Here is a 139,104-nt window from a genome sequence, read left to right on the forward strand (position 1 = left end):
AGAACCCACAGAGTCCTCACCCACATGACGGATGGTTATTAAACGTGTTCTAATTATTATATTTGCTTATCACCCGTCAGGGGTCCCCGGGCCTGAGTAGTCCCCCTGGCAGAGGCAAAAATCATAAAAGAGGCATAATTGCTAATGTAAACAGAGACATAGCCAAGTCCCTCGACATGGACCCTTTAGAGTAGGGGTGTCGAACTCAATCAGAGAAGGGGCCAAAATCGAAAATCCAGCCTAAATCGCGGGCCGAATGGTTTACTGAACAGTCATAAACTGTCATTGTGATGGAAACGCAGCGGAGTGCAGTGATGACAGCGCAGTGCGAGCCACATTGCAAGGCCTGGCGGGACGGATTTGGCCCGAGGGCCTTGTGTTCGACACATGTGCTTTAGAGACTCGTGGCTGGAACCTTGCCCCAGGGTGGAATTCGGATCTCACTGGGGAAAAGCCTGAGCTTCTGAGTCAGATCTGCATCCAGTTCTCAAAGCCCTCATCATCCACACTCGCTTATTAATTCACTAGGAAGATATTTTTATAGCACTAACGGCCTGCCAGGTGCTTACAGTTCTATGGGGACACCGCTGTGACTGACAAAATCCGTACCTTCTGGATCTGAGCTGGCCCTGGGGGCGGGAGAGAGATCATTAAGAACAGGATAAAGAAATAATTTCAGGTAGTAGTGAATACTGTAATAAAATAAAATAAAATAAAATAAAATAAAAAATAATAAAATAAAATAAAACAAAATATAAAATAAAACATTGTATCTTGCTAGTGTGGAGGAAAGGGGCCACATGCTAACCGGACAAGCTCAGGGGAGGCCTGCATGGCAGGCGGTCTTGCAAACTCAGAGACCTGAAGGAACCACAGAGGATGGTCTGAAATGATCTTGAACCAAAAGCAGTGATGGTGGGCAGTTACGTCCTAGGCTGATGTCTTCACTGACGAGGTCAACCTTTAATTTTAACTGAGCCTCTCTGTCTTTTTGCATCTATGATGACAAATCCTTGAAATCTCTGGGTAACTTGTAACTTCCCTTTTTCCGGACCCCTTGGGATACAACCTAACAGGTACCACAAATTCCTTCATTGTTATTGTTATCGTGTCGACTGTTCCTGCATCCCCCTAAGTACGTGTCCATCATTTTACTTTTTATCCAGTCCCAGAGGTTTCCCCCACTTTGCTTTCTCCCGCCCCTCTAGTCTATCAACAATGGATTTCACGTGACCCACCTACGTCCCCTCCTTTGCTTGCAATGTATAAATACAGATGTAACCCGCCTTTCTCCGGAGCATTGTCTCAGTTCATGGAGGTTTTGCTTTCTGGCAATTGTCGACAGTTTGGCTCAAAATAAACTCACAAAAATTCCTTACAGGTTGGAATGTTTTTTCCGTTGACACTAGCGGGGGGCTGGGGGCCTGCCTTGCAGCCGGCCTTGGGAAGGCCTTTTCGAGGCGCTGCTGTTTGATTGGAGACCGGACTGTGTCAGCCGTGAGATGCTTTGGGGGTGGCTCTCAGAAGGGGGAGCCGCAGTGCGAGGGCACCGAGGCGGCGCCCCCAGGAACGGGCAGAAGCCACTGGGAGGGGCTGTGTGATGGCCGGTGAGTCACTCGGTCTCTGTGCACCACTGGGCAAGAGAAATATCATGCCGACCCCTCAAGAGGCTCTGAGGCTTCCGTCAGACACAGACTGAGAGCTTGTGCTGTGCCCGGCCTGCAGTGGGTGCTGGGCCCTGGGTGCTGGGCTCCGCCACCACCAGCTGTTCGGGCAATGAATGCAACTGTCCATTTATTTGAGGAGGAAAGCACGGGCTCGGGGAATCAAAGGGTGAGAGAAAGGCGCTTTCGTGGCTTATCCTTCCAGAACCCAAAATGCAGGGTACAGTCTGAGCACGGCCCTGACACTGGGCCTCTGAGCGGCCCCAGGACATCCGGAGACCAGCGGTAAGAACTAGGTAATGTTGCTGCCATCGCTGCCACCGCTCACTGAGCACCTGCCACCTGGCAGGCACTCTGCCGAGTCCCCGATGTCCGAGGGCCCCTCCGACTCCGGGGTGGGCGCCAGGAACAACACCCCGTTCCACAGAGGAGGGAAACTGAGGCCCGGAGCTGACAGCACAGAGCCTGGAGCGAAGCCAGGAAGCAGCGAGGCCCCCCTCCTGCTTCCCTCTCCCCCGCACCCCGCACCCGGCACCCGATGACCTTTGGCCATTACTCACCTCTGACTTGGGGTGATCATTGGGCCCCACCCTCTGCCTTTATCACTTTCCCAGCGTGGGGAGGGGGGGGAGGGTGTGCAGAGAGGGAGGGGAGCAAAACCTCAGAGCCCCTCTTCCAGGAGCCCTGCTCCCCGCTGCTCCCCACCCCTCACCCCCACCGACCCCCTGCTGAGAAGAACTGAGAAGCCTGCAGGCCTGGAGGTGGCTTTCCAGCCCGCAGCTGGAGGCTGGGACATGGGGGGGGGGGCAGGGGAAGTAGGGGAGTGGGGGTGTGGCCCGGGCAGGGGCAGGGCCAGGGCAGAGTACTTGGCCCTGAGCTGCCCAGGAAACCCCACTCCTGACGGGGCGAGCTCCCGCTGTGCCCCTGAACAGAATCGGCATGAGGCGCCCCCTGTACACCGGCCCCGGCCGCGGCCCTGCCTGGGACGGACTGCTGCTCACAGGTGCGCGTGCGGGGGACAGGGGTGCCCCTCGGCTCAGGGACCGGGGAGGGGCGCCCCTCGGGGAGTTTCCATCCCAGTGAGAGGTGCCCCACTCAGAGCTGCGGCTCTGGGCACTCAGATGCCCCACTCTGAGCTGCCCACCTGTGCTATGGGCCCCTCTCATAAAGGGGGAAACGGAGGCTCAGGCAGGCCCGGCGCCCCCTGCACCAGATCACAGGGCTGGCAAGGACCCCGCCCCAGCCCCTTCCACCAGCCCATCTCACCCAGCTCTGCCCCTCTAATCGTAATTTTTAAGTGGCGATAGTGTCCATCGTAAAATAACTGCAACCCTGGTACAAAGAGGCCTTTGTGACCGAGCTCAGGAGCTTTCACTGAGCACCGTTTCATTCCTGACCCCGTGGTGCAGGGCTGGATGGATCCCGTTCCACAGAGGGGACACTGAGGCACAGGAGGTCATGTACCGTCCGTGGGCCACACAGCAGGGAAGTGCAGAAGGGGGATTTGACCCCCGTGGAGAGCCACACTCATCCACCGCTCAGACAATAAGGGGTTTCCCTCCTTCCCCAGGTCTGGTCCAGTCCGGTTCTGGGTCACTTCAAAACCCCGACTTCCCCGGGTTAATGCTCTGCTTGCGCCCAGCCGGGCCTGTGTCAGGCGGTCGTGGGGGCAGCACAGGACAGGGCGGGCCTGTCTCACGGCCTTTTTCCCTGCCCGGAGCTGTGGTCTGTGCATCCCCTCCCCAACCCCCCCTCCCCCCCAGGCCATAGGCACAGGGGGAAGGAAGAGGGGGGGTTTCTGTTCTCTGGTCACAGTTGTAAGGGGGGGGGCGGTCTGTGTGGCTGGGGCACGGTTTGTGACTGGAACTTCCTGGGTGAGGACACTTCCTGGGTGAGGGGCGCTTCCTGGGTGAGGGGCGCTTCCTGGGTGAGGGGACCTTCCTGGGTGAGGGGCGCTTCCTGGGTGAGGGGACCTTCCTGGGTGAGGGGCGCTTCCTGGGTGAGGGGCGCTTCCTGGGTGAGGGGACCTTCCTGGGTGAGGGGCGCTTCCTGGGTGAGGGGACCTTCCTGGGTGAGGGGCGCTTCCTGGGTGAGGGGCGCTTCCTGGGTGAGGGACCTTCCTGGGTGAGGACACTTCCTGGGTGAGGGGACCTTCCTGGGTGAGGGGCGCTTCCTGGGTGAGGGGACCTTCCTGGGTGAGGGGACCTTCCTGGGTGAGGGACCTTCCTGGGTGAGGGGACCTTCCTGGGTGAGGGGCGCTTCCTGGGTGAGGGGACCTTCCTGGGTGAGGGGACCTTCCTGGGTGAGGGGACCTTCCTGGGTGAGGACACTTCCTGGGTGAGGGGCTTCCATGCAGTGGCCCCCGGAGGCTCGCTGCCACCTCCCGGCCCCCTCCAGCCTCTTTCTGCCACTGTCGCAGGGCCACAGGCCAGCAAGCCCGGCCGTGAGGGTCCTGAAGAACAGCCTGCAGGGCCCTCTGCTCAGGCTCCACCCTGGCCGGCGGGGATCGCGGGGGCACCTTTGCTGTTCCCTCAGTTGTTGCAGGAGGGCCGTGTCCCCCCAGCCCTCTGTTCCTCCGCCCTCCCCTGGCCTGGCGGGCGGGTGTGTGTGTATGTGTGTGTCCCCAGCCCTCACCCCTGGAAGGACTCAAGTTCATTCTCAATCTCCCCCTCTCCCCATCCCAGCTCGGCGTCCTTCTCTCCATGGGCTCGTTCCTGTGGATGTTATTCTGTGTCAGTCTCAGGCCCACAGCATAGCGGTCAGGCACCGGACACGTGTCCCCGATATTTCCAGGACCCGCCTGGCCCCGTGCACAGTCTTCCCGGGCTGTGTCTGCGGGCCGGGGAGAGCCCTGACTCAGAGGTCAGAGGTGAAACAGAAGAGCCACAGGCCCTGGCTCAGCCGAGACGCCCCCTCCGCCTGCCGGGCCCAAACATACCCGCTGTTTTATTTACTCACTTCAGTGGATACTATTCAGGGCGGGGCAGAAGGAGGTTTACAGCTGTTCATACTGAAAATACTATGATAATAAATAATAAAAGAATAAACTGTGTTTCGTATACTCACAACCGTAAACCTACTTTTGCCACACCCTTTATAGAAATACATTTTATTTTTTTTTAATATATTTTATTGATTTTTTTACAGAGAAGAAGGGAGAGAGATAGAGAGCTAGAAACGTCGATGAGAGTAACATCGACCAGCTGCCTCTTGCACACCCCCTACCGGGGATGCACCCGCAACAAGGTACATGCCCTTGACCGGAATCGAACCCGGGACCCTTCAGTCCGCAGACCGACGCCCTACCACTGAGCCAAACCGGTTTCGGCTAGAAATACATTTTAAATATATGTAAAATATAGTTTCTGTTTATTAATGTAATTTATACTTTTCTTTATGCTTATGTAGTATTAATTATAAATTGATATATCATAATCTTATACATAACCATGTCATCTATGTAAAACAATCTATTACATTAATTACATATTATATGATGTATAATTATATAATAATGTTAGAATAGTTATGTGTGATGGTTTTATTAATCTTTTCTTTATGAATAGATTTTAGTTTAGGTATAAAATACCGAAGTTGGACTCTCCTCAGCCCTGAACATTCATGATCTCCCTGAATCGCAGGCACTCCTGTGAAACGGTTACTAATCAACCACCCACCTTGATAAGTGGGGAAACTGAGGCTCGGGCCCCAGAAGCAGCACGTGGCAGAGTCAGGGCTGTAAACCCAGGTCCAGAGGCCTCCGAGTCTGCAGAGGAAGCCAGACTCCCTCCGGCTGGAGGGAGCTGCTCAGCCCCGGGCTTCTCCTGAGGGTGTGGGGGCCCTACCTGAGCCCCAGGGCCCGACCCCGTCGTGTGCAGGACCGCTTCCAGCGCGGAGGCAGCAGGACTTGAAATCGGCCCCTTTGGTCCCAGGTTCAACCAGCACCGTTCGGTGCCCAGCCTGTGCTGGGGACAGAGCCTCCGGGGCTCACAGCTCAGAGGGAGAACACTCCCTCCCCCCGCAGACAGGATGACCCGCAGTGTGGGGGGCAGGAATGGGGTGAGGAGGGAGACCCAGGGCTCAGGGGTGAAGCTGGGGAGACGGTGACCAGGAAGAACCTTGCAAAGCCGTCCAAATCGAAATAACGGCCTCCGACAGGTCTGACATCAGGTGCGCAGGCGGCTTCCTTGTGCTCCTGTTTCATCAAAGCCCAAGAGTGCAGTTTGTGTTCCTCAAGACGAGACAGCAAAGCCCCGGGCAGGCACCTGGGTCTGACACCTCATTCCTGCCACTCTGAGGCGAGAGCTCCCGCCATCCCGTCCGGTCCGGGGAGGGCTCAGCACCCGTTGCCAAGCACAGCTGGCGCCAGGGGAGGCGTGAGGAGAGGGTGCCTGCGCCGAGGCTTGGACGGCAGCTGGAGAAGGAGTTGGAGGAGAACAGCTTCCAGGCGGGGGCACAGCGTGGGCGAAGGCTGGCGGCCAGAGCGCGGTGTGGAGATGGGTGTGACGGGTGCAGACACGAGGGAGGGATGGTGAGAAGAGCAGAGACATGGGCGGGGGTGCCAGGCCGAGGATCTGAGCAGGCCCTGCAGGCACCGGGGAGGCATGGAAGGCTTCTGAGCAGGCGCGGAGATAAGTAACACCAGGGAAGCAGGAAGAGAGAGCCGCCTGGGTCCTGGGGCTGGTGGTGGGACTGCTCCCGGCTCTGCCCTGCTGACCTTGGGTCCGAGCTGCAAGTGTCCTGTGTCTCAGTTTCCCAGCCTGTGGAACAGACCGGAACAGTGGTTCCCAACATGGGGGGCATTCGAGAACGAGTGATTAACAGTGAACTGTTTGCGTTTCTTATGGCTCTAGGGGCCTCAGATACAGCATATAAGTATATATTGTGACATATTTATGCATTTAAGACCTCTATTATGTTTTGGGACTTTATTTGCTATTTTTCATATCACTTTATATTATTATTATTTTTTTTTTTTTTAACAATTTCTCGGTGATGTCTTCCTCAGTCCTTCAACTGTCCTCTGGTTCTTTCATTTTCCTCTTTCGTGGATGCCACGTTCTTTGGGAGCTTGTTTAGACCAAGTTCATGGCCTTTTAGGCTTCCTCCACGGGAACAGGAGCTCGCCTTTTGAATAACCCTATATAACAAAAGGGTAATATGCAACTTGACCCCAACGGCAGAACGGCAGAATGACCACGTGACCAATCATGTGAGACCACCCCTCGCGGGCCCTGATTGCCTGATGGCGAATGGGGAGCTGGGGGGAGGGGGGGAAGGGACACAGGCTGCACCAGGCCCAGGTCCTGCCCCGCCAGTTGCCCCACACACAGAGGGCGACCCGTGGCGGAGGTGGGGCTGGCAAGCAGGTGGGAACGGCCAACCTCTCGGTCCTCCCCCACTCCCCCATCTCGGGCGGGCAGGCTCTGACAGCCAGGGAAGATGGCCCGGACACCGTAGGCCAGGCCTGGGGACCGTACCCCACACGGGTTCCATGCCCCGGGCCTCTGGAAAGAATTATGTGTCACGGGGTGGAGGGGCATCGGGATTCCAGAGATGCTTAGGTGGGGCTTGGCCAAAACATGTTGGGAACCAACCTCGGTGGTTGAGGGGCTCGGGGAGGCGATGGTGGGAGAAGGTGGCACAGTCCCTGGCACTCAGCCAGCATCTGGCGTCAGACCGCCTGGGGCTGCCCCGCGACCTCTCACCCCTTCCCGGGCTCCGCACGGTTGTCCATGCCGATGCTGCCGGCTGCGGGCGTCACCCCCAGCCTCTCCTCCTCACCACTTCCCAGGAGAGCGCTCAGCCTTCGTTCTATAAGCGAGCATTTCTGATCCTGAACATGGAACCCCTTATTTTATGACTTTATATCTTTAAAAGGCATATTTACAGTACATCCAGTACTTGTAATTATGGGGGTAATAATAATAATAATAAAGCCTTGACCAGTTTGGCTCAGTGGATAGTGTCAGCCTGCAGACTGAAAGGTCCCAGGTTCAATTCCCATCAAAGGCATGTACCTTGGTTGCAGTCACATCCCTGGTGGGAGGTGTGCAGGAGGCAGCTGATTGATGTTTTTCTCCATCGATGTTTCTGACTCTCTCTCCCTCTCCCTTCCTCTCTGTTAAAAAAAAAATCAATAAAATATATTAAAAAATAATAATGATGATGAAATTCCAGTCCTAATGTCAAGCATCTATCTGGCAGTCACCTAGTTAGCACACCATTGTAAGCACTTGACACGCGTTAGATCTGGGAAGCTTTAGTCTGCCCTCTGCGTGGGGTTGCACCAGCGGTGTGAGCTCCCTGTGCCCTCGGTCTCACTGACAGCTTCAGACTCGTGGACGTTGGCCAATCTGCTAGGCGCAAAGCATTCCTGTTACCTCCGCTTGTTTTCATTTCCGTTTATCTTGCTGTGAGCACAGCTGAACCTTGTCCCTATGTCAAGAGACGCTGTATTTTCTTTTCTCAGAATCACCTACCCATCTCTCCTGTATATTTCCCTGTTAGGTGGTTGGTATTGTTCTTATTGGTTTCTAGGAGCACTTGACGTATTAGAGAAGTGAGCACTTTGTCTGTGATATCAGTTGCAAATGCTTTTCCCTGGTAGGTCATTGTTATAGTGACTTTGTGTATGGTGGGTTTTGTTTTTTGTTTGTTTGTTTTTTAACTTTCATAGGAGTTTCTTTTTATTTTTGTCAAACTTTTCCGTCTTCTTGTTGTTAATTCTCACTCTGGGATATTTTTCTGTTGGTTTTTAGAGAGAATGGAAGGAAGAGGGAGAGACATAGAAAAACATGGCCGAAACCGATTTGGCTCAATGGATAGAGCGTCGGGTTGGGAACTGCAAGGTCCCGGGTTCGATTCCGGTCAAGGGCATGTACCTTGGTTGCGGGCACATCCCCAGTAGGGGGTGTGCAAGAGGCAGCTGATCGATGTTTCTAACTATCTCTCTCCCTTCCTCTCTGAACAAAAATCAATAAAATATATTTTAAAAAAGAAAAAGGAAAAGGAAAACATGGATGTGAGAGAGACACATTGATTGGTTGCCTCCTGCATTCCGGTCAAGGTACGTGCCCTTGACCAGAATCAAATCTGGGACCCTTCAGTCCATGGGCTGACGCTCTATCCACTGAGCCAACCGGCCAGGGCAAACTCTTCCATCTTTTATGGAAGGAGCTTGTGTTCTTACTGCAACCAGCACCATTCCAGGGAGAGGTCACAGAGTGGAGTGGGCAAGAGCAGAGGTCTGGAGACAGACTCCGAGGGCTCGGCTTTAAGCTCTGAGCGACTCGGAAATCTAATGAGAGGAAGTGAGAGAAACTGAGGGCGGGGACTCACTCCACAGTGCACTTCAGTGGCTGAGAATTTCGACTCCGTAGGTGCTGCTTACCGCCGGTCACATCCTGGGGAGAGGCCTTGAATCCTTTGCATCTTTGCTTCTTCGCCTCAAATAGGGCTGGAATGGCTGGATCGGTCAAGGTGGGGACAGGAAGGAGGTGGTGAACTCAAAGGGAGCAATGAGCAGGGTCTGGCAAAGGGACAGTTTGCAGAGGTGAAGGCAGGGTGTTGGTAAAGCGACATGGGACCTGCAGCACCCAGGGGCTCGCACCCGTGCAAGAGGGAGAGACAGACGACCGCCCAGTAGGACGCAGCCCACCTGTGCTGATGGGCTTTGTTCTATAAGCAGGCATTTCTTTTTTTCTTTTTTCTTTTAAAATATATTTTATTGATTTTTTTTACAGAGAGTGGAGAGAGAGATAGAGTTAGAAACATCAGTGAGAGAGAGACATCGATCAGCTGCCTCTTGCACACCCCCTACTGGGGATGCACCCGCAACTAAGGTACATGCCCTTGACCAGAATCGAACCTGGGACCTTTCAGTCCGTAGGCCGACGCTCTATCCATTGAGCCAAACCGGTTTCGGCAAGCAGGCATTTCTGATCCTTAACATGTAACCACTTATTTTATGACTTTATATCTTTAAAAGGCATATTTACAGCACACCCAGTACTTGTCATTGTGGGGGCAAGAATAATAACAATGATGAAAATTACAGTTCTATTGTCAAGCGTCTATCTGGCAGTCACCTGGTTACCACACCATTGTAAGCACTTGACACGCATTCTATTTGGGAGGGAGGGAGAGAGGGAGGGAGCTGTGGGACCGGCAACTGCAAGGTCACTCCCACGGTCAGAAGCAAAGGGCACGGGGCCACCGACCAGGGAGCTCAGAGAGGCCACAGAGCTCCCTGGTTACAGTGCGGCCGACCGCCCAGTGTAACGTGTGCGTCGTGGGGTCGTGGTATAAGGAACATGTGAGATAACACGTGTGCGGTGCTTAGAACCGTGTCTGGCTGACAAGAGGTTCTCACCGAATGTTCTTTTCCCATCCTACAATGTTTTTCATGATCCCTGTTGTGAACGTCAACTCTCCCTGTGCCGGCCTCGTCCTCCCCAGCACAGGAAGGGCTGCTGGGGGCGGCATCGCACCTTGGGTCCCACTTACTCCCCTCTTGTCTTCTCTCCCCACCCCCACCCCTCCTCCAGGCACCCTGCTCGCATCCTGCATCTGCCCTGCCTCCTCGGAGCTGCCCGCCTCTGCGCCTCCAGACACCGTGACAGAAGGAGCCGGGGCTCTCCTTCCTGTCCCCAGGAGCCGCGATGGCCTTCTCTCCACTTCCTGGTCCCGAGTGCACGAGGCCCAGCAAGACAGCCCGGTCTTCTCCCACGAGGGCCTCCGGGGGCCCGGCCACGCTGGCCGCGCGATGCCGGGTGCCCCAGCCAGCCCGGTCATCAGAAACATGACCAGCTACCCTGCGGTGCTGGACCCCAGGAGGGGACGCAGGAGTGTGGCAGAGCAGACACAGGACAAGGGTGAGTGGGGCTCAGAGCCGGGCCCATCAGAACCCCTTCTGTGCCAGCACTCAGTGGCTCCCGAACAAGGCCCCTCCGACGAAACCTTAAAATAGGAACCATCTCTTTAGTCCATGACTCCTCTGGACCGTTCTGGCCTCACTCGTATGTCTGTGGTCAGCCAGGGAGGGCCAGGGCCCTGACAGGTCCGGGGTGGCCACTGCCATATGCCCGGCAGTGGCCTGGCATGTTCACAGATAGGAAGAATTAAATCATTAAAATGTTCATAATCCGAAGCAATCTATAGACTCAATACAATTTCTCTCCAGATACCATGGTGTATTTCAAAGAACTAGAACAAATATCCTAAAAATGTATCTGGAACCACACACACCTAAAAACAAACAAACAAACAAACAAACAAATCTAAGTAGCCCCAGCAATCTTGAGAAAAAAGAACAAAGAGAGAGAAATCACACTACCTATTATCAAACTATATTCCTCAATGCCATAGTAATCAAACAAGCATGGCACTGGCATAAGAATAGGCATATAGCCAAAACCGGTTTGGCTCAGCGGTAGAGCGTTGGTCTGCGGACTGAAAGGTCCCAGGTTCGATTCCGGTCAAGGGCATGTACATTGGTTGTGGGCACATCCCCGGTAGGGGATGTGCAAGAGGCAGCTGGTCGATGTTTCTCTCTCATCGATGTTTCTAGCTCTCTATCCCTCTCCCTTCCTCTCTGTAAGAAAAATCAATAAAATATATTAAAAAAAAAAAAAAAGAATAGGCATATAGATCAATGGAACAGAATAGAAAGCCTGGAAATAAACCCATTAATATTAATTAATATTTGTCGAAGGAGGCAAGAACATACCATGGGGTAAAGATAGTCTGTGCAATAAATGGGGGAAAATGGACCGATATGTGCAAAAAAAAAACCAAAAAAAAACCAACTCGACCAACTGCTTACATATACACAAGAATAAACTCAGCCCTGGCTGGCTTGGCTCAGTGGATAGAGCATCATCCTACGAACTGAAGGGTCCCAGGTTCAATTCTGCCCAGGGGCACATGCCTGGGTTGTGGGCTCGATCCCCAGCAGGGGGCGTGCAGGAGGCAGTGGATCGATGATTCTCTCTCATGATTGATGTTTCTCTCTTTTCTTCTCCCTTCCTCTCTGAAATCAATAAAGAAATATATTTTTTAAAAAGTTAAAAAAAAAAAAAAGAAAGAAAGAAAAAACTCAAAATAGTTTAAAGACTTAAATGTTAGACCGGAAACAATGACAATGATAGGAGAAAGAATAGACAGTAAAATCTCGGACATTTCTTGTAGCAATATTTTTTCTGATATATCTGCATGGGCAAGGGAAACAAAAGAAAAATAAATGGGAATACATTCAACTAAAAAAGTTTTGCATAGCCAAGGAAACCACCAACAAAATGAGAGACAACCCACTGAATGGGCAAACAGATACATCTGATAAGGGGTTAATATCCAAAATTTATAAAGAACTTACAAAACTCAACACCAGCCCTGGCTGGTGTGGCTCAGTTGGTAGGCCATCATCCTGTACACTGAAAGGTTGCTGGTTTGATTCCCAGTCAGGGTCCATGCCCGGGTTACGGGTTCAATCCTCAATTAGGACATTGCAAGAGGCTGCTTATCAATGTTTCACTCTCTCTCTCTTTTTTAAAAAATATATTTTATTTATTTTTTATAGAGAGGAAGAGAGAGGGATAGACAGTTAGAAACACTGATGAGAGAGAATCATCGATTAGCTGCCTCTTGCACACCCCCACTGGGGATGTGCCCACAACCAAGGTACATGCCCTTGACCGGAATCGAACCCGGGATCCTTGAGTCCACAGGCCAACTCTCTATCCACTGAGCCAAACCGGTTTCGGCTCAATGTTTCACTCTCATATCAATGTTTTTCTCTCTGTGTCTCCCTTCCTCTCTCTATAAAACAAAACAAAACAAAAAATCACCTTTTAAAAAACAACAGCAGCCCTAACCAGTTTGGCTCAGTGGATAGAGCGAATCTTGGGTTCTATTTCAGTCAAAGGTACCTCAGTTACAGGCTCAATCCCCAACCCTCCTTGGGGTGCATGCGGGAGGCAACCAATCTGTGTCTCTCTTGCATCTATGTTTCTCTCTGTGTGTCTCTCCCCTTCCACTCTCTCTAAAATTCAATGGAAAAATATCCTCGGGTGAGGGTTAACAACAACAACAAACCACACACAAAAAAAGAAAACAATAGAAATTAAAAGACAAAAAAAAAAGGAAACAATCCGATTTGAAAATGAGCATAGGACCTGAATAGACACTTCTCCAAAGAGAACATACCGATGGCCAATAGACATATGGAAAGATATTCAACATCACTAGTCACTAGAGAAATGCAAGTTAGAATAACAGTGAGATATTACCTCACACCTGTCAGAATGGCTATCCTATACAATAAAAGCCTAATATGCAAATTGTTCCCTCTGGTGATCGTTCAACAAGGAGATGGGGAGTTTGACCACTTGCTATGACAGGTGCTGACCACCAGAGGGCAGTACAGAACATGGCAGGCTTTGGCAATGCCCTGCAACCTCTCACTGGCTACCTGGGGGCAGGGGTGACGGGGATAGAGGTGCGGTAAGAATGTGGGGTGCCTGCCGAGCTCACTCTTACACCCCCTGGTACTCTTCCCTGGAATACCAGGGCTCATTTGCTGGGAGCCCCCTCCGGCCCCACCACCACCACCACCACTCAGATGCTGGGTGCCTGTGCAGCCCCTTCCGGGTGAGCTGGGCTCATGCAGGAGCCGGTGTGGGAGGCCAGCTGGGAGAGAGCGTGCTGCCCGCCTGGCTTCTGTGCCCTGGCCCACATTGTCTGGCTGCGCTCTCCGCATCTCCGTGTGGGGACTCGGGCACCGTGACTCAGGCTGAGGGGACCGCATGGGGGCCCAGGGGCCCATGTCCTGCCCAGGACCTGCCCTTCCACAGCAGGTGCTTGCACCGGCACCAAGCAGCCGCTCTGAGCCTATAGGCCCATGCATAGGCAGAGCAGTTGGGGTCGGGGCGGGAAATCCCCCACAGTGAGCAAGCAGACAGCAGGGCCATGCTTGCCCCTGGCTGTGGCAACAAGGGGAAAGCAGATCCACACAGAGAGCAGACACCAGGGCCTGCAGGCAGGTCCGCAGAGAGCAGAGAACCACGGGGAGCAGGACTACGCCATTAGTAGGACATCCCCTGAGTGCTCCCAGATTGGAGAGGGTACAGGTTGGGCTGAGGCACCCCCACCCCCACCCATGCACGAATTTCGTGCACTGGCCCCCTAGTGGGAGTTATGTAAATATCCCAGCCCCACCGCCCCAGCTGGCCCAGGGAGAGGCGAGGAGCTGGGGAGTGGTTGCATTCTGGACTATTTTGAAGGCAGAGCCCCCAGGATTTGCTGATGGATTAGATGTGGGTGGGGGAGAAAGAGGGGAGTAAAGGGGGCCTCTGAGGCTTGGGGCTTGAGCCTCTGGCTCCTGGGGGATGCTCTTTACAGACAGACACACACAATTCTCCCCCGTCCAATTCCTATTTTATTTTATTTTATTTTATAACTGAAAGAGGTTTGGGTTTTTTAGGGTCAGGTTAAGGATCAGAGAGAACACAGCTGGGATTTGAACCTGGGGAGTGTGATGCCATGGTGAATGGGGAACCTCCGCATGGACCTCATTTAAGATTTCAGTGCAATGCCAGAGAGCTCACAGAAGCTTCCTGGAGCAGGTGGTGCCTGAGCTAAGCCTTGAGGAGGAGAAAGCTCACCATGTGCAGAAACAAGAATCAATGTAACAGGTGCCTAGACTGGGTGTGTGTTTTTTTGTTTGTTTGTTTGTTTGATATATGTATATATATATATATATATATATATATATATCTTTATTTATTTATTATATTTTATTGAGTTTTTACAGAGAGGAAGAGAGAGGGATAGAAAGCTAGAAACATCATCAGTTGCCTCTTGCACGCCCCCTACTGGGGATGTGCCCCCAACCAAGGTACATGCCCTTGACCGGAATCGAACCCCGGACCTTTCAGTCCGCAGGCCGACGCTCTATCCACTGAGCCAAACCGCCTTCGGCTAGACTGGGTTCTTCTATGAGCCAAACACCATTCATTCTGCACGCGTGTTAACTCCCCGTTTGCTATACCGCGAGGGAGACCCAGGCTTGGGAGGCGGGGGGTGGGGGTGGGGGTGGAGGGGGTGGGGGGTGGGGCTGGGATATTTACATAACTCCATGTTCTGTACTGCCCTCTGGTGGAGGGGGTGGGGGGTGGGGGGTGGAGAGACCATTTAGCAGATTGCAATCAGCATTCAAAACTCAAAATGAAACATAATACGAAGTGGCAGAACGCGTTACTCCTAGCGATGATGGCTAATTTTACGACATGTGTCTTCCGGTTGCCTGCGGTGTGTGTTCAGGAACGAACATGCTGAGTGAGATCTGAAGGGCATTTCTTACCGAGGGTCACGCCCGAAAAGGCTGGGAAGGCACTGGACCTCCCAGTCCCTCCGCGCCCTCACGGCCTTCCTCCCTGCGCACACAGACTTCGAGCTGCTGCTGCTCACCTTCCCGGAGACCTCGCTGGGCGTCGTCCGCAGCGAACTCAACTTCTCGGTGGTCCTGGGGTGTGTGCCCAACCGGATCGCGCCCTCGCTCCTGATCCACTGGACCTTCCACGGGCAGCCCCGGGGCACCGGGGAGAAGCTGCTCCTCCGGCGGCTGGCCCGGGAGCACCTGGGCACCTACACGTGCTCGGCCCGGAGCAGCCAGGGACAGCCCTCCGCCAAGTCCGTGGACGTCTCCCTGCCGGGTGAGTCCCCTGCGCCCTCGCTGGCCGCTGGCCGGTCTTCCTGGCTCCCCGGGACCCCCTTGGGTGAGCTTTACAGCCACGTGGTCAGCACATCGGGCCTGCCTGGCCCGTGTGACGGATGGCAGGCTGTGGCTCAGCTCTCACGGACGCTCAGCCCATGACCTGGAGCCGGCTGCCCAGGATTGTCACCTCCTGGGCGTGACTTTTGGAGCCCCTCCGCCTCGCTGAGCCTCAGCACGTGACCGTGGGAACGTGCAGGTGCTAACGTAGCACGTGGTGCTGAGCACGGGCATGGAGTTTGAGGTCCGGCTCCACTTCCTGGCCGTGCGACTTTGGGCCATCGCCTTGCCTCAGTTTCCCCACCTGTGAAACTGGAAAAATAAGAGGAACAATCAGTCGCTATAACGCGCATTGACCACCAGAGAGCAGACGCCCTGGTGGAGCTGCGCCCTGGTGGTCCGAGTGCTCCCACAGAGCAGAAGCCGGGCTCAAGGCTGGTGGGCTCAGCGGCGGTGGGGGGACCCTCTCCCACCTCGGTGGCAGCGCTAAGGATGTCCGACTGACAGCTCAGGCCTGTTCCCATGGAGAGCAGGCCTAAGCCATCAGTTGGACATCCCCAGACTGCCAGAGGGTGCAGGCCAGGCTCAGAGACCCTTCCTCCCCCGTGTTACTGCTGCCCAGGATTCCATGCACCAAAGTATAGTTGTGAGCATTCAATGAGATAAGCAGGTGAACAGCGTAAGAGAACAGTGCCTCACGCTACTGAACCCTAGTGAATATTTGATACGCACTAGATACCCTGTTTCCCCGAAAATAAGACAGCGTCTTATATTAATTTTTTCTCCCAAAGTTGCGCTAGGTCTTATTTTCAGGGGATGTCTTGTCTTTCCCTGCGCTAGGTCTTATTTTTGGAGAATGTCTTATTTTTGGGGAAACACAGTAGTATCCTTGCTACAATTAGCATTTATCAATATTATTAACTGGAGGCCCAGTGCAGGAAATTCGTGCACTGTGTGTGTGAATGGTGGTGTCCCTCAGCCTGGCCTGCATCCTCTCGCAGTCTGGAAGTCCTTAGGGGGATATCCAACTGTTGGCCCATGGAGAGTGGGCCTAAGCCATCAGTCAGATATCTTTAGTGCTACCACAGAAGCGGGAGAGGGTCCAGCCACCACCGCTGAGCCCACCAGCCTTGAGCCTGGCTTCTGCTGAGCAGAGCTTCCCCTGTGGGAGCATACAGACCACCAGGGCGCAGCTCCTGCGTTGAGCGTCTGCTCCCTGGTGGTCAGTGTGTGTTATAGTGACTGGTTGTTCTGCCGTCCGGTCGATTTGCATGTTAGCCTTCCATTATGCAGGATTTTGTGATGGTTTCCGTAGGCAGCAGGTGCCTGAGATCCTGGGCAGCGATAACAAGAGCAGCTGGTGGCTGGGATAAGAAAAGGGGTTTGGGAGCTGGTTGAAGCTGGTTTCAATTCCTGCCCCGGTGCCCTCCTGGCCAGGTGGCTCCCGTTCTCTGAGTCTCACTTTCCTCCTGTGCATACGACTGTTGTAATGGCTGAGGTAACGCCGTGGACGATGCCGACAGAATACCTGTCAGCAGCAGGTGCTTTAACAGTCTGATGCTCTACCGACTGAGCCATCCGGACTCTGCAGCAGGTGCTTTAACTAGCAGCAATGAGCATGACTACCCTGTTTCCCCGAAAATAAGACAGTGTCTTATATTAATTTTTTCTCCCAAAGTTGCGCTAGGTCTTATTTTAAGGGGATGTCTTATCTTTCCATGCACTAGGTCTTATTTTCGGAGGATGTCTTATTTTCGGGGAAACACAGGTATTATTTTTCCTGTTTTTATTCACGGAGGACAAGTGGCTTGGAGTGGGCTAGACGGACTCAGAGGAGCTGGCCAGCAGGGAACCGGGGGAGGTGTTTGGGCAGCAGAGAACACGTGAAAAGATCCAGAGCGCGGAGAGGCGAGGGTGATAGAAAGCCTGGCTTGGCTGGGTCCCAGAGGGCTGGAGTCCGGGGGGGGGGGGGGGGGTGTTGGGGAAGGGGTGGTTCAGGATTTGGATTTGAGATGATTCACTGGGGGGGTGAGGGGGAGTATAAAACTTGTAGCACCTGGTGACCTTGAGATGTTCACTGAGAAAGATAATACTTCTAAGACCTTCTTTACTCGTTCATCAACTGTTCAGGAGACGTCCACTGAGCACCCACGGACGTAAGGGAGCAGGGGAGAGGGAAGGCTGGGGTGTGGGACCCACGGGGATGCCTGACCCAGCAAGGGGATCAGGGAGGGCCTTCTGGAGGGAGGACCTCTGAGCTGGTACTGGAACACAGAGCAGTGACCAGGCCAAAGGGAGAGAAATGGCACATGAGGGGTTCCGGGGGCACAAACAAAGGCCCAGCTGAAACCGGTTTGGCTCAGTGGTAGAGCGTCGGTCTGCGGACTGAAAGGTCCCAGGTTCGATTCTGGTCAAGGGCATGTACATTGGTTGTGGGCAGCATCCCCAGTAGGGGGTGTGTAAGGAGCAGCTGGTTGATGTTTCTCTCTCATCGACATTTCTAGCTCTCTATCTCTCTCTCCTCCTCTCTGTAAAAAATCGATAAAATATATTAAAAAAACAAAAACAAAAACAAAGGCCCAGACGTGGGGGGGGAGAGAGAGAGAGAGAGAGAGAGAGAGAGAGAGAGAGAGAGAGAGAAAGAGAGAGAGAGAGAGGTGAGCTTACTAATTTAGCGAGTCCAATGGGTGGCTTATGAAGTGGGGTGAGGAGAGAGGAGGCTGGCCAGGTGGCAGAGCCTTGAAGGCCACGGTGAGGGGTACTGGGGGGTCACGGCAAGCTTTTGAGCAGAGGAGGCACGGGTCCTGTTTGAGCCTCAGAGAGGACACGGACTTCCGTACGGTGGGACGAGGGGTGGGGAGGGGCTGGGGCAGGAGAGCAGGGAGGAGGCCTGGGCAGAGACCTGGAGGATGGGGAGGAAGGGATGGGCGGGAGCGACATGGAGGCGCGGGGGTGGCGGGAGTGGGGGTTGTGGAGGGAGGATGGTTGCTCCTGTCTCACCCGTTCTCGGTTTCCAGAAGCCGACATGGGCTCCATGGATGAGCCCATCGACCCGGACCCCGTCCTCACGCTGTCAGGAGGATCTGCCATCGCCCTCCTGGTGGCCGGATGTGTGGGGCTGGTGGTCGTGATGCTGGGAATCGGCTCCGCCATCGTCCAGATCCAAAGGTACCGTCTGTCCCCGGCCCTGGGCCTGGACCGCCCGCCCCAGCAGCAAAGCAAGCGAAACGCCTCCTCCCGAGGAGCTTCGGGCGCGTTCCGAGAGGATGGCACTGAGCCCGGAGGGCGCCATCTGCCTCCTCCGTCCCCCCCGGGGCCACAGGAGTCGGGAGAGGGTTTTGATGCTGGTCTGTCTGGTGCAAATGCCAGTTCCATTGCTGACCCGCCGTGAAGCCACTTCCCCTTTGCGTGCCTCAGTTTGCCTACCTGCAGAATGGGGAAGGCACCAATAACACCCGCCTCACAGGGCTGCTGTGAGGAGTAAACAGGCGAATATTCCTAAAGCGCCTACAACAGTGTCTGGGGTACAGACACATATCGGTTGGGCACCTGCCTCTGTGAGCCAGGGGCTGGGGATTCTGTGGGGATTAATAGTGCGGAGTCCCTGCCCCCAGGAACTCTCGTCCTAGGCAGAGGCCAACGATTGTGTGACGACCCAGGGAATGAACGACAGGCCGCATGTGGAGGCTGATGAGTGCAAAGGAGAGGAATGAGGCCGGGAGGGGGACAGGGAGTGTGGGGACTAGGAGCAACGGAGCTAAGTCAGTCCAGACATCCCCGGGAGAGGGACATGTCAGCAAGGACATGGTGCAAAGGAAAGGAGGGAGGGAGCCCGTGAGTACGAGGGAGATGGGGGGAGACACAGGGCACACCTGGCAGAGGGAACCGCCCGTACGAAGGCCTGAGGTGGGACGTGCCTGGCATGTTAACTAAAATTGCAAGGAGCCCTTGCCGGTTTGGCTCAGTGGATAGAGCGTCGGCCTGTGGACTGAAAGGTCCCAGGTTCGATTCTAGTCAAGGGCATGTACATTGGTTGCGGGCACATCTCCAGTAGGGGGTGTGCAAGAGGCAGCTGATTGGTGATTCTCTCTCATCAATGTTTCTAACTCTCTATCCCTCTCTCTTCCTCTCTGTGAAAAAATCAATAAAATATATGTATTTTTTAAAAAATTTGCAAGGAGGCCTGTGTGGCTGGAGTGGCATGAGGGATGGGAAAGAAGCATGGTCTGGGATCTGAGAGGAAAAGAAGGCACCAAACAGGGGAAGGTGTCTGGGTCCGGTCAGTACCTGGCCTTTGTTCTGAGTGAGATGGAGGTCATGTGGGTTTAGAGCCGAGGAGGGATTGAATGAATGAATGGAAGGATGAATGAATGAATGAGTGACTGCCTCTGTGGTGGGCAGAAGTGCTCAGTCGTTCTGACTTACATGTGAATCCTAGCTGTGTCAGCCATCGTCCTGCTGTAATAACTTACCTGTATTGAATGCCTGCTAGGTGCTTGCTAAACACTATTCGTTTCAGTCTCCACGAGAGAGGGCAGCAGGGCGGGGTAGCGGTGAAGATCTCGTTTTTTGTCAGAGAGGAAACGAAGGCTCGGGAAGAGGTGACTGGCTTCAGACCCCACAGCTGGAGAGAAGGGGTTCCAACTCAAAGCCCTGCCTCACTCCCAGGTCCAGTCTCCGACCCCCGCTGCCTCTTTTCTCACCACTAACAATGCACACCGTTGTAGCTTAGGGACGGAGGAAGAGAAATCTGCAAGTTGAACTGGTTTGGCCAGGCCTCGGGGCCCAGACCTCTGGTCTGCGCATTCCATGGGGAGCCTCCTGGAGGCGGGGAGGGCCAGGCTTCGGCCTGAACCGCCCCCATCACCTTCACTGTGGCATTTCCGGGATCCTCGGGATGAGCCAGGATCTTTGAGTCATGAGAACTCTCAGCGGTGGGTTCTGTTCTTGTCCTCGTTTTCAAAACGAGTGGAACCAAAACTCAGAGAAACTCATCAACTCGCCCAATGACAAACAGCCGGTACCTGGCTGACCCTGAACCAAACCCAGACCCGATTCCAAAACCAAGTTCTTAGGAAGGAAGAGTGAGAAATCAGGCTGGCGTGATCCTCCTCGCCCAGACCACCCCCATTTCCTGTCTCCCGGAGTGCGTTGGAGGTGTCACCTGTGGTCCACCCCGTCATCTTGGCCAAGACCCATTTAGTTTCAGACAACAGATCACTTCTGGCATCTGCCAGAAGGAACCAGCCTGGTTGAATTAGCAGTGACCTTGGAGATGAGGTCATGGGAACATGGGTGACTGTCTGGATGCTGCCATTGGGGAGGGGAGGTCCTCAGAAAAAGAAGGGTGGGGTGGGGTGGGGACCTCACACACACCAACCACACCCACCAAGGGCCAGCAGAGACCACTCTTGTTTGCCATGGCCAATAGGATGTGGCGGAAGTGGTGATGTGTCATTCCCCATGAAGGCCATGGATCCCAAATGAGGCTATTTGGGTCCATTCCCGCTCTGCCATGTGCTAGCGAGTGAGTCCTGTAATGCTCTGTGCCCCATCTGCAAAACAGGGGTAACGGTAATGCTTACCTCAAAGTATGGGTGTGCAAGGACCTAAGACAGTGGGAGGGAAGCCCAGTAAAGAGTACCTGGTGTACGGTCAGCCTTCAATAAATGTATTTATTATTATAGTGACTGTGATGATAATGTTTCTTCATTCCATTGCAGATCTGACAGGGGAAGGATCCAAAGATGCTGCTGAAGTGTGAGTACGTGCCTGTCAGCCTGGGAGCTGATGCCACAGAGGGTGGGAAGAGAATCCTCTGTTCAGGGATGAGATGAAGTTTCCTGGGGGCTCCATGGGAGATCTCCTCCCTCCTGGTTTCCTGATCATGTGTTTGTTGTATGTTCCCCCGTTGTTGAGAGCCCTGGGGACCAATTATCCAAGACACCCCATCTGCCCCTCTCACCCAACTCCTGGAAACCACCCCCACAAGCAGTGTATATATTTCATAAAACTCTTGGGATGCCAGCAAAAAAAACTCACTGTAGTGCCTCAATAAAAAAAATATAAGGAAGCGTTTACTATTAGGACCCAAGAAGATTTTTCAGGAATCCAAGGGTGTATCAGTTAGCACTTGCTGTGTAACAAACAATACCTTCCCATACTTAAGTCTTGAAACCACAGCTATTTATCTAGCTTCCAATTCTGTGGGCTATCAATGTTAGCTGGGCCATTCTTCTGGTCTCTGTTGGGCTCACTCATGCATCGTGGTCAGTTGGCAGACTGCCTAAGGGGTGCCTGGCATAGGATAACCTCACCTGGGAAGACCAGCCTCTCTCTGCATCTTTCTCATATCCCAGCAGGCCCACCCAAGCTTGTTCACATGACAGAGGCAGGATTCCAAGCGTGAGAACAGAAGGGGCAATGCGTGGCAGGGCCTAGGTTAGGGATTGACACATCACCACTTCTGCCACATCTTATTGGCCAGAGCAAGTCACATGACCAGCCCAGATTCAAGAGGCGGGGAATTGGGACTCCGCCTGTTAGTGGGAGGGGAAGAACCCGGTGGCCATCAGTGCTTGGACCAGGGCGGTTGCCTCTCTCTGCCTCGCATCCCTCCCTTTGCAATCCTCTCCGCCAGGAACACGGATTCACAGTTCTCTGTCTCTTTCCACAGATGGCTGCTCAGTGCTTCTCCCTTCGAGAGGAGAAAGACGCCATCCCACGGTTTCCACGCCTGTTTCAGGGAACAGCCCAACTTAGCCAAAACCCCTTTGCCTTGTTTCTGGAACAGTGGGAAAGGCATCCGGTGGGCTCACTTGTTCCCACCACTGTGGCTGGAGAGGGGGCAGGTATAATCAAAGCCCTGGGAGCTCCGAGCTACCTGTGGGGGCTCAGTGCTCAGAAAACGGGGGAGTCTGGCCTTGCAGGGCAGGTATCCCCCATATATGTCTGCAACAAGAGAAGAAGGCTTCCAAAGGCACGGAAATGGGGTGGGGTTCACCACCCCCAACAATCACACAAGATTGGCCACTGGCTTCTGAGTTGCTGGAGAATCCTGGCAGCTGGCAGGCAAGGGGGAGATGAGAATGGATGAAACTCCCATGTGGAAATACCTGACATTTGAAGAACATCCAACAGAAAGCCACTTACCATGTCATTATCCTATATAATAAAATTCTAATATGCAAATTGACCAAACTGCAGAACGACTGGTTGCTATGACATGCATTGACCACCAGGGGGCAGACACTCAACGCAGGAGCTGCCTCCTGGTAGTCAGTGTGCTCCCACAGGGGGAGTGCTGCTCGGCCACAAGCTGGGCTCACAGCTGGCAAGCACAGTGGTGGTGGCAGGAGCCTCTCCCACTTCCAGGACAGCGCTAAGGGGGCGGGCCTAAACCAGCAGTTGGACATCCCCCAAGGGCTCCTGGACTGCAAGAGGGCACAAGCCAGGCTGAGAGACACCCCTCCTAAATGCACAAATTCGTGCACCGGGCCTCTAGTGATTAATCATAGCAGTAGCAGATCCGAACAGGTGCCCGTGTGCCAGCCACCAGACACTCTGCACCTCCTGTGATTCATATGGTATATTACCCACACAGGTTGCACATGGTGGGGTTGGTCTCCGAGGCAGGCTGCCTGAAATTTCTGTTTCCAATCACCCCACTTCCCTGTTGCTCCCTCCCTGAGGCCAAACCCCTAACCCATTTCTCTAGGGTCCCCCCACCTCTTATGCCAGATAAATATCATTGTGCACATGCACAGAGGATAAAAGGGAGGCTCAGAGAGGGCAAGTGCCTTGTCCAAGGTCACACAGCTACATGTGATGCCAACTCAAGTGCGCCCAAAGCCTGTATCACAGACCAGCACTGTCCCGTAAAATACAATGCGGTTAGGGATAAGTATAATCTGAGTGGCCAGATTATTAAGATCTCTGAGCACATAATAATCTGGCCATTCAGAGTGTGTGTGTGTGTGTGTGTGTGTGTGTGTGTGTGTGTACTAGAGGCCTGGTGCATGAATTCGTGCATGGGTGGGGTCTGGTCAGGGGGAGGGGACCCAGGTGGTTGGCCGGCCTGCCTGCTGGTCGAACTCCTGGTCGAGGGGACAATTTGCATATTAGCCTTTTATTATATAGGATACACACTGAGTGGCCAGATTATTATGCATTCAGAGATCATAATAATCTGGCCACTCAGTGTACATCTGCACTGTCCAATACATGTGGCTACTGAGCTCTGTAAATGTGGATAGAGTAACCGAGGAGGTGAATTTTATGTTGTATTTACCTTCCATTAATTTGAGTTTTAATTTAGAATACCACCTGGGGCGGTGGGCTGTGGAATCAGAGGTGCAACTCTGACTCCTTATTGTTAAAAATGAATAAATCGCCCGGCAGCGCCGTGAGCAGACCGCTGGCTGTGTTTGTGGCTGTTCCGGGTCCCAGCCCTGGTCTGTCCAGAGGCCCAGCTGTGCTTGGAAGCCCCTGTGATCTAACCAGCACCTTTCCCACCACTAGAAGAGATCATTGGATCATTGCGAGATGTTTTCACACAGCCCTCCCACTCCCCACTGCCAGCCACTTATCCTACCACATAGAAGCACAGTTTGCAAAATGTATTTAGTTAGGAAACTGAGATCTAGTGGAAAACCGCAGGTTTGCCTCTCAGAGTGTGTGTGGAGGAGGGGGCCCGTGGGGAGAGTCTCGGAGGGGAGGAGAGGGACCCATGAAAATGTGTGGGAAAGTCCCCTGCTCACTGCAGAGCATTAGACCAGCAATTCTGCAACTCTGGCCTCAGAGCCATTTCATATCCTTAAAATTATTAAGGACCCCGAAGAGCTTATTTTGCATGTGGGTTGTATCGATTGTTGTTATATTAAAAATTAAACAAAAATCATTGCAGCGTTTATTATTTCATTATAAAACAATGAAGTAACCCAAGAACACCACTCCTGGGATTGGAAACAGGCCCTCAAACAAAAACTTGTTCATAAATGTGCATAGCAGCGCTGTTCACAGTCACCAAAAAGTGGAGAGAGCCCAACTGTCCATCTGCAGATCAACGGCTACACACCATGAGGTACAGCCACACAACGCAATATAACACAACCACAGAGGCAAACGAAGCACGCATTCATGCCACCACATGGAGGAACCTTGAGAACATGATGTGAGTGAGAGAAGCCAGACCCCAAGGCCACGTATTGTAGGATTCCATTCATATGAAATCTCCAAAAGAGGCAAATCCACAGAGACAGGAAAGAGATCAGTGGTTGCTGGGGCCGGGGGCGGGGGCGGGGGAGAAGCACGAGTGACCGCTTAATGGGTCCAAGGTTTGCTCTGGGTGAGATAGGAATGTTCTGGAAACAGATAGTGGTGCTGGTTGCAGAGCATTGTAAATATGCTAAATGCATTTGAGCACCTAAAGCGGTTACAATGGTACAATGGTACATTTCATGTGTGCTTTGCCACAATAAAAAACAAAACAAAACAAAAAAAAAACACTTAAAATTCTTACAGGAAATGTTTGGCATTTCGTCGCTCTCCCTTGCAGAATTTTCAGGAACCAACAAAATTCATGAAGGGAAAGATGGGTGAATTGTTAGAGAGAAAAAAAATATTCTAACTGGTAAAAACTAGAACAATGACACTTGCTAATGCATGGTAAGTGGAGGGGGCCATGGCGGTAGGCATGGGCACCACTGCCATGGGGTTTTGCTGTAGAGAGAGATTGGACTCAAGTTCAAGTACAGCATGAGCAAATGCGAAGCTGTAGCCTAGGAGCAGGCGGGGCCAGTGGATGGAAAATTACTGAGAGGGAACATCATGCATAGGAGAGGATTCTGGGTAAACCCGCCTAGCAGGCCAGAGTGACCAGACTTTACCCCGGGGATGGTGGAAGAGGGGTGCTGGAGGGTGAGACCAACAAGCAGTTAGCATAATTATGTGCGAAGTCCTGTTAGAAGGCTAATGGACTTTGACATTCAGCAAGGGCCAAAAATCAGCATGATATTGCCCTGCTTTTGGCCAAATGTCTGAAGGCCATCCCCTAACCTGATAGTCCATCATTGTTTACCAAACTTTACCTTTGATATGCCTGGCAGTATTTCCCAAACTTTTGACATATGTGTACCCCTTCTATAATTTTCCTAACGCTGAATACCCCTCGTCCTCATGAGAACGTAGAATTAGGCGCAGCTAAGCATGGTGCAGTGCATATCCCCACCAAACTCCGGTGCAACGCGTACCCCCACCAAACTCTTCCTGTACCCCTGGGGGTACACGGACCACACTTTGGGAAACACTGGCTAAAGGGAAAATGTGCATTCTAGTAAATAAAAGCGAATGAGTGCTTGCCTTCAGAGAGCCTCTCAGCTAGAGAGTAAGGTCTCCATCTGGCTCCCCCATGCCTCAAAGTTATATTTCTTGTCTAGTGTATTCATTTGTGTGCAGCCCCTTCTCCAGACCTTGAACCCTAGCCAGACATGGATGTGGTGTTCACAGATGAGGTACCTGATCAGATCTCAAGGGTGGAGAGTTCTTGTTAACCTGACTTAGGAGAATTCTTGCTGAAATTTGGACAATGCAGAGATGAACACAGAAGTCCAAAAGTCAGAACCTACTTGGAAAAAAGTTCAGGGGATCCTGAGTTGAGTTTGACCAATGAGTGAATCTTTGTCAGTATCTAAAAATACTAGAGGTTCGGTGCATTAAAATTTGTGCATTGGGGTGGTGGGGAGGTCCCTCAGCCCAGCCTGCACCCTCTTGCAGTCTAGGAGCCCCTGTGGGAGCACACTGACCACCAGGGGGCAGCTCCAGCCCCACCTCCCCATTTCCCCTCTGCTACTGCTGTTGATCGCTGTCCCCTCCATCTGTCTGTTGACACCCATCTTGCCTGGCCTCCACTGCACACTGGTTGGCCCACCTCCCTCACCCCCTGCAACTGGTTGTCCCACCCTTTGGCTGATTTGCATATTAGGCTTTTATTATATAAAATTTATGCACTGGAGTGGGGGGTTCCCTCAGCCTGGCCTGCCCCCTCTCACAAACCAGGAGCCCTCAGGGTAGCAGGTGACCCGGTGATTGGGGAAGGCAGCACCCCATCACACCTCTGCTGCTGCCACTGCCAGCAGCGCAAGCCTAAGCCAGCCCTGGTTACCTGAGCCTCGGGCGGCCCTGGGTGGCTGGGCAGCCACCATCCAAGCCTTGCCTGTGCCTTGGGCCAGCCCTGGGCAGCTGAGGGGCTGAGGGTGGGTCTGGTCACACCATGCACTTGCCTGGGATGAAAGAACTGGGGGACTCTGGCAGGGGTGAGGGGACTCGGCACTGCCATCTTGTGGCTATGGGCGCCACCATCTTTGTGATGGCATGACGATCCATTTGCATATTCCCTCTTTATTAGATAGGATAATGATCAGGATGCTTTGGGCACCAATAATAGAAAGCACACACCACCACCTCACCCAATCCCATCACACTACCACCCCCCAGTTCCCTGCCTGGGATTAAACACTGGAGTGCCTGGTTTCCTTCCAGACATCATGAGTGGAATTCAGCTCTGCCCTCTGCTGTGTCTTGTTTTCCACCACATATTGGCATCATCCTCGGGCTGGGGCCAAGGGAGCTGCTGCGTTCAGGCATCGCAGCCAGATCTGAGCCTGGAGAAGCAGCCCGCCCCATCCTGAGGAAGCTTCCCTAGCAGCCTCCCCTCATGTCTCATTGGCCAATGCACCCACTCTTCAACCAATCCCTGGTCAGAAGCAGGGGACCGCCTGAGAGGCTCGGACCAATCAGGAGACAGGGAGAGAAGGGGATGAAGGCTGCAGGACAGGAGAGGGAAGCCCCGAATATTAGCAATGACTTTCTCTCTGGTTAATTGGAAGATGGATGACTTTTACCCTCTTTTTTTTTTGAGTCTAAGTTTCTATAATAAATCTATTCTTTAAAAAAAAAAAATGGAAATGGAACCAAAGTCATTCTTGGGACAGAGAGAGAAGATTCAGCAACTGAAAATTCAGGAAAGCTGGCTTTATGCACAGCCGGGCCCTGCTTACAGTGGCAATAGGGCCGCATTGGGGTCAGTGTTAGTTCAGACGCCTGGACACCCCGGGCCACACCGCCCCTCCAGGTGGCTCAAAGTCGAGATTTCTCTCTCTCTCTCCAGCCTGGGGGTTAGGGAAGGTGCTGGGATCTCCTACTATCTGATGTGCGTCAAGGACACATACGCACCTCCATTTGGTGTTCCCTCTTCCTGCAACAGAAATCTCCCCTGGCACTGCCCTCCCCTCCCCATCTCGCCTTTCCAACCCTCAATCTTAGGCAAACGCTATTTGACAGAACTCCCACGACAATGATGGAAATGTTTTATATCTTCTCTGTAAAATGTCATAGCCACGAGTCACGAGGGACTATTGAGCATCCGAAAGTGGCTGGTTTGGGGGAACTGAGTTTCTTAAGGCATTGATTTTTAAAAAATATATATTTTATTGATTTTTTACAGAGAGTAAGGGAGAGGGACAGAGAGCTAGAAACATCGACCAGCTGCCTCCTGCATAGCACCTACCCAGGCTATGCCCGCAACCAAGGTACATGCCCTTGACTGAAATTGAACCTGGGACCTTTCAGTCTGCAGGCTGATGCTCTATCCACTGAGTCAAACTGCTTTCAGCTGAAGGCATCGAATTTAATATTAAACTGGATATATATATTAAACTATATATATATTTGTCTTGTTGTTAATTCTCACCTGAGGATATTTTTCCCATTGGTTTTTAGGGATAGTGGAAGGAAGGGAGGAGGGAGGGGGAGAGAAAGAGAGAAGCATCACTGTGAAAGAGACACATCGATTGGTTGCCTCCCACACAAACTCCAACCAGGGCCAGGATCGAACCTGCAACACAGGTATGAGCCCTTGACAGGGAATGGACCCCGAATCCTTTGGTATGTGAGCGCTTCTCAAACCACCTAGACACGCCTTCCAGGGCAACATTTATGTTACAATAGCGATGTGGTATTAGCACAACCCTGGACTCCCCGTCACCCGGATTCTGTCCCAACAGACTGACCCCTCCCACTGCTCCAGCCACCCGCCCCCTCCCACAGGCTGCCCTCTCCCACGGCCCCAGCTTACCCAAGACTCAGCAGCTTCCTCAAAGCACTGAGAGCCTTTGCTGTTTACACTCACCTCACCCTGCCCTGCCCACCCACCCCACTCTGCCTCATCCCTTCTCCTACTCCAGCTCTCAGCTGCCCCCTCCTCCAGGAAGCCCTCCCTGCCCCTCAGCTGAGGGAAGCATCCCTTTGGGTTCTCCCAGCCCCCGAGCTCCTCCATCCCAGTGCTGAGCACTCCGTACCATCCTTATCTGGAGATGGGTCTGCCCGCCCCCCCCACACACACACACACACGCAGACATGGGAGCCCCTCTGTGGACTGAGAGCAGGGCAGGAGTCGCCTGAATCATCACTGTTACCGGCACCACCCAGCCTGGAACTGGCATAGGGAGTGTGTGTTGAAATGAATGAGTAAATGAATGAATGAATGAATGCTTTTGAAAAGCCCTGCTAAGAGCTTTAGAGTGAGCTGGCCACACATCCAATCCCATCTCCCTCTTCCGGAAGACCTGCCATTCTCCTTATCCTCAGTTTCCTCATCTCTAAAATGGGAAACGTTGCCCTAACGGGTTTGCATCAGTGGATAGAGCGTTGGCCTGTGGACTGAAGGATCCGGGTTTGATTCCGGTCAAGGGCACATACCTTGGTTGTGGGCACATCCCCGTGGGGAGTGTGCAAGAGGCAGATGATCGATGTTTCTGACTACCCGTTTCTCTCTGTAAAAAATCAATAAAACGTATTTTTTTTAATGAAATGGGAAGGTTACTCATGGCAGATGTTGAAGGAGGCAGTAGTGCGTGTCAGGCCTGGGAAGGGCAGGGGCATTGCTGAACCAGAAGCCACTGTCACTGCCATTATAATCACTGCTCCTGACAGTCAGGCTGAGCAGGGAAGGATGGAAGGGCTCAGGGAGCAGTACCGGGAAACCCCAGCACATTCCCCAGTCTCTGAGGAACAGGTCCAACCGGTGTTGGCACGGGCATCCCGGGTAGCACAGGGGAAGCTCAGGAGCCTGAGCACAGGGTGCAGGGTGCCGGCTTGGCGGCTGCCCCGTGTCTGGGAGGCTCCCCCAGGGTCCTCGCTGAGCCGGTCACTGCAGACGGCCCCGCCCGCCCTCCAGCCCCCTCGGTGCCCAGCAGGTGGCACCTCCACAGGACGCCGAGATGGAGATGCCTGTGGGGACCCTGTGCCACTTCTCCAAGGGCCTCCTGCTCTCAGGTAGGGACACGCGCCCCCAACGCCCAGGCGGGCCGCTGGGCCTCAGCCCAGGCCGTGGGGTTCCCCCTTGGGAGAAGGAAACGTTGTCAGGGAGGGTGAAAGGGGGAGGAGCAGAGTCACACCCCCATCACCATTTTATCTAGGGAATGTTCTAGAATATTAGGATCATGAGGGCAGGAATTTATCTGTGTGTTCCGTTCCCTGCTGCGAACCAGGGCCTAGATATCAAGGGAATTTTAGACTTACCGAGTATAATTGGCATTTTAGCAGAAATAATATATGTGCTTATAAGTATTGGTTAGATTAGGCATGTCAAAGGCAAAGGCTAACACGGGCCAAATAGACAAGGTTTAATATTTTATTGATTTTTTACAGAGAGGAAGGGATAGGGATAAAGAGCTAGAAACTTCGATGAGAGAGAAACATCAATCAGCCGCCTCCTGCACACCTGCCAATGGGGATGTGCCTGCAACCAATGTACATGCCCTTGACCGGGATCAAACCTGGGACCTTTCAGTCTGCAGACCAACGCTCTATCCACTGAGCCAAACCAGTTTCAGCCAAAGCTTCAATTTTCATAGAAACGTAGGTTTATTTCGATGGAGACATGCTGAATACAAAGGACTGAAATAAATGAGTCGTTGGTAACATAAAAGAATAGAACATTTTATTTTTTTATTTATTTTATTTTATTTATTTATTTATTTATTTTTTAATCAATCTTTATTGTTCATATTATTACAAAAGTTCCTCATTTCTTCCCCCCTCCACCAGGTTCCCACCCCACCCTCCGCCCCCTCCCCATCCCCCATTGTCCTCATCCATAGGTGCACAGTTTATGTTCAGTCTCTTCCTCCCTCCCTTTCCCCGATAGTAAATCCCTTTTCAGATAGTAAATCAGTTACTCAGCATTTTCTCATATCAATAATACCTCCACATGCCCAATGATACACTTCACACAAAAGACATTTCCAAATAGGTCAACCAGCCTCATCCAGGCCCCACCCAAGGCACTCACAGATCAACACCCCAGCCCTATACTAACTCAACACATCCAGATCTAAGCCTTCATCACTTGATTCAGCAGACCCTCAAGTTCCCGCAAAAGTTTCCAGCCATGTCTGAGAGGCAGCCGTGGGGCAGGGGCAGGCGAGGAGCGAGCTGTTCCAGGCCTGGATGCTCCGGGCCTGGCCTCTGTTGCTCTGGTTCGTTCCACAACCAGCTGCTCCAGGTCTGGTCACTGCTGCTAACTATTGTAGTTGCTCTGGACTTGGCTGCTGCTGCTCCGGGCCTGGCCGCACCCGACCCGGCTGCTCCGGGCCTGGCCGCTCCCAGCCTGGCCGCTCCCAGTCTGGCAGCCGCTGCTCCGGGCCTGGCTGCTCCCAGCCTGGCAGCTGCTGCTCCAGGCCTGGCCGCACCAGACCCGGCTGCTCCGGGCCTGGCCGCTCCCAGCCTGGCCGCTCCCAGCCTGGCAGCCACTGCTCCAGGCCTGGCCTCTCCCAGCCTGGCAGCCGCTGCTCCAGGCCTGGCCGCACCCGACCCGGCTGCTCTGGGCCCGGCTGCCCCGGGCCGGGCCTGGCCGCTCCTGGCCTGGATGCTCCGGGCTAGGCTACTGCTGTTCTGGACCTGGTTGCTCCCAACCCAGCTGCTCTGGGCCCAGCTACTCCGGGCCCAGCCACTCCGAGTCTGGGTATTCCTGGACTGGCCACCCTGGGCTTGGCCGCCTCCGCCTCAGGCCTGGCTGCCACTGCCCCAGGTCTGGCTGCTCCAGTGCTGGCTGTTGATGCTCTGGTTCTGGCTGCTGCTGCTCTGGGGTCTGGCCGTTGCTGCTCCGGGCCCAGCTGCCACTGCCTTGTACCTGGCCACTCTAGGCCTGGCCACCGCTGTTCCAACATTCTGTCCTTTTAAAAAAAAAAAAACAAAAAAAAAACAACGCATTTATGTTGCAATGTTGGCTGGTGAGTTGAGTTCTGACTTAGTCTTTGATTTTTCAAGATCTTCTTTGTATTCTTTCTTAAGTAATTTTACTATCTTTTGCTCTCACTTGATTTCTTCACATTGAGAACTTCTTTGGTTTCTTCCTCCTTGTCCTGGGAGCTCAGCAGGTTGGCCTGTGGCACCCCTTTGTTCTCCGCGGGCTCCTGCGCTGCTTCAGCCTGTTGCAGGGGGTCGGCGCCGCCCAGGAAGCAGCCCCTGGCCTTGGCTCCGTTGCCCGCGCTCAGTGGTCGAAGGCTCAGGGGCACCCCCGCCCTGGGGGCCCCATTGCCCAGCTCCTTGCTGGTGCCCGGCTGGCCGGTGTCCGGCAGGGGCTCCTGCTCCTTGTCGCATTCCTCCAGTCTGAAGCTTTTTTTCTCCTTCCCGCTAGGGGAGTCTAGGATCAGAGTCAACAGACTGTCCTCTGCGCGCAGTGTGCGCGACTCCGGGGGCTCCGCTTCTCGCAGCTCCCCCAGGATTCCACCTCACAGCCCCGTCTCCCCCTGCCTGAGCCTGGGTCCCCAGGGATTGGCCTAGAACTGGAGTTCAGAGCAGTCCGGACTGAGGCTCAGCGCCGCCGGAGGCTTTGTTTCTTCCCGCCAGGGCAATACAGCATCAGAGTCAACATTCTGTCCTCTGTAGGCATTGTGCGCGTCTACGCACAGTGTGTGCGACTCTGGAGGCTCCGCTTTTCGCCGCTCCCCTGGGATTCCACCTCACAGCCCCATCTCCCCCTGCCTGAGCCTGGGTCCCCAGGGTCTGGCCTAGGACTGGGGTTCAGAGCAGTTGAAACTGGGGGCGCTCCTGTTTCCTTCCCTCCAGGGCAATCCAGCATCAGAGTCAACATTCCTTCCCTTGTGCGCAGTGTGCGTGACTCCAGGGGCTCGGCCTTTCGCCGCTCTCCCAGGACTCCACCTCACAGCCCCGTCTCCCCCTGCCTGAGCCTGGGTCCCCAGGGATTGGCCTAGAACTGGAGTTCAGAGCAGTCCGGACTGAGGCTCAGCGCCGCCAGAGGCTTTGTTTCTTCCTGGGAGGGCAATACAGCATCAGAGTCAACATTCAGTCCTCTGCGCGCAATGTGCGTGCGACTCCGGGGGCCCTGCTTTTCACCGCTCCCTGGGATTCCGCCTCACAGCCCCGTCTCCCCCTGCCTGAGCCTGGGTCCCCAGGGTCTGGCCCATATCTGGGGCTCAGCGCTGCCGGTTTGGGGGTTCAGCCCAGGCTGGGGGTTTTATTTCCTTCCTGCTAGGGAACGCCAGGCAGCACCCAGCCCTCTCCTCCTCTCCGACTGCGTCCTCTCTGCGCCTGCGTGCGTGCGGGCATGCAGCATGTCTCCGTACCTTAGGCTTTTTCAGCTCCTCTGATTTTCCTTCTGGTTTTCTCTTTCCTTCTTGTTGTAAAATTTTCAGTCAGTCGACTACCTGTAGCTCTGGGCAAGGTCCACTCTACATTTTAGTTGTATTCCATTGAAATTGTTGTGTGCTGCTGCGGTTAGGTGTCTACCCGAGCAGCCATCTTAGATCATCCTCAAGAATAGAACATTTTAATAAAAATTAATATTTTTTCTTGAGCGTGAACATACCAGACACTGAATAACTGCACAAATTAATAAGCATAATGCAAATAAACCTATTTTTCTTGTTCTCCAAAAGCAAAATATTTCCTGTTGTGCACACCAAACAAGTCAGTCCAAGACTAATGATGTGGCAGTCGGCTGCTAAAATATTCGCTGCTGGTATTAGTGGAGAGAAATGGTGCACCTGCACATACGGTGCATAAGGGAAATGAATGCAACATGATTATAGTAATCAGCCATTATCGGATACTGTAGTTCATTATTAATAACTAGTGCCCCAGTGTATGAATTTGTGCACGTTGAAAGGAAATTAATTAGAATATTTTAATATCACTATTCACCCTTTCTTTATAAGTATCAACCAAATTCATGATCGATAATGACAGATCGAAACACACACGTGGGATTGGTGCCAGCAAGAGCTTTACATGTATTGCCAATGTGCGAGTCAACTTAGCCTTTTATAGATATAGAACAAACGTGTTTAATTAGACCTGCTTTCTGACGTAGCTAAATTTTTGCCAGCCCAGTGAAGCATTCCAACGTATGTTTCACGTAGTTGTCAGCAACACAGCAGTAAATATTAACACAAAGCAGGTTATCACTATAGATCACGCAGGGAGAACAAAGGGTAAAATATGTAACTGCAGCAGTGTTTGACTATATTCTGCACAGTGAGAAAACCTGAAGTCATTCTCAAGGCCCACCATTTCTTTCTTCTTTTCAGTCAGGTCAAGTTTCTAAGTTTTCTAAATCTCAGTTTTCTGGCTAATGGAAATAAAATAGGATTCCACTGAGTCTCCTATCTACCTACTCCAGGACTTCTGTGAGGATCAAATGAGATGAGGCACGGAAAAAAGCTTCACAGACATTTGGTTGAAGTGTAAAATGTTTTCTCCTATGTTCCTGGAACTCCAAGGAGGCTAGTCGCTAGGGAGAGAAATCCGGGTGTTGCCATGTGATGTCATTACCCAGCACCCACAGCGACTGTTTCCAAACTGGGCTATGTATGGGCTGCATTTCGCACCATGGGATCTCGGCAGCATTGGCTGTGATTTTATGGGTTGTTGCTCCAGGGTGGTGGCAGGGCCTGTGTCCCACTTGGGGAAAGCCAACTGTTGCTTTGTGAGTGCCAGATCCATGGTGCCATTTCTCTGTGCCCATCATAGCAGTTCCTGCATTGAGCATCTGCCCCCTGGTGGTCAGTGTGCGTCATAGCAACCAGTCGGAAGGTGGGAAGGACACAGCATATTAGCCTTTTATATAGATTATTTATAACAGGATATTGTAAAAATTAAGTTATGACATTTTTATTAAAACGTTTCTTACATACTGTTATATTGGCTTGGCTGCAAAAATGTTCATTGTGGGCCTCTTGCGGCCCACGGGCTGTGAGTTTGACATGCTTGGGTTAGATGAATGAAGTAATGAATTCAGAGACTCCCAGTGCTTAGAAGCAGGCCACACAGCATCTCAGGGCAGAAAACCTCCTGGACCAACAGGATGGCAAATCTGTGGCATCCACACCCACGTCTCCACTCCGGAACCCAGGGCAGACATTACTAATCAATTCCAGCACTGTTCCCAAAGAGCAATACTCAGAGAGAGAGAGAGCTCTTTCCCTCAGCGGAGGACTAACAGGGCAGAGAATGCTATGGTTCCTGCCCAACACACCTCCCATCTCAGGCCTCCCTGTCACTCCCTGCAGCCTCCGTCCTGGCCCTCTGGGCCCCCCAAGGCTCCTGGGCAGCCCTCCGCATCCAGAAGATCCCGGAGCGACCTCAAAAGGACCAGGACGTCCTCCTGTCTGTCCAGGGCATCCCAGACACCTTCCAGGACTTCATCTGGTACCGGGGGGAGGAGACGGACGGAGGCACAAGGCTGTTCACCTACATCCCGGACCTGCCGCGGCCCCAGAGGGATGGCAGCGCCATGGAGCAGCGTGACATCGTGGGCTTCCCCAATGGCTCCATGCTCCTGCGCGACGCCCAGCCCAGGGACAGCGGCACCTACCACGTGGAGGTCCACATCAACCCCGAGTGGACCATGCGGGCCAAGACGGAGGTCCAGGTGCCCGGTGAGCGCTGGGGGCTGGGGGCGGACGTGGGGAGGCTCCTGGGCCCGGTGCAAACACGTCCTCTATTTAACACACGTGGATGGAGCACTTCCTGCGAGCCAGGCTCTGAAGGCGTTTACTCCCCAAGGGCATGAGCTGACAAAGCATCTGTTGAAGGACAGACACAGAGACAGACCTGGCGAGGGGACCACCTCACTTACTCCTCACACGCGCTCATTCACGAAACATTTATTGAGCACCTAGGGTAGGGGTGTCGAACTCAATCAGAGAAGGGGCCAAAATCTAAAATCCAGCCTAAATCGCGGGCCGAATGGTTTACTGAACAGTCATAAACTGTCATTGTGATGGAAACGCAGCGGCGTGCAGTGATGACAGCGCGGTGCGGGCCACATTGCAAGGCCTGGCGGGACGGATTTGGCCCGGGGGCCTTGTGTTTGACACATGTAACCTAGGGTATGCCCGGTCCAGAGTGCAATCTTCATACTCACACAGCAAGTGTTTTTTTATGAATCCGCTCTGGACAAAGCACAAGAGACAAGGTACTGGACAGCAGCAGCGGCTGCCATTCTTGGGGCAGTTACTGTTGTAAACATGCCCTCGGGCAGGGGTGGACCATGTAGGGCCAGAGGGCTGTTAAGACCCCTGAAACCATTTGGTCCGGGCCCTGCCAAGGCACTAGGGATGAGTTAATTGTTTGACAAAATACAGCAGGCTATTTTTTTTCTAATGGGTGGATCTTTTATTCAATATATTTTTATTGGTTTCAAAGAGGAGATGCGAAAGAGAGAGAGATAAAAGCATCGATGATGAGAGAGAATCATTGATCGGCTGCCTCCTACACGCCCCCTACTGGGAGTCGAACCCAAAACCCAGGCAAATTGAACTGTGACCACCTGGTTCATAGGTCGAGGCTCAACCACTGAGCCGTGTGGAGGGCGCTGATTTTTCAGTGGATGATTTCTTACTGCCACACATGATGTTAGACATGTCCCAGTGGCCCTTGGGAGAAAAACGGTCCCCACCCTTGCCAGGCACTAGTGACATTTTGAACTGGTTGATTCTTTTTCTTTTTTTTAAATATATTTTATTGATTTTTTACAGAGAGGAAAGGAGAGAGATAGAGAGCTAGAAACGTCAATGAGAGAGAAACATCGACCAGCTGCCTCTTGCACACCCCCTACCGGGGACGTGCCCGCAACCAACGTACATGCCCTTGACCAGAATCGAACCTGGGACCTTTCAGTCTGCAGGCCGACGCTCTACCACTGAGCCAAACCGATTTCGGCTGAACTGGTTGATTCTTTACCGCAGGGGCTCTCCTGTGCCCTGTGGGCCACGGAGCACATCGCTGGCCTCTCCCCACCGGATGCCAGGAGAACCAAAATTGTCTCCAGACGTTGCCAGGTGTCCCCCGGGGGCAAAGTCACCCCAGTTGAGAATCACTGCCCTAGAGGAACTCATTTTTAGCTGTAAAAACCTCCAGGATATGTTATAGTCGCCCTAGCCTGTTTGGCTCAATGAATAGAGCGTCAGCCTACAGACTGAAGGGTCCTGGGTTCGATTCTGGTCAAGGGCACACGCCAGGGTTGTGGGCTCCATCCGCAGTAGGCGGTGTGCAGGAGGCAGCCGATTAATATTCTCATCATTGATGTTTCTATCTCTCTCTTCCTCTCCCTTCCTCTCTGAAATCAATAAAAATATATTTTTTAAATGTTATATGTCAATTATATTTCAAAGAAGCTGGGGGGGGGGGCCAATAATAAGCAGACTCGATCACTCATCATCTATGTCCCCAAAGTTACCTCTGTGAATTTCATAATGAATTCTAATATATCAGTTCACATGGTGGTCTCCCTAGGAGAGAAAGTCTTCAAAATGAGAGAAATAGAACATACTCATCTTTTTATCATCCAACATCTACCACCGTGTGTGGAACATAATACACTGAGTGGCCAGATTATTATGATCTCTGAATGCCAAAGAGCCGCATGTGGCTCAGAGAGCCGCAGTTTGCCGACCACAGACTTAGGCCACGTGAATGGAGAGTTCTGGTCAGCTTGCATCTGTACTGCTGCCCATCCTGATCCAATCAGCTGTGGCAAGGGCTGGGTCTCTACTGATTGGGGAATATGTTAATGAGGCCCAAGGCAGAACTGGGGTTGGGTTCAATCCCTCCGAAAAGCCTGTGAGTTACTATTTTTCCCAAAGTTCATTGCACCCGTATGCTCTTCTGGGAAGCCAGCCATGAGGAAAAGGTGTGTCTGGACTCTCCTCGGCCGGTTCATCAGAGAGATTCCAGAAGAGCTGACATGGGGAAGTGAGGAAGAGGTACAGCACAGGGGGAGAGCATGCCAGGCAGAGGGGACAGCATGGGCGGAGGCCGGACGACCAGCAGAGTGAGGAAGGGAGTTGGGGGGATGCCAGTGGGTTGGTGGGCTGGGCAGCAGGTGGCTCTGGATACTGTGGGAAGATGGGGCGATTAGTGAGAGGAGGGGGAAGGACAGGCGCTGGGAGTCTCCCTGAGCCAGAACACAGCCGGTCTTGCCCCACCTCCTGAGTCACTCAGGGAAGCCCCTGAGTTGTACGGGCTGTTCTGGGGATTGGGTAAGCTGGAAGGGGAAAAGTGGCTGGGACAGCTTCTGGAAAAGGAAACAGCTTTCTAGCCTCTGCCCAAACAGACCCCCTGGGCCTTGGATTGTACATCTGCAAAACGCGTCTAACTTAGCCATTCCCTGGGGATGGAGACTACTTCTGAACGTGCCCAAATACCAGGCAAGACTGGGCACAGGCTATCCGCTTCCCCCCGTGACAAGAATAAAGTTTAAAGTGGGTTTTGAACACTTTGAACAGATAAACTTCTAGGGAGATGGATGAAATATGCAAACATTTATTAATTTGAATATGAGAGAGAGAGAGAGAGAGAGAGAGAGAGAGAGAGAGGCTCTAGTCCATTTGGAAATGACAGTCTTGACCTGCTCAGAGCCTGACATAGCTCATCCCCACCATTCCAGGGCTCCGAGGACTCAGCCGTCTTTTAGAAGCCACACAGAGCGGCTATTAGCCCAGGCGGCCCAGTGTGATCGCTCACCGTGAGCCCTCAGGAAGGCCATTCACCTCTCTGTGCCTCCTCTGTCAATGGCATAGAGTCTGCTTTGTTGGAGAATTGAGGGGTGTGTGTGTGTGTGTGTGTGTGTGTGTGTGTGTGTGTGTGTAAACTCATTCAATCTTCACAACAACCCTATAAGGGAGGTATTCGTATTATCCCCATTTCTCAGATGGGAAAACTGAGGCACGGAAAGGTTGAGCAATCTGCCCACATTCAGCATAGCCAGTAGGAAGCAGGGACTCGAACCCCAGGATCCTGACCTCAGAGTCTATGAACTAAGCTGCCCAGAAAGGTCAGGACATAAGTGTCCAACTTGATACTAAAGGCTGGGGCCCTCGTAGTGGGTGTTAAAAGTCAGGTAGGCTTTGTCCCAAATCTGGCATGCTGAGTTTGAGAACCCTTCAAGTTGAGTCCCCTATAGTCCCCCCCCCCCCCCAAAGAGAGAAACATCGATGTGAGAGAGAAACATCAAACAAACATCGAACATCAATTGCCTTCCACACGTGCCCTGACAGGGAATCGAACCCACAGCCTTTCTGAGCCACAACCTTGCTGGCATGTTGGGTTCTCTGTGCAGCGGGAGAGAGAGCCCGGGGTGGGAAGCTGCAGTGACACATCGGTGCTCTATGATCGCTCTCCTCCTCCTCAGAAAAGTCCCCGGAGCTGCCCGTGACACGCCTGCCCATGAGCACGGAGGTCGTGGCTGCCATCCTCATCGGGTCCCTGGCCGCCGCGTCCCTCCTCGTCGGCAGCATTGCCTTTCTCCTGGTGACGAGAGGCAGGAGGGGCCAGAGGCACAGGTACAGGGCCCCGGGCCACTCTGCGTCCCTTCTGTCTCCTCCCCAACCCCCTCTCACCCCATCCCATTAACTGATTCTCCACAAGGAATCCTCTGGCTCCTACACAGTCTCACCAAAGCTTGGAACTCCTGAGGTGAGAGGCTCTTTCTGTCCGGTATTAGGCAGGATTCTGCTTTGCAGGGGACTATACCCCGAGGCTTCAACTGGCTTACGGAGAATTAGCAAGTGTTTTGGTCCTACATGAGCTTCAGGTACGGCTGGATCCAGGGACTCAACTTTGTCAGGAAACTCTCCATACATCTCTCAGCTCTGCTTTCCTCTGCGGGGCTTCATTCCCAGGCGTGATGAGAAAGGCCCCGGTGGCTCCAGGTTTATCCCCCCTCAGCTCAACGGCTGCAGAGGAAGGACCGGGCAGGTTCAGGGTGCGGGGCCGAAAGAGAAATATTAAGGAAATGGTGAGCAGGTGGATGGAGCAGAATTGCTCAGATAGTCTGCATAAATGTGACTTTGGGGGAACATTGCTCGTTGGCATAAGGTGGAGGCTGGGGAAACTGAGGAAGGGCTGTGTGGCAGGGGATTATGGGGGAAGAGACGTGGGCAGGGACAGGCCTCGTCCTGGCTCACTCAGAAGCAGGGACCATGGCTCTCTGGGGTCTGGAGGGCTTTCCGGCTCCCCTGAGCCTCTCTCCACCCCCCTGACATCATCACTGCACTAACCTTGGTTCCTCCCCTCACCCCCAGGATGGTGACCACAGAGAAACCGGAGCTGGGCCCCAACCACAACACTGGTAAGCCAGGGCCCCGTCTTGCTACCTGGGCATTCGTGCCTCCTTCCTCTTCTCCCCCAGCAACAACCCCCTTGCCTTCCCCTACTGGGGGCCTCCCAAACACCTGCCTCACCCGCCCTCTCTGGGGCCCCCAGACTCAGTTCACAGATTCTGAGGAAATCAGCTCCACCCAAACCTGTTTATCTCCTGCTCAGTGTCTGCCACTCTCTGTCCCCAGACACCACACTCACCAACAGCCTCAGCCCACCTCCGCTCCTTTTCCCACACCCCACTCCCAGCTCCTCGTTCTAACCGTGTCACTCTACTCAAAGGCCTCCATGGCTCCCCAGTGCCGGAGGATGAAGTCCGGGCTCCCCAACCTGCCTCTCAAGGACTCCCATACGCCAGCCCCCACTGGCTTTCCTGGCTTCACCTCTCACCTATGACATCCCCATCCTCAAACATACAAGCAGAACAGAACAAATATATACACATCCAGACTCAACAGACCCATTACAGTTCCTCACACACGGCAGGCTTGGGCTGACCCAGTGGCTCAGGTGGTTGGAGCATTGTCCAAAAGGCTGCAGGTTCGATTCCCGGTCAGACCACCTACCTAGGTTTTGGGTTCGATCCCTGGTCGCGATGATGCGTTTGGGAGGCAATCAATCAGTGGATGTTTCTGTCTCCCTCCCTTCCTCTCTTTAAAATCAATGTCACATGCCCGGCTGTGCGCTCAATCCCCAGTGTGGGGCGTGCAGGAGGCAGCCAATCAATGATTCTCTCTCATCAATGTTGTTTCTCTCTGAAATCAATTTAAAAAATTAAAAACAAAATAAAAATAAAATCAATATAGTATATCCTGGCGAGGGAGAAGGGGAAACAAACAAACAAACAAACAAACAAACAACAAACATGGCGGGTCTCTCACTGCTGGGCCTCTGCATGCACTCCTGTGGCCTGTGCATAGCTCTCACTTCTCTCCCAGTCTCAGATGGTCCCTCCTCCAGGAAGCCCTCCCCACAGCCCTCCAGGGCAGGTCTGTCCCCCCACTGGACTGCGAGCCCGGGCTGCCTTCGTCTCTGCTGGGCGGGGAGAGGGGTTCGCACCACTGTTGGGTGAATGAATGAATGGGTGCCGATAGCAGCCGAGTGGGCCTGTGGGCCACCTGTCAGCTGTCCCTCCCCTTGTCCTCTGCTCCAGGTGACGACAACATCTATGAGGCGGTGCGGTCCCCGGTCCTCCTGGCGTCCCCCCTCCATGGCCCGGGGTCCCTGGGCGCCGCCTCGGTGAGCCCCACCTCTCCCCCAGCCCGCTCCGCCCTGGGGCCTCCCCTCCACCGGCTGTGCTGCCCCTCCAGCATCCTTCTTCTTTAAAGGCCAGAGGAGCCCTGGCCGGTGTGGCTCAGTGGATAGAGCGTCGGCCTGCGGACTGAAGGGTCCCGGGTTCGATTCCGGTCAAGGGCACATGCCAGGATTGTGGGCTCAATTCCCAGTGGAGGGCATGCAGGATAAAGCCGATCAATGCTTCTCCCTCATCATTGATGTTTCTCTCTCTCGCTCCCTTCCTCTCTGAGACCGAGGGCCGTTTCCCTCTGGTCTCTACTTCCTGCCCAGAGCATAGAGTCCTTTTCCCCGCAGGGGGAGGCTCCAGAAAATAGGAACGAAATGAAGTAAGAGGAGAAAAACCTAAGAAGCTAAGACTGAAAACGTGGAGCCACGTGCTGACAAGGAGGCTGGGCGTTATTGGGGGATGGTCAGGCTGCGGGAGGCGGTGCCCTCTCACCCATTTCTCAGAGGAGAACACTGAGGCGCAGGGCGGGGCCCTGGGGAAGGGAAATGACACTACCGGGCAGAAAGGGGGGGGGGGAGGAAGTGGGAGGGGGGAGATGCCAGGCCTGGCTCACCTGTGTTCTTCCTTCACAGCCCCCGCCCCTGCAGCCCCCGCCCCTGCAGCCCCCGCCACTGCAGCCCCCACCCCTGCAGCCCCCGCCCCTGCAGCCCCCACCACCGCAGCCACCACAGCCGGAGGACCACCACTACCAGGTGCGAGGCGGGGAGGCAGGAGGGTGGGGGGACCCCGTGGAGCTGGTGCAGAGGGGTCAGGAAGACCCAGGGGCACACAGCAGTCAAGGCCCATCCCTCTGCCAGGGTCTCAATCCCTTCAGACCTCCCACCCCCACCCCCGTCTGCCCCTGGGTCTCTGTCTCCCTCTCTGTGCCTGAGTCTGTCTGCACATCCCCGGGTATGTCTCCCTACCCCCCCCTCTCCCTCCGTCCCTCCCTCCCTCCTTTTATCTTTCTCTCAACTCTCTATCTCCTCACACTTCTTGTTTCTCTGTGTCCTCTCATCCTTCTCTGAATCTTTCTCTCTCATTCATTCATCTATGTCGCCCCCTCCCTTGAAGGAAGACAGGCTGGTGCTAGTTCAGGGTCTTGAGCTTCTTATTGATAGGTTTGGAGCAGGTCAAACACTTTTTCTGGCTCTCCCAGTCCCTCGTGTCTCTAAGCCTCTTTCCGTCTCGGCTGCCATCCTCTATATGGATGTGTCTCCCCCTGTGTCTCCCAGTCTCTAGCTGGTTCTTCTGTCTTCCCCCGACTCTCACCCCAACAACAGTCCCTCTCTCTCTCTCTCTTTCCCCAGGAACTGCTGAATCCTGACCCTGCCCCTTACTGCCAGCTGGTGCCAACCCCCTGAAGGGTCCCAGCCAGGCCTCCCCAGGGACCGGGCAGGACCAGGCCGGTGCCCAGCGGGGACAGGAGACCTGCAGCGCCCCTCCTCTCGCCCACCCTCTGCGTGTGCCACCCGCCCATCACCTGGCCCTCCAGCAGCCTGGCCTAAGCCCTGAGCTGGGACAGGGGTCGGCAAACTCATTCGTCAACAGAGCCAAATATCAACAGTACAACGATTGGAATTTCTTTGGAGAGCCACATTTTTTAAACTTAAACTTCTTCTAACGCCACTTCTTCAACATAGACTCGCCCAGGCCGTGGTATTTTGTGGAGGAGCCACACTCAAGGGGCCAAAGAGCCGATTGTGGCTCGTGAGCCACAGTTTGCCGACCACTGAGCTGGGAAAAGCAGGCTCTTGCTTACTCCCCCCCCCCCCCCCCCCCGCTCCTCCACTGGGATATTTGGGGGTGAGGAGGGTGGTCTGGGGCATGCCTCCAGCCAGACCTCCCAGGCGCCCACTTGGGGGGACTCAGGCCTGTCAGCCAACAACACCCCCCCCACACACACACACTTCCTGGTTGCCCTCCCGGCCCCTTCCCCTGGGGGCAGGGCAACCCCCCAACACACACACACATGCAGGGAGGGCTGGCCTCCCAGGGCTGGGGCCCAGGGGACAGTCCTGGGCAGTGAGGAGGGCTGGCCTCCCAGGGCTGGGGCCCAGGGGACAGTCCTGGGCAGTGACGAGGGCTGGCCTCCCAGGGCTGGGGCCCAGGGGACAGTCCTGGGCAGTGACGAGGGCTGGCCTCCCAGGGCTGGGGCCCAGGGGACAGTCCTGGGCAGTGAGGAGGGCTGGCCTCCCAGGGCTGGGGCCCAGGGGACAGTCCTGGGCAGTGACGAGGGCTGCCTCAGCCCCGCCCTCGCAGGCGGGTCCCAGCCCTCTCTAACCTGCGGCCCTGGCCCTCTTCCGCCCGCTGCCCCCACCTTGGGTCTCACCAAATCCCTCAGGGCAGGACTGCCTTTTCTACCCCATCCCACCCCCACTCCCAAATGGGAGCCCCATCTCTGGCCCTTAGTTCACTCATTCATTCATTCAGCAATAAGCAGGCTGTGTGGCCATGCCCAGTTCTGGATCCTGCTGCTCTGGCAGGGAACAAAGGGGAGAAAATGCTCTCCTGGAGGGATGATCTGACAGGGGAGAGAGTCGGGGAAACTAAGAAACTAACGTAGCCCTAGCTGGTTTTGCTCAGTGGCTAGAGCATCCGTCTGCGGACTGAAGGGTCCAAGGTTCGATTCTGGTCAAGGGCACATGCCCGGGTTGCGGGCTCGATCCCCAGTCCCCATGGGGTGCATGCAGGAGGCAGCCGATTGATGATTCTCATCATTGATGTTTCTGTCTCTCTCCCTCTCTCTTCCTCTCTGAAATCAATAAAAATATATTAAAAGAAAAAAAGAAAAAAAGAAAGAAAAAGCCAGAGCACAACCTTCATCATTTCACTTGTCTGTCTGCTGACACCTTCTATCAGGGGTAGGAAATGATTAAGGAGCGGGATGGGGGGTAGGGAGGGAGGGGTATGCCTGGGGGAAAGACAGAGAGACAGGGTGGACAGAGGCTAAAGCAAAGGGAGTAAAAATAATAGGGAGTCTTGCCGTGGGGCCCTGGGGAAGCGGGGGAGGGGGTTTGCAAGGCGTCACACAGTGCAGCAAAACAATGCCGATCACCCACCTGACCCGTCTTGAAATGTGGACCAAGGAGTCTGGGACTCGCAGGAAAGCCGCCTGGCGCCATGAAGGCGAAGGCCCCCAGCGGGCAGTGGGCTGAGGCGGGGTCCCGAGGCCTCTCCAGTCCCCGAGGGCACACCATCACCCGCCCCGCCAGGAGGGGGAGCGTGAGCACCCGTGTTAGGACCCGAAAGACAGTGAACTGTGCCGGGCAGGGCGAAGCCAGAGGGAACTGGAGGAGGTCAGAGCGGTCCTGACAGTGCAAAGAACCATCTAGTAGCCGGTTCCTTCCGAAGTTTCCCTCGGGATGGCTGGTGTTGTGGGGCCAAACCCTGGGTTCAAAATAAGGCCACCAGAGGCTGATGATTGATTAAAAAAAGCAGGTAAGGATTTATTGAAAAACTGGCCAGGACATCCGCAAGAGCACCACATGCAGGTGGACTCCACATGACCGCACAGTTCCAGGGGTAGGCAGGCCTTTTAAAGGTCTAAACCACAAGAATTTTCCTTTGTTCTGAATTATAAATTCTAAATGCTGGGAACAGCCCACAGGGTCGTTCCCAGCCACATCCTGCTGGACACTGGAATGTGGCCCTATCTTGTGAAAGCAGATAGTACAGAAGCAGAGCTGAGCGGTTAATGTCTAAAGTAGGGGTGTCAAACTCAATCAGAGAAGGGGCCAAAATCTAAAATCCAGCCTAAATCTCGGGCCGAATGGTTTACTGAACAGTCATAAACTGTCATTGTGATGGAAACTCAGCAGAGTGCAGTGATGACAGCGCGGTTCGGGCCACATTGCAAGGCCTGGCGGGACGGATTTGGCCCGCGGGCCTTGTGTTTGACACATGTGGTCTAAAGGTTATCTACAGTTTCTATCCTTGAAGCCACTCAGTCAGTGGGATTCAATCTCCTGTAGTTCTAGTCCCAGGCACAGGAAAATTGCCTTAGCCTGCAGGTGGAGACCTGGAAGCTGAGGTAACTATCCTGTGTTTAATCAGGTGCAGGAGCCAGACTAGATGGGTTAAAATTCAAACAGCAGTTTTTACCCAAGTATGGTTGCTACCATATTTCAGCTGGCCCTCTCGCAGACACGCAGTTTTATCCGGTAAAGCAAGTGGTTAGAGGTCTTGGGGCCGAAATGATCTCAACCTATTCTCAAACTTTAAAAGGCTGTGGAATGCGAGTGCCTAGAAGGGCTGGGTGGGTCAGGTTGGGGTGCGAAGCGGAGCTGAGCTCGCGCCACGGCTAAACTAGGCGCCCGGGCAAGGCCCTTCGGCCCCGGCGCCGCACCCTGCAAGCGTGGGCGCAACCCTCCCACCCCGCGCTCTCTCCTCCCTCCCTTCGCGGGGGAGGGGGAAAGAGGGGGGGGCGCAGGGTCGAGGCTGCGGCGGTGGCGCGGCCCCCCCAGCGGCGTCGGGTGCGGGGGAAGGTCTCCCGCGGGGCCTGACACCCGGGGCGCCGGCGGCGGCAGCGACGCGAGCCGGGCCGGGCCCTTCCCGGGACGCCCCAGCGGCGGCGGGCGGGCCCGGGCCGGCGTCGCGGGGGGTTCCCCCCTCCGCGTCCGCCTCCCGGGACGCGCGCGCCGGTCTTCCCCCGCCGGGACCGCACCGGCCGGCACCTAGCAGCCGCCTTGGAACCAGTGCGGACCAGGGCGACCCGACTGTTTAGTTAAAACAAAGCGTTGCCAAGGCCGGGGCGGGGCCGTCACTCGGTGGCGCAGGTGCCCTCGCTGTGAACTCGGGGAGGACAGACACCGCCGCGGGGCAGGAGGGCAAAAGCTCGCTCGGTCTCGGTTTTCAGTGCGAACACAGACCGTGAGAGCGGGGCCTCAAGACCCTCACAATCCGCCGCCTCCGTTTGGGTAGCCCATCCCCGTGGAGGGTGGCCTGTGGGGCCCGGTTCCGGTCCGTCTCCAGGGAAACGGGGCGCGGCCGGACGTGCCGGCGCCCCGACGCACGTCACGCAACACACCTGAGCAACCTGCGGCTCAGCCATTTGCTTCTCCGTCGGGGTTTGGCGGACCGCAGCCGCTCCTCGCTCTGAAAGGCAGCCCTCACTCACAGGTTGGTCTCCCTCTCGCTGCCTCGCTTCCTCCCGGGAGGGGAACGGAGTCCGAGGGGAGGAAGAGGAGGGAGACCGCGCCTCCTCCCCGCGAGCGCCGCCCGGGCCTTCGGGCCTTCGGGCCGCGGACCGGGCCGGGGAAGCGGGGAGGATGGCGGCGGGCGCGGCCCCTTTCCCAGGGGCTGGAGGGCCGCTCCCTCTTTCTTTTCCCCGAAAATCCCGGTGGACCAGCACTCCCGGAAAACGGCGGGCCGCGAGGACATGGGGTCCGTTAGGGAGGCGGGGTGCACCAGGTGCCTCCTCCCCACCCCCTAACTGGGATGTGCCCTTGACAAACTTAACAAAAGAGGCTTCTTGCCAAAACAGCCCCACCCCGAATTCTTTATGTGATAAATAGACCTGCCACAGTGTGTTAAACCCATTGCAATCGACACTTAACACGCTACTTAAAGGAGATCTTGCTCCTGTCATCTTCACTTAAACTATTTCTCCTTTGGAAAGCCCATGATGAATGGAAATGTCGGGGAAGCAAACCATGATCCTCCTCAACCAGACAACCCTGGAATTCGGAATCAGTGGCATGAAGATGTTACTCAGGGTTTTCGAGAAGAGCTTGTTCACGAACTGTAAGATGTGTGCATGTCGTAGTCATGAAGAGTTACCATGTAAGTGTGCTTCTAATCTGCCAGGCACTTAACCACGGAGGAATGTTATTGATTTTTCTCTCCCTGGCTCTTGTTGCTAAAATGCTTCTGCGCGTGTGGCTCTCTTGCTTCTTAGTTTCTGCTTCTCAAGTTTCTCGTCGTCTTTGTTAGGAGTATCTCAGCTTTAACTATTCTGCCTAGTGACAGTAGTAAATATATTAGTTAGAAATTACACATGTTATTGTTACTGCTTTTACAAAATTCGTAATTTCAAAAGAAAGCCTAGGTCTCCCCTCATTAGAATGTGGCAAGAATTTTTTGTTATCCCTGAGCTTTTGTTATGTTGACAAGTTAAATCTGGTAGGATGTGTTTCTGATCCTCCAATAGTATATATGTCAATAACTTGTGGAATAGTTCGCACTATTTGTTGGAAAGTTTATATATTTCAGGTACTCTGCCTCATAAACACTGTCTTATTGAAAGAGTGCTTGTCAGGATAAAGAGGGGAAAGGCAGGTGGAGTGAGAAAATGGAATGCACGCAGTATCAAAGAGATAGAGGCTTGCCAGGACCGGTTTGGCTCAGTGGATAGAGCCTCGGCCTGCGGACTGAAAGGTCCCAGGTTTGATTCTGGTAAAGGGCATGTACCTTGGTTGCAGGCACATCCCCAGTGGGAGGTGTGCAAGAGGCAGTTGGTCGATGTTTCTCTCTCATCGACGTTTCTAGACCTCTCTGATTATAGAACTTACACTTCAACACACAGCATTTTCATTTTTGGAGAAAACAGTCTTTGATAGTCTTTTCTCCACTTAATAGAGAGATTTCGTTCATTCCACCCACATTTTTACTTAATGAACAGAGATAATTACTTGAGGTTGATCATCTGACTTGCTGTTATTTATTTATTTTTACCAACTCAAGTATTCATCTAAACTTCCACTTATTTCTTCCTCTGCTGGATCTTCAAGTACTATTTTTTTAAACTTTTTTTAAAAATATATTTTATTGATTTTTTTACAGAGAGGAAGGGAGAGAGATAGAGAGCTAGAAACGTCGATGAGAGAGAAACATCGACCAGCTGCCTCTTCCACACCCCCCACCGGGGATGTGCCCACAACCAACTTACATGCCCTTGACCGGAATCGAACCTGGGACCCCTCAGTCTGCAGACCGACGCTCTACCACTGAGCCAGACCGGTTTCTGCATTTTTAAAAAATATATATTTTATTGATTATTCACAGAGAGGAAGGGAAAGGAATAGAGAGCCAGAAACATCAATGAGAGAGAAACATCAACCAGCTGCCTCCTGCACACCTCCCACTGGGGATGTGCCCGCAACCAATGTCCTTGACCAGAATCGAACCTGGGACCTTTCAGTCCGCAGGCCGACACTCTATCCACTGAGCTGAACCAGTTTTGGCCTTCAAGTACTATTAAACTGAACATGAGATGGCCAAATGATAAAATTAGTAGCTTGAAATCATATTTGTCAATTAGGAATACTAGTGCCAAGCATTTTATAGGAAATGACCTGAGAGTAAAAGACTTTAGCAGAATTATGATCCATTTCTGCCCCGTCCACCTCAAGTTTTTTATATTTAAGATTTCATAGTGATGATTTACTGACCGGAGTAAATTTGGGAGAGTAGAAGGATCTGAAGGCTATTGATAATTGATAATGTACCAAAGGTCAGCTTTCCTCACTTCATTTATGCAAATTGTACAATATAATTTGTTTGTTCCAAATTACAGTCATAGAGAGGGCCAGAGAGTATTTTTATGGAGTCATTTTATTCTGATCAGGAAAACCTTTTGTTTACCACAAAAGGACAGTTTCATCTTGGTCAGTATTTTATATTAGATACATTCCACCCCTTCCCTTTATTTTATTTTTAAATGTTGTTTAATTGATTTTAGAGAGGAAGAGAGAGAAAGAGAAACATCGTGATGAGAGAGAATCAGTGATTGGTTGCCTCCTACACACCCCACACAGATCAAGTCCAAAACCCCAGCATGTGCCTGACGGGGAATCACACCATGTTCCTCTGGTGCACAGGTCAGCGCTCACCGACTGTGCCACACTCACCAGGGTCACCCCTCACTTTGGCATTTTATTTCATGTGAACATTGTACAAAAATGAGGGGAAGATTTAAAGTGCAGTATATTTCTGTGATGAGTTCAAAAAGCTTTTGTGATATAACAGTGTTGGGATTCTCTGTTCTTAGTGTTCAAGCCATATTTCCTGTTCCGGATCCTGCTGCTTTAGAAGACCCACGGATGGAAAACACAATTGCATATGCCCGGAGAGAGGAAGGGGACGCGTATGAATCTGCAAATAGTCGCGTGAGCACCTGTTCTTTTTCTATAGAAAGTCAGAAATGGTGCTGTGTTTATTCCTCTTTGTAATGTATACTTCAGAGGATACCTTCAGCTATCCTCTTATTCTCACTGTGCATAGTCAAGATAAAGTAATTTTCTTACGGTGTACATCATCAAGACTTTTACATGTTTCCTCTCAGTAATACAGTCCACTCATGTGGCACTTTATCTGGATTCTTCTGTCAACTTAGGAAGTGATTGAGCTGTTTCCAGCTCTGTGCTTTTTCACTAGAATATGGCGAATCAGCTGCTTAGTCGAGTAGTATTGCAGTTTCTGAATCGGTTGAACTTTCCTCTCTAAATTGGCACTTCTTAAAATACGTAGCGTAGTCTTTGCATGTGCTGTCAATTGCCAGAACATTCTTTGTAAACCGACTTGGAGAGGTCATACTTATTTTAGAGATTCATAGTGAAGCTGCTTTTCACATGATCATTCCAGAATGAGCTCATGTTTGGAATGATCCACAAAAGTAGATTAGGTTTTTCCCACTTTTGGTTTCTGCCCACTAAGTGCAGCTAAAAATCTCTTCTTAATTCGTGTTTTCTGTTACTAAATGATAATTCTTTTTCCCTCATCTCTATTTTATTTCCAAAATTTATAAAGGAGGAATACGAACACCTGCTATCTGAGAAGATCAATAGAATCCGGGAAGAAGAAGAAGAAAGACGAATGACAAGGCTACGGATACTAAACAGGCTACCAAATGCTGCAGGTATGGTGCCAGTTTCCATGAATCCAGGGCCTAACATGGGGCAACCATACCAGGAATGACTTCTAGTAAGTGCTTTCTGTTATATTGATATTTGATTTGGAGAAAATTTGGTAATAAATGATTTCTCAGCAAAGTCATTAATTTGCATAAGTTTATGCAGCTATTCCTGTTTTCTTTGCATTTTTTGCCTGTGCAAAGAAAATTTATTCTCTGGTAAAAACAGTAGCTTAGCAGCACATTTAAGATTTCTTTTTTTAAAATTTTTTTTTATAAATGAACATTTAAACTCTGTGTTTTTTTATTTTGTTGTTTTATATTTTATTCATTTTTTTACACAAAGGAAGGGAGAGTTAGAGAAATGGAGAGTTAGAAACATCGATGAGAGAAAAACATCGACCAGCTGCCTCCTGCACACTTTCTACTGGGAATGTGCCCGCAACCAAGGTACATGCCCTTGACCGGAATCGAACCCGGGACCTTTCAGTTCCCAAGCCGACGCTCTATCCGTTGAGCCAAACCAGTCTCGGCACATTTAAGATTTCTGAGCATGGTTCGTAGAGACTGGAGAAGGAGGACTCTTTTTTTAAAAATAAAACAAACAAAAAAAAAAACTTTTATTTATTTTTTAAAATATATTTTATTGATTTTTTACAGAGAGGAAGAGAGAGAGATAGAGAGTTAGAAACATCAATGAGAGAGAATCATCGATCAGCTGTCTTCTGCACACCCCCTACTGGGGACGCGCCTACAACCAAGGTACATGCCCTTGACCGGAATCCAACCCGGGACCATTCAGTCCGCAGGCCGACGCTCTATCCACTGAGCCAAACCGGTCTTGGCTGAAGGAGGACTCTTAGCATCTCATTGCTCCTATTGCAAACTCTAACCTATTGCCTGCGGACCACCTGTCAGCTGTCCCTCCCCTTGCCCTGTGTTCCGGTGGGGACATCTATGAGACGGTGCGGTCTCCGGTCCTCGTGGTGTCACTGCTCTGTGGCCCGGGGTCCATGGGTGCCGCCTCGGTGAGCCCCACCTCTCACCCAGCCCGCTCCGCCCTGGCGCCTCCCCTCCACTGGCTGTGCTGCCCTCCAGCATCCTCCTTGTTCAAAGGCCAGAGGAGCCCTGGCTGGTGTGGCTCAGTGGATAGCGCGTCGGCCTGCGCACTGAAGGGTCCCGGGTTCAATTCCAGTCAAGGGCACACACCAGGACTGTGGGCTTGATCCCCATTTAGGGACGTGCAGGAGGCAGCTGATCAGTGATTCTCCCTCATCATTGATGTTTCTCTCTCCCTCTCCTTTCCTCTCTGAAATCAATAAAGATATGTTTTTAAAAATAGTAAAGGCCAGAGGAAAGGCGGCTGGAGGGAAGCAGCGCCAAGGCCGCTGTGTCTGGGCCCAGAGGCTCCGCTTCCCTCTGGTCCCTGCTTCCTGCCCGGAGCATAGAGTCCCTTTCCCCTCAGGGGGAGGCTCCAGAAAATAGGAACGAAATGGAGTAAGAGGAGAAAAACCTAAGAAGCTAAGACTGAAAACGTGGAGCCACGCGCTGGCGGGGAGGCTGGCGTTATTGGGGGACGGTCAGGCTGCGGGAGGCGGTGCCCTCTCACCCATTTCTCAGAGGAGAACACTGAGGCGCAGGGCGGGGCATGGGGACCGGGAATGACACCACCGGGCTGAGGGGGGAGGTGCCGGGCCTGGCTCACCTGTGTTCTTCCTTCACAGCCCCCGGCCCTGGAGCCCCAGGCCCTGGAGCCCCCGGCCCTGCAGCCAGCGCCTGAGGACCAGCACTACCAGGTGCGAGGCGGGAAGGCAGGCGGGTGGGGGGACCCCGAGGAGCCAGTGCACAGGGGTCAGGAAGCCGCTGGGAGGGGCTGCCCTCACTCAGGGTCCAAGGCTGTGAGTTCCCCAGGAGGAAACCAGCCCAGAGAGGGAAGGGCTGGCCCAGGGGAGCACAGCAGTCAAGCCCATCCCTCCGCCCGGGCCTCAACCCTTCAGACCCCCCCAACCCCGACCCCCACCCCCGTCTGCCCCTGGTCTCTGTCTCTTTCTCTGTCCTTCCGAGTCTGTCTGCTGATCTCTGTGTATGTCTCCCTACCCACTTCTCTCTCTTTCTTTCTCCCTCACCCTTTCCATTTTCCTCTCCCTCTCCCTCTCTCTCTCCTCCCTCTTTTTTTTTTTTTTTTTTAAATACATTTTATTGATTTTTTACAGAGAGGAAGAGAGAGGGATAGAAAGTTAGAAACAACAATGAGAGAGAAACATCGATCAGCTGCCTCCTGCACACCCCTCTCTGGCGATGTGCCCGCAACCAATGTACAGGCCCTTGACCAGAATCAAGCCCAGGACCTTTCAGTTCGCAGATCTATCTACTGAGCCAAACCAGTTTCGGCTCCCTCCCTCCTTTTATCTTTCCCTAACTATCTCCTGGCACCTCTTGTATCTCTGTGTCTTCTCATCCTTCTCTATATCTGTCATTCCTTCACCTCTTTTTCTCCATCTGCCCCTTTTTCTGGCTCTCCTGGTCCCTCCGTGTCTTTAAGCCTCTTTCCGTCTCGGCTGCCATCCTCTGTGTGGGTGTGTCTCCCGCTGTGTCTCCCAGTCTCTAGCTGGTTCTTCTGTCTTCCCCCGACTCTCACCCCAACAACAGTCCGTCTCTCTCTCTTTCCCCAGGACCTGCTGAACCCCGCCCCTGCCCCTTACTGCCAGCTGGTGCCAACCCCCTGGAGAGTCCCCGCCAGGCCTCCCCAGGGACCAGGCAGGACCAGGCCGGTGCCCAGCGGGGACAGGAAACCTGCAGCGCCCCTCCTCTTGCTCACCCTCTGCATGTGCCACCCGCCCATCACCTAGCCCTCCAGCAGCCTGGCCTAAGCCCTGGGCTGGGAAAAGCAGACTCCTCCCCTCCCCCTTCCTTCACTGGCTTATAATTCACTCATTTATTCACTCATTCATTCATTTATTCAGCAATAAACAGTCTGTGTGGCCATGCACAGGTCTAGATCTTGCATCTTTGGCAAGAAACAAAGGGGAGAAAATGCTCTCCTGGAGGGATGCTCTGACAGGGGAGAGAGTGGGGAAACTAAGAAATTAACGTAGCCCTAGCTGGTTTGGCTCAGTGGAGAGAGCATCGGTCTGCAGACTGAAGGGCCCCAGGTTCAATTCCAGTCAAGGGCACATACCTGGGTTTTTGGCTCGATCCCCAGTGGGGGGCGTGCAGGAGGCAGCCGATCAATGATTCTCATCACTGATGTTTCTCTCCCTCTCCATTCCTCTCTGAAATCAGTAAAAATATATTTTAAAAAGAAAGAAAGAAGAAAAAGGCAGAGGGCAGCCTTCAATCTCAGGTCCTTGCATGGACCAGGCACTGTGGCCGGTGCTGCTATACTCCCATTGGCCGAAGCTGGGCTGTTCCTGCAGCCCTGGGGCGGGACATAGACCAGCTTCACGTGATCAGAGGGACTGAGCGTGGGGAGGGGCTCCCCAGCGGAAAGCCAGAGGCTATTGCCCAGGAACTGCAGTGGGTGGTGGGCACGCAAAGCCACCAGATGTGGCCTCCCTCTGCATGGAGTGGGGAAGGGGGGAGGGAAATCGGGGCGGCCCGGGATGGAGGCTGCGGTGGTAGCCGGCCATGGGCGGCGGCCAGTCCGTGAGGGAGGCATTGTGGACCAGATGTGTTATGCCCAGATGTCCTGATCCCCAAAGACCACCAGGGAGCCGAGTCCGATGCAAAAGCAAGGAGCCTTTTTATTTCGAACCAGTCCGAGCTCAGCCCCACATACACCGACGCAGCGGTGGGGGAGAGAGCGGGCTTCTACGGAACAAAGGATTTATGGGGCCTGGGAATAGGTGGTGAGGTCACTGCTTTGGCTGACCCCCATTGGTTGGGTGAGGGCTACGGTCCAGTTAGACAGTGACATAGTTATACCAAATGGAGGACTCAGAAATATTAAGGAAATGGTGAGCAGGTGGATGGAGCAGAATTGCTCAGATAGTCTGCATAAATGGTGACTTTGGGGGAACATTGCTCGTTGGCATAAGGTGGAGGCTGAGGAAACTGAGGAAGGGCTGTGTGGCAGGGGATTATGGGGCAGGGACAGGCCTCGTCCTGGCTCACTCAGAAGCAGGGACCATGGCTCTCTGGGGTCTGGAGGGCTTTCCGGCTCCCCTGGGCCTCTCTCCACCCTCCCCCCATTCCCTACATCGCTGCGCTAACCTTGGTTCCTCCCCTCACCCCAGGATGGTGACCACAGAGAAACCGGAGCTGGGCCCCAGCCACAACACTGGTAAGCCAGGCCCCGTCTTGCTACCTGGGCATTCGTGCCTCCTTCCTCTTCCCCCCAGCAACAACCCCCTTGCCTTCCCCTACTGGGGGCTTCCCAAACATCTGCCTCACCCGCCCTCTCTGGGGCCCCCAGACTCAGCCCCCAGATTCTGAGGGCATCGGCTCCACCCAAACCTGTGTGTCTCCTCTGCCACTCCCTGTCCCCAGGCACCACACCCACCCACCCACCAACAGCCAAACCGAAACCCACCTCCGCTTTTCCCACACCCCACACCCAGCTCCTCGCCTCCCCACCAGCCCTCACTCCTGGCAGCATCCTCCTCTGACCACGTCACTCTACTCAAAGGCCTCCATGGCTCCCCAGTGCCGGAGGATGAAGTCCGGGCTCCCCACCCTGCCTCTCAAGGACTCCCGTACACCAGCCCCCACTGGCTTCCTAGCTTCACCTCTCACCTGTGACATCACCATCCTCAAACAAACAAGCAGAACAGAACAAATATATACACATCCAGACTCAACAGACCTGTTCCAGTTCCTCACACATGGCAGGCTTGGGCTGACCCAGGGGCTCAGGTGGTTGGAGCGTTGTCCTACACACCAAAAGGCTGCAGGTTCGATTCCCAGTCAGGCCACCTACCTAGGTTTTGGGTTTGATCCTTGGTCAGGATGTGTATGGGAGGCAATCAATGGATGTTTCTGTCTCCCTCCCTTCCTCTCTTTAAAATCAATGTAACATGCCCAGTTGTGAGCTCAATCCCCAATGTGGGGCGTGCAGGAGGCAGCCAATCAATGATTCTCTCATCATTGATGTTTCTCTCCTCTCTTCCTCTCTGAAATCAGTAAAATATATTTTTTAAAATAAATAAGTGAAAGTTTGTATCTCCTTTATTTAGTAGATATGATCTCTATTTTATCCTTTCAGGTCGTTGGATTTTTAGAGAAAGTATGTTTATGGGTCTGTGTCACAGCATCTTTATCTGAGTTGTGTATTACTGGGGAGGATGAAACACCTGAGTAAACATTTATCCTGTGCTTCCATGGGGAAACTGTATTCACCATAACAACTGGATATTACAGATGTGTCTCTGTGATGCTGGATGGAATATGCTCAGAGCTAAACATTTTAGGCATCTAGGATTGGAAAGAGCATTTGGATCATTGAATAAGCAGCATTATTCAGATGTGCTTTGTGCTGAAAAACATTCCAAAGGGACATGTTCTTTACTTCATAACATTTCTAGTCTGGCTGGGCGGGTAAGTGATTGAACAGACAAAGCTACAGGATCTCTCTTATGTGTCAGGTTATCAAGATTCTGTAGCAGGGAGGCGAAGAAGGAATCCCCTCTGGGGCCCCAAATTAGAGATTTTCGCTGTAAACAATCACATTCTCGATCTTCTAGTTGCTGTTGAATTCCACTTATTCTGTAAAGATTTTTTAGTGTCCAGCCCAGTGTGGTTCAGTGGTTGACCATTGACCTTTGAACCAGGAGGTCATGGTCAGGATAAAAATTTCTTGTGATAATTTCTTCAACACTTCTATAACTTTTCCTTCTTTTTTGGTGTTTTGTTGTTGTTACTAGTATTTAAAATATTCTTCTCTTTTTTTCTAACCTAGATGCTAGTCCTATGGGAGTAAATGGAGGTATAGGCGTTGAAACATCAAATCTTCTTTCTGACTCGATGTTGCATTTAGCCATAAATTCTCAAAACTGTTTAATTTGGATGTGGACTGTGTTGCGTTCTAAATATGTTGGAATTTCTTAGATTCAAAGATAATTCTTGATGTATAAAGGCAAATACGGTGTTTTGAGACCATACTTTTATGCTTTCTATGATATAACATATTTGAAAATGTAGTAATTATTTGGGGAAATCTACAACTCCCCATATACTTGCTGTAGGAAGTTGCAAGTCTGCAGCTTCTTAAAAAGTGAATTTGCTGTCTATCCCATTGTTAAGAATTAGTCCAGCTGAAACCGATTTGGCTCGGATAGAGCGTCAGCCTGCGGACTGAAAGGTCCCAGGTTCAATTCCCGTCAAGGGCATGTACCTGAGTTGCGGGCACATCCCCAGTAGGGGGTGTGCAAGAGGTAGCTGATCGATGATTCTCTCTCATCGATGTTTCTAACTCTCTATTCCTCTCTCTTCCTCTCTGTAAAAAAATCAATAATATATATATATATATATATATATATATATATATATATATATATATATATTAAATGCCAGCTTAGTCTTACAATTCAAGAGTTAGGTGTCTTCCTCCCCTTCACATAATGAAATGTTGCGGGTTAACACTCCCTCACAGAAATGCAAACACATTTACACTGTCTCCCTACCACACCCCAACTTCTTATTATTTATTTTTTTTTACAATATAAGAGGGTCTTTTTTTTTTCCCCCTCATTTTTTTTATTAAGGTATTATATGTATACATACCTTACTGAAATATGGTAGCAACCATACTTGGGTAAAAACTGCTGTTTGAATTTTAATTCTACTATTCTAACTTTGGCATTCACTTACTTGCTTAAACATAAGGTAGTTACCTCAGCTTCCAGGTGGAGACCTGGAGGCTAAGGCAATTTTCCTGTGCCTAGGACCAGAAGTACAGATTGATTCCCACTGACTCAGTAGCTTCAGGGGTAGAAACTAGATAACCTTTAGAGCACATGTGTCAAACACAAGGCCCGCGGGCCAAATCCGTCCCGCCAGGCCTTGCAATGTGGCCCGCACCGCGCTGTCATCACTGCACTCCGCTGCGTTTCCATCACAATGACAGTTTATGACTGTTCAGTAAACCATTCGGCCCGCGATTTAGGCTGGATTTTAGATTTTGGCCCCTTCTCTGATTGAGTTCGACACCCCTACTTTAGAGATTAACTACTGAACTCAGCCGCCTCTAACTAACGCAACATAGGGCCACATTCCAATTTCCCCTGCAGGCTGTTCCCAGCCTTTAGAATTTAGAATTCAGAACAAAGGAAAATTCCTGTGGTTTGGACCTTTATTTATTTATTTTTTAAAAATGCATGTTTTATTTGTGCATTTTGCAGAGTCGTTCTATTTTATTTTTTATTTTTAAAAAAATATATTTTATTGATTTTTCACAGAGAGGAAGGGAGAGGGATAGAGAGCCAGGAATGTCGATGAGAGAGAAACATCGACCAGCTGCCCCTCCCCGCCCCCATACCCCCCCTGGGGATGTGCCCGCAACCAACGTACATGCCCCTGACCGGAATCGAACCCGGGACCCTTCAGTCCGCAGACCGATGCTCTATCCACTGAGCCAAACCGGTTTTGGCGGTTTGGACCTTTAAAAAGACTACCTACACCTGGAACTGCGCAGTCCTGAGTGTGGCCACCTGCTGTGTGGTGCTCTTGCAGCTGTCCTGGCCAGTTTTTCAATAAATCCTTGCCTGCTTCTTTTAATCAATCATCAGCCTCCAGTGGTCTTATTTTGAACCTAGGGTTCAACCCCACAACACTTACCAATCCCCCCCCCCCAACTCCCATACATGCCCTCCCTCCCCAGAGTTTTGCATCCATTGGTTTTGCTTATATGCATGCATACAAGTCCTTCAGTTGATCTCTTATCTCCCCCATATCTCCCTACCCTCCCCACTGTAATTTGACAGTCTGTTTGTTTCTTTACTGTCTCTGTATCTATCTTTTGGTTCATCAGTTTATAATGTTCCCTATTATCCATAATGAGTGAGATCATGCGGTGTTTCTCTTTCATTGACTGGCTTATTTCACTCAGCATGATGTTCTCCAATTCCACCCAGGTCGCTGCAAATGATAAGAATTCATAAGACCCCCTCATAGCAGGCTTCACACTGCTCCAAGCCTGAATATGCAAATTAACTTCCATCTTTGTTGGGTTAATTTGCATGCTTAATTTGCATGTTTCTCTTTTATTGGGTAAGATATTTGAACATTTTAAAGTTTTAAGATCTTGCCGAAACTGGTTTGGCTCAATGGATAGAGCGTTGGCTTGGGGACTGAGGATCCCGGGTTCAATTCCGGTCAAGGGCATGTACCTTGGTTGCGGGCATATCCCCAGTAAGGGGTGTGCAAGAGGCACCTGATCGATGACTCTCTCTCATCAATGTTTCTAGCTCTCTATCTCTCTCCCTTCCTCTCTATAAAAAAATCAATAAAATATATTAAAGTTTTAAGATCTTTTAAAATATTTCATACCTAAGGAAAATGTAAAGAAAAGTTACAAAATGAAGATTTACTAAAGGGAATTCTGTTAATTGTTTTTATTTAACAGTTTAGACTTTTTAAGATTTTAAAATATGATTGTAAAAGTTGCTTGATTACTTAACTGATGAGGAAGAATAAACTGCAAATTAAAAAAAAAAAAATTCATAAGAGAGTCTTAATTACAGCCCAAGTAGCCATTGCTACTAAGGAGCTATTCAACAAAGCAGTTCTTCAAAGTAGCTTCACAAAAGCACGCCACCCTAAATAAAAACAGCCTCAGTAACAGTGGGAGCTATTGTTCAAGGTGGTCCAACCAGCAGCCTCGCAAGGGCTGGCAGTAACATGTCTTTAGACAAAAGTGGCTTCTTGCCATTTCCTCACCCCAACTTTATGTAATAAAGAGACCTGCCACAGTGTATTAGACCCATTGCAATCGCCACTTAACACGCTACTTAAAGGAGATCTTGCTCCTGTCAACTTAAACTGTTTCTCCTTTGGAAAGCCCTACGATGAGTGGAAATGCCGGGGAATCAAACCATGATCCTCCTCAACCAGACAACCCTGGAATTCGGAAACAGTGGCATGAAGATGTTTCTCAATATCGTCGAGAAGAGCTTGTTCACAAACTGTAAGATGTGTGCATGTCATAGTCATGAAGAGTTACCATGTCAGTGTGCTTCTAATCTGCCAGGCACTTAACCACGGAGGAATGTTATTGATTTTTCTCTCCCTGGCTCTTGTTGCTAATATGCTTCTGCGCGTGTGGCTCTCTTGCTTCTTAGTTTCTGCTTAAGTTTCTCGTCATCTTTGTTAGGAGTATCTCAGCTTTAACTATTCTGCCTAGTGACAATAATAAATATATTAGTTAAAAATTATTCACATTATGCCAAAAACCGGTTTGGCTTAGTGGATAGAGCATCGGTCTGCACTAAAGGGTCCCAGGTTCGATTCCGCTCAAGGGCATGTACCTAGGTTGTGGGCACATCCCTGGTGGTGGGTGTGCAGGAGGCAGCTGGTCGATGTTTCTCTCTCATCGATGTTTCTAGCTTTCTTTTTTTTAAAAAATAAGTTTTTATTGTTCATATTATTACAAATGTTTCTTCCCCCCCACCACCACCATTGCTCTCCTCCACCAGGTTCCCACCCCACCCTCTGCCCTTTCCCCACCCCCCATTGTGCTCATCCATAGGTGCACAGTTTATGTTCAGTCTCTTCCCACATCCCCCTCTTCCCTTTTCCCCAAGAATTTTCAGTTCACTCCCCTTCCATACCTCTGATTCTATTATATTCAACAGTTAATATTGTTCATCAGATTTTTTTCTAATTTCCTTGGTTTTTAGATTCACTTGTTGATAGTTATGTAATTGTTGTTCATAATTTTTATCTTTATTTACTTTCTCTTCTGAAAGAACCCCCTTCAGCAATTCATATAATTCTGGTTTGGTGGTGATGAACTCCTTTAGCTTTTTTTTTATTAGTGAAGCTCTTTATCTGACCTTCGATTCTGAGTGATAGCTTTGCTGGATAGATTATTTTTGGCTGTAGGTTCTTGCTATTCATCACCTTGAATATTTCTTGCCATTCCCGTCTGGCCTGCATGGTTTCTGTTGAGAAGTCAGCTGACAATCGTATAGGTGCTCCTTTATAGGTAACTACCTTCTTTGCTCTTGCTGCTTTTAATATTCTCTCTTTGTCTTTCGCTCTTGGAATTTTAATTATGATTTGTCTTAGTGTGGTCCTCTTTGGATTCCTTTTGTTTAGAGTTCTGTGCGCTTCCTGGACTTGTATGTCTAATTCTTTCACCAGTTGGGGAAGTTTTCTGTCACTATTTCTTTCAGTATGTTTTCGATATCTTGCTCTCTCTCATCTTCTGGGACCCCCATAATTCTGATGTTGGTTCGCTTGAAGTTGTCCCAGAGGTTTCTTACATTATCTTCAATTTTCTGGATTCTCTTGCCTTCTAGCTTCTGTGGAGGAGCGTCTTCTGGCTCTTTATGTTCCAAATCTTTGACTTGATTCTTGCGATTTTCCATTCTGTTTTTAGGACTCTGTATATTTTTTATTTCAGAGAATGTATTCTTTATTTCTTTTTTTTTTTTAAATATATTTTATTGATTTTACACAGAGAGGAATTGAGAGGGACAGAGAGTTAGAAACGTTGACCAGCTGCCTCTTGCACAACCCTCACCGGGGATGTGCCCGCAGCCAAGGTACATGCCCTTGACCGGAATCGAACCCGGGACCTTTCAGTCTGCAGGCCGACGCTCTATCCACTGAGCCAAACCGGTCCCGGCTGTATTCTTTATTTCTTGTTGATTCCTTATCATTTCTTGTTGATCCCTTATCATTTCTTGTTGATTCCTTATTAATTCTAGTTGATCTCTTTTCATATCCTCATAGGTCTTATTGATCTTTTCTAGGAAATTCTTGAAAAACCTTATAAGTGTAGATTTGAACTCTATATTCAGTCGCTTTTTGTCCTCCATTTCTTTCGTTTGTGATCTAGTTCGTTGTCGCATTTCGCAGCTACAGATGGGGCGGGGTTTCAGGGTGGAGCCTACAGCCTTAGCTTCCGTCAGCCCCGCCCTATGCGGCTCCTGAGTCTCAGGGTCCTTCAGTACTCGCTATAAGCACCTCTGAGAGAAAGGTGCCCTCGATTTTCGCCTGCTACCAGTCTATGCTCTCCCCCAATGAGCTCTGTATTGGGGTTCAGTTCAGTTGGAAGTGGGATTGGAGGTGGCGTTCAGAGCAGTCTGGAGCCCCAGTCTCCTTCCCGCCAGGGAATCCCGCGGCACAGCCGACCGTCCCTTCTCTGCACACAATGTACGCGCCTCCGGGACCTCTTCTCGCTGCTCCCCGGGGTTCCGCCTCACAGCCCAGCTCCCTCTGGATGAGCCTGGGTCCCGGGGGGTCTGGCCTAGAACTGGGGTTCAGAGCAGTCGGGGGCCCAGCACAGTTGGAGTTTTATCTCCTTTCCATAGGGAACGCCCGCCAGGCACTCGGCCTCCCTCCTCTCCGGCTCAGTCCTCTCTGCGCACCACGTGTCTCCCTACCTTAGGCTTTTACAGCTCCTCCATGCTTCCTTCTGGTTTTCTCCTTGCTTCTCGTTGTAGAATTTCCAGTCAGTCAACCTTCCTGTAGATCTGGGCAATGTCCATTTTATATTTTAGTTGTATTTTATTGAAATTGCTGTGTGCAGCTGCGGCTAGGTGTTTACCTGGGCGCAGCCATCTTGGATCCCCGATGTTTCTAGCTTTCTATCCCTCTCCCTTCCTCTCTGTAAAAAATCAATAAAATGTGTTTTTAAAAAAATTATTCACATTATTGTTACTGCTTTTACAAAATTTGCAATTTCAAAAGAAAGCCTAGGTCTCCCCTCATTAGAATGTGGCAAGAATTTTTTGTTATCCCTGAGCTTTTGTTATGTTGACAGTTAAATCTGGTAGGATGTGTTTCTGATCCTCCAATAGTATATATGTCAATAACTTGTGGAATAGTTCGCACTATTTGTTGGAAAGTTTATATATTTCAGGTACTCTGCCTCACAAACACTGTCTTATTGAAAGAGTGTTTATCAGGATAAAGAGGGGAAAGGCAGATAGAGAAAATGGAATGCACACAGTATCAAAAAGAGAGAGCCTAGACCTCTCTGACTATAGAACTTACACTTCAACACACAGCATTTTCATTTTTGGAGAAAACAGTCTTTGATAGTCTTTTCTCCACTTAATGGAGATTTCGTTCATTCCACCCACATTTTTACTTAATGAACAGAGATAATTATTTGGGGTTGATCATCTGACTTGATGTTATTTTTTTTTTTTTTTTTTTACCAACTCAAATATTCATCTAAATTTCCACTGATTTCTTCCTCTTCTGGATCTTCAAGTAGTATTAAACTGAACATGAGATAACCCAATGATAGAATTAGTGGCTTGAAATCACATTGGTCAATTTTAGGAATACTAGTGCCAAGCATTTTATAGGAAATGACCAGAGAGTAAAAGACTTTTAACAGAGCCAAGACCGGTTTGGCTCAGTGGATAGAGCGTCGGCCTGCGGACTGAAGGGTCCTGGGTTCGATTCCGGTCAAGGGCATGTACCTTGGTTGCGGGCACATCCCTAGTAGGGGGTATGCAAGAGGCAGCTGATCAGTGTCTCTCTCTCATCGATGTTTCTGGCTCTCTATCCCTCTCTCTTCCTCTCTGTAAAAAATCAATAAAATATATATATTTTTTTAAAAGAAGACTTTTAGCAGAATTATCCATTTCGGCCCCGTCCACCTCAAGTTTTTTATATTTAAGATTTCATAGTGATGATTTACTGACTGGAGTAAATTTGGGAGAGTAGAAGGATCTGAAGGCTATTGCTAATTGATAATGTACCAAAGGTCAGCTTTCCTCACTTCGTTTACGCAAATTGTACAATACAATTTGTTTGTTCCAAATTACAGTCATAGAGAGGGCCAGAGAGTATTTTTATGCAGTCATTTTATTCTGATCAGGAAAACCTTTTGTTTACCACAAAAAGACAATTTCATCTCAGTCAGTATTTTATATTAGAGTACATTCCATCCCTTCCCTTTATTTATTTTATTTTTAAATGTTGTTTTATCGATTTTAGAGAGGAAGAGAGAGAAAGAGAAACATCGTGATGAGAGAGAATCAGTGATTGGTTGCCTCCTACACACCCCACATAAGATCAAGTCCAAAACCCCAGCATGTGCCTGACAGGGAATCACACCATGTTCCTCTGGTGCACAGGTCAGCGCTCACCGACTGTGCCACACTCACCAGGGTCACCCCTCACTTTGGCATTTTATTTAATGTGAACATTGTACAAAAATGAGGGGAAGATTTAAAGTGCAGTATATTTCTATGATGAGTTGGAAAAGCTTTTGTGATATAACAGTGTTAGGATTCTCTGTTCTTAGTGTTCAAGCCATATTTCCTGTTCCGGATCCTGCTGCTTTAGAAGACCCACGGATGGAAAACACAATTGCATATGCCCGGAGAGAGGAAGGGGACGCGTATGAATCTGCAAATAGTCGCGTGAGCACCTGTTCTTTTTCTATAGAAAGTCAGAAATGGCGCTGTGTTTATTCCTGTTTCTAATATGTACTTCAGAGGATACCTTCAGCTATCCTCTTATTCTCACTGTGCATAGTCAAGATAAAGTAATTTTCTTAGGGTGTACATCATCAAGACTTTCACATGTTTCCTCTCAGTAATTCAGTCCACTCATGTGGCACTTTATCTGGGTCCTTCTGTCAACTTAGAAAGTGGTTGAGCTGTTTCCAGCTCTGTGTTTTTCACTAGAATATGGCGAATCAGCTGCTTAGTCGAGTAGTATTGCAGTTTCTGAATCGGTTGAACTTTCCTCTCTAAATTGGCACTTCTTAAAATACGTAGCGTAGTCTTTGCATGTGCTGTCAATTGCCAGAACATTCTTTGTAAACCGACTTGGAGAGGTCATACTTATTTTATAGATTCATAGTGAAGCTGCTTTTCACATGATCATTCCAGAATGAGCTCATGTTTGGAATGATCCAAGAAAGTAGATTAGGTTTTTCCCACTTTTCTTTCGGTTTCTGCCCACTTAAGTGCAGCTAAAATCTCTTCTTAGTTCATTTTTTCTGTTACTAAATGATAGTTCTTTTTTTCTCATCTCTATTTTATTTCCAAAATTTATAAAGGAGGAATACGAACACCTGCTATCTGAGAAGATCAGTAGAATCCGGGAAGAAGAAGAAGAAAGACGAATGACAAGGCTACGGATACTAAACATGCCACCAAATGCTGCAGGTATGGTGCCAATTTCCATGAATCCAGGGCCTAACATGGGCAACTAAAGCAGAAATGACTTCTAAAAAGTGCTTTCTGTTATATTTGATTTGGAGAAAATTTGCTAATGAATGATTTCTCACCAAAGTCATTAATTTGCATAAGTTTATGCAGCTATTCCTGTTTTCTTTGCATTTTTTGCCTGTGCAAAGAAAATTTATTCTCTGGTAAAAACAGTAGCTGAGCAGCACATTTAAGATTTATTTTTTTTTTGCGGAGACCGGTTTGGCTCAATGGATAGAGCGTCGGCTTGGGGACTGAGGGACCCGGGTTCGATTCCAGTCAAGGGTATGTACCTTGGCTGCGGGCATATCCCCAGTAGGGGGTGTGCAAGAGGGAGCTGATCGATGACTCTCTCTCATCGATGTTTCTAGCTCTCTATCTCTCTCCCTTCCTCTGTACAAAATCAACAAAATATATTTTTTTTAAAAAAGATTTATTTTTTTATTTTTTTTATAAATGAACATTTAAACTGTGTTTTTTTATTGTTGTTGTTTTATATTTTATTGATTTTTTTACACAAAGGAAGGGAGAGTTAGAGAAATAGAGAGTTAGAAACATCGATGAGAGAAAAACATCGACCAGCTGCCTCCTGCACACTTCCTACTGGGGATGTGCCCGCAACCAAGGTACATGCCCTTGACCGGAATTGAACCCGGGACCTTTCAGTTCCCAAGCCGACGCTCTATCCATTGGGCCAAACCGGTCTCGGCACATTTAAGATTTCTGAGCATGGTTCGTAGAGACTGGAGGAGGACTCTTTTTAAAAAAAAAACAAAACAAAACAAAAATACTTTTATTTATTTATTTTTAAATATATTTTTTTGGGTTTTTACAGAGAGGAAGAGAGAGGGATAGGGAGTTGGAAACATCAATGAGAAAAAATCATCGATCAGCTGCCTCCTGCACAGCCCCAACTGGGGATGCGCCTGCAACCAAGGCACATGCCCTTGACCGGAATCCAACCTGGGACCCTTCAGTCCACAGGCCGACGCTCTATCCACTGAGCCAAACCGGTCTCGGCTGAAGGAGGACTCTTAGCATCTCATTGCTCCAATGCAAACTCTAACCTATTGCCTGCGGACCACCTGTCAGCTGTCCCTCCCCTTGCCCTCTGTTCCAGTGGGGACATCTATGAGGCCATTCGGTCTCCGGTCCTCGTGGTGTCACCGCTCTGTGGCCCGGGGTCCATGGGTGCCGCCTCGGTGAGCCCCACCTCTCACCCAGCCCGCTCCGCCCTCGCCCCTCTCCTCCACCGGCTGTGCTGCCCTCCAGCATCCTCCTTGTTTAAAGCCCAGAGGAGCTCTGGCTGGTGTGGCTCAGTGGATAGAGCGTCGGCCTGCGCACTGAAGGGTCCCGGGTTCGATTCCAGTCAAGGGCACACACCAGGACTGTGGGCTTGATCCCCATTTAGGGACGTGCAGGAGGCAGCTGATCAATGATTCTCCCTCATCGTTGATATTTCTCTCTCTCCCTCTCCTTTCCTCTCTGAAATCAATAAAGATATGTTTTTAAAAATAGTAAAGGCCAGAGGAAAGGCAGCTGGAGGGAAGCAGCGCCAAGGCCGCTGTGTCTGGGCCCGGAGGCCGAGGCTCTGCTTCCCTCTGGTCCCTGCTTCCTGCCCGGAGCATAGAGTCCCTTTCCCCGCAGGGGGAGGCTCCAGAAAATAGGAACGAAATGAAGTAAGAGGAGAAAAACCTAAGAAGCTAAGACTGAAAACGTGGAGCCACATGCTGGCGGGGAGGCTGGGCGTTATTGGGGGATAGTCAGGCTGCGGGAGGCGGTGCCCTCTCACCCATTTCTCAGAGGAGAACACTGAGGCTCAGGGCGTGGCATGGGGACCTGGAATGACACCACCGGGCTGAGGGGTGGAGGAGGAGGGAGGGGGAGGGGGAAGGTGCCGGGCCTGGCTCACCTGTGTTCTTCCTTCACAGCCCCCGGCCCTGGAGCCCCCGGCCCTGGAGCCCCCGGCCCTACAGCAAGTGCCTGAGGACCAGCACTACCAGGTGCGAGGCGGGGAGGCAGGCGGGTGGGGGGACCCCGAGGAGCCAGTGCACAGGGGTCAGGAAGCCGCTGGGAGGGGCTGCCCTCACTCAGGGTCCAAGGCTGTGAGTTCCCCAGGAGGAAACCAGCCCAGAGAGGGAAGGGCTGGCCCAGGGGAGCACAGCAGTCAAGCCCATCCCTCCGCCCGGGCCTCAACCCTTCAGACCCCCCCAACCCCGACCCCCACCCCCGTCTGCCCCTGGTCTCTGTCTCTTTCTCTGTCCTTCCGAGTCTGTCTGCTGATCTCTCTGTATGTCTCCCTACCCACTTCTCTCTCTTTCTTTCTCCCTCACCCTTTCCATTTTCCTCTCCCTCTTCTCCCTCTCTCTCTCCTCCCTTCTTTTTTTTTTTTTTTAAATACATTTTATTGATTTTTTACAGAGAGGAAGAGAGAGGGATAGAAAGTTAGAAACAACAATGAGAGAGAAACATCGATCAGCTGCCTCCTGCACACCCCCCACTGGGGATGTGCCCGCAACCAATGTACAGGCCCTTGACCAGAATCAAACCCAGGACCTTTCAGTTCGCAGATCGATGCTCTATCTACTGAGCCAAACCAGTTTCGGCTCCCTCCCTCCTTTTATCTTTCCCTAACTATCTCCTGGCACCTCTTGTATCTCTGTGTCTTCTCATCCTTCTCTATATCTGTCTGTCATTCCTTCATCTCTATTGCTCCGTCTGCCCCTTTTTCTGGCTCTCCTGGTCCCTCCGTGTCTTTAAGCCTCTTTCCGTCTCGGCTGCCATCCTCTATATGGGTGTGTCTCCCGCTGTGTCTCCCAGTCTCTAGCTGGTTCTTCTGTCTTCCCCCGACTCTCACCCCAACAACAATCCCCCTCTCTCTCTTTCCCCAGGACCTGCTGAACCCCGCCCCTGCCCCTTGCTGCCAGCTGGTGCCAACCCCCTGGAGGGTCCCAGCCAGGCCTCCCCAGGGACCGGGCAGGGCCAGGCCGGTGCCCAGCGGGGACAGGAGACCTGCAGCGCCCCTCCTCTCGCCCACCCTCTGCGTGTGCCACCCGCCCATCACCTGGCCCTCCAGCAGCCTGGCCTAAGCCCTGAGCTGGGAAAAGCAGACTCCTCCCCTCCCCCTTCCTTCACTGGCTTATAATTCACTCATTTATTCATTCATTTACTCAGCAATAAACAGTCTTTGTGGCCATGCACAGGTCTAGCTCCTGCATCTTTGGCAAGAAACAAAGGGGAGAAAATGCTCTCCTGGAGGGATGCTCTGACAGGGGAGAGAGTCGGGAAACTAAGAAATTAACGTAGCCCTAGCCGGTTTGACTCAGTGGACAGAGCATCAGTCTGTGGACTGAAGGGTCCCAGGTTCAATTCCAGTCAAGAGCACATATCTGGGTTTCGGACTCGATCCCCAATAGGGGGCGTGCAGGAGGCAGCCGATCAATGATTCTCTATCATCATTGATGTTTCTCTCTCTCCCTCTCCATTCCTCTCTGAAATCAATAAAAATATATTTAAAAACAAAATAAAAGAGAAACTAGAGCAGGTCATCGGAAGTGTGTCAGTTGTGGATGTGTAGAGTTGTAGTCTGGTATGGTCTGAAGCCGTCCCCTGGGTGTACTGGCTCTGGGGCCTCCTGGGAGATGCAAAGTCAGCCACTGCCTGCGGCCACCCGGCAGGAGCTACACAGAGATCTGCAGATGGCTGCTATTTGTATTGGGCTTGGAAGTGCCCGGACAAGGCCCAGTTGTGAAGCAAGACAGGCTGGTGCTAGTTCAGGGTCTTGGGCTTCTTATTTTATATATAAATTTTTTTACAGAGAGGAAGGGAGAGGGATAGAGAGCCAGAAACATGGACAAGAGGGAAATATTAATCAGCTGCCTCCCGCACCCCCTCCCCCACTGGGGATATGCCTGCAACCAAGGCACACGTCCCTGACCGGAATCGAACCTGGGACCCTGGAGTCCGCAGGCCGTTGCTCTTTCCACTGAGCCAAACTGGTTAGGACATTGGGCTTCTTATTGATAGGTTTGGGGCACACTGATATCAGCTACTGTTTGTTTGAGAGATTTTAGAAAAGTGTGGATCCTGAGCTGGGACAGGCCATTCACATGGGAAAGCTGCTCAAACAGCTTGGGTGGGGTGCAAATTGGATGGGATGAGGGCTCAGAAAATCGCCAGGGTGGAGCGAACAATGTGGGCCAGATGGAAACTCAGATATGACGGGACAGGTCCCAACCCAGACACAATGACCTCCTGTCAGCACCCCATCTGGGAGAAAACCACCCCCAAGTTCCTGCCCTGATGCCAGTCAATCCAGTTCCTCTCTGTATGTCTGTGGATCCCTGACAGCCACCACCCAGCACTGGAGCTCAGAGGAAGCTGGACCATGCCTGCGTGTCACTCAGCCACAACCCCTGCTGGTTTTCAGCCCAAAGTTACAGGGACATCTTCCCAGCTCTGGAACCCTGAGGTGTGGGGCAGCCAAGCTATCCCTCCCAGTTCAAGACTGTCCTTTTCAAACATGCAAAACAAAGACTGGGGTGTACACCTACACTAAAATGCAAAAACATGTATGAGCATGATCAAACAAGATCTGGCTTGTTTCACCTCTGGAGAGCTAGGAGGAAAACGGTGGAGGTGTCCACAGAGAGCCTTGTATCTGTAATGCGTCCATTAAAACATATCTTATGTGCCGAAACCGGTTTGGCTCAGCGGTAGAGCATCGGTCTGTGGACTGAAAGGTCCGAGGTTCGATTCCGGTCAAGGGCATGTATCTTGGTTGTGGGCACATCCCCACTAGGGGGTGTGCAGGAGGCAGCTGGTCGATGATTCTCTCATTGATGTTTCTAACTCTCTATCCCTCTCTCTTCCCCTCTGTAAAAGATCAATAAAAAAAATATTTAAAAATAAATGAAAATAAATGAGGTTATAGGGTGGGGCCCTCATCCCACAGGACCAGTTTCACACTGCGACGATGAGGAGGCAGCTCTCTGAAATCCAAGGAAAGTGGCCTAAGGAGAAACCACACCTGCTGACACCACTGTGCACGCCCAGCCTCTAGAACTGTGAGAAACTAAAAATGTGTGCTTTAAACCACCAATCCGTGGTGGTTTGTATGGCAGCCGTAGCTGCCTAATACAGGCTCCTCCTTCCACAGCCCCAGGAAATGGGGTTACCAAAAGGTGTGTTGTTGTTTTTCCCCTACATTATTATAAAGCCAGAATTAAATATGGAAATAATAATAAAATCAATGGCTCCATTGAGAAAGCCTGGCCACGTCTGACTGTCTCCAATTCCCAGATTTGCTGGGGAGGCTGGGACTATCTGTTAGCGTCCCGTTTGCAGATGGAGAAACCATCCCACGCCATCTGCATGGCTAGCACATCCAAGGCTCATTTCTTGCCCATGCTGCGTGTTCACGGCAGGTAGGGAGGAGTGAGCAGGAGCAGGAGGGCTCTGGGGCGCATGTGTTCACCCGGGAGCCAGCGGACAGAGCCCCCACGGCGCAGGGAAAGGGAGGGGCCCCGGCAAGTCACACAAATCACACCCAGGCTTCCAGCCCGGAGGGAGGGTACACTCCCACTTGCGTTTCATTGGCCAAAGCAGGCCACGTGGTCCGCTCTCGTCCAGAGGGCTGGGCAGGTGCAATCCTACCAGGTTCCCAGAATGCGGAGAACTGAGATGCTTGTTGTTGGGTCCGTGGATGCCGTGAGGGACAGTCCCGATTTCTAACAATTTTTCCCGCGTCCCGTGGCGTTTTAAAAAAGTCCCGATTTGCCGAAACCGGTTTGGCTCAGTGGTAGAGCGTCGGTCTGCGGACTGAAAGGTCCAGGGTTCGATTCCGGTCAAGGGCATGTACCTTGGTTGCGTGCACGTCCCCGGTAGGGGAGTGTGCAAGAGGCAGCTGGTCGATGCTTCTCTCATCGATGTTTCTAACTCTCTATTCCTCTCCCTTTCTGTAAAAAATCAATTTAAAAAAAAAAAAGGTCCCGATTTTTGGAAAGAATCTTTCCAAGTCCCGCAGCATTTTTAAAATGTCCCGGAAAAATCGGGACTTTTTTAAAACGCCCTGGGACGCGGGGAAAATTGTTAGAAATCAGGACTGTCCCGCCAAAAGCTGGACGATCTGGTCACCTTAGTGTATGGGGCACGCTTTATTTTATATATATTGTGTGTATATATATATATATATATATATATATATATATATATACATATTTTTTTTTTAATTGAGTTTTTACAGAGAGGAAGAGAGAGGGATAGAGAGTCAGAAACATCGATGAGAGACATCCATCAGTTACCTCCTGCACGCCCCCTACTGGGGATGTGCCTGCAACCAAGGCACATGCCCTTGACCAGAATCGAACCCGAGAACTTTCAGTCCGCAGACCGACGCTCTATCCACAGAGCCAAACCGGCTTCGGCTGGGGCAGGCTTTATTGCACACACAGCAGCTGCTACACACACAGCAGCCACACGCCGGCCGGCCAGCAGCGCCTTTCACACTGACTCAGACCACAGAGGCTTCTTGCCACATCGTGGCATCAGCGTTGCAGACGATAAAGGTGCGCCTGCGCCTGCGCCTGCGTGCAAACTGCCGTGGCATTGCCTCTGCACGTGTGTATGGCACATGAGCCTTCAACATCCGGCGTCCTCTGTCAGGGTCCCCACATGTGGGAACAGCTCGATCCGACACACCACTGAGATTCACCCCCGAGCCCACACTCTCAACTATCACGCTTTCCTGAGGAACATGCCCGGGCAGGCCTGTCCTCCTCCGAGTGTTCATGCAGTAACTCACTCATTCCCGTGGCCGGTGCTGGGCCAGGGTGCTGGGGGAAGGAGCACAGAGAGCCCAAAGGTGTTTAGAATGAAGCGTTGATAGAATCTGGTCCTGGGTTAGCTTTGGGGGGTGCGGGAGGGGGTGGGGCGTGTCAACCATTTGTCTGCTCACCCACTCAGCATTTACTGACCACCTGCTCCGTGCAGCTGTCCTGGGCTCTGAGGACACAGCTGCCAGCACACAGACCCCTGCCCTCGGAGAGCGGACAAGGAAGTATGGCAGGTGCTGTCCCCGGGGAGCCTGTGCTGGGAGGGAAAAGGAAGCAGGTGCTGGGAAAACTGAGGTGCTAGAGTCAGGGAACCCCCAGATATCTGGTTTTGTCGACAGGATGGCAAGGGTACAGGGATGGGGTTCATACTGCAAAAGGGCCGGGTTTGCAAGAAATTAAGACATACAGCCACCAAAAAAGCTTGTACACAAATGTTCACAGCAGCATCCTATATAATAAAAGGCTAACGTGCAAATCAACCGAACAACTGAACAACTTCTTTTACCGTCTTCTTTTACCACTGGTTGGGGTTGGGATTGGGGCTTACGGTTGCTATGATGTGTGCTGGCCACCAGGGGGCATGTGTGGGACATGGCAGGCGTTGGCTGCAGCAGGATGGTGAAGCAGGTGAGCATGGGCGCCCGACCAAGGCGGGGCACCAGTTGCTGTCATCGGGGTGAGCCTCAGGTGGTTACTGAATATTCTTGGTTCCCGTGCACCGCAGTCCCACCAGGCACTTGCACCCACTGCTGGCACCGGCCCTGTTCACACCTGCTGCAGCTCTGGAGCTGCCACTCACGCCCACTGCCAATGCCGACCCACCCACACCCACAGCTAGCGCCAGTCCCGATCACTCGGTGCCATCAGCGGTGTGAGCGGGTCCAGCGCCATCAGTGCATGGGAACGGCAGCCGTGGGAGTGGGGCTGCTGGCAGACAGGGGACGGGGCCCCTGTGGTGGGAGGGGCTGGGCAGGGACTCAGAGGATGGGCTGAGACCCGCCCCTGTGCCCACCGCAGCCTCTCAGCCCACAGTTCCTTTCAAGGTGCATGAATTCATGTACTGGGCCCCTAGTTACTCATAAAAGCCAACAGGTGGAGATAGTCCAAGTTTCCATCAGTGGATGAAAGTATAAACATAATATGGTGTATCCGGACCAGGAAATATTATTCAGCCATAAAAAAGGAATGAAATGCTACAACAGGGATGAACCCTGAGAACATCACATTCGGTGAAGGAACAGACAAAAAAGGCCACGTGCTGTAGGGTTCCGCTTACATGCGACGTCCAGAACAGGCAAACCTGTAGACAGAAAGCAGGACGAAGGTTCCCAGGAGCTGCGAGCGAGGGGAGGGCAGTGTCCGCTGGTGGGCACAAGGCTTCTTGTGGGAGTGATGGGAAGGTCTTAAAGCTGATTCTGCTGCCCTGGCTGGTGTGGCTCAGCCGGCTGGGCAGCCTCCCTGCACCAAGAGGGGGCTGCAGACTTGATTCCAACGAGGGGGCGTGCAGGAAGCAGCTGGTGGATGCTTCTCTCTCCCTCTCCCTTCCTCTCTCTCTAAAATCAATAAAAACATGTGTTTAAACAAAATAATAATAAAACTGATTGTGGTGATAGTTTCACAGCCCTACTATTGACCTGTGTAGGTGACATGAGTGAATTGTATGGTGGAGGTGAATTCTATTGTAATAAAACTATGCTTGTTTTCGAAATATGACGCACTGCCCGCATTTGCCTGTCATCCTTGTGCAGGGCCCAGGCCAATCTCCTCTGTATGTTCCGATTGTAGAATATGTGCTGCCTACAGCGCACCCACTGGGACTGTGTGTGTGTGTGTGTGTGTGTGTGTGTGTGTGTTTGCAAAAGAAAGAAGGCGGGGTTTGGGACGCCAGCTGGAGTTGAGCTGGAGGTGTTGGCGGGAGAAGGCAGCTGGAGACCTAGGTCCGAGGTGTGGGCGGGATTCGGGACAGTGAACGTGAGTGGGGCTGCAACACCGTCTTCTTTTTTTGGGGTTGGGATTGGGACTTATTGGGTCAGTTGTTTTTTTGTTGCCAGACTTGCAGGCAGCAATGGAAGCCAGGAGGGGGCAGCAGAGGACCGTGCAGACCGCAAACAAGATTGGCTGCATGAGGCCCTCCCTCCAGGCTCCTGTCCCCTTCCACACACTCCCACTGCATCGGCCCCATTCTTTCTTTTTCTTTTTTCATTTTTTTCTTCTTTTTAAATACATATTTTATTTATTTATTTATTTTTACAGAGAGGAAGGGAGAGGGATAGTTAGAAACATCGATGGGAGAGAAACATCGATCAGCTGCCTCCTGCACACCCCCCACTGGGGATGTGCCCGCAACCACGGTACATGCCCTTGACCAGAATCGAACCTGGGACCCCTGAGTCCGCAGGCCGACGCTCTATCCACTGAGCCAAACTGGTCATGGCTTGGCTCCGTTCTTTACCTTTCTAGGTATGCAGAGAGTTCTCCCAGCTGCACAGACCTGACACACAGACACCCTCTCCTTCAGTGTCCCTGGAGCAGATACTGGAACCTGTCATCTGGGTCTCCTTAATTCAGTGTCCTGTGGTCTCTACAGCCCAGCCCCGGGCCAGGCTGTTCCTCCCCAGCCTCTCCCCAGCCTCCTCCATGGTCTCCTGCCCCCTGCCATCCTCCCACCACAAGACCACCACGGCATCTTTCTAAAGCCCAAACTCAACACTGCCCTTCCCTGCTCAGAACCATCCATGGCTCCCCAGTGCCCTAAAAGAGTCCAGGCTTCTCACCACAACCTCCAACTCCCCACAAGGTCTGGCTCCTGGGGGGGTCTCAGTCTCACCTCTCAGCACCCCCTGCCCCTCACCCTCACCCTGTGGTCTTGATCCCCAGTAGGGGGCATGCAGGAGGCGGGTTCACTGAACTGAACTCCTCCAAGCCCTTGCACATTCTGTTCCCACTGCCTGGACACTTAGCATATTGGGCTTTTATATATATAGATCCTTGTGACAGTTTTTGTGAGGGAAGAACTATATTATCCATATTTTACTGATGAGGAAACTGAGTCAGGGTGTAAGTGGACAAACTGGGAATGGCACATCTTTTTTTTTTTTAATAAATATATTTTATTGATTTTTTACAGAGAGGAAGAGAGAGGGATAGAGAGTTAGAAACATCAATGAGAATCATTGATCAGCTGCCTCTTGCACACCCCTTACTGGGGATGTGCCTGCAACCAAAGTACATGCCCTTGACCAGAATCGAACCCAGGACCCTTCAGTCCGAAGGTCTACGCTCTATCCACTGAGCCAAACCGGTTTCGGCTGGACCAACATCTTTCTAACACCTGAGCTTTATCTTTTTCCAGCCTGAAAGGGAGAGGCCACAGCCCACGCTGGGGTCTGTGCGTCCTGCAGAGGGCCCTGCCTTCCACAAGAGGGCGTGGAGGAGAGCGTGAGGCTTAGCCTCAGGGCTGTGGCCCAGGGTGGATTTTGAGGCCTGGGGTTCAGTGTTTGGCCCAGTTAGGAGGAGACCAGTGTCCTAGGCTGGAACTAGGAGCTCAGGGGAGCCCTCGCGCTGCTCACCCACGCTCTGCCCACCAGAGGTCACTGCCTGCCACCGCCACCCCTTCCTCTGAGCTCCGGGCCCCTGCATTCTCAGGGCTGTGGCTCCTGGTTCTGCAGATGAGGAAGTGGCCGTGTGGGGAAGGAAGTGGGCTGGGCCGTGACCAAGGGTGATTATGATTCATGGGGAAAACCCTTCCTCGGAATCCAGCCCCTCTGTGAACAAAGGGCATTGCCCTCCGGAACAGCACTCCTCAGCGGGCGCAGGGGGAGCGGCCATGCCGGGGCCGGTGAGTCTCCAGGGAGGGTTCCACAGGAGCCACTGCGAAGCAAAGACGTCGAAATAGCTAACCCCCTCCAGCCTGCCACTGCCCCCGCCCCGCTCTCCCCCCTCCCCCAGACCTTCAGCACCCTACTGTCTGTGTCCATGGGTTATGCATATACAAGATCTTTGGGGGTCAATGGGGGAAAGAGGGGGACATCTGCAATACTTTCAACAATAAAGAATGACTTTTAGCTGAAACCTGTTTGGCTCAGTGGATAGAGCGTCGGCCTGTGGACTGAAAGGTCCCAGGTTCGATTCCGGTCAAGGGCATGTACCTTGGTTGCGGGCACGTCCCCAGTAGGGGGTGTGCAAGAGGCAGCTGATCGATGTTTCTCTCTCATCGATGTTTCTAACTCTCTCATCCTTTCTGGGAAAAATTAATAAAATATATTTAAAAAATGATTTTTAAAAATATTTAAAAGCCCAAACTCAACACTGCCCTTCCCTGCTCACAATCATCCATGGCTCCTGGGTTAGCTTTGGGGGATGTGGGGGTGGGGGGGCATGTCAATCATTTGTCTGCTCATCCATTCAGCATTTACTGACCAATGATAAGTCAACAAATGGAAAAAAACAATCATAACACATTAAAGTAATCCTATCTAATAAAGAGGGAATATGCAAATTGACCATCACACCGTCACAAATATGGCCACAAGACGGCGGCACCCAGTCCCCTCAGCCCCTATGCTGAGAGTGGACAGCGGGGGGTGGGGGCTTCATTCACATGGTGGCAGTGAAGCCCCCGGTCCCCACAGAAGGCAGAGAACCGTGGGAGTGGGCCTAAGCCGTCAGTAGGACGTCCCCTGACGGCTCCTGCATTGGAAATGGCTCAGGTTGGGCTGAGGGACCTCCCCCCTCCTCTGTGCTCAAATTTCATGCACCAGGACTCTAGTAATAGTAACAATAACAACAATAACAGCCCGCCCTGAGTGACAGCAGTGCCCTGGAGCTGGGTTTCAATAATGGCTGTCCGCGGGGAATTGCCTGCGTGGGACCTGGCCCCCAGGAAGCCGATAAGAGATTGCTTAGGAGACGGAAGTGCCTTTGAACGCGGACTGGGCGTTGGACGGTGCTAAGGAATGGCTCCTGTTCACTGTCTTTTCACTTTCTAGGTGAACCAGTGACACTGTGAGTGTGGTTTTCTACGGAGTCCCTTACATGTCAGGGATACCGGCTCAAGTACCTATGAATAAAGTTAGATAATGGCTGGAAATGGCTTTCAAATAATATGGGAGGGTGGGGGAGAGGAGGGGAGACAAAATGCTCTCTCTCTAACCACCTCCCCCTGCCCCCCACATCCCCCATCACTCAGCTCCAGCCACACCTTCTAGCTGACGTCACTCACCAACATTTAATTATTATTATTTTTAATTTATTTTTAATTTTTTAAAATTATTATTATTATTATTTTACATATGTGTCCTTATTCCTCCATTACCCCCACCCCCCACTCATGCCCACCCCCCTGTTGTCTGTGTCCATTGACTAGGCTCATATGCATGCATGTAAGCTGTCCTGCCTCTGGGCCTTCGCTGTGCCCTCTGCCACCCCCTTCCCTGTGACGGTCCCTCCTCAGAGAGGCCGGCCCTGGCTCCCTGGTCCCTCCTCAGAGAGGCCCGCCCTGGCTCCCTGGTGACAGGAGCAGCCCCGTCCTCCCCCACCCTCCCGCCCTGTTGTTTTTATAGCACTTATCTCCCCCTGACGTGATCACTGTATCAGTTGTTTGATTATTGCCCGGCTCCCACCAATAGGACTTAGCCCGGCAGGCAGGAACGGATGTCGCCTGTATCCTTGACACCACCGGGCAGAGAGTCAACGCTCAATAAATATTTGTTCAATGATTGAATAGCTTGGAAAGCCCCAGGTAAATGAGGCGGGAGGGGTGGGGGGGGCGGGGGCGAGGGGGTTATCCACGCACAGGGAGCCGCCCCTGCCAAGGCCTGAGCTGGCTCCTGCCGCCCGCTGCCCCCTGGGGCACGGGGGTCTGCGTGCTCTGCCCAGGCTGAGGCGTTAAGGGGACAGGGGGTCCCTTCTCCCCAGAAACAGGACCGAGCACAGGTCTGGCCAGGTGGCCCCGGAAGCCACTCCCGGAGTCAGATCCCTGAGTAAATATTGCAGCAGCCTCCGCCTCCGCCTCGCCCTGTGAGATAAGGGGAGGGGGAGGGGGTTCAGAAACCTGCCAGCCAGCCCCTCAGCGCCAAGGTCGCTGCCCAGCGGGAACAGGCCAAGAGTCCTGCCAGGGGACACAGGCCACCACCTTATCTACGCAGCAAACAGGGATTGGGCCCGGGAGGTGGGGCCTCAGCCGGTGGGCGGAATGCGGAGGAAGGAATGAATGAGGTGGCTGGGGGTGGGGGAAGGGAGCTGACCAAACCGCGTCAGGGGGCCTTGTCCCCAGCTGGTCACACGTGGAGAAGATGAGAGATATCCACTCCAACTTCTTCTTTAAAAAAAAAAAAATATTGATTTTTCACAGAGAGGAAGGGAGAGGGATAGAGAGCTAGAAACATCCATGAGAGAGAAACATCAACCAGCTGCCTCCTGCACACCCCTTACCGGGGATGTGCCCGCAACCCATGTACATGCCCTTGACCGGAATCGAACCTGAGACCCTTCAGTCCACAGGCCGACGCTCTGTCCACTGAACCACACCGGTTTCGGCTCTTCTTTTTTTTAATTATTATTATTATTATTTACATATGTGTCCTTATCCCCCATTAACCCCCGCCCCCCTGCTGTCTGTGTCCATTGACTAGGCTCCTATGCATGCATATAATGAAAGACGAGACAGAGGCCGGAGACCAGGAGACCAGGACACGGCTTTATTGGGGGAGAAGGCCCTGCCGGGCTGCCTTCCAAGGAGAAAGAGCACATGTGCTGGAGTGAAGGTGCCTTTTGAGGGGGGATCGGGAAGGGGCGGGGCTTAGGGCACTCGGCACGCGCTGATTGGTGGTTTCATGTAAGGCACATGATTAGGGACTTAGGAATCAGGGGCTTAGGGTACTTGGCAGGTGCTGATGGGTGGTTCAGTGTACAGTCCATGGAAGGCGCCTGGCCAGGTGCTCAGGAATGTCCGGCCGCAGGTGCCGGTTACGTCATCCTCCGCCCATCGGTTGGGGGAAGGGAGGGTCTATTATATAAGTCCTTTGGTTGATCTCTCCCCCTTACCATTATGCTAAGTGGAATAAGCCAGGCAGGGAAAGATAAATATCACATGATCTCACTCATTTGTGTAATATAATGGACAACATAAACCGATGGGGTGGGGAGGGAGAAATAGATCCAGAGACAGAGAAACGCCAATCAGAACGTCCACTCCAACCTCTTGAGGCAATGACCCTGAGCCTCCGTTTCCTTGTCTGCAAAACAGGCTCCAGCCTCAAGGGCCTCACACGCCAACGCACCGCTGCCCCAGGGCCTTTGCACTGGCTGCTCCCTCTGCCAGGAATGCTCTTCCCCCAGAATCACATGGGTCCCTTCTTGAGCCTGAGGGACACATAAAATGGAGTTATTTTAACCCAGCTGCTGAAAGTATTATTAACGTTATGAAGGTCCGGGCATGAGCAGAGACTCCATTCCCGCTCTCACCAGCCTGGGAACCGATAGATTAAATAGAGAAGGCAGCCGGAGACCGGGATGGCAGGACACACACAGGCTTTATTGGAGGGAAGAGTACCCACAGAGAGGGGCGGAAGAGAGCGAGGGCAGGGGTACGAGCACCTTTAAGGATAGGGGGCGGGGCTTAGGGCACTCAGCACACGCTGATTGGTGATTAGGGACCTAGGGACTTAGGAATCGGGGCGGGAGGGGGGGGGGGCTTAGGGTATTTGGCAGGTGCTGATTGGTGGTTTAGAACTAAGGAATGTCTGGCCGCAGGTGGGGTTTACGTCTGTCCATCAACTGGAGGAAGGGAGGATCTCTCAGGAACTTAAAGTTTCTGGAAGGTTCCAGTCCCACTTGAGTGCCTGGGCGTCCAGGTAGCCCTCTCATTGTGCCCCGAGGACTCACATATCCAGGCCACCTGACACCCATTATCAGGCCTTGGCACAACGGGACCAGACCTCCTGGCACCCATCTCCCAGTCTCCCCGAGTCTGACTGATAACGCCCGGACCAACCCCAGGGCGAAGAATGCAGGACTGATCGTGCTCAAGAAGGCACTCTCAGCCCAGCCGCGGTGGCTCAGTGGCTGAGCATCCACCCCTGAACCAGGAGGTCACAGTTCGATTCCCCGTCAGGGCACGTGCCCGGGTTTCCGCTGGATCCCCAGTGGGGGGTGCAGGAGGCAGCCAATCAGTGATTCTCCCTCATCATTGATGTTTCTCTCTCTGCCTCTCCCTTCCTCTTTGAAATCGATTATAAGAAAAAAAATGGCCCTGACTGGTCTGGCTCAGTGGGTAGAGCATCGGCCTGCGGACTGAAGGGTCTCAGGCTCGATTCCGGTCAAGGGCATGTACTTTGGTTGCGGGCACATCCCCAGTGGGCGGGGTGCAAGAGGCAGCTGATTGATGTTTCTCTCTCATCAATATTTCTAACTATCCTTCTTCCTTCCTCCCTAAAAAATCAATAATATATATTTTTTTTATTTTTTTTTATTTTTTTATTTTTAATGTGCTTTTGCTCCTTAGGGGCACGTCTGGGTTTTTGCCTGGCTGTTTCCAGTTTGCAAACTCCAAGACCCTAGGATAAATCTCTATTGTTTATTTCTAGCAAAGCCTGAGTCTAGACTCCTTTTGCGTTTGCTCAACAAGTGCCTACTCCAGCGTCACCTCCCGTGTCGTCACGCCTTCTGGCTGCCCTTCCTGAGCCAGCCGCGGCCACTCCGGCTCCCCCGGCTCCCCCGGCTCCCCCGGCTCCCGGCCCAGGATCCGGTCTGTCCTGTTCCAGGCTGCGACCCCGCGCCCAGCGGAGGTCTCCGCCACCTCAGAGGACAGCCGGGAGGTCGATGTCAGGATCGCCTCCACCGGCTCTGCAGAGGGCCGGGGCCCGCCCAGAGCTGCGGCTCCCCGTAGGCCTGGCTCAGGCGCTCACGAGCTGCAGCTCCGGAGCGAGCGGTGGGCTCCTGTGTGTCCGGGAGACCAGGAGGGCCAGGCAGGGGCGTGGGGTCCCCTATCGCGTCCCCCGTGGCTCAGGGATCCTCTGCAGGGCTCCGTGTTCCGGAGAAGGCCGCACACAAAGGAAGAGAGACTGGAAAAGAGTTAATTTGGGAACATGGGGGGCCAGGCGGGAGTCCACCTTTTGCCATCCCTTTTATTGAGGTCCTGAGATACCCCCGCATCCTTCAGGCAGGAAGTCCCAACAATAGACAATCCGCAGGAATGTTCGTATGATGAGCAGGTGAACGTTGCTTCAGCTACCACGGTCTCAGCTAAACAGTGCGTGAATAGCTCCCGCCGTCCAGAGCCATTAGGCTGGCCAGCCTTCCCGATTCCCTTTTCACGTCTAACGGCCAGTGACGATGCTCGCGTCCGGCAGAGGGCGCCGGAGCAGGCTGCAGGGGAGGGTCCGGGGATGCGGTGGGCGGCAGGGAGCACGGCGGGGTCTGGACACACGCCGGGTCCCGCCCTGCGCCTCTCGGAGCCGAGTCCTTGTCCTGCCCCTCCGCCAATTCGCCAGAAACCAGGGCCTCCCTGGAGGCCTCGGTCCCTGTGAGTCACCCACACCTGGTGTCCGGTTCCACAAACACTCCCTGTGCCCAGCCCTGGGCCGGGCCGGGGACACAGTGGTGGCAAAGCACCCCCCTCCCCGGTCCTGCCCTCCCACTCACAGTCCAGTCAGTGAGGACCCAGGGGGTCAGGGTTGGGATGGGGGTCCCGGGGCACACCTGGCCCAGCCTGAAAGCCAGGAGGGCTGCCTGGAGGAGGGGGCGTTGTCGGCAGGAGAGGAGGCCGTAGAGGGGAGCAGGGGGACATGCCGCTGGAGGAAGTGCGTGTCAGACAGAAGAGTTGGAGCAGGAAGTTCCGCAGGGAAGGGGTGCCCCAGGGGGCTGGGGAGCCATGGCAGGTTCTACCCACCACGGTGGGTGAGGGGCAACGGCCACAGAAGAGTTGGGAGGGGAAGCCAGACAAGACCAGGGCCAGGGCCACGAGAGAAAGGAGCTCATGGGAGACACATTAGGCACCTTAAGGCACGGTGTGTGTGTGTGGGGGGGGGGGGATCAGGGGCTCGGCCTGTCTCTCTGTCCCATGACAGCGGCCGTGGCACCGTCCCTGAGAGGGGGCGGGGGGAGGAGCGGATCTGGGGCAGACGCCAAGGTCAGCTCGGGACGGGGTGAGTGAGAGGAGCGCAGGGACATCGGGGAGGCATCCTGAATGACACCGGGATGCGGTCCCAGGGCCCAGGGGAGGGGCCGGGCAGGACAGAGAGGGTGAGGTGAGGTCACGGTGGGGTGGGGAGAGCAGGTGGCGCCAGGTCACCCACACCGCTCACTCCCCCACCGGAGCCCGCCAGCGAGGGCAGCTCAGGACAGGGCCCTGGAGGAACAAACCAGGACAGGTGAGCCACTGCAGCCCCGGAGGCGCCAGGACCAGCAGCCACCAGGACATGATGATCGCACGTCCGTCAGGACCCCACCCCCAGGCCCCACCCCCCGCCCTCGCCCCTGCCCACCCACGTGAAACTCCACCCAACGTCACCTTCTCAGGGACACCCCCTCCCTTGCCCCTCAATTTAAAACTGCAGCCCTGACCGGTATGGCTCAGTGGATAGAGTGTCGGCCTGCAGACTCAAGGGTCCCAGGTCGATTCCGGTCAAGGGCATGTACCTTGGTTGCAGGCACATTCCCAGTGGGGGTTGTGCAGGAGGCAGCTGATTGATATTTTTCTCTCACAATGTTTCTGACTTTCCCTCTCTCTTCCTTCCTCTCTGTAAAAAAATAAAATAAAATAATATTTTTAAAAACAATAATAATAAAACTGCAAACCCCCTTCCTGGTTTTACTTTCCTAGACGTCACTTATCTCCATTCAACATGGAATAGACATTTAAAAATATATTTTATTGATTTTTTTACAGAGAGGAAGAGAGAGGGATAGAGAGTTAGAAACATCGATGAGAGAGAGTCATCGACCAGCTGCCTCTTGCACAACCCCTACTGGGGATGTGCCCACAACCAAGGTACATGCCCTTGACCGGAATCGAACCAGGGACCTTTCAGTCCGCAGGCTGATGCTCTATCCACTGAGCCAAACTGGTTTCAGCCAACATGGAATAGATTTTATGTTTGGTTTCTTTTTAAAAATATATATTTTATTGACTTTTTTACAGAGAGGAAGGGAGAAGGATAGAGTTAGAACACTGATCAGCTGCCTCCTGCACACCCCCTACTGGGGATATGCCCGCAACCAAGGTACGTGCCCTTGACCGGAATCGAACCTGGGACCCTTGAGTCCGCAGGCCGATGCTCTAGGGGTGTCGAACTCAATCAGAGAAGGGGCCAAAATCTAAAATCCAGCCTAAATCGCGGGCCGAATGGTTTACTGAACAGTCATAAACTGTCATTGTGATGGAAACGCAGCGGAGTGCAGTGATGACAGCGCGGTGCGGGCCACATTGCAAGGCCTGGCGGGACGGATTTGGCCCGCGGGCCTTGTGTTTGACACATGTGCTCTATCCACTAAGCAAAACTGGGTTAGGGCAACGTTTGATTTCTTTACCGCATGAACGTGAGCCCAGGAGGGCAGGGACTGGAGCTGCCAGCACCTAGGACAGTGCCTGCAGGAGGAGCTGCCCCCTCTGTGCTCGCTGAGCTGAGCCCGTGAATGAGCGATTCCCTGAGCATCTGCTCCGTGCCGGGCTTTGTAAGTCCCCCACGCGCGCTGCCTCACGGAGTGCTCACCACAGCCCGAGGAGGGGGCGCTGCCGTCATCCCCATTTTACAGATGAGGAAACTGAGGCCCAGAGTCCCGGCGGCAGAGGACAGGAGCGTCCGTCCAGGCCCACATTTTTAGGAGCAGCCACAGCCGCCGACCTCACGCGCGGGGCCCACTCTGCCGGGCGCCGGCTTCATGGATAACTAACGTGCGGCATCTTCCCCCACCGCCCGAGGGGGCTGCACCCTCACCGCTGGGTCCCGAGAGCACAGCCCCCAAGACAGCGTGCAGCCACCGGCCTTGTGCTCTCTGTGTGGCCTTCAAACCAAGCAGGGTTCAAATCCCTCCCCTGCCGGGACTTAGGCCAGTCAGGGCCCCTGCCCGGTGCCTCGGTTTCCCCAGCTGTAAAGAATGGAGGATTGCCGAAACCGGTTTGGTTCAGTGGATAGAGCGCTGGCCTGCGGACTGAAAGGTCCCAGGTTCGATTCCGGTCAAGGGCATGTATGTTGGTTGTGGGCACATCCCCGGTAGGGGGTGTGCAGGAGGCAGCTGGTCGGTGTTCTCTCTCATCGATGTTTCTAGCTCTCTGTCTCTCTCCCTTCCTCTCTGTAAAAAAATCAATAAAAATATATTTATTTTTTTAAAAAAAGAAGAAATGGAGGCTCGCCAAAACTGGTTTGGCTCAGTGGATACAGCGCCGGCCTGCAGACTGAAAGGTCCCGGGTTCGATTCTGGTCAGGGGCATGTACCTTGGTTGTGGGCACATCCCCAGTGGGGAGTGTGCAGGAGGCAGCTGGTTGATGTTTCTAACTCTCTATCTTTCACTCTTCCTCTCTGTGAAAAATCAATAAAATATATTTTAAAGAAAAGAAACCGAGCAGGATTCAAATCCCTCCCCTGCCGGGACTCAGGCCAGCCAGAGCCCCTGCCCGGTGCCTCAGTTTCTCCAGCTGTAAAGGAATGGAGGCTCTGAGGGCGCCCACCTCACAGGACACCCCCCGAGGCACCAGCTGGGAAGCGGCAGCCTCGGCTGCCTGGTTTCGCTGCTCCCTGACCCCTGAGCCCAGCCGGGAGGCCAGGGCCTGGGCCGTGGGTAGGAGCTGCCCTAAAACCTCCCCCCGCCGCCCCCCCCCCCTCCTCGGCGACCTGGTTCCTCTCCCGGCACCAAACCCAGGCCCTCGGCACAAAGAAGGTTAGGCGGTGCCCCAGGAGGCCTGGCCGGGTCGTGGCCCCTGGCCCGCGCCCGCCACGCCTGCTCCGGTGCCCAAACGGGGCCTCAGATCCTTGGTGACTCGATCCCTCCAAATTCAGGTGATCTCCCCCGGCTCCAAATCGCCGAGCCCTCCCAGGTCCCGCGCCAGACGGAGCCGAGCCCCAACCAGGAAGGGCCTCGGAGAGCACCGGGACGCCAACGCCGCCTCCGGGAGCCAGACCTGGGGCGAAACATGGCGCTGGCTGGGTGCAGCTGGCTCCTCCTCAGCGGTGAGCGGTGCCCGAGCTCAGCCCCACGGCCTCGGGGAGGGCGGGAGGGCGGGTGTGAGCAGGAGCCCCGCACCGGGCAGGGAGGCCTCCGCCCACGGGCACCCGCACGGCCCCGGCCGGCAGTGGGTAGGCAGGGCGGACCCCGGGTTTGCTGCTCAGACAAACCCTGGCTGAGGGGCAGAGGCTGACGCAGGGCGAGCTCTCGCCAGCAGCCTGCCCCTCCCTGAGGACCTTCCTCGGCCTCAGTCTCCTCACCTGTGAAATGGGCCCCACCCGCAGGGTCGTCCGCAGGTCGTTTAGGCAGCGCGTCAGGGCAGACCCTGCACCTGGAGCTGCCCTGAGGCCCCCCTCCTGGCCCCCACGTCCTAGACCAGGAACCTGGGGCTATGGGAAGCGAAGTCAGAAAGTGGCGGACACGCTGAGCCCGGAAAGTCCCGGAAAGCGGGCCGGGCGTGTGCGTGCTTCTCCCCGCCACGGCCTCCTGCTCCGCGGACACTCACTGCAGAGCCAGCAGCCCTGACCGGCTCCTGGGTCTGGAGTCGAGCTGTGGGGTTGAGAGGAAAAGGGGGGGCGGGTCTTGGTTATGGGGAGGCGAAGGAAGAGCACGGCCCTAGGAGTCAGGGCCAAGGGCCGGAGGAGCCAGCTCCGGCCTGAGAGCCTCCGTCTGCTGACTCTCTGAGCCCGTGAGTCCGAGGTCGCCTGAGCAGCAGGTGGGCAAAGTCTTGGGCCGGGTCCTCAGCACAGCTCACCCCATTCAATTCTCAGAACACGGGGTTCAGGCACCTCCAGGACCGGCTCTGCGCCCGGCTAACACGCACCGAGCCCCCAGGCACCCGGGAGCCCCCGTCCCCTTCTCCCTCCGACGGGGCGGCCGGCCGGCCAGGCCTGCCTCACCGCCCTCTCTGGCTCCTTCCCCAGCCGCGTTCCTGAGCACAGGGGCGGAGATCGCCATCACCCCCGAGCCCGAGCAGCCCGCCGAGGGGGACAACGTCACCCTGGCCGTCCGCGGGCTCTCGGGCGAGCTGCTGGCCTACAGCTGGTACGCGGGGCCCACCATCAGCCTGGCGCACCTGGTGTCCAGCTACATCGTCAGCACGGGCGACGAGACCCCCGGCCCGGCCCACACCGGCCGGGAGGCCGTGCGCCCGGACGGCAGCCTGGACATTCAGGGTGCCCTGCCCGGGCACTCGGGCACCTACATCCTCCAGACTCTCAACAGGCAGCTTCAGACGGAGGTGGGCTACGGACACTTGCGAGTCTATGGTGAGATAAGCCCCAGCCCTCCTCTTCCCCGGCCGCGCCTGGCCACCTTCCTTCCAACCCCTCTCCTTAAAAAAAAAAAAAAAATAGAAGAAAAAAATAAACAACTCTAAGCAATGTTAAAGCCATTAAAAAAAAACCCTAAAACAACAGGAACATGCCCGCCTCCTCCAGGGAGGCCTCCAGGGTTACACCCGCCTCCTCCAGGGAGGCCTCCAGGGTTACACCCGCCTCCGTATCCCATCCTTTGCCACTCTGGCTGGGGTTACGGGGGCACCCCCTCCCCCGGATCCTGCCATGCCCCCTGCCCGGGGACGGGGAGGCCCCGGGAGCAGGCGGTGCCCGGGGCCCTCCCCCTCTGCCTCTTGCCCCACAGAGATCCTGGCGCCGCCGGTGGTCATCGCCAACAGCACGGAGCTGGTGGAGCGGCGGGACACCCTGCGCCTGGTGTGCAGCAGCCCCAGCCCCGCCGAGGTGCGGTGGTTCTTCAACGGCGAGGCCCTGCCCATCGCCCTGCGCCTGGGCCTGTCCCCCGACGGCCGCGTGCTGACCCGGCACGGCATCCGCCGGGAGGAGGCCGGCGCCTACCAGTGTGAGGTCCGCAACCCGGTCAGCGCCAGCCGCAGCGAGCCCCTCAACCTGAACGTGTACTGTGAGTCCCCCAGACCGCAGCCGGGAAACCGAGGCCAGGACAGGGCGCCGGGGCAGGCAGCGCGTCCGCGGGTGTCCTGGGGTCAGGCATCGGGGGTCCCTCCGGACATGGGTCTGGCCCATAAGGACACTTTTGAGATGGAATCATCCCCCGGGTTGAAGCAATTCCCTCAGGGAAGGGGCAGCCCTGGTGTTTGAAAGGGAGGCGGGAAGAGAGTTGCATGAAATAAAAACACTAGCAGAGCCGGGAGCCGTCGCCAGGGGCCGCCGGTGTGGGGTGCGGGACCAGAGGAAAATTAACCGCTGAGGGACTCGAGGGCCAGGGCCGTGGACCATCTCAGAACCTAGACGGCACAGCCAAGGACCTCGGTTTAAGAAGCCCTGAATTCTAGGCGCTGAGGGCCCGGTCACTCCAGAAGCAGAGATTCTTAGCCGCTTAGCATCTCAGGCTGCCGCCGCAGAGCCATCCGGCCCGAGCATCTCAGAAAGCTAGTCTCCTAGACTCTCCATCCCAGTCTGAAATGTCCCTCGCATGCTAGGCTTTTAGAATGGCTTCTCGGAAACCAGTCGCTTAGACTTATTATTATTATTATTATTATTATTATTATTATTAATGGAGCCATCGGTTTCAAACACCTGAGATGTAGTCTGGCTCAACCCCCTCTTTTTCCAGAAGAGAAACTGAGACCCCCTGAGAGGGAAAGGGACTCCCGATCCTGCCCAGAGCAAGTTAGAGCCCCGGGTGGGATTCGAAAAGGACAGAGCTCTTGCCAGGGGGCCCAGCTCTTGCCGGGGGGGCCCGGCCGGGTGGAAGGAAAACCAGTGGCGCCCCCTCCCTCCCCTCCCCCCCTGCTGCCCCGTGTGTCTCGCTCCTGCCCCACAGATGGCCCGGAGCGCGTGGCCATCCTGCAGGACTCCACCACCCTCACGGGCTGCACCATCAAGGTGGACTTCAACGCCTCCCTCACGCTGTGGTGCGTGTCCCGGTCCTGCCCGGAGCCCGAGTACGTGTGGGCCTTCAACGGGCGGGCGCTGAAGAACGGCCACGACCACCTCAACATCAGCGGCATGACGGCCGCCCAGGAGGGCACCTACACCTGCATCGCCAAGAACCCCAAGACCCTGCTGTCCGGCTCCGCCTCGGTGGTGGTCAAGCTCACGGGTGAGCGGCCCGGCCGGGCCCCTGTCCCCCTTTACCCGCCCGGGAGGCCCGGTGGCCGGAGAGGCCTGGCCGCCCCCCGGCAGTGAGGCCACCGGCCACCGGCCCCCCAGCTGAGGACGGGAGACGGGGAGAGGCTGGCCGTTGGGGGGACGGACCCCTCTCCGTCCAGGCGGCAAAGGAGGCGGAGCGTCCTGTCTCCTGGGAAACAGACCACAAGCCTGAGTGTCTTCCCTGAGGGGTGGCCCTGGGCGGGAGGAGCGGGCACAGGCCCCACAATGCACAGCGGCAGCGGGCACAGACCCCACAATGCACAGCGGCAGCAAACACAGGCCCCACAATGCACAGCGGCAGCGGGCACAGGCCCCACAATGCACAGCGGCAGCAGGCACAGGCCCCACAATGCACAGCGGCCGTGGGCACAGGCCCCACAATGCACAGCGGCAGCGGCCACAGACCCCACAATGCACAGCGGCAGCAAACACAGGCCCCACAATGCACAGCGGCAGCGGGGAGAGGGGGCCCTGGTCTTAACTCAGTCGCAGCCGCTAAGGGGCTGGACCCACGCCCTGGGGGAGGCCACTGAGTTTCTGGGCGGCCGGTAGATTACCCCGGTATCTGGCCCAGACCACGGTGTGGGCACACACTGGGCCTCCTCTTCTCTTCTCTTCTCTTCTCTTCTCTTCTCTTCTCTTCTCTTCTCTTCTCTTCTCTTCTCTTCTCTTCTCTTCTCTTTTCTCTCCCTCTCTCTCTCTGAAAATCACAGCCGATGGAAAAACACAGCTGGGCTGAGCGGCCCTGTCTTATCCTTGTCCTCAAACGCCCTGGGGGCTGGGGCTCCGGGCCGCAGGCACAGCTGGCGCTTTCAGGGCCTCAGGAGCCTCAGGGGACACTGCTCCTCCCCTGGGGACGGTGCTCTGGGCCTGAGGGTCTGACTAATCCCGTCTCGGTTCCTTCCCAAGTGGCCCCCGTCCCCCGGGGACAGTGGGAGCTGCCGTCCCCCCCCCCCCCTCCTTCCCTCCTCCTTCCTGCAAACAGGCTGGGTCTCATCCAAAGGGTGGATCCTCTTTCACCTAAAGCAGAAATGACACCCCCAGAGGTAAGTGCACCTCCTGCCCCACCCCGCCCCGGCCCAGTTTCGGGTAGGAGACAGGGGGGTGGACCAGCTGACCTCAGGGGCTGCCCCAGGCCCTGCCATGTGGGGGCGTCCCTGGCGCGCAGGTATGTGCAGGGGGTGGGTCCAGGGCCTTCTGAGTGGTCAGCACGCCGGTGGCCGGTGCCAGGAGGGAGACAGAGGAAAAGGAGACATCCCTCTTCCCCCCGCCCCCCAATCTGATGGAGGAGACATGGCCCCAGAACAGGGAGGCGTGGCCTCCTCATGCCAGAAGCTGCCAGTCAGAGAGGAGAGGCAGCGGGGGAGACCTGGCCCGCCCTCATGAGCTTCCAATCAGGTGGAGGAGGCCCCATCCACTCGTGGGGAGATTTTCTATTCTGATGGAGGAGACATGGCCTTGAGGAGACAGGGGCCATTTATTTAATTATTCATTCATTCGTTCATTCATTCATTCATTCAGAATTCCTAGTCTGATGGAGGAGACACAGGCCCCACCTTGGGGGCTACTCCCGATCTGATGGGGGAGTAGAGCCCTCCCACTGGCTAGGAATTTCCAGCACGGGGCCCCAATCCAGCCTCCGGGGGCCCCAGCCTGATTGGAAAGACCGAACCCCGATGGAGGAGACACGGCCCCGCCCCTCGGGGCCCTCACAGGCCAGGCCTCTCCGCCCCACGGGAATGGCACACACACACACACACACACACACACACCCGGCACACAGCTCCCAGCTATCTGATGGGAAAGACGCGGTCCCCGCGTTCTAGAATTTCCGATCTCACGGGGGAGACACGGTCCCCCATTTTCTAGAATTTCCCATCAGGTAGGGGAGACGTGGCCCCTCTAGTTGGGGAGTCTGCAATCTGATGGAGGAGACAGGACCCTGTTCTCTAGGGTTTTGCACTTTCGTGGGAGAAAGACACCCCAAAGGCTGGACATTTTTAGTCTAACGGAGGGAGATGGCCATCCCCCGGCCCCCCAGGGCCGCCCAGTCTGACCCAGGAAGACAGAACCCCTGCGGGCATTGTCGGACCCGAAACCCTCCACCACGACCACACAGTCACCCCTTCCTCTGTCTCCTTCCCAGAACCTGCCCGAGGGGCACCGGCCCCCGGGGGGTCGGCAAGGCCGAGCCAGCCGGGGGCAGGACGGGGCGCGATGCCCGCCGAGGCCCCGCTGAGCCCGCGCCCTCCTCTCCTCTCTCCCCAGCGGCCGTGGTGGCCATGTCCATCGTGCCCGTGCCCGCCAAGCCCACGGAGGGCCAGGACGTGACGCTGACGGTGCAGGGCTACCCCAAGGACCTGCTGGTGTACGCCTGGTACCGCGGGCCCGCCTCCGAGCCCAACCGGCTGCTCAGCCAGCTGCCCTCCGGCAACTGGATCGCCGGCCCGGCGCACACCGGCCGCGAGGTGGGCTTCGCCAACTGCTCGCTGCTGGTGCAGAAGCTGAACCTCACCGACGCCGGGCGCTACACGCTCAAGACCGTCACGCTGCAGGGCAAGACGGAGACGCTGGAGCTGGAGCTGCAGGTGGCCCGTGAGTGTGCGGGGGGCGGGGCGGGGGCAGCGTGCAGGCGGGGGCTCCCGGAACAGGGCTTCTCTCGCTCTTCCACGGATGTGCCTTCCCACCAGCCTGCAAGAGGGGACCCGGCCTCCTCCATCTGACTTGGGGGTCCCCCAATAAGCTCTTCCGTCTCTTCTGCCAAACTGACGGCCTAGCAAGGGTCCCCAGGCCTCCTCCATCACTTCTCTCTCACACCAGACTGAAAGCAGAGCAGGGCGTCCTTTCCCCCCAGACGAGTGGACCCCGGAAGGCGCTGCTTCTCCCACCGTCCCTGGGAGCTGGGCTAACGTGGGGAGTTGACCTCCCCTTCCAGCCTGGAGGTGTAGGATGGATCACGCCTCCCTCCTCAGACTGTCACCTAGGCAATGGGGATCGCGCCTCATCCTTTGCATTCCAGTAGGAATCCGGACAGAATCTCTCCCAGCAGAGGGTGGAGTTTCTCAAACTGAAATGGGAGTAGCCTGCTCCGTTACCACGGAGGTGTCTAGGTGGTGGGCCGTGGGCCTCCTCTGTCAGACTGGGAATTCCCAGACGTTAGGGCCCACAACTCCCAGGCTGGGGGTGCCCGGGAGCTGGGAACAATGTCTCCTCCATCAGATGGGGCTCCCAGGTGTTGGGGACCGTGTCTCCCCATCACACTGGGAGTTCCCAGAGTCAGGAACAATGTCTCCTCCATCAGACTGGGAATTCCCAAATGCTGAGGACCATGTCTTTCTCACCAGAGTCAGGGACCATGTCTCCTCCATCAGACTGGGGGCTCCCAGAATTAGGGACCATGTCTCCTCCATCAGACTGGGGGCCCCAGAGTCGGGGACCGTGTCTCCTCCATCAGACTGGGGGTCCCCAGAGTCAGGGACCATGTCTCCTCCATCAGACTGGGTCTCCCAGTGTCTCCTCCATCAGACTGGGGGCCCCCAGAGTCAGGGACCATGTCCCCTCCATCAGACTGGGGGCTCCATCAGACTGGGGGCCCCCAGAGTCAGGCACCATGTCTCCTCCATCAGACTGGGGGCTCCCAGAGTCAGGGACCATGCCTCCTCCATCAGACTGGGGGCTCCATCAGACTGGGGGCTCACAGAACCAGGGACCATGTCTCCTCCATCAGACTGGGGGCTCCCAGAGTTAGGGACCATGTCTCCTCCATCAGACTGGGTCTTCCAGTGTCTCCTCCATCAGACTGGGGGCTCCCAGAGTCAGGGACCATGTCTCCTCCATCAGACTGGGTCTCCCAGTGTCTCCTCCATCAGACTGGGAGCTCCCAGAGTCGGGGACCATGTCTCCTCCATCAGACTGGGAGCTCCCAGAGTCGGGGACCATGTCTCCTCCATCAGACTGGGGGCTCCCAGAGTCGGGGACCATGTCTCCTCCATCAGCCTGGGGGCTCCCAGAGTCGGGGACCATGTCTCCTCCATCAGACTGGGTCTCCCAGTGTCTCCTCCATCAGACTGGGAGCTCCCAGAGTCGGGGACCATGTCTCCTCCATCAGACTGGGAGCTCCCAGAGTCGGGGACCATGTCTCCTCCATCAGACTGGGGGCTCCCAGAGTCGGGGACCATGTCTCCTCCATCAGCCTGGGGGCTCCCAGAGTCGGGGACCATGTCTCCTCCATCAGCCTGGGGGCTCCCAGAGTCGGGGACCATGTCTCCTCCATCAGACTGGGGGCTCCCAGGACCAGGGACTGTGTCTCCTCCTTCAGACTGAGCATCCCAGACTCTGAGAGGCCATGTCCCAGGATCAGGGCCGTGTCTTCCCCTCCAGACCAGGAGCCTCAGACACTCAGGTCGTTCATTCCCCAGGCTGGAGTCTTGCCTCCCCCCTCAGACCAGACGCTCTCAGAAGCCAGGCCCCTGAGTCAGGGACAAAGTCGCCCTCCCTCGGCCTTGAAGCTTCTAGGATCAGGGACCCAGTCCCTGGCAGGCACCCGGACCCCCTCTTTCATCCACTCACTGGTTTTCGGGGTCAGTGTTGGGGGGACAATGCTGTCCAGTGACAGCAGGCACCCCCCTCCCCCGTGAAGCCCGGACCCCCTTTCACTGTCTCTCTCCTCACAGTCAGCCTCCCTCCCTTGCATGAGGACCAGCGCTACCTTCCTGCACCTGAACCTGGACAGGCTGAGCGTGGGGCGGGCGGGCCTCCGGGGGGCAGGGCGGGCAGAGGAGCGGGGGGGCGGGGAGGGGCACCGGGGACGGGTCCTCTGCCTCCCTGACGGCCCCCTCCGCCCTCTGCCCCATCCTCCCCGCAGCCCTGGAGTAACAGCGCCGCCCCGGACACCTCCCGCGAGAAGACCCAGCCCGTGCCACCCTCGCCGCCTCCCCCTGAGCGGAAGGTCTCCGTGGCCACGGCCCTCTGTTCTCCCGCTCCCACCATAGTTAGAGCCGGCAGCGCCTGCGCCTCACCGAGCTGCCGGACGCCAGAGGCCATAAACGTGCTGGTGAACTCAGTGTGTCGCCTCTCCTTCCACCCGCCGGCCTGCCACTGCCCACAAGCTTCCTCTCCCACCCAAGGTCATTCTCAGTCTGTGTGTGTGTGTGCATGTGTGCATGTGTGTGCGTGTGTGTGTGTGTGCATGTGTGTGTGCACGTGCACAGGGGAGCCCAAACCACAGGGCTGCAAGTCCCCAATGCTTAATGGCAGGGCCCGGGGCCCTTCCCACCTCTGCCCAGGCTCTCGCTGCGGGTCCTGCCCCCCAGGGGAGCCAAAGACTGCCCCTTCCATGGACACCAGGAGCGCTGGGCTCTGCAGGACATGCCCTCTCTGTGCTGGGCTTCACTCCACCACCCAGGCCCGGAAGCAGAGCTGCTGGTGTGCCGGACGGTTATAAAATCCGAGCCATAACCTTGCATATGCCGTGGGTTCAATAGACCCTCCGTATGGCCAGGTGTGGGCTCAGGGTAAACTAGAGTTTTCCAAACCGTTATTATTAGCCTCAGGGCTCTTTCTCTCCATGCAAGCTTCAACGGTAGGTCAATGTGTTATTTAAAAGCAGCAATGCAGCCCTGGCCAGTGTTTCTCAGTGGTTAGAGCATCCGAGGGTCATGGGTTCCATTCCTGGTCAAGAACAGGAACCTGGCTCGCAGGTTTGATCCCCCCACCCCTGGTTGGGGCACATGTGGGAGGCAACCAGTCGATGTGTCTCTCTCACATTGATGTTTCTCTCTCCCTCTCTCTCCTTTCCACTCTCTCTCTAAAAAAAATACATCAATAAATAAAATAGCAATGCAATAAAGGTAGGCATCAGTTCAAAAGCTATAGCCTTCTCTCCACATTTGAAAACAGTTCCTTAAATGTAAATAATGTTTAGATTATAGAGGTCATTAAAATATCAACCAGAATCAAACGGCAGTGAAAACACTCCGTATAGAAAGCCGTGGGATGTGGCCAGAGCCACGCTGGGCGGGGGCATGCTTAAAGGGATTGGACGTAATAAAAGAAAAGAACTTCCAAGTAAGGCAAATAAGCTTTCCACTCAAGAAACTAGAAAAAAGCCCACAAAATAAATCAAAGAAAAACAAGGTAAGACACAGAGGACGATCGAAGCAAAAATGGACGAAATATAAGAAAAATGGGAGCTGGTCAGTAAAACCTGAAGTGGCTCTTTGAAAATGCCAATAAAACAGACAAACTTTCTGTGACGAGAGGCGGAGGAGACGCATCTATGACAGAAAGGAGAAACCGCTCTGGTTGAAGCAGGTCTGTGTGTCCCGGGTTAGATGCTCAATAAATATATATGGGCCGGGAATACATAGCAGGTTTGTGAACTGCTCCCCAGCAGCTCTTCCCCTCTCCTCTTCCATGAGAGCAAGCACTGACTGCCATGAAGAAAGATTAAATAATGTCAGGAACTCACCTTCCCAGACTGCTTTGCAGCTACCGGAGGCCATGTGACCCAGAATGGCCAATGAAGAAAGGAGAGAGCCAGAAGTCCTGCCCACTTAGTCCAGGGGGCACTAAGCCTTTGGAAGCTATTACCTAAACCAGTGGCCTCTGATATGAGGTTTCCCAGGCAATAACACAGCTAGAAACTGAGGATGCACTTGAGCCCATACTCTTAATCCCAGCACTACTCCACCCCCAAATGGGAAAGAGAGTCCACATTCTCCCCACCCCTCCAAGTTCACTTAAGAGCCAGTGACAGCCCTCACCTCTACAGCTCAGCAGATAGAGTATCTGCCTGTGGACTAAAGGGTCCCAGGTTCGATTCTGGTCAAGGGCACATACTTCAGTTGCAGGCTCCTCCCTGGCCCAGAGGAGGCAACCAATTGATGTGTTTCTCTCTCACATCGATGTTTCTCTCTGTCTTTCCTGCTCTCTTCCACTCTCCCTAAAAATCAGTGGGAAAATATCCTTGGGTGAGAATTGACAACAACAATAAAAAAAAGTCATTGATACTCCCTAACCAGTTTGGCTCAGTGGATAGAGCATCAGCCTGCAAACTGAAGGGTCCCAGGTTCAGTTCTGATCAAGGGCTTATACCTTGGTTGCAGGCATATCCCCAGTGGGAGGTGTGCAGGAGGCAGCTGATCGATGTTTCTAACTCTCTATCCCTCTCCCTCTTTAAAAAATCAATAAAATGTATATTTAAAAAAAAAAAAGTCAGTGACATACATAGGGCTCAAGTCTAGGTATATCAGTGAGAATTTCCTTTCAGGGGCCAGTAGGAGAGACTGGAAATAACACACACAACCGAAGCGACGAAGAGAAAAGTAACGTAAGATAAGACAGGAACTGGCATATGTAAGCATGGCTTGCATGGATGGAAGGTTGCCTCTGTCACACATAAAAACGCACTCATAAACACACTGCTCAGAGCTGGGATGGTGGGGCCGTGGTGTCATTGGGGACACGGCTCTTTCTCTTTCTGCTCCATTGTTCTGGGCTTGGGCCTTCCATTCTCTTCATTACCTCGTGGTCCAAGAGCGACAGCCGCCTCATCCATGTTCAGAAAAGAGGGGGCAAAAAGCAACAAGAGCCCCACACCCATTCATGGACGGTGTTATATATAAAATATATATATAATATATTTCATTGATCTTTTACAGAGAGGAAGGGAGAGGGACAGAGAATTAGAAACATCGATGAGAGAGAAACATCAATCAGCTGCCTCCTGCACTGGGTATGTGCCCGCAACCAAGGTACATTGACCGGAATTGAACCCGGGACCCTTGAGTCCGCAGGCCAACGCTCTGTCCACTGAGCCAAACCGGTTAGGGCATGGACTGTGCCCTTTTTCAGAAACTTTTCTCAAAGTCCCATCCTACAACTTCCACGTACATCTGATTGGCCAGCTCTTGGTCACGTGATGACCCTAGCTGCGAGGGAGGCTGAGATGTAGAGTCTTTTCCCTGGGGACACTGCTGCCCCCGAGAACATCAGGGTCCTGCTACCAAGAAAGACAGGAAGAATGGCTCCCAGGCGGGCAGCTGGCAGGCTCTGCCACGCTAGACCTTAGATCTCCTACCTTCCACGCCGGACAAAATGAGCTTTCTCACCAGTGGGAGCCACAGCCATGGCAGCAGGGAGCGGGGAGAGACCGGCGTTGTATTTAGCTGGGTCTTGCTTTGTGCACTTCAGAATGAGGCCAGTAGGAGGGGCGCTGGGAGCGACAGCGGAGGCGGCTCAGGTTTCTGGGTCAAGCAGATCCTGTATCTGCAGGGCGCAGTGGCTCAGGTGTCCCCAAAACCAAGTCTCCCATCTCTCTGGCTATCTCTGGGCTCCTTGACTGAATCCTTCGGGCCATCCAGTTCCCTCCTGTCACAGAACAGCAACAATAACCACAAAATAATAATAGCCTCTGTATTTTGGGCACCGATTTTGCCAGGCGCTATCTCAAAGGATTCCTACAGCAGCCCTTACGAGTGGCTACTGCCAGTTCCTCCATTCTACAGGGAGGAAACTGAGGCACAGGACCCACCGTTTCCGCGGCTGCTGTGCAGAGCCCCTGGCTGGTGAGTCCCCTTCCTTCCTCCCCAGGGCAGGTGCTCAAGGACACAGGCTTGGGGCCCCGACGGAGCTGAGCTGGCCACGCATCATTGCTGTGGGCAGGTTGCCTGTAAAAATCCTATACAATAAAACCCTTATATGCAAATCGACCAAACAGCAGAAGGACCGGTCACTATGACACACTCTGACCACCAGGGGGCAGACGCTCCATGCAGGAGCTGCCCCCTGGTGGTCATGTGCTCCCACAGGGGGAGCTCTGCTCAGCCAGAAGCCGAGCTCACGGCTGGCAAGCACAGCGCAGTGGCAGGAGGAGCCTCTCGCGCCTCCTCGGAAGCACTAAGGACCCCTTGGGGGATGTCTGACTGCTGGCTCAGGCCTGCTCCCCACCAGCAGGCGGACATCCCCCGAGCGGTCCCGGACTGTGAGAGGCGCAGGCCAGGCTGAGGGACTCTCCGCCCCCCAGTGCGCCAGGGGTCAGGGTACATGATAAGTAAGATAATAATAGTGGCCATCGCCTGGCCAGTGTGGCCCAGTGGCTGAGCATTGACCTACTAACCAGGAGGTCAATTCCCGGGCAGAGCACATGCCGGACTGTGGGCTCAGTCCTCAGTAAGGGGTGTGCAGGAGGCAGCCAGTCGGTGATTCTCTCTCATTACTTATGTTTCTCTCTCTCCCTCTCTCTCTGAAATCAATAAAAATATACATTCTTAAAAATAATAATCACAGTGGCCATCGCTGTGGCCAGGGTGGCTCAGCTGGTCGGAGCAGGTGCCGTGTCCCGAAAGGTAGCCGACTGATTCCCGGTCAGGGTGCATGCCCAAGGCTGCAGGCTCAGACGCCAGCAGGGGGTGTGCAGGAGGCAGGATCGATGTCCCCCTCTCACATCAGTGCTTCTCGCTTTCTCTCCGTCTCTAAAGAATTATTTTAAAATATATTTTTAAATAGTTCCCACCTCCTAGGATTGTTGAAAAGATTAAATGAGTCGAGCAGAGAACCCAGCACACGTGTGCTTGGTAAAGGTCTTTGACCGAGTAACGTTTTGTTAGCTTCTGACGACAGGCAGATAGAAACGCCAAAAAGCAATCATTTTTTGGCAATGCCTTCTTCCTAGGGGACTGAATTAACCCTGCCACACAGGTTTGCCTTGTTTTATGAAATACATAATGTTCTTGAACGTTATAATTCCAGAAAACTCCTTACAAGAAAATATCATAAATGTGTAGGGGCTTTTACGGTCATGACTTCACTCATCTCGGGTTCAGGGGCAACATGCTCTGAACACGGGTTCTCTACCTTGCTCCTCATCCCCCAATCCCCTAGCTGCTTATTAAAAATCCACAAGGTCCAGTCCTGGCTGGTGTGTTCAGTGGTCAGAGCATTGGCCTGCATGCCGAAGGGTCCCAGGCTAGATTCCCAGTCAAGGGCACTGTGGGAACCACACCAGAGTCCGCAGAGAGTCAAGGCAACCGAGTGTGAGAGGCCTTGTCCATGGTACGCCGGGAGGGCCAAGGCCCCTCTGAGCCTGGGAATCTTAATCAGAATGCTCAGAGCTGAGATACTGTAAGCAGCCGCAAGGCCATCGTGAACTCCTGGTCCACTGTGCCCTTCCGACGCCAAAACGATGGACGTCGTGGTTGGCCAGCGCCTCCTTAGTCTAAATTAGGGGTGTCGAACTCAATCAGAGAAGGGGCCAAAATCTAAAATCCAGCCTAAATCGCGGGCCGAATGGTTTACTGAACAGTCATAAACTGTCATTGTGATGGAAACGCAGCGGAGTGCAGTGATGACAGCGCGGTGCGGGCCACATTGCAAGGCCTGGCGGGACGGATTTGGCCCGCGGGCCTTGTGTTTGACACATGTGGTCTAAATAGTATAATGTGTGGTAGTGGCCAGCCCGTGTCCGGGGGAGAGAAGCTGAGGCAGACACAGAGGGTGCAGCTGCCGTGTGCAGGAGGCGCTGCTGAGGCAGAGAGCCGAGGTGCCTCTACCATGGGAGGCAGGGAGTCCAGGGGCCAGCCTGCGGCTGCCCAGAGAGTGAGTGTGGCCACCGAGGTGGCTGCTACTGTGTGGGACAGCTATGTCCGTAGCAGCCGGTGTGCGGCTGCCTGGACGGGATCGCTGGGAAGGACTGTTTGTCTGATGGCTGTACAGCCACTGGCTTCTGCAATAAAGACTCGTGTTTTTTATACGACCACAACTTCCCAGGGTTTCTCCGTCTGAGATCCGGCATCCGAGAAGGTCCAGTCCCTCGGCAGAGGGGCTCAGACCCAACAGTGAGTGCAGTGGGCAGCGAGTACAGAGGAGAAACCTGCCCTGAGAGCCAGCCTAGTCTAGCAGAATTCAGAAGAATCTATGGACGCGGAGCAGCTGCATCTGATCGGCACACACCTGGGATCCCTGCTTCAGTGGGCGTGTGCAGGAGGCAACCATCTCTCTCTCTCTCTCTCTCTCTCTCTCTCTCTCTCTCTCTCTCTCTCTCTCTCTCTCTCTCTCTCTCTCCCCCGCCCCTGCCTCCCTCCCTTCCACTCTCGCTAAAAATCAATGGGGAAAAATATCCCCGATAGGAATAACAACAACAGAAGTGCACAGAGCCCAGGAAATCTGCTTCTCCAGGGAAAAGAGCTGGAAGCTGGATTTTTAAAAGAAATAGCCTCACTCTAGCCGGTTTGACCCAGTAGACAGAGCATCAGCCTGCAGACTGAAGGGGCCCGGGTTTGACTCTGGTCAAGGGCACAGGCCCAGGTTGCAGGCTCGGTCCCCAGTTGGGGGTGTGCAGAAGGCAGCCGATCAATGATTTTCTGTCATCCTTGAAGTTTCTCTCTCTCTTCCTCTCCCTTCCTCTATGAAATAAACTATATGTATATACTTTTTTTTAAAAAAGTAAGAAATAGCCTGGTGAATGTTTGTCAGCTGGGAAGTGGGGTGACTCAGACGGAGGGACTGTTTAACAGAAAGAGGAAAGTGAGGCACAAGGAAGAGGAGGTGACTTGCTGGAAGTCACTCAGCCGGAAAGGTGTGGCGCCAGGAATCAGCCCAGAGAGGGCAGGAGCCCGCCCCGCGCCACACAGCAGGCTTCAGGCTGAGGCTGGTGGCTGCCCCTCCTCCCCCGCTGAGGCCACAGAGCTGACGGCGCTGGGGGCCTGGGAGCTGGTCCGGCCTCCAGGGCAGCCTCTGCCCTCGCTGCCCTTCGCTCCCCCGCACCCCGGATGCCTTTTCTGCAGGGGGAGGCGGGGAGGGCCGGGCTGGCCTTGAGGCCAGAGCACACAATGGCCCAGTCACGTCTGGAGCCCCGCCAGGGAGAGGAAGGAAGCCTGCCTGTTTTTCTCCCGGCGCTGGAATTGGTTCCGGGGGAGGAGGGGGAGGGCGGAGGAGGGAGAAAGGCAACAGAATGAATAGGAAGGAGGAGGTGAGGAGAGAGGAGGAGGGGTGAGAAGGAGCAGGAAGGGAACCCTGCAGGAAGTCTGGACAGCTCCTGCCTGTCCTGCCTCACAGTGAGGATTCCAAAGAGGGCATCGCAGCCACACACACACACACACACACTCACACACATTCACACACACACACTCACTCACACACACACTCACACACACACACTCACACACACACACTCACACACTCACACACACACATACACACACACATTCACACACACTCACACACACACACTCACTCACATACACACTCACACACTCACACACACACACTCACTCACACACACTCACTCACACACACACTCACACACTCACACACACACACTCACTCACACACACTCACACACTCACACACACACACACTCACACACAGTCACACACACACTCACACACTCACACACACACTCACACACACACTCTCACACACACTCACACACACACTCACACACACACACACTCACACACACACACACACTCTCACACACGCTCACACACTCACACACACACTCACACACACACATACACACACTCACACACACATACACACACACACTCACACACACTCACACTCACACACACACACTCACACACACACTCACACACACACTCACACACACACTCACACACTCACACACTCACACACACACTCACACACTCACACACTCACACACACGGGACTGCACAGACCAGGGCAGCCATGGGGCCTCGCCTGTGACTGCGCTGCTGATCACAGGAGCCTCCTGTGCTCCCACAGTGACTCTGAGAAGCAGGTGTCAGCCTGACCCTTCCTCAGAGAAGGAAACCCAGCCCCACCCCCACCCACCCCACCCCCCACCCCACCCCACCCCCACCCCCACCCACCCCACCCCACCCTCACCCCCACCCTTACCCCCACCCCACCCCACCCCCACCCTTACCCCCACCCCACCCCCACCCCAACCCACCCCCACCCTCACCCCCACCCCAACCCCACCCCCACCCCCACCCCACCACCACCCCCACCCTCACCCCCACCCCCACCCTCACCCCCACCCTCACCCCACCCCCACCCCCACCCCCTCCCCGAGGGAAGGCCCCATTTCTGGAATCAGCTCCCCTTCTCCTCTTACTCCCAGCCTCCTGGCTGTTGGCACAAAACCAACTCCTGGCCCAGGGCCTTGGCACCAGCCTCCCTGCTGCCAGGAAGGATCACGCCATCCGGGTTCCTGTTGGGATCTCTGGCCGTGCTCTTCCTGGCAGGATGGCACCCCCACTGCGTGGCAGCACCCTCTCTTCGCGCCCTCACCGCCGGACTCTCCGCGGACCGAGCTCCGTGCGGCAGGACTCGGCTCTCTGCTCCCTCCGATGGCTCCAGCCCGGCCCGCGGTTGGGACGCGGGGCAGGCTTGGTCTAGAGCAGAAGGAGCGGCGATGAGGGGGGACTTGCCCATTGAGGAGCCGCTGCATTCTCTGTAGACCCCTGCGCAGCCCAGTACCCCACACAGCAGCTTTGTTATCTCACGGTTTCTGTCCGTCGAGAATCCGGGACTGGCCCTACTCGGTCTGCTCAGTGGACAGAGCGTCAGCCTGCAGGCCGAAGGGTCCCAAGTTCGATTCCGGCCGAGGGCACCTGCCCGGGCTGCGGGCTCGATCCCCAGGGGGGGTCGTGCAGGCGGCAGCCGATTCTCTCTCATCGTTGATGTTTCTATCTCTCTCCCTCTCCCTTCGGCTCTGAAATGAATTAAAAAAAATTTTTTTTTTTAAAGAAAAGGAATCCAGGAGTGGCTCAGGCTGGGGGGATGACATCCTCAGGGAGGACGGCAGCCGGGCCGGAGGGACCTCTCAGTGGAGCACCCTCAGGACCGGGCTCTGAGGCCCCCGGAGTGAGGAGTGAGGGGTCCGATGGACGGCGAGGAGGAAGCCTGGGCCTTGTTCGCCCGTCTGAGAAGTCGCAGACCGTGTGTGTCACCAGAAGCGTGTGGCCATGTCCAGCCAATCGCGGGGGGCGGGCGCCCGCACCCCCTCTGCAGGGCGGATTGTGGGCGACGCTGAGGCCCCCCTGCAAACCGGCAGGCCGTCCTGGGGAGCAAAGGGGCCACAGGAACCAGGGGATGGTGGACAGCGGCTCGGCCGCTCCGGCTGCCGTGACGAAGCAGCACAGACAGAGGGAGTTAAACAACAAGAGATTTATTTCTCAGGGTCTAGACTCTAGAGGCTGGGAGTGCCAGCAGAGTATGTTTCCTTCTCTTTTTTTCGGTATTTTCTTTTTTAATATATTTTATTGATTTTTCACAGAGAGGAAGAGAGAGGGATAGAGAGTTAGAAACATCGATGAGAGAGAAACATCGACCAGCTGCCTCCTGCATACCCCCTACTGGGGATGTGCCCGCAACCAAGGTACATGCCCTTGACTCTGAATCGAACCTGGGACCTTTCAGTCCGCAGACCGACGCTCTATCCACTGAGCCAAACCTGTCTCTGCTGGTGTCTCTTCTTTTTAAAAAATAGATATTTGTATTGATCTCAGAGAGGAAGGGAGAGAGGGGGAGAGAGGGAGAAACATCAAGGATGAGCGAGAATCGTGGATCGGCTGCCTCCTGCACGCCCCTAGCTGGGGACCGAGCCCACATCCTAAGCATGAGTCCTTGGTTGAAATCGAACCCGGGACCCTTCAGTCCGCAGGCCGACGCTCTACCCACTGAGCAACACCGGCTGGTGTCTTCTTATGGGGACACTAATCCTGTCAGACCTGGCCCTCACCCTCTGGACCTCACTGAACCTTAATGACCTCCCTATACACCCCATCTCCAGGCGGCACATTGGGGGTTCGGCCTCAGTGCAGGAATTTGGGGGCTACATAAGAGGCAACACAAGAGCAGACTCACTGCCTGCACCCCCGGATCCAAGAACAGGGCCAGGCAAACAATCGGTGCTCAATAAACACTAGATAAGTAAATGGATGGATGGATGGATGGATGGATGGATGGATAGATGGATAGATGGATAGATGGATGGATAGATGGATGGATGGATGGATGAGTGAGTGAATGAGAAATATCTGTCAGTGTGTATGTACCCTAAGCCTGTACTGTCCAAGGCCATGGGTGCACACACTGACCCACATTGCGGGGTCCCTGGCTCACAAGCCCACGGCCCAGAGCGGGGGACAGCTGCTGAGAGCCCAGCAGACAGCGTGCGCGAGTGTCACGATGCGCTGACGGGAAAGCGTGGGCTCTTCGGGAAAACACGGAGCACGGAGCACAGTGGAGACTCCGAAGCAGCCTGCCAGACGGCGAGACATAAGGTCTGCATTGGCTCCCGGCGGCCGCTGTCACAAAGGCCACACACACACACTGACTTAGCAGAGCAGAAAGGTAACTCTGTACGTCCTGGGAGTCCGGGGTCCGCATGAGGCTCACCGGGCTCAGGTGGAGGTGTGAGCAGGCCGGTTGCTTCTGGAAGCTGCAGGGGGAGCTCTGTCCCTGCCTCCCCGTCTCCCGGTGGCCGCCGGCATTCCTTGGCTTGTGGCTGCATCACTGCAATCTCCGCATCCAGCTCACATCACCTGCCCTTCCCGTGTCCCACCTCCCTCTGCTTCCTTCTCACGAGGACACCTGGGCGGCGGGTAGGACCCAGCCAGGCAATGCAGGGTCCTTTCCCCATCTCAGGACCCCGACCTTCATCGATGAGAGAGACACAGCGATCAGCTGCCTCCTGCACGCTCCCCTGTAAGGTCCCTCTGCCATACGTGGCACCATTCGCAGGGTCTGGGGAGTCAGACTTGGATGGGGCTGGGGGCGGAGGGGGAGGGGGGAATTATTCAGCTAACCACAAGGGGAGACCCGAAAGATAAGATCAGAGGATCTGGGCGGAAAGTTGGCAGGGAAATCATGTCAAACACAGGGCACGGAACATGCAAAGTCCAAGAGGCAGGTTCAAGGCCAGGGTGGCTGGCGTGGAGGGAGCGAGGGGAGAGTGGAGGAAGTGAGGGCCACGGAGGACAGGGATCCTGCAGGCCTGTGGGCCACGGTGAAGACTTTATTTATTTATTATTATTATTATTATTATTATTATTATTATTATTGATTTTTTTTACAGAGAGGAAGGGAGAGGGATAGAGAGTTAGAAACATCCATGAGAGAGAAACATCGATCAGCTGCCTCCTGCACATCTCCCACCGGGGATGTGCCCGCAACCAAGGTACATGCCCTTGACCGGAATCGAACCTGGGACCCTTCAGTCCGCAGGCCGACGCTCTGTCCACTGAGCCACACCGGTCTCGGCCATGATGAAGACTTCTGCTCTCCCCTCAGTGAGGGGGGAGCCTGCGCCGCGTGTGCGGAGGCCAGGGGCTCTGCCTCAGGCCCCCGCAGGATCCCTCTGACCCGTGTTGGAAGCCACCGCCGGGAGCAGCCGGGAGGGGAGGCAGCCCCAAGGGGACAGGAGGCGATGGCGCCAGCCAGGGCTGTGGCCGTGGAGGGAGGGATAGGTTTTGAAGGCAGAGCCGACAGCGCTGAGAGCGGCGAGGAGTCGGGGTCTCTCCGGCTTCAGGCGGAGCGGCCTCCACGGGGCTGCAGGACTGCGGCAGGCTCCGGGGTGGGCGTTGGCAGCGCGCTGTGGACTGTGGTTTTCACCCACCTCCAGGGGCCCCTCGTCCTCTCCCCAACTTCCCCTCCTGCCGGCGGCGGCCGGCCTTGTCTGCTTCCCGCCGGCTGTTATCCGTTTTATGGCGGGAGAGCTGGAGGGCTGGTTTTCCCCTCGCCCGGCCCTGCCCCTCCCGCCCTGGGAAGCCCCCGGCCGCCCAGACCGTCCCGGCAGGACGGCCCGCAGCCCTCTGTCCAGCCAGATGGGCCCCAAAGGGGAAGCGGGTTCCCGAAGTCACCCGGCCTGCGGTCAGCTGAGCACCTCAGGGCCTCATCTCCTCTCCCCCTCCCCTCCCCCAGGCCTGGGAAGCTGCAGAGGAACCACCGGCGCTGTCCACGTTTCACACGAGAAAAGCAGAAAAGCGGGGCTGCAGGAGCGGCCCCCTCTCGCCCCCAAGACGCTCCTCCAGGTCCTGACCGAAGGGCGTCTCTGCTGTAAGCTCTGAGGGGAAGCAGTGGTGACCCCTGTCCCCCCTGCCCCCCCAGAGCCCGTGTCACAGACGGTGACAGCCCAGCACTGGTCAGGGCAGAGCGGGAGCCCAGGAGGCGGAGTAGGGGGACACCTGGCCCAGCCGGGGGCCAGGGAGGGCCCCCCGGGAAAGGGGGCTCCCTGAGAGGATGAGTGAGCGTTCACAGGTGCAAAGGCTTCTGGGAGAGGAAACTGTGTGCAAAGGCCCAGGGTTAAGGGGGAACTTGGGGGCTTCTAACTCTGACCCTGTCTCTCCCCTGGTCCAACCCTCCGGTGGATGCCCTTGCAAACGATTTAGCCTGACATTCATTCATTCATATTCATTCATTCATTCATTCAAACAACCCGCAGAGTGTGTCAGTGTCAGGCCCTATAGCGATAGAGCAGGGACTACCACGGCCCCCAGGACTGTGACCTTGACACCTTGACCTAGGCAAGCAGGTCGGGCCTGCAGGAGGACTGAGAGCGAGGCTGGGAAGAGCAGGGGAAGGTGCTCCAGGCAGGGGCACAGCCTGTGCAAAGGCCTCAGGTAAGCTCCGAGAAGCGTTTCCTCCGGAAGCCGCTCCCTGCTCAGCGAAGGCCCGGAGCAGCCAGGAGAGGCGAGGGGAGGCCGGTCTGCAGCCTGTGTGTGCGTGCCCTTCCCTCCCAGGCCCTGGGAGCGCGGGAAAGCCAGGAGCGGAGGAGAGAGGCAGGGGTGGGTTTGTAGTCAGAAACACACCCCAAGGGGACACGGTGAACAACACAGACTGATAAACAAGAACAGACCCAGAGATACGAGCCGTGGGCCGGACGGTTGGACCTCAGAGGGAGGGTGGGGATGAAAGGGAGAGAACAACATATGAGCCTAACCAGTGGTGGAGGATAATCGGGGGGTGGAGGCAGGAGTGGGGGAGGTGGGGGATTGGAATGGGGGGTTGAGGACAAATAGGCGATACCTTAATCAATCAAAAAATTAATTAAGAAAAAGAAAGAAAGAAATACACCCCACCCCAACCGCCGCTGCCACAGGGAGGCTGCCTGTAGCGAAGCCACAGAATCACAGCTGGGTTTGGGGGGGATTGAAGGGGAGACTTGCAGCCAGGCCTTCGGGGGCTCCGCTCTCCTCCCGCGCTGGATGGGAGGCCTGGCCCACCGCGACCGCTAGGTGGCGCCGGTGCACCGCCAGCCGGGCTGGAGCGCGGGAAAGAGGGGTCCCAGGAGCCAGGCCCCCGTGCCCGCTGCCTCTCTGCCCCGGGGCCTGGCCCCTCCGCAGCTGGGGCTCCAAGCAAACAGCGGCTCCAACTCCGGGCTCAGGGAGGAGCTGGCTGGGCTGCGGCAGACACGTTCTTCATCTCTGGTCCCCTCGGGAGCTCAGACTGGAGCATCTTGCCTGGATGATGCTCAGGCTGGAAAGCCAAACTGGAGACTTGCTCTCCGCCCATAGAGCTGGCACTTCTATTCCTCTCCGTCCCACTTGGGAAGTCCTGTCTCTCCCATCGGACATGGTGAGGGCTCCCAGTGGTCCCTCCCCATCAGGCTGGGCTTCCTGTCCCTCATCAGCCTGGGCTCCCTGTCCCCCATCAGCCTGGGACCCTGTCCCCCATCAGCCTGGGGCTCCCTGTCCCCCCATCAGCCTGGGACCCTGTCCCCCATCAGCCTGGGGCTCCCTGTCCCCCATCAGCCTGGGACTCCCTGTCCCCCCATCAGCCTGGGGCTCCCTATCTCCCCATCAGCCTGGGACCCCCTGTCCCCCATCAGCCTGGGACTCCCTGTCCCCCCATCAGCCTGGGACTCCCTGTCCCCCCATCAGCCTGGGCTCCCTGTCCCCCCATCAGCCTGGGACTCCCTGTCCCCCCATCAGCCTGGGGCTCCCTGTCCCCCCATCAGCCTGGGACTCCCTGTCCCCCATCAGGCCGGGACCCCCTGTCTCCCTGTCAGCCTGGGGCTCCCTGTCCCCCATCAGGCTGGGACCCCCTGTCTCCCTGTCAGACGCGGGGAGAACCCTGCACCCTAGCAAAGCTCTGCAGGTCCTTCTCCGCGCACAGAAGGAGCCTCGCCGGTTTAGCAGAGGGACACTGAGACCCGGAGGAGGAAGGCAGCCTGGCCTGGCGAACTGAGATGTTCCCTCCCCGCTCTGTCCCCTCCGCACCTGCCCCCCCATCCCCCCACTCTCCCCCCACCCTCCCCCCACCCCACCCCGTAACTCCCCTGGCACGGGGAGAAGGGGAATTCTGCGGCCGGGGCTAAAGTCCTGCGCTGGGCTTGGGGCGCAGGGTGGGGAGGGAGCGAGGTGTGGCCGCCTCAGCCGCCCGGGGACTCCCAGGAGGTCAGGCCCTCTGGCTGGGGTGAGGGACGGCAGGGCCCACGTCCCTTCCTGGCAGTGGAAGGCCGGGAATGGGTTCGAATCTCTCCGCTTCGGTTCCTGACGGTGGCCTGGGCCTGGGACCCCGCCAACCCTCCCAGCCTCCGGCCGCCCAGCTGCGGAGCGGGGTGCTCCTCCGTGCGGCTGTGAGCACTCGCTGGGTTCCTGCAAGGAAGTCAGCAGGGACCCCACCATCTCTCCCCCGGGGCTGCCTCCTGGACCTCGGAAACTGGTCGGCTTCCCTTGCTGGGCAGCTGGTCTCCCTACAGGGTCAGAGGGGTCTTTTTACCACCCAACCCTGCCCGGCCAGCATGGCGCAGTGGCTGAGCGTCAGCCTACGAACCAGGAGGTCACGGTTCAATTCCCCGGTCAGGGCACATGCCCAGGTTGTGGGCTGGATTCCCAGTGTGGGGCGTGCAGGAGGCTGCCGATCCATGGTGCTCTCTCATCACTGATGGTTTCCCTCTCTCGTTCCCTTTTCTTTCCTCTCTGAAATCAATAAAAATACATTAAACAAAAAACAAAATCTTGCCCTGGCCGGTGTGGCTCAGTGGATAGAGCATCGGCCTGCAGACTGAAAGGTCCCCGGATCGATTCCGGTCAAGGGCATGTACCTTGGTTGCAGGCACATCCCCAGTGGGGAGTGTGCAAGAGGCAGCTGGCCGATGTTTCTCTCTCATCGATGTTTCTGACTCTCTATCCCTCTCCCTTCCTCTCTGTAAAAAATCAATAAAATATATATATTTTTAAAAAAAAACAAAAAACTCAACCCTGACACCTGCTCAGAACCTACCTTGGCCCCCAGGCCCCCAGTGCCCCTCGCCGCCCCCCCCCTGCAGGCCCTCAGAAGAAAGCCCTCAGGCTGCGTCACGGCCACAGGCCTGGGGCTCTGTGCGGCCTGGCCACTGCTCGAATCCGCCATCCTTTCTGTTTCACTAGCACAGGGTTTCCCAAACTTCTGACATGTGTGCGCCCCTTCTATAATTTCCGTAACGCGGAGCACCCCTCGTCCTCATGAGAGCGTAGAATTAGGCGCAGCTAAGCCCGGTGCAGTGCATATCCCCACCGAACTCCGGTGCAACGCGTACCCCCACCCAACTCTCCCCGTCCCCCTGGGGGGACGCGGACCGCACTTTGGGAAACACTGCCCTAGCGGGTCCCTGTGCTCTCCTCCTGCAAACACGTCCCCGCCTGCTGCTTCAGGCCCAGCATCGTCTTCCCTGGTCCCCCACACACCAGCCTGGTCCTCTCCCGCCTCCTCTCCCAGTTCCCTGAGCCGCTCTGCTCAGCCCCTCCCGCAGGCAGAAGTCAGACCTTGCGGGGCGTCCACCTTCAAAGCACCCTCTGGCTTCAGCCGCTCCTCAGCTCCCCGCCATCGCATCACCTGCAGCCTCCACCCGCGGCCGCAAACTGCGGCTCGAGAGCCACATGCGGCTCTCTGGCCCCTTGAGTGTGGCTCTTCCACAAAATACCACGGCCTGGGCGAGTCTGTTTTGAAGAAGTGGCGTTAGTTAGAAGAAGTTTAAGTTTAAAAAATGTGGCTCTCCAAAGACATTTCAGCCTTTGTCCTGTTGATATTTGGCTCTGCTTCCGAATGAGTTTGCCGACCACTGGGTTAGGCCATGTGGTCCCCTCCTCCCCTGGGCTCCCGGCCTCCAGCCCTGCCCCTACATGCAGTCAGGGGGACCTGCTGAGACAAGTCAGATCACAGCCCACCTGTTCGGAAGCCTCCACGGCTCCCCTCTCCTTCTGAGCAGACGCCAGAGTGGCCCCAAACCACACACACTCGCCTCCCCCGTCTCCTGCTCACTCACTCTGCTCCCACCACGTTGGCCTCAAGCAGCCAGCACCACGCACCTCGGGCCCTTGGTGCACGCCGTTCCCGCAGCCTAGACACTCTTCCCCACATGCCCGCCGGCTCCGTCTCTCACCCCCTTCGCATCGCTGCCCCCTGTCACTCCTACAGGGGCTTCCCTCGGCCACTGGATTTTTTAAAATGTAATTTGTTGATTTTTTTACAGAGAGAAAGGGAGAGGGATAGAGAGCTAGAAACATCAATGAGAGAGAAACATCGACCAGCTGCCTCCTGCACACCCACTACTGGGGACGTGCCCGCAACCAAGGCACAGGCCCCTGACCGGAATCGAACCCGCGACCCTTGAGTCCCCAGGTCGACGCTCTATCCACTGAGCCAAACCGGTTAGGGCTGGATTTTTTTTAAATACATTTTTATTGATTTCAGAGAGGAAGAGAGAGAGAGAAACATCAGTGATAATGATGAGAGCATCCTTGGTTGGCCGCTGTCTGCACGCCCCACGTTGGAGACCGAGCCCACAGACCCGGGCAGGCGCCCTGACCTGGAATTGAACCCTGGCCTCCTGGCTCATAGGTTGCTGCTCAGTCACTCATCAATGGGACCCACCGGCTGGGCTGGATTTTTTATTTATTTATTTATTTATTTATTTATTTATTTATTTATTTATTTAAGGTTTTGAACCACTCGGCACCCCTCCCCTCCCTCGCTGGCTTCACTCTCCCCTGCAAACACGCCCCCGTCCCTGTTCCCCCCTGGCTGACGGCCTGTGTCCAGAGCTGCACTCTGACCTCCCAGGGCAGACAGGCATGTTCCCCGTCGGAGCCGGGCCTGGAAGCCCTGTTGGCAGAGGGGCCGGATCGCAGGCGTTTGTTTCGAAGAGGTCAGACCTCCACCAGCTTCCAAACCCAAAAAGCAGGGAATGGCAGTGCAGGGCCCGCCCACCACAGCCTCTGCTCGGCCCCTCCCAGCCCTGCCCCCTCCCCCCAGGTTCGCTCTCCTGTTTTATTCTGGAAGAAGCCTTCGCCTGAACAAGAAAGTATGCGCCTACGTCTCTCCCGCCCCCCCTTTATGTCAGTGCCACCCCTCTGATCCCGTCCTGTGCTCCCCAGCCACGCTGGGAGGCCACACTGCGTCAGCCAGGAAGTCCCTGCGCACTCTTTCTTTTAAATCCTGAGGATGTGTGTGGGGGGGGGTTCCCCCTTTAAAAAAAAAATTGTTTTTATTGATCTCAGAGAAAAGAAAGGAGAGAAAGAGATAGAAACATCACTGGAGATCCAGCCCACAGCCTAGGGGTGAGCACCGACTGCGAGTCAGCCAACCAGCGACGCCACCGGCCAGGACCCCCACTACTTTCTTTCTTTCTTTCTTTCTTTCTTTCTTTCTTTCTTTCTTTCTTTCTTTTTTTCCTTCTTTCTTTCTTTCTTTCTTTTAATATATTTTATTTGTGTGTTTTTTGTGTGTATGTTTTTTTGTTGTTGTTTTTTGTTTTTTTGTTTTTTACAGAGAGGAAAGGAGAGGGATAGAGAGTTAGAAACATCGATGAGAGAGAGTCATCGATCAGCTGCCTCCTGCACACCCCCACTGGGGATGTGCCTGCAGCCAAGGTACATGCCCTTGACCGGAATCGAACCTGGAACCTTTCAGTCCAAAGGCCTTTGCTCTACCCATTCAGCCAAACCGGTTAGGGATCTTTCTTTCTTTCTTTCTTTTTTCCAAAGCAGCTGCCTGCGTAGTGACTAAGGTGGAGAGAGCTTTTTTTTTTTCCTTCCCCAGAAGCCGTGTGGCTCCGTGGCCAGGAGCTCAGACCTGTCCGATTGACCGTATCAGCTTTGCAACCACAGAGCCGCCGCCGGAACGCAAACCAGAGCCGCCCCTCGGCAAACATCGGCCCGTTTCCCCGGAGCTTAAACACACGCTCCTCCCGTGGCCCGGCCACGTCGGCCTCCCCGCTCCGGCCTCTGGCCTCACGAAACCACGTCCGAGCTCGTGGGCAGCAGCCCTGGGCTCAGGTGCCGGCAGCCGCAAACAGCCCACCTGTGTCCACCTGGCGGGCGGGTGGGCGAGCCGTGTCCCCGGTAACGTGGGGCCGGTGCAGCCACCAGGAGCACCGAGCTGAGCTCACACGATGCCCGGATGGGTCCAGGCGCCTGCCGCTGAGTGCCAGACCGAATCCAAAGACCTCGCTCCTCGGCCGCTGAGATGCTCCGGAGCGGCCGCCACTGGGGGCAGAGCAGACTGGCCGTGGGGGGCGGGGAGGGTCCGGGGCGATGAAAACCACCTTCATTTGGAAGCTGGGGTTGGCACGCAGCCACACGCGTGTCTCAGCCATGGCGCAGCACGGGAAAGAGTGAGTGCTCCTGGCTGCGAGGGTGTTTGTTGTTTTGTTTTGAATTTTTTAAAAAAATATATATTTATTGGTTTTTTACAGAGAGGAAGGGAGATGGACAGAGAGTTAGAAACATCGATCAGCTGCCTCCTGCACGCCCCCCACTGGGGATGTGCCCGCAACCAAGGTACATGCCCCTGACAGGAATCGAACCTGGGACCTTTCAGTTCGCAGGCCGACGCTCTATCCACTGAGCCAAACCGATTTCAGCTTGAATGATTTTTTTAATACATACTGTATTATCCCAGCTCTGGGGGAGATATTATGGAGATTTAAAAAAAAAAGAAAGAAGAGAGAGAGAGAGAGAGAGAGAGGAAGGAAAGGAAGGAAGGAAGGAAGGAAGGAAGGAAGGAAGGACGTAAGTCCGGAAGTAAGTACTGACGAAAGAAAAGAAAAGAAAGAAAAGAACGAACAGAAAAGAAAGTAAAAGAAGAAAAGAAAAGAAAAGAAAAGAAAAGAAAAGAAAGAAAAGAAAGAAGAAAGATCATTCCCTGCTTGCCCAGGTTGGTTGGAACCTCCTCCTAATATGCCAGGGTTCCAGGTTCAACCCCTGGTCTGGGTCCATGCAGCGGTCAACCAGTGAATGCAAGCGTACGTGCAGGAGCAGGTCAATGTTTCCCTCTGTCCCTCTCTCTCTGTCTCTCTGTCTCTCAAATTAATACAAAGTTTTAAAACATATTTTATTGATTTTTTACAGAGAGGAAGAGAGAGGGATAGAGAGTTAGAAACATCGATAAGAGAGAAACATTGATCAGCTGCCTCCTGCCCACCTCCTACTGGGGATGTGCCCACAACCAAGGTACATGCCCTTGACTGGAATCGAACCTGGGACCTTTCAGTCCGCAGGCCGACGCTCTATACACTGAGCCAAACCGGTTTCGGCAAATTAATACAATTTTTAAAAAACATTTTTATTGGTTTCAGAGATGAAGGGAGAGGGAGAGAAATATCAATGATGAGAATCACTGATCAGCTGCGTCCTGCACACCCCCCGCTGGGAATTGCCCTGATCCTGGGCATGTGCCCTGATCCTGGTTCATAAGTTAACGGTCAACCACTGAGCCACACCAGCCGGGAAATCAACACATTTTTAAAAAAATAAAACACACACACACAGATCAGTGGCTGCAAGGAACTGGGCTTCAAGAGTTGGACTGCCAAGGGCACAGGGTGGTGTGGGAGGTGACCGTGCTCTCTCTCTTGGCTGTGATAAGATTATATGACTGCGCTTTTATCAGCGCTCATCCAAAGTGCACCCTTAACATGGGTGTGTTTTATTGACTGCTCACTTTACCTTCGTAGGGCTGATTTTTAAAAGTTTATTTCCCCCTTGCCCTTCCCTGGCTGTGTGACCTCGGGCAAAGACCCTAACCTCTCTGTGCCTGGAACGAGGAGGAGGGAGAGGAGGGAACGCACAGCCACGGTGGTTGCTGGGGGCTCGGTCCCACGGTGGGTCCCACAGAAACGTCCACGGGCCAGACAGAGGCGCTCGGTGAGCCTGTGGGGCGGAGCTGGGGACAGAGCCCCCGTTGCCGACAATGGCGCTGTGTCCCAGGCGGGCAGGCTCTGTGCTGGGCCTGCCAGGCCTCCCTGAGTCCCTGGGCACCACCCGGCACTCCTCTGCTGACCTAGAAAAGCAGAGCCATCCCCAGGCCCCAGAGCGACGGCGGCAGCTTACAATCCAGAGCATTGTAAGCAGGCCTTTTCCCAAAGTCAGCGATGGGCCTGACAGCCCCTGTCCCCGACGTCTCCGCTGTTCGGGCCAGTGTCTGCTGATACGCGGTGATCGCCGCCCACGGCCTGCCCTCCACCGGGTCACACACAGGGCCCCCAGAGAGCGACATCCCAGGATGGCTGGGACCCCCAGAGGGGACACCTGACCCTGCCGACCATGAGAAATCAGGGAGGGCTTCCTGGAGGAGAGGCTGTTGGAGCTGAGACCTGATAAGCTTATTGAACGCCTACTGTATGCCCTGATCTGGATCTCGGAGAAAGAGGCTTGTTTTTGAGGCTGAAGTTAATGGGGGGGGGGGGGGGCAGAGGGGAGGGGAGGGGAGAGGCACGTCTAAAAGCAGGGCTGTGGGTGGGGGCCGAGCAGGGGGAGATAAGGCAGGAGGAGGTGGTGCCTGGTGCAGGGCCCCCCCCCACCGTGGCAGGAACCTGGACTGCCTCCCGCCACTTTCCCCAGCTCCCTTAGGACCCACCCTCGTGGAGGGAGGACCAGACGGAGGAGGCCAGCGGAGCAGGACGGGAAGGCAGCAGACCCTTCCGCCCCAGGGCAGCTTCCTCGTTTCTGCAGCTTTAAGTGTAGACAGAGCCTCAGGTTTGCTGAGGTAGCCTTTTGATTATTCCTTCTTTTCTTTTAAATATATTTTATTGATTTTTTACAGAGAGGAAGAGAGAGGGATAGAGAGTTAGAAACATCGATGAGAGAGAATCATTGACCGGCTGCCTCCTGCACACCCACTACTGGGGATGTGCCTGCAACCAAGGTACATGCCCTTGACCGGAATCGAACCTGGGACCTTTCAGTCCTCAGGCCAATGCTCTGTCCACGGAGTCAAACCAGTTTTGGCGTGACCCTAGAATATTTTGTCCTAAAGATGTTGTTACACTTGGATTCAAGTGGACAGTGGACCCAGGAGAAAATGCTCAGCCTCATTCTCGAGCCAGGAATTGGCCAATTAGAACTGCCACGAGCTTCACGAGATCCAGGCCAGGATGGTTCCTATTTTAAAAAAATCTGCCCGGTGTGGCTCCGTGGGTTGAGCACCCAGAGGTCACCGGTTCGATTCCCGGTCAGCGCAGGTGCCCAGGCTTCAGGCTCAGTCCCAGGAGGCGTCATGTGGGAGGCAGCCGATGGACATTTCTCTCTCTCACCATGTCCCTTCTTCTCTCTAAATCAATGAAAACAACATTTTATTATGTATTTATTGATTTAGAGAGAGGAACGGAGAGTCTGGCCAGGTCTAGTGCTGGCAAAAATGTGAGGCAAATAGAACTCACCGCAAAGCTTGGCGATGGGTGGGGAAACCGGCCACAGCCCACACAGTGGGACAGGCACACCCTGCGCCCAGGGGCTCACGGGCACCTCGGACGCCCCAGCACCGCTCAAGGCAGTCAGAAACGGAAAACCGCCCACACGCCTATCAGAGCTCGGCTTCCTGGGCTGTGGCTGTCCCGCTGGGAGAGCAGCAAACGGCGACGGACACGGACACGCTCCCTTCGACGCGGGGACCTGCATGGGCTGCAGCCGCGGAATGCTGGATGGAAGAAGCCAGATCCAAGCGGTGGCACTGCAGGACTCTCCTCACTGAAAATTCAAAATTGTAGTGGTCAGGTGTGTCTTCATGGGTACAAATGTATTTTTTTTTAAAGGTATTGAAGCCAAAACCGGTTTGGCTCAGTGGTAAAGCGTCGGTCTGCGGACTGAAAGGTCCCAGGTTTGATTCCGGTCAGGGGCATGTACCTTGGTTGCGGGCATATCCCAGGTGGGGGGTGTGCAGGAGGCAGCTGGTCGATGTTACTCTCTCATCGATGTTTCTATCTCTCTATCTCTCTCCCTTCCTCTCTGTAAAAAATCAATAAAATATATTTAAAAAAAAAAAAAAAAAAAAAAAAAAAAAAAAGGCATTGAAGCCCTAGCACAGGCGTCTTCAAACTTTGGCTCAGTGGATAGAGCTTCAGCCTCCTGACTGAAGGGTCCCGGGTTCGATTCCAGTCAAGGGCACATGCCCGGGTTTCGGGTTCCATCCCCAGTGTGTGGAGGGGGGATGTCAGGAATAAAAATATATATATTAAAAAAAAAAAGCATTGAAGTACACAGAAATATGGCTTCCCCTGAGGGGAAGGAAAGCAGTGTGATTTGAAAGGTGCGGCAGCCCAGCTGGTGAGAGCATCATCCCGATGGACCACGGTCTCAGGACACACACAGGAATCACGCAATAAATGCCCAAGTGGAACAACCAATCAATGCTCCTCTCCCGCCAGGACCGGTTTGGCTCAGTGGGTAGAGCGTCGGCCTGCGGACTGAAAGGTCCCGGGTTCGATTCCGAGCAAGGGCTTGTACCTTGGTTGCGGGCACATCCCCAGGACGGGGTGTGCAGGAGGCGGCTGGTCGATGTTTCTCTCTCATCGATGTTTCTAACTCTCTATCCCTCTCCCTTCCTCTCTGTGAAAAATCAATGAAATATATTTAAAAAAAAAAAAAAAGAAGAAGAAGAAGAAGAGCCCGATCTGGTTTGGCTCAGTGCATTCAGGCGTCTTCAAACTGCGGCCCGCGGGCCACATGCGGCCCGCAGAGGAGTCTGAGCCGGCCCGCCAGGTTTTCTGGGCAGTGAGCGCAGCCGAGGTGTTACAGTAGGAATTAGTAGTTCATATAGTCCGGCCCTCCAGCTCTCTGAGGGACCGTGATCTGGCCCCCACTTTAAAAAGTCTGAGGACGCCTGGATAGACCATGGGTCTTCGGACCGAATGGTCCCGGGTTTGATTCTGGTCAAGGGCACATGCTCAGGATTGCACATGTTTGGGGTTGCGAGCAATCTCCAGTGGGGGGCGTGCAGGAGGCAGCCAATCAATCATTGGTGTTTCTCTCCCTCTTCTTTGCTCTCTGAATATATATATATATATATATATATATATATATATATATATATATATATATATATTTTTAATGGAGCATTCATTTAAAAAAAAAGAAATGCAGAAACCGGTTTGGCTCAGTGGATAGAGCATCGGTCTGAGGACTGAGGGTCCCAGGTTCGATTCCGGTTGAAGGTATGTACTTTGGTTGCGGGCACATCCCCAGTAGGGGGTGTGCAGGAGGCAGCTGATCAATGTTTCTCTCTCATTGATGTTTCTAGCTCTCTGTCCATCTCCCTTCTTCTCTGTAAAAAATCAATAATATATATATATATATATATATATATATATTTTTTTATATATATATAAAAAACCCCTCTGAGATACGATGTGGAGAATCGCATGAAATACGTCCCATTTCACAGACGCTCGTCAAAGGAGCAGAGCCTGCCAGTGCCCTTATTTTAAATAAAGAGAAGAGAATGAGAGGAGAAAGGGCACTGGCAGGCTCTGCTCCTTTGACGAGCGTCTGTGAAATGGGACGTTGTATTTCATGCGATTCTCCACATCGTACGTATCTCAGAGGGGTTTTTTCGCCGTTTTTAAATGGCATTTCCTTCCCACGGCTCCACCTCTCTCTGTTCCTCAGACGCCTGGTTCTCTGGAGGGCAGAGTTCTCAGCCGCGGCCTGCGGCCCGGGGCGCGGCGAGGGGAGAATTTGGGATCTGAAACACACAGACAACGTGAGTTTCCCAGAAGTGAGAAATGCTGTGCCTGCCAACCACAGAGCCAGAGTGGCAAGGTCAGAGGTGGCTCTGCCCAGCTGCTGCCACTGCCTCCCGCAGGGCACGGCCCCAGAGCTGCCAGGCCTGACCTGTCTCTCCCCAGCCAGCCCGAACCCCCCCATTTCCCTCCCCCCACTTTCAGGTGTGCAAGCAGAGCCTGCCCAGGGGGACAAAGACGGCAGGCAGCAATGGTGGGGGGGGCCTTGGGGAGGGGGTTTGAGACACTTTCAACCAGGTTGTGGTTGTGCGCAGGGGTGGCAGGCAGGGGGGGGGGGGGCGGGCAGGGTGGGAGGCAGGGGTGGGAGGTAGGGGCGGGAGGCAGGGGTGGGAGGTAGGGGCGGGAGGCAGGGGTGGCGAGCAGGGGCGGGAGGCAGGGGGGCAGGGCGGGAGGCAGGGGCGGCCCGGTGACAGTGGTCAGGGATGGACGGGCGGGAATCCTCGAGGCCCAGGCTCGAATGAGGAAGGGCCTGGTGTGTCTTGGGCCTTCCCTGGAGCCTGGGGGACTTTTGCGTCAGTATTTCTAGACTCTGTGGCCGCGGTGGAGGCTGTGGCCTGGGGCTGGGGTGGCGCAGACTTCCAGGGAAAAGACCGGCTTTTCAGGCAAGGTGCTGTCCCTCCTGTGGATGGCTCTGGGCTCCGGGTCACTGGGAGGCCTGCCCGTCCGTCTCAGGGCGATGGGGTGAGGGAGGCCTGCCCGTCCGTCTCAGGGCGATGGGGTGAGGGGGGCCTGCCCGTCGGTCTCAGGGCGATGGGGTGAGGGAGGCCCGTCCGTCCGTCTCAGGGCGATGGGGTGAGGGAGGCCTGCCCATCTCAGGGCGATGGGGTGAGGGGGGCCTGCCCGTCGGTCTCAGGGCGATGGGGTGAGGGAGGCCTGTCCGTCCGTCTCAGGGAGATGGGGTGAGGGGAGGCCTGCCCGTCCATCTCAGGGCGATGGGGTGAGGGGGGGCCTGCCCGTCCGTCTCAGGGCGATGGGGTGAGGGGGGGCCTGCCCGTCGGTCTCAGGGCGATGGGGTGAGGGGAGGCCCATCCATCTCAGGGCGATGGGGTGAGGGGAGGCCTGCCCGTCGGTCTCAGGGCGATGGGGTGAGGGAGGCCCATCCGTCTCAGGGCGATGGGGTGAGGGAGGCCCGTCCGTCTCAGGGCGATGGGGTGGGGGAGGCCTGCCCGTCCGTCTCAGGGCAATGGGGTGAGGGGAGGCCTGCCCGTCCGTCTCAGGGCGATGGGGAGAGGGGAGGCCTGCCCGTCCGTCTCAGGGCGATGGGGTGAGAGGACAGGCATACTTTCCCCACTGAAGGCTCAGGAAGCAGGCCAATCTGAAGGAGGCAGGTGCCGCCTGGTATGGGGGTAACTCGTAGCTCACACTCACTGCTGGGAGGTCATCTCAGACTCAGGTGCCCCGTGTGATGACTGATTCCAGCTCCACCGCCCAGCGAGCTGGCCGAGGCGGGAGGCCGGACGAGACACAGGCCTCCATCTCCAGGAAGCTCTGCTCCACTCTAAGCCTCACCCCGGCCCACACACCCACACACACACACACACACACACACACACACACACCGTGGATGGAGAGCCGCGGTCCCAGGCCCGGAGGGAAGCACCTGCCTCGCCCTCAGGGAACTCCTGGTCTGCTGAGGGCGCCCCTGCTCCCCTCCGGGGAGTTCCGAGCTGCAAGCCCAGCTGGGAGGCATCACCCACGGGGAGAAACACCTAGGCTGGCCCTGGCCGGTTTGGCTCAGTGGCTAGAGCGTCGACCTGCGGACTGAGGGGTCCCGGGTTCGATTCCGGTTGGGGACATGTACCTTGGTTGCGGGCACATCCCCACTGGGGGGTGTGAAGGAGGCAGCCGATCAATGTTTCTCTCTCATCGATGTTTCCAACTCTATATCCCTCTTCCTTCCTCTCTGTAAAATCCAATAAAATATTTTTGAAAGAAAGAAAGAAAGAAAGAAAGAAAGAAAGAAAGAAAGAAAGAAAGAAAGAAAGAAAGAAAGAAAGGAAGAAAGAAAGAAAGACCTAGGCTGTTGGGGAGACAAGCCCTCCATTCAAACCCGCAAGGAGGGCAGGGAGGGCATGTATAGGGGTGGGGGGCAATGGTGAGATATGTACACAGATAATAATTTAATTTAAAAGAAGAAGAAGAAGAAGAAGAAGAAGAAGAAGAAGAAGAAGCAGAAGCCAAAACCGGTTTGGCTCAGTGGATAGAGCGTCCGTCTGCGGACTGAAAGGTCCCGGGTTCGATTCCGGTCAAGGGCATGTGCCTTGATTGCGGGCACATCCCCAGTGGGGGGTGTGCAAGAGGCAGCTGGTCGGTGTTTCTCTCTCATCGACGTTTCTAACTCTCTATCCCTCTCAATTCCTCTCTGTGTAAAATCAATAAAATATATTTAAGAAGAAAAAGAAGAAGAAGGAGAAGAAGGAGAAGAAGGAGAAGAAGGAGAAGAAGAAGAAGAAGAAGAAGAAGAAGAAGAAGAAGAAGAAGAAGAAGAAGAAGAAGAAGAAGAAGAAGAAGAAGAAGAAGAAGAAGAAGAAGAAGAAGAAGGAGACGACGACGACCCCGCAAGGAACTCCGGTGCTGGTGGGACCGTGCCCTCCGCCCGCCCTGCCCCTAGGGCCGCAGTCTGAGGGTGGAGGCCCCTCCGGCCGGCGCTGGCGTCTGGGCTGCGGGGGAGGCGGCCTCTGTGGCGCTCGTTCCCCTCCTCGCTGCAGCTGCCGCCGAGCCAGCAGGCAGGGGCTCCCTCCGCTCCTCCCAGGTGCTCCTAGAGCCGGGAACTTCTCTGGGACACCACCGTGTCCGCCGGGACTCCCCTCCCGCGCTCAGCCCAAGACCCGGGCCTCGCGGGCTGGCTCAGGCCCCCCCCGCAGCCGCCGCTCACCTCCACCCCGCGGCGGCCCGCGGGACCCTCCCTGCCCTCCGGCGCCGCCTCTCAGGGGCCCCCTGGCAGGGAGGGGGGCGGACCCAGGCTGGCCGCCTCCGCACGGACCAGCACGGTGTGTCTGCGCCAGGCCGCCGGCCACCGGGCTTCTCGCCGGCCCCTGGGTCCTCTCAGCCCTCGTGCTGTTACTTCCACGGCTCAGAGGGGGAAACTGAGGCCCAGAGCGGCCGGACGCTCTCCTCAGCCACTGCGGCAGAGCCGACACGGCCGGAGCGTCCTGCCCCGTCTGCTCCGTCACAGCGGCCGCCAGCTGAAGCGGACCTTGAAGGAGCCAACTGTGGGAGCCTGTTGGGGTCCCCACGGCTGGCAGCGGGGCCACAAGTCTTTTCTTTCCTTTCCTCTTCTTTTCCTTTCCTTTCCTTTCTCTTCCTTTCTTTTCTTTTTTACAGAGAGGAAGAGAAAGGGATAGAAAGAAACATCAATGAGAAAGAAGCATCCACCAGCTGCCTCCTGCACGCCCCCCACCCCCCAAACTGGGGATGTGCCCAAAACCAAGGTGCATGCCCTTCACCAGAATCGAACCCGGGACCCTTCAGTCTGCAGGCCGACGCTCTGTCCACTGAGCCACACCGGTTTCGGCCACAAGTCTTTTCTTGAAGGGGGACCAAGCAGGGTGCCTCAGTGGCGGTCACTCTCATCTCCAGCACCGCGGACGCAGCCTGCAGGCACCTCCTGGTGACCGGTCTTTGGTCGCCATGGCGTTACGGCCACTGGTTTTTATTACACAGATAGCAATCCTTCAGAAATAATATCTTCCATTTCCTCAACACTTACTCCGTGCCGGCCTGTGCCATCGTGTGTGTGTGTGTGTGTGTGTGTGTGTGAGTGTGTGTGAATGTGAGAGTGTGTGTGTGTGTGTGTGTAGGGGTATGTGTGTGTGAGTGTGTGTGTGTGTGTGTGTGTGTGTGAGTGTGTGTGAATGTGAGAGTGTGTGTGTGTGTATGTGTAGGGGTATGTGTGTGAGTGTGTGTGTGTGTGAGTGTGTGTGAGTGTGTGTGTGTGACTGTGTGTGAATGTGAGAGTGTGTGTGTGTGTGTGTGTGTGTGTGTGAGTGTGTGTGTGTTGAGTGTGTGTGTGTGAGTGTGTGTGTGAGTGTGTGTGTGAGTGTGTGTGTGTGAGTGTGTGTGAATGTGAGAGTGTGTGTGTGTGTGTGTGTAGGGGTATGTGTGTGTGAGTGTGTGTGTGTGTGTGTGTGAGTGTGTGAATGTGAGTGTATGTGTCGGGTATGGTGTGAGTGGTGTGGTGAGTGTGTATGTGTGTGTGTGAGGTGTGTGTGTGGAGTGTGGTGTGTGAGTGTGTGTGTGTGTGTGTGTGTAGGGGCATGTGTGTGAGTGTGTGTGTGAGTGTGTGTGTGTGAGTGTGTGTGTGTGTGTGTGTGTAGGGGCATGTGTGTGTGTGTGAGTGTGTGTGAGTGTGTGTGAGTGTGTGTGTGAGTGTGAGTGAGTGTGTGTGTGTGTGTAGGGGCGTGTGTGTGAGTGTGTGTGTGTGTGTGTGAGTGTGTGTGTGAGTGTGTGTGTGTGAGTGAGTGTGTGTGTGTGAGTGTGTGTGTGTGTGTGAGTGTGTGTGTGTGTGAGTGTGTGTGTGTAGGGGCGTGTGTGTGAGTGTGTGTGTGTGTGTGTGTGTGTGTGAACTCATCTGACCCTCACAACAACCCCGTGAGGCATGCTTTTTGCTCCCGTTTTAGAGATGAGTACACTGAGGCTCAGAGAGGGCAAGTCCCGCCCAGAGTGACAAAGCTAGTAAGTGGCAGAGCTGGGACCCAAACCCACACGATCAGACAGGGAGCCCCAGTTACGCACGAGGACCCTGAGGCCAGCGTCGCACTGCCTGGCTGTCCACCATCGCCTTGCTGGGACCCTCTGCCCCACCCTGACCTTCCCAGACACCCCCCTTCCCCCCTCCCGCTGCGTCAGCCCTGATTGATCGAGGCGGCGTGTGGGGGTGGGGAGAGGGTGTCCAGTCTCCAACCAGGATGTCGCAATCCTCTGACTCAGCGCCGTGCGTGCAGACCCAGCAAGAAGGAGAAAGGGGAAGATTAAGTGCTGGCCTCGTCCCCAAGTGGGCCGATCCTGCTTGGTGCCAGCCGCTGCCAAGGCCCCGGGGTGGGGAGGAACCAGGAGGAACAACCAAGGCTCTAGAAAGCCGGCCTGCGTTCACCCTGGGGTGGGGGTGGGACAGCCCCGGGGAGCGAGTTGCTTGCAGACCCAGACCGGTCTTCCCGCCCAGGGCCCAGAGGGGAGGCCCTGTGACCTTGAACGTATCTGCCTTCCGGTCTGTGACATGGACGTGCTCTCCCCGAGCCCCTTGGAAGTCTCGCCCTGTCCCCCCTGTCCCCCCTCTCTCAGCTCCACCCGCCCGGCGCTGGGCCTGTGGGCATGCTGCTCCTCACGGGTGCTCCCGGGCGCAGGCCTGGGCCGCTCCGGGCCTGTCTCCCCAGCTGACCCACTGCTTCCCAGGAAATGAGGCTCTAGGACTGAGCGGGGAGGGAAGGCCTGCAGTTTCTGGGACTCATGACCGCACCTCCCAGTCAGCCGGTGCAGCAGCCAGGGTTCCCGGATCGCAGACCTGGCTTACCATCCGGGCCTCACAGCCTGGCCCCGGGCTCTGACCTCACTCCTCTCGCTGGTCTCCCTCTCTGTCAGGCGGGGGTTTGGGTTGAATTTTCCTCATAAGCTTCTCGAGAGGATGAAGTGGGCCGAAACTGGTTTGGCTCAGTGGATAGAGCTTCAGCCGGCGGACTCAAGAGTCTCGGGTTCGATTCCGGTCAAGGGCATGTACCTTGGTTGCGGGCGCATCCCCAGTAGGGGGTGTGCAAGAGGCAGCTGATCAATTATTCTCTCTCATCGATGTTTCTAACTCTCTATCCCCTCTCTCTTCCTCTCTGTAAAAAATCAATAAAATACATTTTAAAAAAAGAGGATGAAGTGGGCAAATTCGTACTGGGAGTCGGGCCCAGAGGGAATGGCGCCATCTTATCTCATCTCCGGGTGGAAAAGGGGGACAAGGAAGGCCTGGCCTGATGGGTCGAGGCAAGCCATGTGGAGACGGGAAAGGCTATCACTCATTCATTCATTCATTCATTCACTCTGCACACCTGCACATCTGCTGTCTCTTCATCTGCTCCGCCACGCCGCCCTGCAAGGCGGGAGCTGTGACCATCTCCAACGATAGTCCCTACAAAGCCATCTCTCCGAGGCCACACAGCAAACACAGGGCAGAGCCGGGGCTCAAACCCACGTCTCTAAAGCCACCGTGTTTGCTAATTTCCTCCATGAAACGGGTCCTGCTGTTGAAAATGTGGGTTGGTGGATGCTGATGATAATTACCGTTATTATTCCGACGGCTATCGGAGGAACAATAACCAATGCAGCCACTCAGAACCCAGCACTTTCTATCCCACTTCCGGGCCCTGTAGAAGGGGAGCATTCTTTTCTTGGTGGAGTCTGTTGTATATACGTCAAGATGTTTTGTGGTCCTAACCGGTTTGGCTCAGTGTATAGAGCGTTGGCCTGCAGACTCAAGGGTCCCAGGTTCAATTCCTGTCAAGGGCATGTACCTTGTTTGCGGGCAAGTTCCCTGTGGGGGGTGTGCAGGAGGCAGCTGGTCGATGTTTCTCTCTCATCGATGTTTCTAACTCTCTCTCCCTCTCCCTTCCTCTCTGTAAAAGATCCATAAAACATATTTTTTAAAAGATGTTTTATGGGTAGTTGAGGTTCCATCAGGGTAAGTCACTAAGCTAATGCAAGTGAGAGACAGGACTGACACCCAAGCCTCTGCTGGAAAGCAGAGCAGGACAAGGCCAAGCCCTCTCTCTCCGTTTAGAAGGGGAAACTGAGGCCCTGAGAGCAAGAAAGCCCACAGCCTTCAAGCTGGGACTTCATGTCCCTCTGGGACCTTGAACAGGCACAGTCTCGGCCCTTCCTTGCCTGGGGCGCGTGGAGGACAGAGGGAAAGAGGCCAGTGAACAGGTACGAAGGACCATCTGGACGAGGGAAAGTGGTTAGACAGCCGGCAGGACTTCCGGGCCTGCTCCGGGAGGTCTCTGGGACTCATCCAGGGGCAGCCCCTGCCGGCAGGGGGCCTCCGCCCGAGGCCCAGTGAGGGGAGACCCTAGTCCTCCCCTCCTGGGAGGCAGGGAGGCAGGGGGAAAGGAGGGGGCAGGCATCCTGGTTCCGCATCCTTCATTCCCAACACTGAGGGAGGGGCTGTGGGAGCGGGACTTTCCTGAGCAGCAGAAGGTTCTGGGAAATCAGAGACAGCTACAGGGCGGGGCTGACTCCAGGCCTCCCGCTTCTGCCCTCCCTCAGTCCCCGCCGGTTCCCCCTGGAGGCCCTCCTCCAGCCGCTCCTCCTCCCATAGACCGAGCCTCCCCCCTCAGACCCTCAGACTGTCAGAATCCACCTCCACCCTCAGACCCTTCTCCCTCCCCCCCTAGCTCTCCCCTCCCCCCTCAGACCCTCAGACTGTCAGAATCCACCTCCATCCTCAGACCCTTCTCCCTCCCCTCCCCCAGCTCTCTCCTCCCCCCTCAGACTGTCAGAATCCACCTCCACCCTCAGACCCTTCTCCCTCCCCCCCCTAGCTCTCCCCTCCCCCCTCAGACCCTCAGACTGTCAGAATCCACCTCCACCCTCAGACCCTTCTCCCTCCCCCCCTAGCTCTCCCCTCCCCCCTCAGACCATCAGACTGTCAGAATCCACCTCCACCCTCAGACCCTTCTCCCTCCCCCCCCTAGCTCTCCCCTCCCCCCTCAGACCCTCAGACTGTCAGAATCCACCTCCACCCTCAGACCCTTCTCCCTCCCCCCCTAGCTCTCCCCTCCCCCCTCAGACCATCAGACTGTCAGAATCCACCTCCACCCTCAGACCCTTCTCCCTCCCCTCCCCCAGCTCTCTCCTCCCCGCTCAGACCCTCAGACTGTCAGAATCCACCTCCACCCTCAGACCCTTCTCCCTCTCCCCCCCAGCTCTCTCCTCCCCCCTCAGACCCTCAGACTGTCAGAATCCACCTCCACCCTCAGACCCTTCTCCCTCCCCCCCCAGCTCTCTCCTCCCCCCTCAGACCCTCAGACTGTCAGAATCCACCTCCACCCTCAGACCCTTCTCCCTCCCCCCCCTAGCTCTCCCCTCCCCCCTCAGACCATCAGACTGTCAGAATCCACCTCCACCCTCAGACCCTTCTCCCTCCCCTCCCCCAGCTCTCTCCTCCCCCCTCAGACCCTCAGACTGTCAGAATCCACCTCCACCCTCAGACCCTCCCCCCCCAGCTCTCTCCTCCCCCCTCAGACCCTCAGACTGTCAGAATCCACCTCCACCCTCAGACCCTCCCCCCCCAGCTCTCCCCTCCCCCCTCAGACCCTCAGACTGTCAGAATCCACCTCCATCCTCAGACCCTCCCCCCCAGCTCTCCCCTCCCCCTCAGACCCTCAGACTGTCAGAATCCACCTCCACCCTCAGACCCTTCTCCCTCCCCCCCCAGCTCTCTCCTCAACCCTCAGACCCTCAGACTGTCAGAATCCACCTCCACCCTCAGACCCTCCCCCCCCAGCTCTCTCCTCCCCCCTCAGACCCTCAGACTGTCAGAATCCACCTCCACCCTCAGACCCTTCTTCCCCCCCAGCTTCTCCCCCAGCTCTCTCCTCCCCCCTCAGAGCCTCCGTCCTCACTGGGTCCTCCTGAGTTCCTCAGACCACGCCCCTTCCCTCTGACCCCCTCCCCTCTTGATGCCATTTTATTTCTCTCAATCAGACCCGTCTTTCTCCTTCAGATCCTCCTCCCTCGGACTCTTTTTATCCCTTGTCCATCCTCAGACTGGGAACCCCCCTCTCCCTCAGCCCTTCCAAGCCCCACTCCGGGCCACACACAGATGCCACCCCCCCCCCTCCACCTGCTGGGCCCAGAGCCACTGCTCCCTTCCCACCCTATGCCTCCTGGGGTCACCCCCTCGGTGAGCCCCGCCGCTGAGGCTCAGCTTCCCTTTTCTGCTCTGTGGGGTCGGCCTCTCTACCCCAGCCCTCTCCTGGGTCTGAGAGTCTCCGGAGACGAAGGCTGGTTGGGCAGCGCCCACAGCACCCAGACTTCCAATCCCCCCTCGTGCTGTCGCCCACACGGCACTGAGGGGCAGGGGTTGGCATCAGCCCGTTTGCGGGACAGGCTGAGCCTCAGGAGGGCTGTCCGAGGTCCCAGGGTGGCATCTGAACTCAGGTCTTGCCCAGAGATGCCCCCCCCCCCCGATGGCAGGGCTGAGGCGGGGAGCCGGGGAGAGAAAGAATAAGGAAGAGGTCAGGCCTCTGTCCACCGCGGCTCCTCACCCCCCGGGTTAAGTCCCTTCTTGGGGACCAGGGCCCCACACCCAATTTCGGGGTCCCAGAGAGACGCTTCTGGGGAGACAGATAGGCAGACAAGTACCAGGCGACACACAGAGATGGGGCAGGCGGCCAGGGGTGAGGGGGATGCTCTGAGAGGACCTGCGCGCCGTCTGGCAGACCCTGGGTGTAGCCCCCATTTCCTCGCCCCCCTAAACCCCAAAGCCTCCTCCTCGGTCTCCGGCAGCTCAGTGACCCGGACTCAACCCCGGCGGCCGCCCCGCCCCCAGGGAAATCCGGGAAAGCCCCGGCCGTCCGCCCCGCCCTGGGGTGGGGAGAAGGCGCAGGGGAGGGATCGGGAGAGCCCGCCCCCCCTCATCCGCCCCCCCGCCCCCCCATCCCGCCGGCCTGAGTCACGTCCCCCAACCCGCCCGGCCAGTTCCTCCTCCATGCCCCGCCCGGCCAGGAGGGGGCGTGACTCCCGCACCCCCGCGCGGACTTCGGTCCACCGAGTCTGTCTGCGTGTCTGCGCTCCGGCTCTCCCTCCGTCCCTCTCCTCCTCGGTCTCAGTCTCTGAGCCTCTGTTGCCAACGTCTGTTTCTCTGTGTTTTCGGGGTTCCCGGTGCCTGGCGGCAGGGCTGGGTGCAGGGACCCCGCGCGGGGAGACACAACCCATGTCCCTCTGAGCTCCCCCAGCGCCTCCACCCGCCCAGGCGCAGGGCAGACCCTGGGCGGGGCAGGCACATGGGGCGCAGGCACAGGGGAGGGGGGCAGGCACCGTGGGGGGGGGTACAGGCACAGGGGGGGCAGGCACAGAGGAAGCCGGGGGTGCAGGCACATGGGGGGCAGACACAGGGGAGGGGGGCAGGCACCGTGGGGGGGGGGGTAAAGGCACAGGGGGGTAGCGCAGAGAAAGCGGCGGGTACAGGCACAGGAGGGGCAGGCACCGCGGGGGAGGCAGGCACAGGAGGGGCAGGCACGGGGGTGCAGGCACAGGGGGGGCAGGCACAGAGGAAGCGGGGGTGCAGGCACATGGGGGGCAGGCACAGGGGAGGGGGGCAGGCACCGTGGGGGGGGGGGGTACAGGCAGGGGCAGAGTGCAGGCGTCGGCCCGCCCGGCCCGGGTGCGTCCTTTCGCTCTGACCGAGGAGGAAACGGCCGGGGGAGGGGAAGTGCGTGGTCAAGGTCACCGCGCGAGGAAGTGGGAGTCAGGACTCGAACCCGCACCCTAACGACCCCAGGGAGCCGTGGAATCGCTTCCCTTGGGGAGAGACCGAGCTCCAGAGGCAAAGAGATTGTAGATGCAAAGAGACAACAGAGACAGACAGTGAGGCAGAGACAGAGAGACAGACAGTGAGGCAGAGACAGACAGAGACAGACAGTGAGACAGAGACAGAGGCAGAGACAGAGGCAGAGACCCGGAGACCTCTCTCCGGGCGTCTCTCGGAAGGAGGCAAACACAGAGACCCGACACCCAGAGGCCCGCAGCCTGGACCCGAGCCGCCCCCTGACCCCGCCCCCTTCCCCCCCCAGCCCCGCCCGGCCGCCCCGGGCGCCGCGGGCGCCGCGGGGCCAGAGGGGCGGGCGCGGGCGAGGCTCGGGCCCGGAGCGGCCCGGGTCCAGGAAACCCCTGGGCGGGCGGTGGCCCGCGGGGGGGCGGGGGGCGTGGAGCGGCTGCCGGCACCGCCCCGGCCGACAAAAGTCCCTTCAGCTCCGCCGGCGGCAGGGGAAGTCCCGGCGCCCGGCGCAGCCTCCCGCAGCCGCCGAGCCGCGCCGCGCTCCGGCCGCCCTCGGCCGCCCCCCCGGCGGCCCCATGCCCCGATGCCCCGCGGGGGCCATGGACGAGGGGCCCGTGGACCTGCGCACCCGGCCCAAGGCCGCCGCGCTCCCGGGCGCCGCGCTGCCGCTCCGTAAGCGCCCGCTGCGGCCGCCCTCCCCGGCGCCCGCCGCCCCGCGCTGCGCCCCGGCCGCCCCGGAGCCCCTGCCCGGCGGCGCCAGCGGGCCCGCCGCCCCGGCGTCCCGCCCCGGCCTGGCCCGGCCCGAGGCCCTTTACTACCAGGGTGAGTGTCCCTCTCCGGTCAAGGTCGGGCTGGGGGCCACAGGGCACTGGGTCAGGGGAGGCAGGGCGCAGAGCTCAGGCACAGTGCAGGGGGCTCCTGGGAGCTGGGGGGACAGAGGGAGAAGCCAAGGTCCCAAAACAGATAGGGGGCTCCAGGAGCTTCGGGGGGGGGGAGACACAGGGAGAAGCCAAGGTCCCAAAACATAGGGGGCTCCTGGGAGCTGGGGGGGGACAGAGGGAGAAGCCAAGGTCCCAAAACATAGGGGGCTCCTGGGAGCTGGGGGAGGGGGTGGTGCAGGCCCCTGTCCCTGGGATACAGACATGGAAGCATCAGGAAGCGGTGCCTTGGGACAGAGCTATAGGGGGGCCCCAGGAAGCTGGGTGCAGGGGGCCTGAGGGACGGAGCCTGGGGTCTGAACGCGACAGATATGGGGACCCAGGGGACAGTGCCCAGCAGGACAGATTTGGGGGCTCAGGGAATCAAGAGCCTGAAATCTCGGGAACACAGAATTACAAACTCGAGACCCCGGCATCTACCGCAGGGTTTTGAAGAATCTGTGCTCCGGCCCAAGACGCTGAGGTTCTTGGCATCCAGATGTGTGGGGTCCAGGGAAGTCAGGAGAACGGAGACTGGGCTCTAAGGGGACGGATATTAGGGATCCCAGGAACCAGGACATTGGGGGACTGGGGGGAGGAAGGGGTTAGAACAGTCTGAGCTCTGAGCAACCCCGTGTCTGGGATCAGAGAGAAACAAGGAAACAGGTCCAGACCTCGGGGATCCTAACGAACCAGCAGGACAGGGGCCCGGGTGCTGGGCACCCAGTTATGTGCGGTCACCATGGCTCAGAGCTTCATGGGGGTCACAAGACCAGGTGGTATAGAGGGCTTGGGGCTGAGGATTCTAATAATAGGGGACAGGATGGGGAAGTCTGGGACTCAAGAATTTGGGGCCAGGACGAAGGATTTGAGGATCTTCAGGAGGCCCCAGGACAGGGACCAGGAAACTTGGGGCGTTCAGGACTCTCAGTGATGAGGCGATGACAGAGGAGGCCAGACACCATTCTCCCCATCCCGTCTCCATCCCTGACCTCAAGGAAGGGGCAGCCCCTGCCACAGCTGTGCTCGCCTCCCCATCCCCAAGAGACCCGCAAAGTGGCAAAGCCCATGGTTAGTGCCTCCCAACCTTTGGCCAGTTTCTGTACCCCATTGGGGTACAGCCTCTAGCTGTGCATCCGGAGGCCTGCTACTGCCTCCCCTTCCCATTCCCCGGGTGAGAGCCCGGGCCTCAGTTTCCCCCTCCCTGTGCTGGGTAGATACGGCTTTTCCTGTTGCCAAGGTCCCCTTCCAACAGTGTGAACTGAACAGGCTTCTGGTGTCACCTTCTCTCGCCTTCTGACGCACCCCTCTCCCCAAACGCTCTAGGCTCTCACCCCACACCCAGCACTTCATCCTGTCTGCGCCTCCCTGGGCCACACATTCACTCAGCAAACAGGCCCCGAGGATCCCCTGCTGGTGATGGGCTTCAGCCTGAGGGACTTTTTGCCTAGCAGGGGAGGAGAGTCAGAAACACGAACAGTGACGACGAGCCAGCGTGGCTCGGTGTCTGAGCACGGACCTGAACCAGGAGGTCATGGTTCGCTTCCCGGTTGCAATCCCCAGTGGGGGACGTGCCGGAGGCAGCCGATGGATGATTCTCTCTCATCGTTGATGTTCCTCTCTCTCCCTCCCCCACTCCTTTCCTCTCTGAAATCAATAAAAAATATATATATACATTTTTTTGAATGACAATGAGCCCTAGCCGGTTTGGCTCAGTGGATAGAGCTACAACCTGCGGACTAAAGGATCCCAGGTTCGATTCTGGTCAAGGGCACATGCCCGGGTTTCGGGCTTGATCCCTGGAAGGCAGCCAATCAGTGATTCTCTCTCATCATTGATGTTTCTATTTCTCTCTCTTCCTTCCTCTCTGAAATTAATAAATATATATATATTTTAAAAAGAAACCATGAGAGTGACCAGGACCGGGGGACAGGGACTGAGTGGGGGGAGTGTGGAGCCCAGAGGAGGGGCCTGGGAAAGGGGCAGGTGGCCTGCCGGAGCAAAGGCCTGGAGGTGGGGAGAGGGTTGAGGGTCTGTGGGCGTGGCCTCACCCCAGTCTTTTCTCTGCCCAGGACCTTTACTGCCTCTGTACCCCACCCCAACCATGGGCTCCCCCTTTCCTCTGCTGAGCCTGCCTCCGCCCCTGTACCCCATGATGTGCTCGATGGAACACCCCCTTTCAGCCGACATCGCCATGGCCACCCGCGCGGATGAGGACGGAGACACGTGAGTACCAGCCCCCCCGTTAACGGGGAGCGGGACGGGGGCAGCCGGCTCTCACCTTCACTCCCCGCAAACCCAGGGGCCTCAGCCTGGCCTTTCTAGTCCGCTATGCCATGGCGGTGTGACTCTGAGCAGGCCCATTCCCTCTCGGAACCTCAGTCTCCTCTTCTGAAAAATGGGCGTTCTGAGAGCACAGACCTCCTGGTACCAACTTTGGAGCAAGGGGCTTCAGATTTGTCCTCACATTCCAAGAAGGAGAAAGACATTTCAGTGGCTGACTTATTACATGAATTATACACGCTAAGCTCCTAGCGCTGAGCATGGTAGATGATGAGTGTGCTCTGTAGGTATCAGTTAATATTATTATTGTTATTTTGTATTAAACTCAGCACACACACATATAAACCAGAAATAAAAACTGCACCAAACAAAACCATGCCCTCACTACGTGGGACCTCCTTTAGTGCTTTCTATTCTAGTGCATTTCTCATTGTTTCGTGGTCATTACCCACTAAATTGATTTCACCATCCCTTAAACCGATTTCACAAATCCCATGGTTTTGTCACCTGCAGCTGGAGGAATATTTTCTTTTTAAAAACATATATATTTTACCGGTTTTTTACAGAGAGGAAGGGAGAGGGAGAGAGAGTGAGAAACATTGATGAGAGAGAAACATCGATCAGCTGCCTCCCTCACACCCCTCACTGGGGATGTGCCCGCAACCAAGGCACGCGCCCCTGGCCGGAATCGAACCCGGGACTCTTCAGTCCACAGGCCGACGCTCTACCCACTGAGCCACACCGGTTAGGGCTGAAGAACATATTCTTGAAGCTGCTGAGAAGTTTAGCCCTCTGCCAGCCACTTGGCATACTTGACCATCAGGCTTATAATTCTCTCGACTTCCGTTTGACTATCTCAGCTAGCCACTTTCTCAGCCCTCTCTGTCTCAGTTTCCCCCTGCGAAAACAGGAACCGTGAGTGTGCAGGGGTCTCTGCGAGGCGAGTATGAGGTGGTTTCTGTATGGCCTTCTCTGGGAATAGGTTTGGGGACTGCAAACCACGGGTAGGCACGATTGATAAGCCTATTTCTGCAGGGAAGGGGTGGGGGGGCCTCCACTCCTGGCCGGCCCACTGCTGGATGTGAGGTGACTTCACATCCCTGAGCCTCATGGTTTCTATCGGGAAATCCACAGCTCGTAAGAGCAGCTGTCAGAGCGAGGATTCCGTGCCACGGCAAACACACACTGTGCACGGACCAGGGCCCAGCGCACACAGTAGGTGCTCCATGCCTGTGGGTGGGTGCTGTTGGAACAGGCCGTGTGGGCCACGCGTGCATCCAGGCCGGAGAAAGTGTCAGATCTATATAATGGACTCCATAAAGCTCGTTTCCTCCTCTGGGGTCATCTGTGGAACAGATTTCTTGTGTTATCTGCCCCCAGGGGCGAGTTGTTTGCAGCCTGTGCAAGCAGGGTGCAGGAGGAGACCTGGCCCGCCCGCCCTCCCCCGCTCTCTCGCTCTCCCGCCTCTCCCCCCTCTCCCCCAAAGCAAACACTTCTGCCTCAGCTGCTGGTCCGGGGAAATCCCTTCCCGCAGAACCTGACCGCAGCCCAGCTGCTCTGCCTCCCCCACGTCAGCAGCCGTCACTCACTCGCAGCCTCCCCCTCCCGGCGCTCCCTCTAACCTTAACCCCTTCCGCTGGGGCCAGGCTTTACCGGAATGGGCAGCTGGCACAGCCCGGGGGCGGGGGAGGAGGACACGCGAAGGAAGGCCGGGTCCCCGAAATTGCAAAGCTTGGCTGGGAGGCTAGACTTCTAGGCACTCGGGGTGCAGGGATCTCAGGGCTTCTGGGCCCCCAAGAGGTCAGGCACTGGCAGGCAAAGTCTGGGTCTGGGGGGTTAGGGGGTGGGGAGTGGGAGAGGACCACTGAGTCCCAGGGAGCAGAGCTGGGGGGCACAGCATCCCTGGGTCTCTGATGCGGAGAGGAACAGGGTGCAGGGCAGCTGGGGCATCTAGAGCTGAGAGGGGTTGCAGAGTCCGCATCAGCGAAGAGGCAGGGTCCCAGGAGACTCTGAGGTGGATGCTGGGGTGAGGGGGGACCAGAACCCATCTGGGGTCTGAGGCGCACCAGAGGGGCCTCCAGGCTGGAGGCTTGGGGTCTTTCCTTCCAGAAAAGCCAGGTCTTTTTGGGTCGGGCTACCCCCTCCTGTACCCCCACTCGCGGGTGGAAGCCGGGGTGCCGGGAGGGGGCGGGCGGCCCGGTAGATCCCCGCGGCTCAGGCTTCCCTCCCCCGGGAGCAGGAAGCGGAGCCCCGCCCCGCAGACCTGTTACTGGAAGTCCGAGGGCAGGGCCGCCCCTCCCGTCCCCACTTCCTCCAGCCCCGCCCCACCCCCTGCGGCCCGCGCTTATGGGAACTCAGGCCTGGACGGTTTCTCTGAAATCATTGCTCCCTCTGCCCTCACGTAACCCCGCCCGCGCGGAGGGGGCGGAGGGGGGGGGGGGGGGAAAGGGGGTGCGTACCGAAAGAAGCGGGGAAAGAAGGGAGGGAGGGACCCCTTCCCAGGAGGCCCAGGTCCTGCCCTTCTCCCCAACATTTTTTTTTTTGGGGGGGGGGGTGCTTTCAAGGATCAGGGTCCAGGTTCCGCGTTTCTCCTGCATCCTCTCCTCCTGGGAGGGGGGTTACTCTTCACCAAAGAGAAGACCGAGGCCCCGGAGGGCCACGTGACTTCGCCTTAGCACGCACAGCTTGGGGGGGGGGGGCGGCACAACCCAATGTGCAACCCGGGCCTCCTTAGCCCCCCAGAGCCCTCTGGGCTGCAGGGTGTCCCTATCCCCAGCCAAGCACCTCGGGAGCTGGTTTCCAAGGTGGGTCCAGCCGAGACCGGTTTGGCTCAGTGGATAGAGCGTCGGCCTGCAGACGGAAAGGTCCCGGGTTCGATTCCGGTCAAGGGCATGTGCCTTGGTTGCGGGCACATCTCCAGTGGGAAGTGTGCAGGAGGCAGCTGCTCGATGTTTCTTCCTCATCGATGTTTCTAACTCTCTCTCTCCCTTACTCTCTGTGAACAATCAATAAAATATACTTAAAAAATAAAAAAAGGTGGGTCCAGGATGCACATTCCCCAGTTGGGAGGCCTTGGCCCGGAAGCAGGCAGTGGTGGGTGAGAAGACCGTTGATCCAGTCAATGGACTTGGAAAGTGATGTGAGCTGCATACTTGCAGTCACCTTGGGCCCTGGGGCTACGGTCCCGGACGCTGCGCGGACAGGCGATGGCCGGTGCGCAGCCACCCAGACTGCCCTCCGCTGGAATTGGCTGCTGCCCTTGGGGGCCCTGGGAAGCTGGCAAACGCTTATGGGCTGGGACCGGGAGAAGTGCAGCTGCTGTGCGTCCCACGGGGGTGCTGCGGCCGGCCGGAGTGGCCCTCCCAGCTGAGGCGGGTCTGCTGGACCTCGTAGGCCCCCGGGTGGTGGCTGCCCCCCTCGCGCCCGGGCACACCATGCTCTGCGGCAGAGGGCAATTCCTCGAGAATGTGGAGAGCTGACGGCCTTCCCAGAAGCTGGGGGCATGAGACCTTCCGTTGCACAAAACAGCCCAGACTCCAGAACAGTGACCCCATCCCACTTCCCTCTGGGGCAGAACTTTCTCCACACACATGCTCTTCCGGCTGACTGTGTGATGCGGAGTCCCAACTGATGGAACTTCAGTGGCATCTGGTTCTTCCCCACTCTTTTCACACCTGAGAAAACCGTGGCCCCCAAAGGGGCGGGGACTTGGCCACCGGCTTCGAGGGTGGGTGGGTGGACTCGTTCATTCACGTGCACGGAGCACCTGCTCAGCACTGGGCACTGTCCTCGGCCCTGGGCGGTGGCCCAAGCAGACCAAACAGCCTGTCCTGGTGGCGTTAACCTCCTAGGAGGGGTGGGGGGAGGAGTGGGATTCGGACAAGAAACAAGGAAACAGTCCAATGTCAAGTGGAGGGAAATGAAGCAGGGGGAGGAGGGGAGGAGGATGGAGCTGATGCCATCCCACTTTGGCGGAGGCCCTGCACGTAGGTGGCAGGAGCGCATTCCAGGCGGAGGGAACGGCCAGAGCAAAGGCCCGGCAGGCAAGCATGCGTGTTCTGTTTGAGCAGCAGCGAGGAGGCCAGTGGTCAGAGCAGGCGGAGGAGGGCAGAGAGAGGAGGCCAAAGGGGGTGAAGAGCGGGAGACAGGATCACTCAAGGCCTGTGGGCCTGTGAGGACGTGGCCTTTACTCGGACGGTTCTGAGCAGAAGGGGAGGGGAGACATGCCTTGACTTGGGGCCTAACAGGGTCCCTCTGGCGGCTCCGTGGGGGACAGACAGGGGGGCCCTGGGGGAAGCAGTGGAGCCTGTGAGGAGGAGACAGTCCAGGCTGATGGGGGCTGAGTCAGCGTGGAGAGAGTGGGGTTGGGAGAAGTGACTGGGTTCTGGAGGGATTCCCGAAGTATCAGCGGGAGAAGCGCTGCTGAGAGTGTGGGGGTGAGAGGTGGCCGGTCCCTCATGTCTGTGACCCTCGCCCCCAGGCCACTCCACATCGCCGTGGTGCAGGGCAACCTGCCAGCTGTGCATCGCCTCGTCTGCCTCTTCCAGCACGGGGGCCGGGAGCTGGACATCTACAACCACCTCAGGCAGGTGAGGCTGGGCCTGCGGCCTGGGCTCCGGGTCTGAGGGAGGAGGGCTGGGGCCTGGACCCCTGGGTGTGAGGGAGGAGGTGCTGGGGGCCTGGACTCCTGGGTCTGAGAGAGGAGGGCTGGGGGGTCTGGACTCCTGGTCTGAGGGAGGAGGGGCTGGGGGGTCTGGACTCCTGGTCTGAGGGAGGAGGGGCTGGGGACCTGGACTCCTGGGTGTGAGGGAGAAGGGCTGGGAGCCTGGATTCCTGGGTCTGAGGAAGGAGGGGGTTGGGGGTCTGGACCCCTGGGTCTGAGGGAGGAGGGCTGGGGGCCTGGACTCCTGGTCTGAGGAAGGAGGGGGTTGGGGGTCTGGACCCCTGGGTCTGAGGGAGGAGGGCTGGGGGCCTGGACTCCTGGTCTGAGGGAGGAGGGGCTGGGGGGCTGGACTCCTGGGTGTGAGGGAGGAGGGGCTGGGGACCTGGACTCCTGGGTGTGAGGGAGGAGGGGCTGGGTGTTCAGACTTCTGGGTCCTAGGGGAGGGAGTCCTCTTGAATCTGAGGGAGGAGGAGGAGTTCCAGATTTCTGGCTCCTGAGGAAGACTGCAACCTGGGGATCAGGACTGGGAAATTCTGAGGGAGGCAGGACTAGGACCAGGCGGGTCCCTCACAGTCTCTGTTGTCCAGACACCGCTGCACCTGGCTGTGATCACCACTCTGCCATCGGTGGTCCGGCTACTGGTGATGGCCGGAGCCAGCCCCATGGCCCTGGACCGCCACGGCCAGACAGCAGCCCACCTGGCGTGTGAGCACCGCAGCCCCACTTGCCTGCGGGCCCTGCTGGACAGCGCGGCCCCGGGCACGATGGACCTGGAGGCCCGCAATTACGACGGTGAGGACGGACGGACGGGCTCGGGCGCAGGGTGGGGCCATCAGGCAGGGCCTGGCGTCCTTCTGCGGCTGCAGAGTCCCAAGCCCGAGCCTGACTGGACCTCCCTGTGCTTTAGGGCTCACTGCCCTGCACGTGGCCGTCAACACCGAGTGCCAGGATGCGGTGCTGCTCTTGCTGGAGCGTGGTGCAGACATCGACGCGGTGGTGAGCGAGGGAGCGGAGCCCGAAGAGGGCGGGGCTGGCGTGGGGGGCGCCTGCGTGGGTGGCCGGGGCTCCAGGTCTCCGTCCCGCCTGGGCGGTGGGGGTGCGGACAGGACCGCCAGCTGTGGGGTCAGAGCTCGGAAAGACTCAAGGCCCTTCCCTCCCCGCCGCAGGACATTAAGAGCGGCCGCTCCCCGCTCATCCACGCCGTGGAGAACAACAACCTGAGCATGGTGCAGCTGCTGCTGCAGGTGGGTGGGCCCTGCCCGAGGCCTCCCCGCCCTTCTCCCGGCACCCACCCGCATCGCCCGCCTCCATCCGGCTCTGAGCCTTCCTCCTAGGCCTCGTTCTGGCAGCCCTTAGACTTTACCCCCCAGGAAGCGAACTCTTCCTGGGCCCTCCGCCACTCCTCCGCCGCCCCTGACGGCCCAGGCCCTGCCCGCGCCGACCTTCCTCAACCCCAGCCCCTTCCCCTCTCTGACTCCGCCCCTACGTCGGCTGGACCGGAGTCTGGCTCGGTTTCATTCAGCGCCGCCCGCCTAGTCCCGCGCCGGGACTCTAGCTCCCATCCTTCTCTCCATCACCAGGGCCCGGGAGTGGTCCAGCCCCGGTCACTGGCCCCGCCCCTCCATCTGGCCCCGCCCCCATCCCTTGGGTCGGGCCCGCGAGTGGTCCAGCCATGGGCACTGGCCCCGCCCCTCGCCTTGGCCCCGCCCCTCCAGGGCTCCGCCCCCATCACCCCGGGTCAGGCCGCTGGGTGGTCCAGCCCCTCGCCATGGCCCCGCCCCTCCAGGGCCCCGCCCCCTCGCCCTGGGCCGGGGTCGCGGGTGGTCCTGTCCTGACCCGCCCTCCGCCCGCAGCACGGCGCCAACGTGAACGCGCAGATGTACTCGGGCAGCTCGGCGCTGCACTCGGCGTCGGGCCGCGGGCTCCTCCCGCTGGTGCGCACGCTGGTCCGCAGCGGCGCGGACAGCAGCCTCAAGAACTGCCACAACGACACGCCGCTCATGGTGGCGCGCAGCCGCCGGGTGAGTGCGGGGCGGGGGGAGGCTGCTCCCGCGTGTGGGTCCGTGGAGCAGACCCAGGGTGTGCGTGTGCGTGTGCGCCTGTGCCCGTGCGTGGAGGGAGAGGAGGGAGTGGGGGTGTGAGGTCTAGACAGGAGGAGAGACTGAGGCACAAAGAAAGGCCACGTGCCCACCTTCGGCGTCACTGACAGCCCTGGAGCAAGCGGAGGGGATGGGAGGGGGTGGGCTGGTGGTGACCCCCATCTCCCTACAGGTCATCGACATCCTGAGGGGGAAGGCCTCTCGACCTGCTCCGGAGTCACAGCCAGAGCCCTCCTCTGACCGGAGTGCCACCACCTCCCCGGAGAGCAGCAGCCGCCTCAGCTCCAACGGTGAGAAGCCAGCCTGCAGCCTCTGCCCCCAGCGCCCTCCTTCCTGCCCCTTAGAATCCGGGAGTCGGACCCCGGCCCCCTTCTCTCTGGATCTGGTCTCTCACTGCCCTCCCTTACCCTTCTTCTCTCTTCTTTCCACAGGTCTTCTCTCGGCATCACCATCCTCCTCGCCTTCCCAGTCCCCCCCCAAGGATTCCCTTGGATTTCCCCTGGCTCCCCCCAGTTTCTTCCTCTCTCCCTCACCTCCACCTGCCTTCCTGCCCTTTGTCGGGGTCCTCCAGGCCCCCGGCCGGCCGGTGCCCCCCGCCCCAGCTCCAGGAGGCAGCTGAGAGGGATGGGGGGGCAGATCTTGGACTCATGAGGAGGGACCTCCCTGCCCTGTGGAGTCAACCCTCCTGGAAACTGTGAAGATCTCACTCTGCCCCCCCCCCCCATCTTCGAACCATTTGCACAGAGGCACATGCATTTGCCCCTTCTTTTGAGCACAGATACCCGCCCCCCAACCTCATCTCCCGTCTCCCGCCCAGGACTCTCTCCCCTGTTCCTCTCAGGCACCCAGAATTCTACTCGATGATGCACTTCCGTCTCCTCTCTCAGAGCTGGCGGAACCAGGGGACACCTGCCCCCCCCCCACCCTCTGCCCATGAGGAGGGAGAGACGGACTGCCGGAGGGCACTTATAACCGTGTAAATTATTAGGCGTTTTTGGTTGGATTTCTTTTGTAATAAACTATTTTTGTAACATAGCCCTGGCATGGCTGGCTCGCTTTCCTGAGGAGGTCTGCAGCCGTGTGTGTGTGTGTGTGTTTGTGTGCGTACCCCCGTACACCATACCCCGTGCCCCACATGCCGTGCCCCGCTGACTCCACGCATGGCCTGTGAGTCCCAGAACGGCGATGGCGTGTGAGTGACTCTAGGATGGCCGGTGTGCTCGAATGTTCCATCATGGTGACACGGTGCCGTTGTTTCTGGGGCTGACCTAATGTGTGACATCTCTCCAGGAGGCCCTGTTACATCCCACAGCGACCCCGGGTGTGTGTGTGTATGTGTGTGTGTGTGTGTGTGTGTGTGTATGTGTGCATTTCCGAGGAGTGCCACAGATGACTGCTGTGTGACACTGCGGTTGACTCTGGCATTTGTGAGACCTGCGGTCATCGTAGGATTGTTCCCATGTGCCTGCCTCTCTTGATGTGTCACGTTTTACTCAGCAGCTCTAGGGCCCCTGAATACAATGTCTGTGTCTGGACTCTGTGGACACATCTCTTGTGAATCAAGCATCCGTTGCCTGTTACCGCTCCAGCAAAGCACCACAAATTAAGTGGCTTAAAACACTGGTGGGCCGAAACCGGTTTGGCTCAGTGGATAGAGCGTCAGCCTGCGGACTGAAGGGTCCCAGGTTCGATTCTGGTGAAAGGCATGTACCTTGGTTGCGGGCACATCCCCAGTAGAGGGTGTGCAGGAGGCAGCTGATGGGTGATTCTCTCTCACCGATGTTTCTAACTCTCTTTCCCTTTCTCTTCATCTCTGTAAAAATTTAATAAAATATATTTAAAAAAAAAAATACTGGTGGGCAAACTCATTAGTCAACAGAGCCAAATATCAACAGTACAACGATTGAAATTTCTTTTGAGAGCCGAAAACCGACTTCTGCGCATGGGCCACGAAGTTTCAATCG

The 139,104-nt window shown here is 55.3% G+C and overlaps 4 protein-coding genes, 2 long non-coding RNA genes and 1 other non-coding gene across 12 annotated transcripts; 5 read left to right on the plus strand and 2 right to left on the minus strand.

Annotated features, from left to right (window-relative positions):
* Positions 1-2,503: 2,503 nt before the first annotated feature.
* IGSF23 (immunoglobulin superfamily member 23) lies at positions 2,504-21,501 on the plus strand. Its single transcript, XM_036428719.2, has 5 exons — positions 2,504-2,667; positions 10,214-10,540; positions 15,110-15,376; positions 18,453-18,603; positions 21,159-21,501. The coding sequence occupies exons 1-5, from the start codon at positions 2,604-2,606 to the stop codon at positions 21,190-21,192; spliced, it is 843 nt and encodes a 280-aa protein (XP_036284612.1). The 5' UTR covers positions 2,504-2,603; the 3' UTR covers positions 21,193-21,501.
* LOC118713917 lies at positions 3,997-22,440 on the minus strand. The gene is made up of 3 exons (XR_004986443.1): positions 22,254-22,440; positions 16,140-16,145; positions 3,997-4,009 (listed from the first exon to the last, which is right to left on the minus strand). It is a non-coding gene; the product is annotated as an uncharacterized LOC118713917 (long non-coding RNA).
* A 7,126-nt stretch (positions 22,441-29,566) lies between these two features.
* On the plus strand, positions 29,567-53,428 carry CEACAM19 (CEA cell adhesion molecule 19). Of its 6 annotated transcripts, XM_045578202.1 has the most exons (7): positions 29,568-29,766; positions 35,025-35,393; positions 39,149-39,299; positions 40,041-40,087; positions 41,270-41,355; positions 42,022-42,111; positions 42,709-42,779. In XM_045578202.1, the coding sequence occupies exons 1-7, from the start codon at positions 29,712-29,714 to the stop codon at positions 42,760-42,762; spliced, it is 852 nt and encodes a 283-aa protein (XP_045434158.1). In that variant the 5' UTR covers positions 29,568-29,711; the 3' UTR covers positions 42,763-42,779. The 6 variants fall into 6 exon arrangements, with proteins under 6 accessions (XP_045434154.1, XP_045434156.1, XP_045434158.1 ...); XM_045578198.1 differs by lacking the exons at positions 42,022-42,111; positions 42,709-42,779 and adding an exon at positions 52,922-53,113 and having other exon boundaries at positions 29,567-29,766; XM_045578199.1 differs by lacking the exons at positions 42,022-42,111; positions 42,709-42,779 and adding an exon at positions 52,922-53,113 and having other exon boundaries at positions 40,041-40,088; positions 41,274-41,355.
* A 5,827-nt stretch (positions 53,429-59,255) lies between these two features.
* LOC123651933 lies at positions 59,256-64,547 on the plus strand. Its single transcript, XR_006740947.1, has 3 exons — positions 59,256-59,370; positions 63,676-63,793; positions 64,438-64,547. It is a non-coding gene; the product is annotated as an uncharacterized LOC123651933 (long non-coding RNA).
* Positions 64,548-73,124: 8,577 nt separating this feature from the next.
* Positions 73,125-73,227, minus strand: LOC118713958. The gene has a single exon (XR_004986453.1). It is a non-coding gene; the product is annotated as a U6 spliceosomal RNA (small nuclear RNA).
* Positions 73,228-84,305: 11,078 nt separating this feature from the next.
* On the plus strand, positions 84,306-92,770 carry CEACAM16 (CEA cell adhesion molecule 16, tectorial membrane component). The gene is made up of 6 exons (XM_036428722.2): positions 84,306-84,588; positions 85,507-85,851; positions 86,225-86,500; positions 87,383-87,661; positions 89,980-90,306; positions 92,576-92,770. The coding sequence occupies exons 1-6, from the start codon at positions 84,552-84,554 to the stop codon at positions 92,584-92,586; spliced, it is 1,275 nt and encodes a 424-aa protein (XP_036284615.1). The 5' UTR covers positions 84,306-84,551; the 3' UTR covers positions 92,587-92,770.
* A 34,825-nt stretch (positions 92,771-127,595) lies between these two features.
* Positions 127,596-138,175, plus strand: BCL3 (BCL3 transcription coactivator). The gene is made up of 9 exons (XM_036428724.2): positions 127,596-128,000; positions 130,168-130,321; positions 134,859-134,967; positions 135,629-135,833; positions 135,949-136,037; positions 136,208-136,285; positions 136,895-137,062; positions 137,313-137,430; positions 137,572-138,175. Exons 1-9 carry the CDS (start codon positions 127,754-127,756, stop codon positions 137,757-137,759), a joined length of 1,356 nt encoding a protein of 451 aa, XP_036284617.1. The 5' UTR covers positions 127,596-127,753; the 3' UTR covers positions 137,760-138,175.
* The last annotated feature ends 929 nt before the right edge of the window (positions 138,176-139,104 follow it).

Source organism: Pipistrellus kuhlii, unplaced genomic scaffold (genome assembly GCF_014108245.1).
Source record: "Pipistrellus kuhlii isolate mPipKuh1 unplaced genomic scaffold, mPipKuh1.p scaffold_m20_p_90, whole genome shotgun sequence".
Lineage (NCBI taxonomy): Eukaryota > Metazoa > Chordata > Mammalia > Chiroptera > Vespertilionidae > Pipistrellus > Pipistrellus kuhlii.

What these genes read in the sequence shown, in the direction of transcription:
- CEACAM16 (XM_036428722.2), top strand. Translation starts at nt 84,552, where the DNA reads ATGGCGCTGGCTGGGTGCAGCTGGCTCCTCCTCAGCG. An exon ending in CAGCTGGCTCCTCCTCAGCG is followed by an intron (nt 84,589 to 85,506) that starts GTGAGCGGTGCC and finishes CTCCTTCCCCAG; the next exon opens with CCGCGTTCCTGAGCACAGGG. An exon ending in CCTCAACCTGAACGTGTACT is followed by an intron (nt 86,501 to 87,382) that starts GTGAGTCCCCCA and finishes CCTGCCCCACAG; the next exon opens with ATGGCCCGGAGCGCGTGGCC.
- IGSF23 (XM_036428719.2), top strand. Translation starts at nt 2,604, where the DNA reads ATGAGGCGCCCCCTGTACACCGGCCCCGGCCGCGGCCCTGCCTGGGAC. An exon ending in CGTGGACGTCTCCCTGCCGG is followed by an intron (nt 15,377 to 18,452) that starts GTGAGTCCCCTG and finishes CTCGGTTTCCAG; the next exon opens with AAGCCGACATGGGCTCCATG. An exon ending in GCCATCGTCCAGATCCAAAG is followed by an intron (nt 18,604 to 21,158) that starts GTACCGTCTGTC and finishes ATTCCATTGCAG; the next exon opens with ATCTGACAGGGGAAGGATCC.
- CEACAM19 (XM_045578198.1), top strand. Translation starts at nt 29,712, where the DNA reads ATGGAGATGCCTGTGGGGACCCTGTGCCACTTCTCCAAGGGCCTCCTG. An exon ending in CAAGGGCCTCCTGCTCTCAG is followed by an intron (nt 29,767 to 35,024) that starts GTAGGGACACGC and finishes CACTCCCTGCAG; the next exon opens with CCTCCGTCCTGGCCCTCTGG. An exon ending in AGGAGGGGCCAGAGGCACAG is followed by an intron (nt 39,300 to 40,040) that starts GTACAGGGCCCC and finishes CCTCACCCCCAG; the next exon opens with GATGGTGACCACAGAGAAAC.
- BCL3 (XM_036428724.2), top strand. Translation starts at nt 127,754, where the DNA reads ATGCCCCGATGCCCCGCGGGGGCCATGGACGAGGGGCCCGTGGACCTG. An exon ending in GCGGATGAGGACGGAGACAC is followed by an intron (nt 130,322 to 134,858) that starts GTGAGTACCAGC and finishes CCTCGCCCCCAG; the next exon opens with GCCACTCCACATCGCCGTGG. An exon ending in TCTACAACCACCTCAGGCAG is followed by an intron (nt 134,968 to 135,628) that starts GTGAGGCTGGGC and finishes TCTGTTGTCCAG; the next exon opens with ACACCGCTGCACCTGGCTGT.